Source organism: Heteronotia binoei, chromosome 2 (genome assembly GCF_032191835.1).
Source record: "Heteronotia binoei isolate CCM8104 ecotype False Entrance Well chromosome 2, APGP_CSIRO_Hbin_v1, whole genome shotgun sequence".
Classification (NCBI taxonomy): Eukaryota; Metazoa; Chordata; class Lepidosauria; order Squamata; family Gekkonidae; genus Heteronotia; species Heteronotia binoei.
In genome coordinates this window covers 170,607,446-170,751,624 of record NC_083224.1, presented here as the reverse complement: position 1 = coordinate 170,751,624, position 144,179 = coordinate 170,607,446, and the positions used below count along the sequence as shown (strand labels likewise).

At 45.2% G+C, this 144,179-nt stretch overlaps 1 protein-coding gene and 1 long non-coding RNA gene across 9 annotated transcripts; both read right to left on the bottom strand.

Moving 5' to 3' along the window:
* Nucleotides 1-41,973: 41,973 nt before the first annotated feature.
* On the bottom strand, nucleotides 41,974-43,653 carry LOC132567687 (uncharacterized). The gene is made up of 2 exons (XR_009555112.1): nucleotides 43,513-43,653; nucleotides 41,974-42,438 (listed from the first exon to the last, which is right to left on the bottom strand). It is a non-coding gene; the product is annotated as an uncharacterized LOC132567687 (long non-coding RNA).
* A 23,713-nt stretch (nucleotides 43,654-67,366) lies between these two features.
* RGS8 (regulator of G protein signaling 8) lies at nucleotides 67,367-133,064 on the bottom strand. 8 transcript variants are annotated; one of them, XM_060233357.1, is made up of 6 exons: nucleotides 132,852-133,064; nucleotides 112,669-112,727; nucleotides 92,659-92,760; nucleotides 90,513-90,574; nucleotides 70,243-70,409; nucleotides 67,367-67,885 (listed from the first exon to the last, which is right to left on the bottom strand). In XM_060233357.1, exons 1-6 carry the CDS (start codon nucleotides 133,020-133,022, stop codon nucleotides 67,703-67,705), a joined length of 744 nt encoding a protein of 247 aa, XP_060089340.1. In that variant the 5' UTR covers nucleotides 133,023-133,064; the 3' UTR covers nucleotides 67,367-67,702. The 8 variants fall into 8 exon arrangements, with proteins under 8 accessions (XP_060089340.1, XP_060089338.1, XP_060089342.1 ...); XM_060233355.1 differs by having other exon boundaries at nucleotides 90,513-90,577; nucleotides 92,659-92,788; nucleotides 132,852-133,014; XM_060233359.1 differs by lacking the exon at nucleotides 132,852-133,064 and adding an exon at nucleotides 113,503-113,620 and having other exon boundaries at nucleotides 92,659-92,788.
* Nucleotides 133,065-144,179: the final 11,115 nt, after the last annotated feature.

Here is a 144,179-nt window from a genome sequence, read left to right as displayed (position 1 = left end):
TGCCACCTGAGTACACTCCCCTGATAACCTCTCTGGAGACGGTGGACGTAGCGACCCTGACCATGGAATACGTCTGTGCCCACCTGCTTGACTTCCAAGAGAGAATTGCGGCCGTGAGCTGTCCGGGGGTGTCGGCCGGGCAGCGTGCTGTTATCGGTGTGTCCGGGAAGATAGCCAGGAATGAGCCAGCTTTTGCTGCTGGCAGGCGTCCGAAGGTGGAGGAAGTGGAGCCGACTGCGTTTGCAGTCCGTCGCTGCTATGGATGCGGGTCGTCGCAGCACCTGCTCCGAGCTTGCCCTGAGAGGGAGAAGAGGCGGGGGCGTGTGCGGCGAGAGCGGAGGACCGCCAGCCCGTGTGAGGAAGCAACCCGGCTGGTCACGTCTGCAGTAGAGAGCACAGGGTCTGCTTGGATTTTAGACTCCGGGGCAACGAGCCATCTCTGCTGCGAGAAGGAGTTGTTGAAAAACATTGACAGTCCTGAGCATAAGCATGTGAGATTGGCTGATGGGACCACTGCCAATTCTGTTTGCTCAGGCAATGTGGAATTTCCTGCACTGAAATGTATGTTGCAAAATGTGTTGTATGTACCCTCACTGCAGTCTAACCTGTTGAGTGTTAGCACACTGTTTGACCAGGGATACCAGGTGAGATTTGAGAAAACCTGCTGCAAAATCCTGGGAGGTGGGGGAAAGTTGCTTGTGACAGGAAAGAGGGAAGGTAAACTGTATGTGGTCCAGAGTGATTGTGCCCAGGTGGCTCAGGTGTCGAATGAGCCTGTGCACAATAATTGTATACATTTGCTCCATAGGAGACTTGGGCACTGCGGATTTAGGGCGTTAAAGAAAACCCTGGAGCTTGTGCCTAGTTTGAAAGTAAATCCTTGCAAATGTTACTTGGATTGCCAGGTCTGCAAGAAGACCAAAAGCAAGGCGTGTGCTGTTGCTAAAGAAAGCTCAAGGGAAAGCACACGAGCCCTGGAACTAGTCCATTTAGACGTTATTGGCCCATTGCCAAAGAGTCTGTCGGGGAGGAGATACTGCTTGGTGGCCACCGACGACCACACGAGGTACGCGTGGGTTTTCACCATGGTGCATAAGTCTGAGGTGTATAAGACATTCACCAAGTGGGTCAAAGCAGTGGAGAGACAATTAGGGGCTAATCTCCTGGCTGTACAAACCGACAGAGGGGGGGAATTCTTATCTAACCAGATGAAACGTTGGCTGGAGAACAAGGGCATCGCCCACCGTCTGACGAACCCGGCAACGCCCCGAGAAAATGGGCATGGGGCTGTATTGCAGAATGTGATGTATTGCATGTTAGAGGATGCACAACTGCCAATGACCTATTGGGCAGAAACCATACATGCAGCTGTTTTTTTGCAAAATAGGGTTTGGTGTAATACTGTGAAAAATGTGCCTTACAGGTTACTGTTGAACAAGACCCCAGATTTGAGTTCTTTAAAAGTCTTTGGGTCACGGGCTCGGGTTGGCATCCACTCCACGAGTAGCGGGGAGGGGGATGTCCGGGCAGAGAGCCTAATTTTTCTGGGCTACAAGCCAAGGGCCAGGTGTTATCGTTTCTGCAATAGCAAAAGCAAGATAACACTTAGTAAGAGTGCCCAGTTCAATGAAGAAAGCAGCTGGCCAAGGTTGCACTCCTTGCAGAAACAATTTGTCCTGCTGCCAAGTAGCGATAACGATGTTGGAGCGCAGCCCAGAACTCCAGCCCAGGAGGTGGCACCCAGTGGGGCTGGAGAAGGTGAGCCGAATGCTGGCACAGAGCCTGACGAGCAGAGTCAGGAGGCAGAGCCTCAAATGCAGGAACTGGAGGTAAAGTGTAAGAGTCAGGAGGTTCAACACCCAATTACAGGGGCAGAGCAACCAGCCCAGGAGGTGGGAACAGAGCAACCCGAAGAAGACAAAGCTGGTCCAAACACAGGGCCACGGGTGTCTGCCAGGTCCACCAAAGGCCAACGTCCCGCTAGGTACAAGTGTCCCTATGTCACTCTGACTGTCAATCCAGACCCACCCGGATTTGAGGAAATGTTAAAAGAAAAGGCTAAGAAATGGAAAGCCTGGGTGGCAGAGTGCGAGGCAAGGGAGAAGGAGGCTGAAGCCAAGCGTCTGAAAGAGCTGGCTGAACAGGAACACGATGATGTGTTTTACAATCATGATGAGTTCCTGCACGAATTCCGGAAAGGGTTCCGAGCTACGTAAATATGAACTGTAATGTTGCTGGTGGACATGTATGTAAACTGTGTAAAGTGTTTTGGTGCACTGGGTTTAAATAGATTAGGAGGTGTGTTGGAGCAAGAATCTACATAAACCCAGTCTGACAGCTACAGTATGACAGCTGGTGATCTAGCTGCCAGGCTAGGTCACAGTGACCTGATCAGCAGACCGGCTTGAGCCGGCAGAAGCCAAGTGATGCAATCTGCTGAGTCAGCACGGCCAGGATTGGCTGCTTGGACTATATATGATCTGTGTGTGCATCACACAGGTCTCTCCCTGTGAGATGGTGGTTAGGCGAAGCACTTTGTCCGTGGAGGTGATATTGTATAGACTGCACAAGAGAGCACTTGTTATGTATATATGTTAATACACCTTTTGGCACTAGTTGCACGTGTCTGCCTGATTTTCTTTCCTGAAGCCCTGTGTCGGGCAAGTCATCTCCCTCACTCTGCTACTCCCGCTCCGACAACGCCAGAGTCAGAAACAACTGATGCTTGCACAGGGCTACCTTTACTTTTTAAAAATGGTGTTGTAATTATTGTTTATGTAAAATTTTATTTTTATGTAAAATATTTTTATGATTGGAAAAGAATATGTTTACTGCTTAATGAAAAAATTGAAATAATTTTTTCAAGTGTTTAGTGGCGGCATGAATCCAGCAATGCACTTTCAGTGACTTAACAGCACTTTTCGGAAGAGAGTGCCACAATGTCCACTGTGCACTCTTCCCACTGCAGGCTCCGTTTTACTGCTGATGCTGTTCCTGAAGGCCTGTTGACCTCTAACCATAAATTTTCAGTGGCTTGATGGAGTGCAGTTGAAATAGAAAACAGGAAATTCCCACTTTGCAAAACTCACAGATGGTTGGATTTTTGTTGTTGTTCAGTCACACAGTCAAGTCCGACTCTTTGCGACCCCATGGACCAAGTCACACCAGGCCCTCCTATCTTCCACCATCCTCTGAAGTCTGTTCAAATTCGTGTTAGTTACAACAGTAATGCTGTCCAGCTATCTCATCTTTTGCCTTCCCCTTCTTCTTTTGCCTTCTGTCTTTCCCAGCATCAGGGTCTTCTCCAGTGAGTGCTCCCGTCTCCTTTGGTGGCCAGAGTATTTGAGCTTCAGCTTCAGCATCTGACCTTCCAGGGAACAGTCAAGATTGGACTGACTGATTTGATCTTCTTGCAGTCCAAGGGACTCTCAAGATTCATCTTCCTTTTTTAATGCATATTTTGATTCCAGCTGATGAAAAGCAGTTACTCAAAATGCATTGGGGGCTTTTTGAATAAACTCCATCCATTGTTGTTGTCATTCTACTTTCTTCCCCCCCCCCCCCTTAATACTGTTCCTCTATCTGGATACTTCATGTACCTGTTTCTTTGTAATAATTGTATCTAGCACATTCTCGGGGATGCCAGCGTAGGAAGTAACTGAATTGTCAGTTCCTACTGCATGAGCTCATGGTTTCAACTATTACCAGAGGCCTCGTTCTCACAAATAACAGATGAGGTGGTAAACCTGCTGTGCCTGAACTCTGTCACTTCAGACTGCAGTGGTAGTGCACACTTACACAGAATACCCCTTCATGTAGAAAATTAGCATGTCAAGGAAAAATATTTAAATATAGCACTGTCATCATAGTTTTCTGCTTACAGGAATATATTGGTGGTGGAAAGTGCCGTCAAGTCACAACTAGCTTATGGAGACCCCATGGGGGTTTTCAGGGCAAGAGATGTTCAGAGGTGGTTTGCTGTTGCCTGCCTCTGCATCACAACCCCGGTATTCCTTAGTGAAAGATGGAAATTAGTTTGGTGGGCTGCACCACAATTGCATTCGGGTCCTGTTATTTTGCCCCATTTAAACACCGTCTGCACAACTGCCAAGGCCTGTTCGTATTAGCCATCTTCCATACTTTATGTTGGCAAGTCAAATCCTGCAGGCCTGTCATTGGTGTTATGGATATTGGGTGGAACTGACTGCACCTATGCTTACACAACCATTCATTCCCTAGAAAGAAATTTTGTGATTGCAGGATTTGGACAGATCTTATTGGTGGGTATCTGGATAGGCCCACGTCAGCCATGTCTTTGTGGATGGGCAACTCTCTGTTTTCAGTGATCTTTCTGTATTCACGAAGAAGAGCATCTTGTCTTAGGAGATGCAGGGAATAGATGTGGTACGATGTGGTAACCAATAGTTTAGAGTGATGTATTGAAGGTGCTTCTGTTTTTAGTGTCAAAAATGAGACATGAGCCATGTTCTTTAGTCCAGTCAACAAGTGCCTTGCTATTCTTACCATGAATTGTGTATTTCCAGTTTCCATGGTGGCTGTTAAAATCACTGGCATATACAGAAGGATGAAGGTAGCTTGATAGGACATGTGCTGGCCATGAAATTGCAGGAGGTTTCTAAACACTGACAACATGTACTTCCCCAACTTTACTATGATTCTGTGGATGTCATTGTGGACATTGGATACCAGCTTCACAAATTCAATGTTGCTTCAGGCATAAGTCACTATGCCATAGGTATGATCATATGTGACGCCAATAGCATATCTCATAAATTTTGCTCTGCAGTGGGCTTGTTTTTCATTGTCAAGATGAGTTTCTTGAACAAGAGCTAAATCCATTTTATTGACCAGTAAGATTTGTGACAAGTATTGGTATTTAGACTTGCTTATACCCTCAATATTCATATGGCAGATTCGGATTCAGTCTCTTATTCCCCCATCAAGTAATCCTGAGAAGGACTGTTTGTTTAATTGTTTACATGTGTGTAGCATAGCCAGGAGATCCTACGATTGTCTGGCAGCCAGAGGTTCTAGCTGTTTCACATTATCCAGATTACTCCACAAGGCAGCTAGCTAGAATTGCACCCCTAAATGGAGGTGGGATACAAATGTATCAAATAAATAAATACCTTTATCTGAAACTCTGGAGAGCTGCTGCCAGTCAAAGTAGACAATACTGATCTTAATAGACCAATGTTCTGACTCATTTTAAGGCAAGATCATATGTCCCTTCTAGGGTTGCCAGTTCTGTGTTAGGAAATACCTGGAGATTTTGGGGGTGGAACCTGTGGAAGGTGGAGTCTGAGAGGGGAGGGGAGGTTATTATACCACAGAGTCCACCATCTAAAGCAGCCATTTTGTCCAAGGAATTTATCTCTGTAGTCTGGAAATCACACCCTGGCTCTGTGAGATAGTACAGGGTTTTGTTTTTTTTGTCCACTGAGTGCTTTATACAGGGAGACAAATTCATCACTATCAGAACAGTACAGCTCTGTCCGTGTGAAGACATCACAAGCTTACCAAGATGCCTGGGTGGGTGATAATAAATGGTCTCTCAAGCAGTCAAAAGAACTTGGAATGTGCTGGTGATGCTGCTGTTAGACACCTTTGCACGGTTGACTGAGCGAAACTACATTTTAAACTGACACGATCCTTCAGCTTTCAGTCTGTATCATGGTGTGTAGCTTTTAAAAAAAAAAAAGCAGGATAGTCTCCTAGGAACATGTTATCTGTGTTCCAGCCATGCTTGATGGGTAAAGAAAACTGAAAAATGCAGGATAGCAGAAGCCAATGTCACGGCAGTGATAGGGGCAGTATAAATACTTGAGTAGACTGGGCCCAAAGCAAGGAAGGGATAAAGCAACCAGGGAAACAGGAGAAAAACAGAAACAGAATACAACCATCAAGGTGGGAGGAAGATGGCTGACACGGTTGCACTCAGCTGCGAAGCAGCCGCCTGTGAAGGGTCTGTGAAGGGAGTAGGGCTGAGAGATAAAGAACACAACATGAAAAGTCATTGCCTTCTTCCGCAGGGTCATCCTTGGTGGTCTCCCATCCAACTATGGACTCTGCTTAGCTTCTGAGATCTGATGATATCATACATATTGCCTTCCCTCCTACATATAGCAGAAAAGTGGTGTAATTCCAGTTTGGTGGAATGGAACATTCCAGGTGGGGGATGTAATTTTGAATGAGGAGAATACATCAAGGAGAAAGGTTCGGTGGAGACCAGCCAGCTCCTCACTCTGCTAATTTTCATCTTGTGGGGATGTTTGTTTGTTTGTTAATGTCGGGAGCATTTTTAAAAATGAGAGTCCCCAACCTGCAGTGGTAAAGCTCATTCCACCATTTTAGGATTCTGTCGCCTCATTCTCCTGCCATGTGTAGACTAGGCTTACACAGTACACAATTCCTGACCTCAGGTGTGTGATAACATGGCTTGAATTTAGGGTTGCCAATCCCCAGGTGGGGGCAGGGGATCCCCCGGTTTGGAGACCCTCCCCCCCGCTTCAGGGTCGTCAGAAAGCAGGGGCGGGGGAGGGGAGGGAAATGTCTGCTGGGAACTCTGTTATTCCCTATGGAGATTTATTCCCATAGAAAATAATGGAGAATTGATCTGGGGCTCTGGGGGGGCTGTTTTTTGATGTAGAGGCACCAAATTTTCAGTACAGTATCTAGTGCCTCTCCCCAAAATATCCCCCAAGTTTCAAAATGATTGGACCAGGGGGTCCAATTCTATGAGCCCCAAAAGAAGGTGCCGCTATCCTTCATTATTTCCTATGGAAGGAAAGCATTGAAAAGGTGTGCTGTCCCTTTAAATGTGATGGCCAGAACTCCCTTTGGAGTTCAATTATGCTTGTCACAGCCTTGATCTTGACTCCACCCCAATGTCTCCTGGCTCCACCCCCAAAGTCTTCTGGCTCCACCCCCAAAGTCCCCAGATATTTCTTAAATTGGACTTGGCAACTCAACTTGAATTTATATCCCTAGTAGGGTTGTTATGAGAAATTAGCTTAATTCCTTTTTACCCAATTTCTCCCTGAAAGCCCACAGTCTGTTTCTTTCCCTCTTTTTAAAAATTTGGAGTCAGTTTTTAATCAATTCCATTCTGATCAAAGAAACATTCGAAGACAGGAGGGCAGAGATGATCTGCAAAATTTCACTCTGGCAACTCAGAGGTGGGCAATGTCTTCCCAAACTTTCCAATACTGGGCCCAAACGTTCAATTGTGGTTGCTCACGGAAGCTCACACCTTGAATTAAACTTTGTTGTTCTTAAAGGTGCCACTGGATTCTAACTTTATTCTCTTCCGATGCTCCTATTAGAACATCACCGTGTGGCATGTAACATAACCCCGCCCCCTGCAAAGGCTGAACTTACACAAGTATGCATCTTCAAAGAGAAATCCCTTTAAAAAAAAAGTCAATAAGATTATCTTTAAAAGTTAATTTTGGAAAAAACACCTTCACCCCTTGTAACAATACTAATTCCTAGTAAGTAGAATAGTGTGTTCTCTTTAACAATATGATGCACAGAAGCGAGTTGAAAAAGGGGAAATGTTCTGTTCCTCCCACTGCAATCATTGAGGATTATGATAAACTTCCACCTTAATCACCTTGCCTCAGAGTTCTGCCGGAAGCCACACAGAAATTAGCACATGCCTACCAAAGATGCTTCTGACACAGACGTGCCTCAGAAGCAGCAAAAACCCTGCTCCATGTGGCCCCATGTGGCATATTAGGGGGCCTCTGAGCGGGAGGAAGGGAGAGAGACAAAGGGAAGCAGGAAGCAGCTGCAGGGAAAGGTGTCACATGAACATGATGAGCAGAGACAGGCAGGAGGAGAAATGACTGTGTCAGACAGGGAGAGAAATGTGCACAGTGCTTTGGGGCTGATCTGGACTGCGCTTCAAGAGCAGGCTACAATTCCTGGACTTTGGATGGCTGCCTTGAAGGGCCTGGCCTAAATTCCACACCTGCCACTATTGTTATTTAGACCAAACATGAGGTATCGTGGTGTAACAAGAGGGGGTGATGGGAGAATGGCTCTAACCCAGCTCCCTTAAGAACATAACCTAAGAAGAATCCTGCTGGATCAGACCAGTGGTCCATCTAGTTCAGCACCTGCCTCACACAGTGGCAACCAGTTCCTCTGGAGGGCCAGCAACAGAGCATAGAGGCTGACACTTTCACCTGATGTTGCCTCTTGGCTCTGGGATTCAGAGGTTTAGTGCCTCTGAACGTGGAGGTTTCCTTCAGTCACCATGGCTAGGAGCCAGTGACAGACCTCTCCTCCATGAATCTATCTTATCCCCTTTTAACACTGTTTATTCCAGTGGCCATGACTACATTCTCTGGCAGCAAATTCCACATTTTAATTCCCCTTCCAGGCAATCCAAGCATCAGAAACAGCCACCAACCCCCCCCCCCTAAATATTTTTGGTTGCCCCCACCACTCTGTCAACTTGGGTACCCAAAGAGAGAGACACCTCTCTGGTTCTAAGTGAGAATGCTACACTGTCCAAAGATATAAAACAAACAGAAGACTATCTAAAACATTTTCCCAAGCATTTTTAAAAATCCAGGCTTGTTGGCAACTTTATATCTTGGTGAGGTCATGAATGTTAATCAACTGATTTCCACAGCTAGATTTTGCTGTGAACTTAGAAAACCATTCTGAACCTCACCTCTGGATAAAAATAAAGAGCAACTGAATGCACTGAAAATGCTTCCAGGTCCACCCAGTTGCTCCACAAATGGTTTGTTTTGCGTAGACACAACTGACCTGGGTTGTAATACCCATACAATCAATATGCCTACTTCTCAACATGGCCAGATCTGTGGAGCCATGAACAGACAAGACAAATGTTTCTACAAATCTGAGAAAAGCTCCAAGTTTGCAAAAAAAAAAAAATCTAAAAGAAAAAAAAGACATGGGGGAGCTAAAATTCTTCAAATGATAGAAGAGTCTGTACCTTTAAGAAATGAATGGCCTGTCAGTGGGTGTTGTGCAGGTTGCTAGGAAACAACAGCAGTATTGCCAGCTCTGTTTTCTGTCACCAAAAGGCAGGGGAGTGGCAGGGCACTTTCCAGTGTTATTTAATACTACACAACTTTCATGATTCAGTCAGTAGCTACTCCACAAAAAGCCGTTTGGGGTAAATGTTAGAGTTTTAGACTAGAATTTGGGATACTCAGGTTCAAATTTCTGCTCTGGTGTGGAGGCTCATTTGGCCAGTCACATGTTCTCATTCTGACCTACCTCACAGGGTTGTAGTGAGAATAATATAGAGGAAAGTAGAATGGTGTGAGTTGCTTTTGGTCAACATTGTGAAGAATGGTGAGGTATAAATGAAATATATACTATAACTGAAGATGAGGGACAGATAAAAGGTAGGTTGGTGGGTGGATGAGAAGGAGACAAGGAAGCAGGGCAACGTAAGGATATGGGGGCTGCCAGGAAAAGGGAAAGAGGAAATAGTGTGGGGAGGGGGATACAGGGAAAAATTAGACCCCCCCCCCCACTCTCAAGTCCTTACTCCATGCATCTTGGTCCAGTTCAGCCTCCAGCAGTACACAACTGTGCCAAAGTCTTCCTAGGGAGAAGCTGCCAGGGGTAGGAAAGTAAGGAAAGGTGAAAACAGGGGCTGATAAAGATAGGTGGGTGGGTGGGAAGGACATGAGCGAGCAGGAAAATAGAAGAAGCTATTGGAGCTTCAGATAAGAGAAAGAGGGAATAGTGGGAGGGGGGGGAAACAAGACCCCCCTGCAAATTCTTGTGGGTCTCCCACTTGTATGAATTAATTCTTAAGAGCTTTGGGAACAAAGAATCTGGCCTTAACAAATGGGGAAGGGAAATAACAATAGTTGAAATTTCATCGCACAAATGATTTCATAGCTAAAAGAAACATGTATATAAAACACTTTTCATACTGATAATATTATATTAAGTTCCAGCAGTTCCTATAGGGAGGCTGCCAATGGGAGGTACAGAACTCTGTACAGAAGAGGCAGTGTTTGAGAGAGATACCACCTTGTTTCTTTATATCACTTTACTGCTTGATCCAGAATGATGTCCTGGTTGCTTATATAATGTACTAACATGCAATTAAATTTTTCAAAACCATCAAGACCATCCACTATACAAGAAAAATATCTGGCAACCATATCAGCAATTATGCTGCCCCTTCTAAAGTTTTGCTTAATAAAACAGTCTTTGTCAACTTTTTTTAAAGCCCAGAGAAAAGAAGCAGAATGTAGAGTTCCAAGGGGAACAGGTAGCCATTAAAGTGGCCCTTCCTTTTCATTGGGGAGGTCAATTCCAGGAGCCACTAGGCATTAAACTATGCTTACCCTGCTGCTTCAGCTCATTCCTGCTTGCTGTTTGCATGCAAGGAGCTATCATTTGGCAAGTTGTTCGGATGCTTTCAAACAAATGTGGAAGTGTCTATTTGCAACGTTATTCAGCTGTCACACACCATTATGTAGCTCCCACACGCACACATCCACACTCTTTGGCCACCAATTTTGAAAGGCACACAGAAAAAGAGAAAAAAAAGAGAGCTTTGAACTCTGATGTCTTACAGTACCATCCTAAACTAAGTTAAATCCTTGCAAATCCACTGAAATCATTTGGCTTGGAATCCTTACTTTGAATATGACTTTGGAGTTTGCCCAGATAATCATATAATCAGTGCTTCTGATCTCAGATAGCTAGCTGGCCACTGACTACACAAGAGCCCAGTGCAAGCAATAGAATATATCCAATTGCACAGGCATGAAGAAGAGGCCAACTCCAAGTAATTCCATGCTTCATGCAAGTTCATCAATGAACAAGCATGCTATTGGGGGGGTTCTGCATCTTGTCCAGTAAATGAGATGACTGACAGTAGAATCTGAAGCAGAGTTGCACCTTTCTAAGGCATCATTTCCAGGCTTGCCTGGATGTGCAGTCAGCAGGCTAGCACAATGCCAGGGGGGTCCCCAATCCCCCCTCCCATTTCCATTTCAGGTGCCAGTGGGCAAAGTGCGTTTTTGCTTAGGAGTGTCCGGCTATAGTGAGATACCTGGCAAGCCTACACATGTAATCGAGGGAACTCAAAGTCAGCATGTATGTTTGGGGATGAGCATATTTGCCTATAGTTCTTAGCACACCTATCAAGAATGTGTAAGCATTGCTGTGAAGATCAGGGTAAACCAGGAGCTTTTGAGTGTGTAGCTTTGAAATGATCTGTCCTGCATGTGGACATGACACTTGGGAAAGTGGGATGCAAACAAAGTTGATGTTCCTTGGCTTGAACCTGGTAAAGCAGAGATGGATGGGGAGATTGAGGAAGGAAATAATGTGGGCAGAATCCGCTATTACATTTATTTCAGCTTGTGTCTGAGATGTTCTTTATCCTCCTTCCTTTCCCTCAGGCATACTGCATTCTGATTGAATCAAAAATAAAGGGGAAACTTGAAAACAGTCCAGCCGACCTCAGGTTGTAATGTTTGTTCACAGTGATCTGCATGTTCTTCTCCTTTTCCCTCTGTGTTCTATCCCCTGTAGCCATAACTAGAACTGGAACACCTGTTCCAGGAGTCACTGCGGGTGTTAACACAGGATGTTGCTTACAGATAGGAGAAGGGGTATGTGGAGAAGAAAGAAGCCCTAATACTGTGGTCACACGTATGTGGCTATATGGTATTTCAAAAGAAACACCTGGATAGGTCTGTTATCACCAGAGTGGCTGAATGTGCTAATAATTACTTTGCCAAGAAGAGTCTCATGTGTGAATGTATGTGTACAAGAGTGTGGGAGAGCTTGTAGATGCTTGTGTGATAGATAACTCCCATGAGACTATATTGGAGAACCTTTTTCGACTGGGTTGAATCCAGCTGTAGATATCTAATACTGGGTGCGTGTGATTTGTATTAACTCTCCATTCCACTGCAGATCTCTGATGTACCCCTCATGCAGTTCCTGGGGGTACCCTGTACCCCAAGAACAGCATTTCAGGAAGCATTGGGGGCTGCAGCAGGATTTGGGAAGCAAGAAAGTCCTTTTCCACTGGCGGAAATCCCTTCCATTGATAGACATTATCAGTAGATGATATGAAAGACTTCTGTCCCAAGACCCTGTCCCAAGACTTTGGTGTTGTAGTTAACAGCAAAGGACTCTAATCTGGAAAACTGGGTTTGATTCCCCACTCCTTCACATGCAGCTGCTTGGGTGACTTTGGGTCAGCCACAAGTTCTCAGCAGAGCTATTCTCTCAAGAGCAGTTCCCTCTGAGCTCTCTCAGCCTCACCTACTTCACAGGGTGTCTGTTGTGGGGAGAAGTAGGGAAGAAATTGTAAATTGCTCTGAGCCTCCGAGAGAAGGGTGGGGTAGAAATCCAATCTCTTCTTTCTCCTTCTCTTCTAAGTAAATACTGACTTCGTTGGACCAAGAGTCTGATTCACTATAAGGCAGTTTTATGTGTGTTCATGTGTGTTCACTGGACCCAGCCCTATATTTCTTCATGAGAATTCTTACCTGAATGGCCTACTGAAGTCTGGATTGGAGAGTCAGCAGTCAGATTTCTTTGCCAGGAGTGGTATGCTGCCTCATGAAATTAGCAGCAGTCACTAACGAGTAATGACAATATTCAGTGCCATTTTTTAAAAAGCGGTTTGGCCATTTAATTGTGGAGGTTTGCTCATGATCTCTAGTCTTTGTTTTGACCCCTGAATACTTACTGCTTGGAGTTAAAACAAACAAAAGTTCTAGTGGCACATTATAAACTAAGCAAATTTTATTCTAACGTAGACTACAGCCCACTTCTTTGGGCAAATTTTATTTTTTTTCCTTCCTTTATACCTTGCCTTTCTCTCCAGAGGAGACCCAAAGCAGCTTGCATAGTTCTCCTCTCCTCTCTTTTATCCCCACAACAACTCTATCAGGCAGGTTAGGTTGAGAGGAAGTGACCGGCCCAAGGTCACCCAGTGAGCTTCCATGGCAGAGTGGGGATTCAGACTTGGGTCTTCCAGATCCTATTTCAGCACTCTAACCGCTACGCCCCACTGGCTGTTATGCAGGATGAATTCTGCTGGTCGTTGACCATAATCAATCAATCAATCAATCAATCAAATGTAGGATAAAAAACAATCAACAGGGTCAAAGGAACATGAAATCCAGGAAGTACAGGGTGAAATGTAACCATGTTAAATTCAAATCTTGATTGAGAAAGGTAATTCACTAGTTTTGCTAAGCTAGTTAATACAGCGGGTAAAAAAATTCCAAGTCCTTGTTAAACCCTAGAGAGCAGCTGGTGTCAAACCTCTTACAGAATTCTAATTCAGCTTGGAGTAGTAGCACCAAAGGAAATGGCTGGGAACGGTTTTAGCACATTTTAATCTCTCTACCAGAATACAGTTCTAGGACTGACCGTATGTGAATATAGTTCTCTAGTCCTGGTCCTCACGTAGGAGAAATGCTAACAAGTATAGTGGGACATTAGTCTCAGCTACCTTTTCTCAAGCAGGAGTAGTTTACTCCAGCAATTTCTTACATAAACATGTGCATTAAAGTATTTCATCTTTACCATCTGCACAGTCATTTCCATGGTGGTGGGGATAAATTACTGCTCCAGTCTCCACGGCTTCCTCCCATGCTTGAGAAGTAATGGCATCCTCATAGTCCTCTGCAGGAAGTGAGGGAAACATGTTTTTCTGTTTTTCCAAACAGCACTCAACCCAGGTATTTCGAACCAGAAGGAGAGGGCTAATTACAGCAAGGCTTTCCAAAATCCTAATTGAAAGCACATTTCAATCTTACACGCCCAAAGGTGGAATGCTGGAATGCTAAAAAAGTAAGAATGATTCACCTTTGGGAGAGCCCCTCTGTTCATTGTGAGAGTCTTGATTGGAATGGTAGCAAGCCCAGAGCACTGACTCCTGCAGAGAAGCAGCAGGCAACCTCAACCATAGGTAGATACTTCTGCTGTGTTTGTGCTTCAGGAATGAATCATCTAGCTCTTAAAATGCAAAGGCACAGCAGAATTACTTGCCCCACAGCAGAGGCAAGGTCAGAGCAGTAAATCATGCAGAGATGCAGCAGGTAACCCCTCCTCCGATAGATGGTACTTTGGAGCCACAAAAACTATTTAACGTATTCCATGTGTCATTCTAGAATGGACCAGCAGCACACACTTTGGAAACTACTGTGTTATCTCTATAAAGCATCTCAAGGGCACAGCTGTAAATTGAGACCCCACTAAGTTAATATGTGGGCACAGATTAGGCACCAGTGACATCCAGGGACCAACTTGATGGCCTATTTCCTTGTGCAGGGATATTTATTTGTAGCCACTGTACCTCCCCAAAGGAACAGCAAACCAAAAGAACTCTGCAACCAGTGCAGATGCAGACCTGCTTAGCAGCCATTTTTAGAGGGCTCCTGTTTTCATCTCATGTTCACAGCAATTCGGTGGAGGAACAGTAGTCAGAGTGGAGGCGGCAGAAGGATCTTGAGGACAAGGGAGAGAAGTCAGTGAAACCACAGCCCTTTTCAGTGGTTATGATCTGGGGATTTTATTTTATTTTTTTAGCTGCTGGGGAATCCAGACACAGAATTCCAAGCACACACCTGGCAGTAGCATAAGGAGAGAGGTAAAAAATCCCAAAAAGACTGCTAGCATGTGGCTGAGGACAGGTATGAAGGGCTTCCCTTTAGGACCATCTGTTCAAAGGTAGACTGAGGTAAAAGTAGTAGGTATCTTGCTTCTTTTTAATTGTTTAATATGGATCTTGTAAGTTGCCTCAGAAGCAGAAGAGGCAGGCCCAAAGTTTAACTTTTTTTTTAAGCTAAGGTGGTGTACAGGGTTCCCTCTCCTTTCCATTTTAACTTCACAACAACTCTGGGAGGCAGGTTAGGCTGGGGAAAGGTGCCTGGACCAAGGTCGTCCAGCAAGGTTCCATGAGAGAAGCAGGAATTTGAACCTAGCTCTCCTAGTACACCACTATAACCACACTATTATAGTAATAATGTAGATCAAATAGTGAGACTCCTACTGCGGTAGCTGCGCAACCGAGAATGAATTGCCAGGGCGGAACTCTTTGAAGTTGCAGAGCCATCTGCTTATTACTATAGATGTCCTTTGACAGGCTGCAATGCTCAGGATTCTTGCAGCTGGTTCATATTATAATCGTTCAGCGTTCTTCATTCAAGTAGGAAGTGGCTTCTGACATTTCTTTTACAGAACCCAGATTCCTATACTTCTGATAACTCCAGGAACACATCTGGAATTCAGCTGGAAGGTAGGAGGAATATAAAAAGGACCAGAAGATGATCTTTCATAGGGAACAGCTCTTCCTCCTCATCCTCCTAGGCCAAAGCGTCAAGAAGGTTATATAAGTCCTACTGAGTACATGAGATTCCAAATATTAATGGGAACAAATTTCTTCAGGTTTTGGCTTTCTATGGCAACTGCAGTGACAGGTATGTGGCTATACTAGCCCTCAGGGTACCTTCAAACCAAATCTCAGCTGTACTATTTCTCTTAGGTCCACGAATATGAACATGATCAGTGGTTGGATACAGAGGCAATAGCATCTTTTCTACAAAACAAGCAATGGGACCTTCAGCTCTCCGTGATCACAAATGGTACCTCATCCATGAGATTTTTCCCATTTGGTTTTCACAGTGTGAAGTGTAGCACAATCTGTCTTGAACAAGGACCCTCATGGCACTGGTTTCTATTCCCTGCACCACTGCCAACCTCCTAGTGGGGCCTGGAGATCACCTGGAATTACAACCAACACTAGACTACAGAAATCAGTTCCCCTGGAGAAAACAGCTGCCACGGAGGGTGGACTTTATGGCATTATACCCTGCTGAGGTCCTTCCTTTTCCCAAACCCCACTCTCCCCAGTTTCCAACATCCAATCTCCACGTATTTCAGACATGGCAACCCTGCCTTTGCAGCTGCTTGTCAGAGGCCAGAACCAGAGACAATGTGAGTTTCTGACATTCACACCATAGCCCCAGAATTCTTCTGATGCTGGGAACTGGGTGATCCTATACAGCTAAACTCACAGCACGTCCTGCTATAAGGCTTCCAGATCTTCTGCACTCCCTCAGCCCAGGCAATCAATCTTTATGGGATCCCACCAGATTATCCCTTTGCACGAATACCTTTTTATTTCAGCTGCCACCTGACGCATGGTTGTAGCAACTATGAATGAGAACCTTTTGTGCCCTTATCCATGTAAACCAGTAATCTCTAGTAAGAATTTTTCAGCAGCCGCACAGGATTTTAATGCCCAGGAGTCTTTGGGGAAGAGATTTAGCTTGAATTTTGTTCTTCAGCCAATTTAATAGTTACGGCTCCTTGGGCTGCCAGCTCCCAGTCGGGAATTACATGGAGATTTTGGGGGTGGAGCTTTAGGAGGGCAAGTTTTGGGAAGAGGAGGGACTTGAATGGTGTGTAATGCCATAGAGTCCACCTTCCAAAGCAGTCATTTTCTCCAGGTGAACTGATCTTTGCCACCTGGAGATCAATTGTAATAGCAGGAAATCTCCAGCCACCACCTGGAAGTTAAAATACAAAGAATGCAGTGAAAAATAACTAAAGGCATTCACTATTCAATAAATCCAATTTCCATGCAATGCAATAACAACACTACATACATGTAACAGCCTATTACAAAAATACATTCAGTCCATATAAATAAGCTGGGAACTCTGTTATTCCCTATGGAAATTTATTCCCATAGAAAATCATGGAGAATTGATCCGTGGGTATCTGGGGGGAGGGCTGTTTTTGGGGTAGAGGCACCAAGTTTTCAGTATAGCATCTAGTGTCTCTCCCCAAAGTACCCCCCAAGTTTCAAAAAGATTGGACCAGGGGGTCCAATTCTATGATCCCCAAAAGAAGGTGCCCCTATCCTTCATTATTTCCTGTGGAAGGAAGGAATTGAAAAGGTGTGCCGTCCCTTTAAATGTGATGGCCAGAACTCCCTTTGGAGTTCAATTATGCTTGTCACAGCCTTGATCTTGGCTCCACCCCCAAAGTCTCCTGGCTCCACCCCCAAAGTCCCCAGATATTTCTTGAATTGGACTTGGCAACCCTAGTGCAGCTGCATAATAATCCCTGGATTAGGAGAGCGGGCAGCCAGCCAGCCACCAGGGGCTTTGCCACGCCCCCAGTAGCCCACATTAACCCCTGGAGAAGCCCGCTCCACCCTTTCTTCACTTCTTATATGATTTTGGGTGGCTTGCTGGCCTTTTGACTGAGGAGACGGGTACCGCAGGCGAGCGAGGCCTCCTTGGGCTGACTGGATCTCCTTTCTTGCATCTGGTTGCTTTTGGCAGGGGGGGCAGTATATGCCAATGAATTATGCTAATGAGTTCCACCACCTATTTTTCTACAAAATGACCTCTGATTATGCCTCTTTGAGAAAGATGGAGTTGGAAACGGTGGTTTGGTCAGCAATACCATAAGGGGCAATTTATTATATTCCATGTTTAAAAATGACTGTTCCATCTGTTCACTTTCACATTGAAGATTTTCTGGGGGATTTTCCCCAATTTTTTTGTCCATGTGCTGAAGCACTGCAGCATTTCAGCAACCTCAAGGGGGCTGCACAATGCCCATTAAAATACATTCCCCACCCATCACACACCATCACACTTCCAGGAGGAGCCTGCCCAGGAACTCAGGGGCAGGGCGTGATCCCCTTACATAAGAGTAGCCCAACTGGCTTCAGTACGCCTACCATGGTATAAAGCAAGAGGTGGGGATGGGATATAGGGCATTCAAGGAAGCCAGAATATTGCTCACTCCTCCCCCCTCCCTTCACGCTCTGAGGCTTATGATTAATAGGTTTATCTACAGGGCATGTAAGGCAAGAAATATTCCAGCAGGCTTTTGGTTGAGGCCAGCGACTATTCTCCACATCTGGCTGGCACCTTCCCCCCTCCCCTCATGACTGAATTCTAGCAATCCTAGTACTGCCATCTTCTTTTTTAAATGTTTTTTTTAATGTTGTGTTTTTATGGTTTTAAACTTGTTCTATAATGTACTGAGCCAAACTGCTGTAAACTGCCTTGAGACCCACACAAACAAGGAAAAGCAGTTTTTTAAAAAATAAAATACATCAATAAAATCTTTTTCAGTCGCTCTCTGCATTGTTCTGGTAAGCATCTCAAAAGCCAGTTTTAAGGAACTGGAGTTGCAGAATTCTCCCCCTCCCTGATTGCCTTGAATTCTGTCTGGGAGTCAACTTCTGGTATAACCAGACCTGCAAACCTTGGTATTGGGCCTCCTAATGGGGACTGACTGTTTCAGTGCAAGCACCCTCCATTAGCATGCAAATATATTTTTATAAAAGTTTGCCATCCAAACCTCCCCTTTTGGGTGGGTTTTAGGTGGCAGACCACAAGACAGGAAAAAAAGTTCAAATTCTGAGCAAGAGGCTATCTTGCAAATTCATTCCGCAATGGAAAAAAGAAGGCACAGGAAAAAGAGGAAAAACCAGAACTTCATGGGGATGCTAGCAACATTGTCTGGACACAAGAAAAAAACACCTGATAATATTGTGGAATGAAAATGGAACATTAAGGCAATCTGGAAAATGCCAGGGAGAGAGAACTGATTGGACCAATTCCGATTCGTTTCTTTTTATAATTTCTCTTTTGTGGAAGAATCCATGTGAAAATAAAACAGAATACAGAGAATGCTGGGATGTGATTTTCAGATCATAAAAGAAATAGTGTTCATCGGTCTTGGGCAGAATCCAGCAAGCATTATAGCTGTGAATTTTCTGTTTGTTTTAATGGGATTTATATAACTCTTTGTCTCTTCTATTCTCCCCACCCACCTCCAATGTCCTTAGTTTATCTTTGCCTTCACTGAACATTTATTACCTTTCAGAAGAAAGAAAAACATTTCCAAAATTGCTGTGCTATTGAGGACAGACCACCTTCTCTGTAGCTTTCTTAAGAGGGGGTATAGGGTGCAAAGAAACTGGGGAAAGGCAATGATCACAGTCAACTAAAACACACAGAAATTTCCTAACCAGTTTTGGATTTCAGAGCTTTTCTCTGACTCGCTTGCATTTCCTGCATATCTTAATTTAATAAATATCCTTTTGCACTTGAATGACATAAAATATAGATTGTGAGAGCCTAACTGTACAATACACTGTTCATAGGTCCTCCCTATTCCTGACCCAGGTTCTAGCAAGCAGATACGCTATGGGGCTTCCCAGGTGAAACTGTATTTGGATTACCAAGTGTGTTGGCTCCAATTCAAAACAGAATTCCAAGGAAATAGTCCTGGGGAGCCATTACTTGCCCATTGGCTCACTGATAAAATCTACCGTAAGTCTCAGGGATGAAGCAGCAATGTTGAAGTTTCACTTCAGGACCCAAGTGAGGAAGTCAATACTTCAAACAGACAGACAGCAACTTGGTGGGGTTGGGCAGTTGCATGCAACCTTTCCTGCACTGACCCATGAAGGTGTCTACAAACCATTAGCCAGTGTAACTGTTTTGGTTCTCAAAGTGAGGAGTTTAACCAGATTGGAAATGGCCTGTATTGTCCATGTCAAGTTGTGTGCAAAGAAAAAAAATGCTACCCAGATGTCCTATGCTGGAACAAGTAACTCTCAGTTGTTCCCTTCGTTTATTTCTCCTTCACTGGCCTCGCTTTTGCACCATATTCTGTTATGGGGCCCTACTGGGCCAAGAGGCCCAAGGATCCCTGAAAGGTTGCATGCATGATGGATCTAGAGGAGACCATGAGTGGAGAATAAGAGAACTAAGCAGAGGAACAAAGGCAGCCTGGCTGAGTAAAGCTTTGATTGACACAGAGCAGGAGATGTTCATGATTCCTGGCTAAGCAAGAAGCAAGAAGCAAGCCTGGGGGGGAAAACCACATAGTCAGTTGACTTAGAATAGTAGAGGTGTAATGGACCTCCAGGATCATCCAGTCCAACCCCCTGCGCAATGCAGGAAATTCACAAATACCTCCCCCCACACACACCCTCAGTGACCCTTGTTCCATGGCCAGAAGATGGCAAGCCCCCCGCCCCAAACCCTCCAAGATCCCTGGCCAAACTGGCCTGGGGAACTGGCATGCTTGACTCCAAAGTGGTGAACAGCATTCCCTGGGAATGTAAGAAAGGACTATGAGAACTAAGCACTTATGCAACCCATCTTGCCCTTCTCATGATCTGTTTAAGTTCACAGAAACTGACCATCACAACATAATAATACTGTAATATTCTATGATATATGGATACATCCTAAGTGGCAAAAAGGCTTCAAATATGCACGCCCTGAAAATGGCCCATTGGCAAGACCTTTTGCCAACAATGTATCTCATTTTGTGCCTCTCTCTCTCTCTTGCCTCTAGTTGGCAAGTACTAGGTGAGGTTATTCTAAGGTTCCCAGCTCTAGGTTGGGAAATACCCAGAGATTTTAGGGTTGGAGACTGAGGAGGATGGGGTTTAAGGTGGGGAGGGACTTCAGTGAGGTATATTGCCATAGAATCCACCTTCCAAAGCAGCCATTTTCCCAGGTGGACTGATCTCTGTCACCTGAAGACCAGCTGTAACCCCAGGAGATTTCTGGTCACCACCTAGAGCAGAGGTGTCAAACATGTGGCCCGGGGGCCAGATCAGGCCCCCAGAGGCTCCTATCAGGCCCTTGAGCAACTGGCTATCATCTGCTTCCTTCTCTCTTTCTCCTGCATAAGAGCTTGCTGAATCACATAGGTGCTACAGAGCAAAGTCTCTATTTTCTCCATTGGCTGAGGCTCCACCCTTGAAAAGGGAGGGGGAGGCAGAGCTTGCTTTGCCAGGTTCTCTCAATTGCACAGCAGAGTTACTGAGCCAAGTCTGTTGGATGAGGCTCCTCCCCCTCCTGGCCCCTTGGGGAAGGACAGAAAGGGCCAGAGTGTCATGAGTGCTGGGGACCCTGCAGAAGAAGCTGAGCCTGCAGAAGAAACTGTGCCCCTGCCACCGGCACCAGTGCCCCTGCCTCCTACTGGAGAAGATCCAAGCCCCCCTGCCTCGCCCTCTCGGGTGGCTCATGTGCATGACTGCCTTCGTCGGGACCTCAGGGATCGGAGGAGGGTGGCATGCTCACGAGCAAGACGCTCCCTGAGCCCTGAGTTCTAAAAGGATCCTGGCCCCTCTAGGAGTGAGGATGCTTGAGTCTCAGCAGGATCCTGGCCGCCCTCTGAGTCAGCAATTAGTCCAAATGGGCAACAGACAGCAGAGGGCTATATAGCTGTGGGCTTTGGGAGAAGGTTTTGTGGAAGCAACTAGTCACTTACCTGATGTTCTAGCATTCACTTTGGCTTCTGGACCCCTTGACTTTGGCTTCTGAACCTCTGACCTGCGATACCTGGACTGTGATTTGGTTTGGGCGCTTTGAACCTTCTTTGCTCACCAGCTACAGACCTTGGACTGCCCCTGGACTTCGTCTGGCCTGGCCCCAGCTCCTGACACAGAGTTCCCTGGATCTCATGGGAGAGATCAGAAGAAAGCACCTTTAAGACCAATGAGTGCTAATGTCTTAAGCACATTTTAAGGTTTTAAAAAAAAATTAATTGTTTTTGTCTGTGCCCTTTATAAAGTTTATATCTCTGCTACCTAATCTTAAATAGGTACACACACGGCCCAGTCTGATATGGCCCGACCCAACAAGATCTCATTTATGTCAGATCTGGCCCTCATAACAAATGAGTTCAACACCCCTGACCTAGAGGATTCCAGAATCGATTAAGAGATCAAGGGGTATGGAATACAATAAATAACAAGAAAACCACTATGTAAAATTAAACAATATTTTCTCTTTTTTCACATGCCAGTAATATATACACTCATACACAATTCTCATAATCATGTATAATCTTCACACTTCGTCAGTTACTATTTCCAACTTTCAAAATTCTTGCAATTCTCAAGGTTTAAGGTTCATACAAATAGCCTTTCAAGGGTGCTGTTCTGCCCCCACAGGACAGGACCATTTCCTAATTCATATGCTATTTATCTGCTCTGCGAGGGCAGAACAGACATACCTCTCCATTTAAATAATATGTCAACTGTTCACTCCCACACAGTGAGAGACCACTTTAAATGTCCTTTTTCAGCATCACTGACTGGTAAGCATCACCCCAATGCGCCAGACACCTAAGCACCCTCTGGATTCAAAGCTCATTTTCGCTGTCTTCTTCAAAAGTCACTCTGTTTCTTCTGAGCTCCCTGTTCACGACCTGAGTTCAATCCCAGCGGAAACCGGGTTCAGGTAGCCGGCTCCAGGTTGACTCAGCCTTCCATCCTTCTGAGGTCGGTAAAATGAGTACCCAGCTTGCTGGGGGGGCGGGGAAGTGTAGATGATTGGGGAAGGAAATGGCAAACCACCCTGTAAAAAAGTCTGCCGTGAAAACGTTGTGAAAGCAACATCACCCTAGAGTTGGAAACGATTGGTGCTTGCACAGTCCTTGCAGACCTCAATGCTGTAAAACATTTCAAATTGCCTACTTGCCTTTACCTTTTTTTATTACATCTGGGACCACTGCTTTCATTGTTTTTCCTTGCAGACCTCAGTGCTGTAAAACTTCTCACATGTGTGTAAATCATGTCATTTTCCAATCAGCTTGGTTCTCCTGGAGGATGGCAACCCTAGGATGTTCCCTGTGGTGGCCTGAACTTGGCCAAGGACTTCCTGTTGCTGACCCCCAGGGCTTTTTTTTTGTAGCAGGAACTCCTTTGCATATTAGGCCACACACCACTGATGTAGCCAGTCCTCCTACAGGGCTCTTTGTATAGGGCCTACTGTAAGTTCCAGGAGAACTGGCTACATCAGAGCTGTATAGCCTAATATGCAAAGGAGTTCCTGCTACAAAAAAAGTCCTGCTGACACTTATCCATAGACCTTCCCAAACAGTTTACAACTCAACAAAGGTCACTTTCTCTGATACCCAGGCAAGTTGGTGCCATTCATTCTCCCTGACACACACATCTCAAATTGCCAGTACTAGGCCAAAGTTTTGCAGATTTCATCTGCTATCTGCTTGTTACCTGTGTCTGCTTGTTACCTGTGTCCTCATTGATGTCAACCACTGTCAGCTTCATTGAGGATTTACCGCTCTTAGAATTCTTACAACGACCTTGCCTAGTGCAGAGCTCATGCTTTACTGGAAGCCCAGCTTCCTAAGCGGAGCGACACGGGTGTGTGGGCTGTGCTTACTCATTGATGAGAGAACTTCAATTGGCAGGCAAGCAGCTCTTCATTTTCAAATGTTCATTTGCTAATGGAAGAACTGGGAACTGGATGTTAAACAAAATACTTTTGGAATGTAAGTGAGTCAAGGCTGGGAAGTTCTGAACCAGTACTAAGAATGCCTCTGGTCATGTGTAAAGTGCTTTCCCCAGCTTGCTGGCCAAATGCAGCAGTAATACAAACCTGAAGATGTATGTCCAGATGAGTCCTGTGCTTGCTTCCCGCAAGCACAGGACTCAGGGCAGGTATCCCTGTTATCTGTTGACTAAGATTGCCCTGTGTATGCTGGCTCTTTCTTACAAGCAGGTTATGTATGCATTCACTATTACACGAGAACAGAGCTAATGTCTTGTAGGAGCAAGAAAAATGAGCAGCAAATAATGCTGATCCAGAAAATAGTTTCTGATGGGCTTTTTCTACAACCCCTTCCTGCTATTATCTATAACAACAGTAGGGGCACGTTCATTGATTATGAAAATCTAAGCAGGGCTTTTTTAAAATAGAAAAGGCCCAGCAGGAACTCATTTGCATATTAGGCCACACACCCCTGATTTCAAGCCACCTGGAACTGCGTTCCTGTGCATTCTTGCTCCCAAAAGGCCCTGAAACAAGTTATTGCTTTGAAGCACTACTGGAGCTTGAAGGTACAGGCAGAGTTCACCAGAACTAGGGCTTTGCTTCTAACTCCATTCACAACAGTCCAGGCTGGGCGGGGGGCACTGTGGTTCAGCAGCAGAGCAGTTGCTTTGCGTGCAGAAGTTCCCAGATTCAGTCTCTGCCTTCTCCGGTATAAAAGGGTCAAGTAGGAAGTGATGAGAAACACCATTCTGTGCCCGAGACCCTGGAGAGGAATGTCAAGAGACTGGCTTGCATACTAGCCTCTTTGTCTTTCAGAAATATTGATTCACGCTTGAGGCATGCACAAAAATCATGCAAGCTTCTCTTTTCCTGAGAACTCAAGGTCATGTTGACTGCAGTTTCAGAGAATAAGACAAGGATGGAAGGGAGGTGCCAGCCTCCAGGTGGGACATGGGGATCCCCTGGAATTATAGCTCATTTAGAGATAAGTTCCCTTGGAGAAAATGGATGCTTTGGGGATTGGACTCTTTGGTACTGTGCCCCACTGAAGTCCCTGTCCTCTCCAGGCTCCATCTCCAAATCTCCAGGTGCTTCCCAAGTGGATCTGGCAACTCTATCTCCCCATCCCTTGCCAGTGGACAGCGGTCTAGAGCTGACCCAGGCGCCTTGCGGTTTCAAGGCCAAAGCATCCAGGAAGGGAGTTTTGCCTACATATTCCATCTTGTTAGTACAAGGACCCAAGGGTGGGAAGAAGGTGCTTGCTTAATTAGGCCCTGTACAGTTGCAGAGTACATGGTCTCATGGTGGCAATGCAACCAATTGGAGCAACATACCTGTGTGGTCAGGTTATATCATTCACTATACATTTGATTGCTTATCTAGAATCAGGCCAACATGGGTCATTTATTATAAAAGGAAGATCTTTCATTCTAGTCTTTGCCCCTTTATCTGGATTACCTCTGCAAGCATCCTGCCTCACAGGGCTGACTTCTTGATCTTAGACTGAGAGGGCTAGAATGCATTCATATTGCACTAAATAATGCATTTTGCAACTGGATTTTTACTGTGTAAGAACAGCAAAAGTCCACTTGTAAAACACATTATTTAGTATAGTGTGAACACACACCTAGAGACTTAGTCCCTTGGTCTCTAGATGTAGTTCCTTGGCCTCTACCTGGTGGGTTAGTTAGGGGACTGGTGATAACACGTTACCTCATGGGCAGTGTTCCCTCTAAGCTGAGTTAGCTCACAGATTTTTAGCCTCCAGCTCACACCATTTTGTCTTAGATCAGGAAAAATGGCCCCAGAGCACAGTAATTTATGCAGTAGCTTACAACTTTAATGCCAGTAGCTCACAAAGTAGAATTCTTGCTCACAAGACTTGGCAACTTATAGGGAACATTGTTCCTGGGGTTGTGAGGATTCACACTCCAGCACTTTGTGTGCTGTGCTTGATTGGCTTGTCACCCTTTAAGGAACTTGTTAAGGAACCCCTTAAGGAACTTGTTAACAAGGGGCAGCTAGTCTATATAGACAATTCTGGTCTACAATGGTAGCAAAAGGAACAACATCTGCAACTATAACACTTAACCTTATAATAAATTATTTCTCTCAAACAACAGTATGATTATTATCTATATTAAATTAGAGAAATATACAAAAATATCAATCAGAATAAACACCTTTCAAGGCATTAGACACATAAGACTACAGGTAGTGTATGCAATGTCCAAGTAGTTGTGCCAAAATCTTCACAAAGTATGGGCGGAAACTATACACTCTGTATTCAAGGTCTTCAAGCATTCCTCAACTGTAAACTCAGAATGGGAGCATGCCCAATCTTCACTAACAATGCCATTAGTCTTATCATCATTCCACCACTCCCAGATGCTGTTCCTAGGTAGACAACATTTTGTTTACATAATACTTCTTCAGATGATGCTATTACTCAAAGACAATTCCTTTTCATAAATGAGGTTCCACACCATTAATTTTTGCTGGCAAGAAAAAGCAAAACAAATATACTATTTGAAAGACCTCTCCTGACCTCATGCCTCTAAAACATGAATTCACAATAAAGAAAATTAGCACATGCTCAGAAAAAAGCAATGGTCTGTTTCCTCTGCTGAGAAACCACACAGGTCAATCTTCATAGAAGAACAAGGATATTGTTCCTACAATACATAAGTAACATGAGGAATTTGCTGCTGAAAGATGTGCTGATAGTCATGTTTTGAGAACTTTACAAGGGGGGTTAGATAAAGTCATGGAAGATGTGGGAGCCTAACAAGAAGGAAAGTCTGTTGCACTGATGCCTTGCTTATGTGCTTCCTAAGAAAATCTGTTTGCAGTGATGGTTTAACATATTTTTCTGGTGCCTCTTACTGTCTCACCTTACTTCACATACTCCACCCTGCCAATTCTTTGGGAGTCAAAGGAAACAGTGCTCCTCATCTCCCAAGCCTCCTTAAGAACAGCATGATAAACAACATATGGCCCTTAGGATGTCCCAATCTCTCACAAAATTATTTCTTTACAGAAGAGTTCAGCCACAATTTGGGTCGTCATGGTACTGGGAAAAAATAGCGGCTAACTCTGGTGAAGAAAAGGTATCTCATGAGAATTTGGGAACTGGCATGCACATCTTGCCATGCCATTTTTAAAGAGGCTTAGGGAATGAGGAGGTAAAACAGGTTATAATTCTCAAGTAGGGTTGCCAATTCTGCGTTGAGAAATACCTGGAGCTTTGGGGGTACAGCCTGGGGGGGCAGGGTTTAGGGAGGGTAGGAACCTCAGAGGGATATAATGCCATACAGCAGGGGTCCCCAACCTTTTTGAGCCTACAAGCATGTTTGGAATTCTGACAGACTGTGGTGTGAACAGCCACAAAATGGCTGCCACAGGAGGCAAAGCCAGCTACAAAATGTCTGCCATGACTTACCTCCAGTCACTCAGTGAAGCTCCTTTTGCTGTGGTGTGCTGCCGAAGTAATGCTTTTTAAAAAATCTGCACAGCCAATCAGAAGCTTTGCTGGGCAAAAGTATCACCTGGCCCCACCCACTTTCTAACAGCAATTGTCCAAGAGAGGTTTCTATGGGCACCATGACATCCATGGAGAGCACACTGGGGACCTCTGTCATACCTGCCAAAGGAGTGCTTTTCTCTAGAGGAACAGATTGTGTGATGTGAAGATCAACTGTAATTCTGGGAGATCTCCAGACTCTACCTAGAAATTAGAAACTCAAGGACTCTGGCTCATGGATTGAGGCAGCAGAGGAGTAGAGGGCTGGCAGTGGGGACAAGAGGCTGCCAATATGCATGCTGGGAAAGTTGCTGCCTCTCAGTTATCTACTGGTAGAAATAAAGGCCTAGGCTGTCGCAAACACAAATCACTAACACAAAATCATATGCCAAAATATACTTTTATCTACTACTACATATAATTTTTGTTGTTCAGTTGCACAGTCGAGTTCGACTGTTTGTGACCTCATGGACAAAGTCACACCACACCAGATGTCTCTACTTTTTTATTATTTAATTTCATGGCTACAGTCACCATCTGCAGTGATCTTGGATCCCAGAAATGTGAAGTCCATCACTATTTCCATGTCTTCCCCTTCTATTTGCCAAGGTGTGATGAGGCCGGATGCCATGATCTTAGTTTTTTTGATGTTGAGTTTCAAGCCTACTTTTGTGCTCTTCTCTTTCACCCTCAACAAGAGGTTCTTTAGGTCCTCCTCACTTTCTGTTACTAGAGTGGTGTCATCTGCATATCTGAGGTTGTTGATGTTTTCCCTGGCAATCTTAATTCCGGCTTGTGCTTCATCCAAGCCAGCATTCTGCATGATGTACTCTGCATATAAATTAAATAAGCAGGGTGACAAAATACATCCTTGTTGAACTCCTTTTCCTATTCGAAACCAATCTACATATAATCTATGTGTAAATTTTCAATTTCACAAAAATAAATTACCAAACTATATACTTCAAATCATGTCCATAAGTAAGTCCTTGAAGTTCATATTGTTGTTGTTCAGTTGCACAGTTGAGTCCAACTCTTTGCGACTCCATGGACAAAGTCACACCAAGCTCTCCTGTCTTCCACCATCCTCCAAAGTCTGCTTAAATTCGAGTTTGTTACATTAGTAACACTGCCCAGCCATCTCATCTTTTGCCGTCCCCTTCTTCTTTTGCCTTCTATCTTTCCCAGCATCAGGATCTTCTTCAGTGAGTGCTCCCTTCTCATTTGGTGGCCAAAGTATTTGACCTTCAGCTTCAGCATCTGACCTTCCAGGGAGCAGTCAGGGTTGATCTCCCTTAGGACTGACTGATTTGATCTTCTTGCAGTCCAAGGGACTCTCAAGATTCTTCTCCAGCACCACATCTCAAAAGCATTTTACTACAGTTCTCATTCCCCTCAGGCCATTCTGTCACATGAGGAGTGTTAAGATGGAAGTAACCTGAGAACACTGTAGTTTATTAACAGCCTTTATTATTATGAAAAATTAAGTTTTCTATACCATTCTCACACACATACAAAATTGAGCTCAGGCCTTGATTGGACGGCCAAGGCAAGCCCAACCAGTCAGATTGCAGAAGCAGAGCAGGGCCAACACTGGCAAGTACTTGTAAGGGAGACTTCCACAGTATACCAGTATTGGGAGACAGAGGCAGGCTTATATTAGGCCACTTCTCTGAATGTCCTCCATGCCCAGTAGGAGTCACCAGAGGTCTCCATGACTTCCAGGCATGGGCACATGCACACACAAATGAAGAAGAAGAAGAAGAAGAAGAAGAAGAAGAAGAAGAAGAAGAAGAAGAAGAAGAAGAAGAAGAAGAAGAAGAAGAAGAAGAGTGGTTTTGTATGAGAAAGTTCCACCACTACAAACATAAGCATGTAGAACAGACCATTGGTCAATGCAATCTAGAACACAGTGGACAACCAAAGTAGAGTCCTAAGCCTCCTCTTATTGATGGCCTCTAGTAGTGATGTTCAGAAAGTCTCTGAATATGGAGAATCTATCTAATAGCCAATGATAGACCTATCCTCAATGAATTGGTCCAATTCCTTGTAAAGCCCCCTAAGCTTATGGCCATCACTACATCTGGCAGTAATACATTCTACAGGTTTGATAATAAATTCTACAAGCTCTTCACCCTTTGAGTGAAGAAGTACTTTCTTCTTCCCACAACAGTTCAGCTGTGTTCATGGCCTTTTTTCCATTGGTCTTGGAGCAGGAAGATACTAATTCAAATTCCTGCTTAGCCATGAAGCTCACCCTTGCTTGGATAAGTCATTATCTTAAAGCCATAACTACTATATTTTTTTGCTGGGAGTCAAATGAGACATTCCTCACGTATGCTGCCTTTGCCTTCTTGCAGTAAGCATGGGATATGGGACTGCAATAAATAACTGTATCTAGAAAAAGACTTTTATTGTAGCAAATGGAGGGGGGACCCTGGGAATCAGCCTTTAATCTTTCAGTCTTTGCAAAATACAGTATAAATCAAAGCCCTGTGGAAGTCTGACGTACTGTTTTGCTTCCATTTTCCATGCTCCCTTCACTTAAACTCTACCAAATGCATATGTTCTATTTTTCATCTTTTCCACTCTTCCCACCATCTGTGCTCGCTTCCGTTTATCTGAAGCCCACAGCCTGCTGTGCCTTTATCTCTTCCCTTCGAGCAACTTTTAAAAGGGTTATAAATATACCATAGCTACTTTCTGCCAAAAGAACCCAAGTTCTGTACCAAAGGAAGCCGAATTATGAAACTCGAATAAGAATATTTTTATATCCATTTTCTTTAAGAATCTGGAAATATTTTATATCTAGGTATGGATCTGTTTCCTGGATATCTGTAGGCAGGTAAGGCTCACAAATTGGTATTAATAAGAAAGATTAATTAAGGACATTGAAATAATCTATGTATAACTGCCCATATAGTAAGCTTACTTAATAATGCTTTTCCCCTTTTCCCTATTTTTCTTTTTTTCTGTATTCCCAGAATTTTAATTTTAATTAAAAAAAAAACTAAAAAGAAAAAAAAAAGAAATACTCTGTGAGATGAGTGATAGCATGATCTAACGAAGAGAGCTGTGGGTTTTTTTTGAAAGCTTATGCTACAATAAAATTTGTAAGTCTTAAAGGTGCTACTGGGCTCTTAACTATATCTTCCAGGTGGTAGCTGGAGATTTCCTGGGATTACTACTTATCTCCAGGCAATCAAGATCAATTCACCTGGAGGAAACAGCTACTTTGGAAGGTAGACTCTATGGCATTATACCCTGCTGAGTTCCCTCCTCAAGTCCTGCCCTCTCCTGGATCCACCTCTATAATCTCCTATAATTTCCAGGTATTTCCCAACCCATGTGAAACTAACAAAATACAGCAAAGTCTCCAGGGTAATGGGAAACCTTCCAGGAGTGTCAAACTCATTTGTTATGAGGGACAGATCTGACATAAGTGTGACCTTTTTGGGCCGGGCCAAGTCATGCTGGGCCAGGCCACGTGTGTACCTATTTAAGATTAGGTAGCAGTGATATAAATTTTATAAAGAACATTTTTTTAAAGTTAAAACATGCTTAAAACGTTAGCACTCATTGGTCTTAAAGATGATTTCTTTGTATTTCTTCCATGGGATCCAGGGAACTGGGCAAAGGAAGCTGTGGCTGTTTCCTTCCTTCCCCAGGGGACTGGGGGGCAGCCTCAGCCGACAGAAGGAAGAGAGGTTTGACTCAGTAGCTCCGCTGTGCGATTGAGAGAGCCTGGCAAAGCAAGCTCTCCCACCCCCATTCTACCCAAGGGAGGAGCCTCAGCCAATGGAGAAAATAGAGGTTTTGCTCTGTAGCTCCTGTGCAATTGAGCAAGCCTTGAAAAGCAAGCTGTTATGCAGAGGGAAGCAAGATATAGGGAGAAGGAAGCAGATGACAGCCAGTTGCTCGGAGGTCTGATAGGAGCCCTCTGGGGGTCTAATTTGGCCTCCGAACTGCGTGTTTGACACCCCTGCTATAGAATGCTGTACTGGATGCTTTGAGAGAACTGTTGATGGGATAAGGGTGCTTGAGAGCAATATTTCCAGTCCTTCTACTGACAGAAAAACTTTTAAAAGTGAATGTGGGGTTTTTGAAGCCCCAGAGTTTTTTTAGTTCCAAATGAACTGCATTGCTCCAAACATACATTTCTACCTTCTTCCACTGTATTCTTACAACAACCAAGTGAGGCACTTTAGGCTGCAAGAGAATGACTGGCCCAAAGTCACTGGATGATCTTCATGGCAGAGCAGAGATTTGAACCTGGGTCTCCCCAGCAAACCCCAAACATAGTTTTTGTGAACCCTATTGAAGCTTATAAAATGGCACTACTTTCCCATTCCTATCTATTTTTGCTTATGGTCTCATAAATCATGGAAAAAACAGCCCTGCTATTTCGTTTCTGAATTGACCTACAGCTCAAAAACCGCAGGTCCCCTAAGTGAGTCCATTTACCTCCCTCCCACTTAGGCTTTTCCCCAGCCCAAAAATTTAATAATCACATTTCATTGGCTGTTTGCATCACCCTCTGATCGCCACATGTCCTTGGGATGTACCCCCCCCCTTGCACTGTGACTGCATCCTTCAAACATCACCAGAGCAGAGGTATGATCTGGCCAATGGCAAGTGGCAATCCTTTTGCTTTGGGAACAAATGAATCACATCTGACTGTAAGCTACTCAGAGATGGTTCAGGCGTATGGCCTGGTGCCCACTCTATACACCAGAGGGGTTTTGCTGAAGAGCACTGAGTTAGGCTACCAACTCAAAGCAGCTAAGGATCTGGTCTACTTCCTGACCCTGTATCTGATTTATACAAGCAGTTCCAAACCTGAGTGCACATAATCTGACTGTTCATGAAATGCAGGTTCACAATCGGTTTCCCAGTACCTTATGTTCCTGTTAGTCAAGAAAATAATCTGAGTCCTCCATTGCCAGCCACTTAGAAAATAGGACAATTATGAAGAGGGGGAAAAAACACCCAGTGTTTTAGCATTTAAGAACCCTCTCTGGGCTATTCAGTTCATAAAAATCTTGCATTGCCTAAAAATAAAAGAGGCTTTTTTACCCAAGTGTTTTCAACCCAGAGTATAAAAGATAGGAAAGCAACGGGGGGGGGGGGGGGATAAAATCACAAATGTGAAAACAACTTCTATATTCCAAACCTGCTATCAATGATACAGCTACTAAGTGGGTGTGCGGTTTGCCCACCGGCAAAACTGTGCAGTAAAGAGGAGAAAGGAAGGAAGGAAGGAAGGAAGGAAGGAAGGAAGGAAGGAAGGAAGGAAGGAAGGAAGGAAGGAAGGAAGGAAGGTAGGTAGGTTCAGGGTGGCATTAAAAACTACAGTGCACAGAAAGGCAGGCTGGTTTTGACACAGATTTAAAGAGAGATTTACCATTTGTCACAGAGGAAAGTTCCATCAAATGTAGGTCACATTGCCTAAAACTGCATGAATGTTTTTTTCAGAATTCTATATCTGCTGAATGTCAGACAGCACAATTAAAGCTGCTCTTGGAAAACTACCTCTGGGTCAGAATGCACCTACCAGCTGTCATGCAGTGCAAAATATTGCTTCAATTTAGAACTCAGAACTAAGTCTTTAAAAAAAAACCCCACAGGGTTAAGGTTACACTTAGGGATAGATTTTAGGGTTAGAATTACAGTTAGGGAAAGGGTTGGGTTAGGGCGAGTTAGGGTTGGGGTTAGGTTAGGGTTAGGGTAGGGTTTGGGGTTAGGGTTGAGGTTAGAATTTGGATTCGGATTAGATAGGGATTAAGGATAGGGTTAGGTTAGGGATGGGTTAGGGATATGGTTGGGGTGAGGGTTAGGTTAGAGTTTTGGTTAGGGTTAGGGTTTAGGTTACTGTTAGGGTTAGGTTAGGGTTTCTGGTGTTAGAGGTTGGGGTAAGGTTAGAGTTACGTAAGGTTAGCATTAGGGTTAGGGCTAGGGTTTAGGGTTAAGGTAAAGCAAAGTGTTATGGTTAGGATTGTAAATACAGCTCTGTGAATACTTTATTTATACTGTTCTTCCAGTCAAAGTGATAACCCAGGGCAGGGGGGAAGCAGAAAGGAGGAAAATACAGTCCAAGTTGTGACATCATAGATCAAGTGACTCAAATTCTGGTAATTTCTTTTCGAATAAAAACTGTGGTAGCTCATAATAAGGAGACAGGTTGAACATGAGTCACTGGCATATAAGTTGTGTGAGGAAGGACTTGAATGAGAATGTCATCAGACAGAAAAGAGAGACATGCTCTGTTCTAGACATTAGAGAAATCATGAGAGAAAATACATGAAAGATAGTGGAAGAATAAACTCAAATGCTAGGCTCATTACAATATCTGCCTGTCCTGGGTTTGCTTGAACCTGCAGCCTCCCCTCCCTTTCTTCATCTTCTTCCAGAATGCAGGTTGCCTTTCAACAGTAGCCTATTCAAAGATATTTCTACAATTCACCCTCCTCCCTTTTATGTTTGTTGAGTACACATTCAGTTGTCAAGGATAGTACTTAATCGGCATGACCTGGTTGGGCACATCAAGGATATTGTTGCTATGACAGAGTACAGATTTTGAAAACCAGGGATTTCCCCTCCCCCCTTCCTTCACCATGAGCAGACATTTCTTTTCATTGCTCAAAATGAAATCCTGGTTGTCATTTTAAACAGTTTTATTAATAGCATCTGGTAACAATATCCATTTATATCATCTCTACCCCTAACCCATTTGATATTTTCTAATCCCCCCTCCCTCCGTTTCTAGACTCCCGCCGAAGTTATATACTTCAAGTTCACTTATAAAGGTACCTTTAACTATAACAATCTAAATTCCTATTCTACCTTTTTCTAATACTCATTATTAAAAAATTGTCCAATGTCTTTTTACGTTCCATTCTTTCTCTACATAACCTCTAAATTTCTTCCAATCCCTTTTAAACACTTCTAAATCATAGTATCTTAGAATTCTTGTTAGTTTATCCATCTCACTCCACAATAAAACTTTCACAATCCAATCCCATTTCTCTGGTATTTTTTCTTGCTTCCACAACTGTGCATACATTGTCCTAGCAGCTGAGAGCAAGTGCCAAATTAAAGTTCTATCTTCTTTTGGAAATTTTTCCATTTGTAATCCCAACAGAAAAGTCTCTGCTACTTTCTTGAAGTCACATATCCCAGAATCTTAGATATTTCTTGTATCATCTGCCAGAACTTTTTCGTTCTTTCACATGTCCACCACATATGATAAAAAGAACCTTCATGTTTCTTACATTTCCAACATCTATTACTCATCTTTGCCAATTTTTTAGGAGTCATATACCACCTATATAGGGGTCCCAATCCTCCCGCTCTAGCGGGGGACCCCAGGTTTCCGAGCCTCTTCCCCCGCCCCCCCAAAAAACGGAAGCGGGGGGAGAAGCGTCGTCCTCCTGCTGCTGCTGGCGGCGTCGGGGGCTGCCGGGGAGGCTCGCCGCTCAGTTCAGGTCCCCGGGCATTAGGACTGATGCCAGGCTCCTCCTTCCCCGACGGCTTCTCTTCCCCCTGGGCCCGGGCTGGAGAGGCAGCAGCAGCAGCAGGAGGCGCTCTTGCTCCGAAGCCTCTGCCCTTCTGGAAGAGGGAAAACAGCGGCGGGGGGCTGAGACTCTTGACCGGCTCATCCTCTCGGTTGCTGCCCTCCGGGGACGCGGAAAGGCGCATTTTCTTCTTGCAGGGCTACTGCAGGCCCGTCGGACAGCCGCTGTTTCCCCCACTTCTCTCGCCGCCCCCTTTCCCCTGCAAACATCTGTCCAGATGCAAGTTAATGCTCGGGGCCGGGAGCTCGCAGGAACAAACGGGGCAACTCATGAGGGGATCTTTGCAAGCTGCCGCCCCTTCCATTTCCCGGCCCAAAAGAGAAATCCCACTTGCATTCACACCGGGAGGCAGCCGTTCCTTCCCTCCTTTGGGAAAGGCTTTCCAGCAAGAGATCGCCCGCTAAGTGAAAGAAACTCCAAAGTTCCAACCAGGGCGCGAACTAGCAAAAAGAGATTTGCCCGGGCAGGAAGCGCAGGGAAGGAACACCTACTTTTTCCTATGGGCGCTTTCGACGTGCGGGCTGTTGGGAGTTGTAGTTCTTCGGGGCTGGAGGAAAAGTGAAAGTGGGCTTTGGGGCGGGTTTTTGAAGCTGCAGCGCTGCTTTAGGGGAAAAGGGCTTGCTGAAAGTTGCCTCGGATCCCACGGGCGTTGAGAACTGGTAACGTAAAAGGTTAATACGCAAATTAAGGGCCGTTTCCCCCCCTCCCCCCTAGCTCCACCCCAGTGTCTCCTGGCTCCACCCCCAAAGTCTCCTGGCTCCACCCCCAAAGTCCCCAGATATTTCTGGGGTTGGACTTGGGAACCCTACACCTATACATCATCTTAAAACAATTCTCTTTAATACTCTGACATGTTGATATTCTCATAGAGTTTTTCCAAAGATACTCCCATGTATCCATCTGTATTTCCTTGTTTGCATTAATTGCCCATTTAATCATTTGAGATTTTATTTATTTATTTATTTATTTATTTAATTTATCTGAGATTTATATCCCGCCCTTCCCACTAGGTTGCTCAGGGCGGCTTACAACATGTAAAACTAACATAAAATATAAAATTAAGCATTAAAATTAACATTTCATAATTTATAGTTAAAAATCTAAACAATTATTATATACACAAACATTTTACTACTTCTTCTTCTGTAGACCATTTCAACAATAACATATATTTTTGATACTAATTTTTCATTATCTCCAAGTAGAACTTTTCCCATTTCTGTTTGTTCGCGTATAATTCCTTCAGATTTAACATCATTTTCCATCAAACTTTTTATTTGTTGCATTTGAAACCAGTCATACTCATTGTTCAGCTCTTCAGCAGATTTTAATTCAACTTTATCACCTTGGATCTTTAGTAATGAAATCCTGGTTGAACTGCTAAGGAGACCTAAGTACATGTTCAGACCACAAGACCTACATGTGCTGATTTAACATTCTGGGCTTGCCCCACTCCCCATTCAGAAAATATAAAAAACCATCCTAAGCAATGAGGAACTAGAGTTAGTATGATGATGACAAACTGAGGGAGGATCTACAGGCACTTTTCCATACCATATGCCTCAGCCAAGTTGCTCAGAGCCTAGCAAGATACACACATTTCCATAACTTTCAGTGTTTTTCAAAATTAATTAGCAGCTACTCAGAGGCCCAAGGGAGGGATGGTATGTGCGGGCACAAAACACATCAGTGGGATGCACAGAAACCATGAAGAAGTAACATATATATCCTGCTGAGGTAAATGTATGTTTCCTCAGCAGGTCAAATAGCAGCCCCCAGGAGCCAGAAAAAAGCATAGTACTGTCATTGTCCTGTTTCAAACTGAGCTCCCACACACCTGATGTTTGGAAAACACCGGGAGTTGCAGAAATACATCTGGGTAGCCCCTCAGTCTTTCACTGATCATGTGTTCACCTGGCCATAAGTGTTGGGGTGCTCTGCACACTTTGGGGTACTTAACGATGAGAGATGGGTGACATATGAGACTCACATTCTGAACTCTCTCCATGGAACTCTCTCCTTGGAAGTTGCAGCACCATGATCAAGGCTGCTGGTTGGTGTTTGTAATATCCGGAAGGGACCTGAGAACATAATGGTTATCCATCTGGATTACCTTATTTTTTGTTCTCCTTGGCTGTTGGTCTGTGCAAAATGTTCTCTTCGTGCTGAGCATGCCTGTGATGAATGTGGCTTATATCAGCCCCGACTGCCAAGACTAGCGTATTACCGACTTACATTTTAAAAGGGCAAAACTCCATTTTGGGAGCCAGCAAACCTAGTGTCTCTTATTTGGCCATGAATCTTCTTTGTTACCAAGGCCTAACCTTTCCCCTATTCCCTTCTGCCTAGTAAATAGCTGCCCATTTACCTTTTAAAAAAAATGTAGGGCTGAGGGGTTCTCTCTTTGGCAATGAAATATATGTCACTCCTGCCCAGGTTACAATGCAAAGCAATGCCAGCAGTCTCCTTTCTAGGGCCAAATTCACCACAGTTGGAAAGTGTGGCATCACTGCAAGCCACAGGTGCACCTGCAGCCCCATTGAGGGCAGCAGTATACCGGAGAGGCATAGGGCTGCTAATTTGCAGTTGGAGGCAGGGGGTCCCCTGGTTTGGAGGCCCTCCCTCCACTTCAGGGTTCTCAGAAAGTGGCAGGGGGGTTGAATGTCCGCTGGGCACTCCGTTTTATTTTATTCACAAGTTTTAATTGTTATTCATATTGTTTTTATTATGTTGTTATCCACCCTAAGCCCTCCTTGGGATAGGGTGGACTATCAATGACCTAAAAAATATAAAAAAATTGTCCCCATAGGGTATAATGAATAATCGATCTGTGGGTATCTCGGGCTCAGGGGGGTATTTTTTGAGGTAGACATCAAATTTTCAGCATAACATCTGGTGCCTCTTCCCAAAAACACCCCCAAGTTTCAAAATGTTTCAAAATGTTTGGACCAGAGGGTCCAACTCTATGAGCCCCAAGAGAAGGCTCCATTATTTCTAGTGAAGGGATTTAAATGGAGTGCATTCCCTTTAAATGTGATGGCCATTACTCACTTCAGGGTTCAGTTGTGCTTGTCACAACTTTGTTCCTGGCTCCACCATCAAAATCCCCATATATTTCCTGAATTGGACTTGGTAACCATAGGGATGCATCTTCCCTGCAGTGTATCTGTGTGGGGAAAGCAGGTTCACCACAGTGTGTGTGTGACAAAGTCATTTGCATAGGATGCCAAAAATCCATGGACAAGAGCCATCTCCTCTGAAATGTGACAGGGGTAAGTGGGGTCCATTAAGCAAACTAGTCATGAAGAAACTACACATTATTTGGTGGCCATGTGCCATAGAGTGATTGGGAAGGGATCCCATTTAAATTGGGGGGAGCTCAACTCTTCCGCCCCTCACTGCCCCCCCCCCCCGTCCAAACTTCTTCCCTGCTAGGGCTTGGGCACAGGTTTGTAAGAAGAAGAATAAAACAGTCCCTCATAAATAGGGAATGTGTTAATGAGCTAGTTAACCCCTCTGGAAAAATGTTAATGGCTTGCTAACAGCTGACCAAAGGGACACGTCCTATCTGCATCCAGTATCAAAGCTTCGCTTTTTGAAAAATGCGGATCGCTATACGCATTTTTTGTTGTGTGTGACTTAATCATAGAGTTGGACCTGAAATTTAAAATGGCCCCAGGGCAAGCCAAGCTGAGAGGTCCCTGCATTGGGGCAAGTCAACAAGGCAGAAGGGCCATTCAGCTTAAACCTGTCCAGCTGAGCATTGCATCTTCTCACAGCACCACCACCAACTAGGGTTGCCAGGTCTGTGTTGGAAAATACCTGGAGACTTTGGGTGTGAATCCAGGAGAGGCTGGAGCTTGAGGAGGGGAGGGGCCTCAGCCTGGTGCAATGCCATAGAGCCCACCTTTCAAAGCAGTCATTTTCTCCAGGGGAGCTGATCTCTGCCAGCTGGAGATCAGTTGTAGAAGCAGGAGATCTCCAGACCCCACCTGGAGGCTGGCAACCCTACTACCAACTAACAATAGCAAAAGATGCAGCAGCTAGCAAGGTGACACTGATAATCAATATCTGAAGGGTAGGGTTGCCAAGTTCAATTCAAGAAATATCTGGGGACTTTGGGGGTGGAGCCAGGAGACTTTGGGGGTGGAGCCAGGAGCAAGGTTGTGACAAGCATAATAGAACTCCAAAGGGAGTTCCGGCCATCACATTTAAAGGGATCACACACCTTTTAAATACCTTCCCTCTGTTGGCAATAATGAAGAATAGGAGCACTTTCTTTGGGGGCTCATAGAACTAGACCCCTGGTCCAATCATTTTGAAACCTGGAGGGTATTTTGAGGAGAGGCATTGCATACTATGCCTCTACCTCAAAAACCAGCCCCCCCAGAGGCCCAGATAACTGCGGACCAATTCTCCATTATATCCTATGGGAATCGATCTCCATAGGGATATTTCCCATAGTACATTTCCCTCCCCCCCCCCCCGCTTTCTGATGACCCTGAAGCGGGGGGAGGGCCTCCAAACCAGGGGATCCCCTGCCCCCACCTGGGGATTAGACAAACCAGAAACCAGTGTACAGATTAGTGAAAACTGAAATAAACACTGTGTAACTGTATGTTGCAAATAATTGCTAAACAAATTGTTTTCATGCAAAACCTCATATATTATTTACTTGAATTCCAGAAACCAAAATTCTTTCTTATGTCCATGAATGAAGCACAGTTCAAAGTAGAGATCCAACTCTGGATACTATACAGAAGGTACCAAAATCTACTGTCTTAGTGCTCCTCTTGTTGATAGACGCAGACAGTACCAATAAATATTCTACTTCTTCCTTGGGTATCAGTCCTCAATCCAACAGGTGCAGCTACACGAGTCCTAGATTCAATCCATGTTTCATTTGCCACTTCCACTGGCCACGTTTCTTATATTCTGGAACCTGTGGTAAGGCAATAACTCACATAACACATTATGTCTCATTAGTTTGCATGAACAGCTATTTGCAACATACAGTTACACAGTATTTCAGTTTTCACCCACCTGGGGATTGGCAACCCTACTGAACGGGCCAAGTAATCATCTACCACACTAAAAGAGCTGCCAGGCCTTGGCCCTTCTTGCTCCCAGCCTCCAACAGCCCTCTGTGATGCCCATCAGGAACTTTCCCAGTAAATGAAATGTCCTGTTAAACATAAGAACATAACAGAAGCCATGTTGGATCAGGCCAAAGGCCTATCCAGTCCAACACTCTGTGTCACACAGTGGCCAAAAAAACCCAGGCACCATCAGGAGGTCCATCAGTGGGGCCAGGACACTAGAAGTCCTCCCACTGTGCCCCCCCAGCACCAAGAATACAGAGCATCACTGCCCCAGACAGCAAGTTCCAATAATATGCTGTGGCTAATAGCCACTGATAAACCTCTGCTCCATATGTTTATCCAATCCCCTCTTGAAGCTGTCTATGCGTGTTCCTTTTCCTTGTCAATTTGGGTGGGTCTTCCTGGAACAGAGGTTGGATTGCATAGGCAATTCTTTTCTGAGGCTTGGAGGAAGATTGTTCCCACCTTGCCCTTCTAGAACATTCTACTGCTCTTCTTTGCCCGATAGGCCATTGATCTTTGCAAAGTAGAAGCCTGTAGCTGAGCCCACCTTGTGAAACTATTACTCAGGAGCAGAACTGCTGGCGATCAGGATCCTTCCTCACTCAGATCTTGCAGCAAGCTAATCAGCTAAAACCCTGCCTGCCTGCAGATCTACTCATGAACAAGCAACCTGTGCCATAGATCTGCCAGCCGGGAGTCTTACCAGCCTGCAAACCAGACGTGTATGCAGACATTGCACAGATCATGTCAGAAAAGCCAGCCTCTGTTTGATGAGAAAATTTTCACTCTTCTAGGACAAATACCTAAAAGTGGGACATAAACGGTGACTCTGCCTGGGATTCAGTCCAATGAGCACCAGCTTTTTCTCCAAGGAACATAGGAAACACAACAATCATGCCAATGTTTCAGACAGAAAGCTGTCATTCCCAAGGGACTAGACTCTGCTACTAGCAATGTGTGTGCTGTTTTTGTTTATGAGATAGCAGCAGAGCGACCATTCACTTTCAGACTGTGTTACGGTCCATTTGACTGACTGAAAACAAAAGACCACGCTGCAGCCTCCTGTCTCCGAAAAAGAGGGGCCTCTTCTGGTCTAGGAGTTTGCTGCAGGGCACAGGAGAACATGGTTGAAATAAAAATTAAAATAACAAATTAGGCTTTTAAAGGGCCATATCAGGGTTTTCACCTCCATGCTACTTCATACAGTTTTAATTCCTGGGTATTTGTAAAAGAGTAAAATACTCGGCTCAAGCCCTAGTAACCTTTGCTGCAGCAGAATAGGCCCACTCTGGCCTGCAGGCTGTATTCTGCCCTGCCCTCCTAGTTTTTCCTAGGGGGGAGGTTTTGGCCTCTCTGCTAGCTCTCTAGGGCAGGGGTGTCAAACATGCAGTTCGGGGGTCAAATCAGGCCCCAGGAGGGCTCAAGTCAGGCCCCCAAGCAATTGGCTGTCATCTGCTTCCTTCTCCCCATATCTTGCTTCCTTCTGCATAACAGCTTGCTTTGCAAGGCTTGTTCAATTGCACAGGTGCTACAGAGTAAAACCACCATTTTCTCCATTCACTGAGGCTCCTCCCTTGGGGAGGAAGGGGGGAGGAATAGCTTGCTTTGCCAGGCTCTCTCAAGTGCACAGCAGAGCTACTGAGTCAAGCCTCTCTTCCTTCTATTGGCTGAGGCTCCCCCCCCCAGTCCTCTGGGGAAGGAAGGAAAGAGCCACAGCTTCCTTTGCCAAGTTCCCTGGATCTCATGTGAGAAATACAAAGAAAGCATCTTTAAAACCAATGAGTGCTAACCTTTTAAGTTTTAAAAAATATATATTTGGGTTTGTCTGTGTTCTTTATAAAATTTATATCTCTGCTACCTAATCTTAAATAGGTACACATGTGTCCTGGCCCGGCATGGCCCGACCCAACCCAACAAGGTCTCATTTATGTCAGATCTGTCCCTCATAACAAATGAGCTTGACACCCTTGCTCTAGGGTAAACCTAGATGGATCTCTGGCCCGAAAAGGCACATCTTTTCATCCCCAAAGTTCTGGATCTTTCTGTCTAATTTGAGTGCACAGCCCTTCTCAAGAATGCACACAATCAAATGATCAAAGATTGCTTTTTCATAAAATGTAGGTATCAATTAGATGCTAAAAGATGGAGAAGATGAAGTAGGTAGAAATAACATAGAAACGTGGCAAAATGCAGGATTTCTTTTCCAGAGACCTTTCTTCACTGCATAGCTAAAGAGGGATGATCAAGCAGGGCACACCTGCAGATTTCTAGAATATCATTTGTTTGGGGGCATTTTGCCAACTTCAAGAGGGTACTGGTCACCCTGACATGAATAAGCTATCTGGTTTTACTACAGAGACATGGAAAGCAAGGGCAGGCAATGAAGACCTGTGTTTTTAAAAGAAAGAAGAAAAAAAAGCCCAAAGTCCTGTATTTATAACAATACCACACCTCGATGTTTCTGCACCAATCAGAGCCGGGTAAGCCAGGAATAACATCATCCACCAAGGCTGGATATTTCTGCTTAGTAACAGATTCATTAGCATTTAAATAGAGAACAATATAAGGACAGGCAAGTGGACCAGGAGAGTCTCTACAAATGGGCTCCCAATGGTTGTTAGGATTCAAAGACCAGGAAATTAAGCAGATGTGCATCACATCAGCACAATCAGGAGTCGCTGTTTTGGCGAGCTGTTTTGCTTTCTTCACATAGCGTTTGAATTCTCTAAAATTACAGTCAGTATGTCCAGTAAAGTCAGGATCACCCTCTGGGCAGCTGTGTGCTTTTCTTCCCGTTCTGTCTGGGTCCATATAACAGATACAGCTCCATCTGTAAAACGGAAGAGATGAGTGTTTGGGGGCGTCATGTGCAGTGGGGACTGTGGCAAAAAATTAAAATGGCAAGACAGCAGAAGGTTAAGAGGAGAGGTTTCTGCACAGCTGGAAGGGTCTATCCTGCAAGTGGGGGGGGGGATAAAGACACAGGAGATGAACTTGCAGGTGAGTACTGAGACAGGGCATTGGGGAGGAAATGAATGGGAGCTGCAAGACTGACAGGCCGGTTCTGGTTTGCTGATTTCAGTCCAGAGGAAAACAGGAAAGAAGCTGCGTGAGCTGAATACCAAACAATGCAGCAGCTGTCTCCTCTGAAGAAAGCAAAAGACTTTGCATGCAGAAGGCATAGAAGGGAAGAAGGTCAGAAAACACTCTATACATCCAGAAGGAGGGTGGGATGTGCATTCACATACATCAATACTTAACAGAGTCTGGTCAGCTACAGAGGGCAGAACAAAACAAGCAACTTGCCAGGGCTTTTTTTTTTTAACACAGTTCCAGCTGGCTTGGTGTCAGGGGTGTGGCCTAATATGCAAATGAATTCCTGCTAGGGTTTTCTTCAAAAAAAGCCCTGAACCTGCCCCTGACGATAAAGCAGGACTGGTTAGAATTGAGCCAGCCTGAACAGAATCCATTCCCGGACCTCAGAAACAAAGGTGACCATACAAAGGTACAAGGGTGGGGCTCCTCTGCCTTTAACAGAGTGTTTCTGATAACCCTGAAGCAGGAGGAAGGTCTCCAAACCAGGGGATCCCAGCTGGGGATTGGCAATCCTATAAGGAACAAGCGTGGGGGGTCCTGCAAGGACTCATGGAAGGATGTCATTTCCCCCTAAATCCCCTCCCCAGAGGTGGTCCTTGTCCTCCCCAGGCTCCATCTCCAAATCTCCAGGAGTTTCCCAACCTGGAGCTGGCAACTTTACCCACCCCCTATCCCCTGCTGGTGGCTTGGGGGAACCTGGCAGGGCCGTTAGGAGGTGGGGGGCATAGGGGTGCCACCCCCTTCAAAATCTGTCAGGTAACCCTCTCCCAGTCCCCTGATCCCTCCTATTGTTTATACTTCAGTAATTAAATTAGCATCCTCCAGCACCCCCTCCAGGAAAAAAAAACCCTACATACGGGCCTGGGACTTGGCAACTTTAAGTGTTCTTGTTCTTCTGCTCCTGTCAGTCAATTATGTGGAATAGTTTTGGGTTAGGGTTGCCAATAGGGTTGTCAGGTCTGACTCAAGAAATATTTGGTGATGGAGCCAGGAGACATTGGGGTGGAGCCAGGAGCAAGGGTGTTACAAGCATAATTGAACTCCAAAAGGAGCTCTGGCCATCACATTTAAAGGGACCTCACACCTTTTAAATGCCTTTCCTCCACTTGGAAACAATGGAGAATAGGGGCACCTTCTTTTGGAGCTCACAGAATTGGACCTCCTGGTTCATTCTTTTTGAAACTTGGGGGAGGGTGTTTTGGGGAGAAGGTCCGGATGCTATGCTGAAAATTTGGCGCCTCTACCTAAAAAAACTCAGCTCCAGAGCCCCAAATACCCACAGATGGATTCTCCATTATACCCTATGGGAATTTGTCTCCATAGGGAATAATGGAGTGCTCAGCAGACATTTCCCCACCACCACTTTCTGAGAAACTTGAGCCGGGAGGAGGGCAAACAGGGGGATCCCCTGCCCCTAACTGGGGATTGGCAACCCTAGTTGCCAGTCTCCAGGCAAGGCCTCAAGTATTCTCAGAATTACAACTGATCTCCAGGCCACCAGAATTATTTCCACTGGAGGAAATGACAGCGTCTGAGGGCAGATCTCATGGTATCACACCCCCAACGAGCCCCCTGCCCTTCCCAGGCATCACCTCCAAATCTCCAGGGATTTCTAAAACTCTAATCTGGAGAAACACACAACACTTGTGATGTTATAAGGTAAGCTGTTTTCAGGTTATGGATGCAGAGGAGGAGTTCTGTGTCCTGGTTGTTAACCTTTTAGGATACATTGGTTGACCACTGTGGATGCTAGACAAACAGACCTCTGTTCTGATTCATCAAGGCACCTTCTGAACACATGAAGTTGCCTTATACTAAACCAGATGGCTGCTCTTATTTATTATTATTATTTTCAATTTCTAACCCGTCCTCTCCGCAAGCGGACTCAGGGCAGCTAACAATCAATTCAATCCAGACAGTTATAATTACAATTTAAAATCAATAAAAAACATTCTATGGTGCTGTAGAATGTTTGGTGCTATAGAATAGTGACCTCTATCAAGGTCACTATTGCCTACTCTGATTGGCAGCTGCTCTCCAAGGGTTCAAGAGGAAGTCTTTCACATCATCTTGTGCAGGGGTGGCCAAACTGCAGCTCGGGAGCCACATGTGGCTCTTTCACATGTATTGTGTGGCTCTTGAAGCCCCTAGTAGCCCATTGGCCGGCTTGGAGAAGGCATTTTTCTTTTTAAATTATTTCTCCAAGCCAAGCCAGCAGGCAGCTTGGAGAATGCATTTAAAGCTAAAGTTGCTTTCTTTCCACCTCTCCCTCCCTCCTGCCTCTTCCCATCTCTTTGCTTTCCTTCCTTCCTGCTTTCCTCCCTTCTTGTCTTGTGGCTCTATAACATCTGACCTTCATGTCTTGTGGCTCTCAAACATCTAATGTTTATTCTATATGGCTCTTACATTAAGAAAGTTTGGCCATCCCTGATCTAGTGCCTGATCCCTTTAAGTGGACTTGCTAGGGATTGAACCTTGACCTTCTGCATGCAAAGATGATGATTTACCTACCATTCCGCCATGCCTCTCCCCTCTTCCTTGCCCAACACAGGGCTACTGTTTTTTAAAGAAAGCTCCCTGCATTATTCATAATTATTGATCCACCTGCCTACTTTTCTCTTACGGTTGCCGGCCTCCAGATACCTGGAGAGCTCCCACTATTACAACTGATCTCCAGGCAACAGAAATCAGTTCACCTGGAGAAAATAGCCATTTTGGAGGTGGACTCTATGGCATTATACTCCATTGAAGTAACCTCTCCTCTACAACCTCCTGCCCTCCTCAGGCTGCACCCCAAAAATCTCCAGGAATTTCCCAACCTAGAGCTGGCAACCCTGTTTTCTCCCCATATAGTTCCTGAGCAACTTAACTAATGCATGCTGTATGTATTATCATAATGCCCTGGGCTTTGTCAAGAGAAGAGTTTACTAGTCAGGTGGTAGGAAAGCCTCTGTCTGAAGCCCCAGCTGCTAATCATGATTGACAGTCAATGCCCAGAGAGATTACAGCTGTGATTTTGCAGCAAAGCAGTTTCCTTCGTTCTCATGAAGCAGAAAGCTGAGCCTTGCATTGGTCACCCCCCCCAACCATGAAATAACAACTTTCTGCAGTGCCCCATAGTGCAAACTATTGTGGATCTGAAATTTGAATCCCATCTGCTTTCACTTGCAGCAGCCCCAAATAAGGTGAAATCAGTTAGCCAGACTATTATTTTGCCTGACAGAAACAATTCAGAATGGGAAAGTGCTGCCTGCAATACTTCAAAAGAAACAATTTGGAAGTGTAAAGGGAAAGCACAGTGCTTTGTCAAGTATAGTCAGTCGCAAAAGGAAATGCAAAGCTGTTTCATTAAGCCAGTACCAATAACAGCTCCTTCAAATTGTCTGAAATCTACAAGGGAGATTGTGGCCTGAATGAAAGTCTTTTCCTTTTGAACTTGAGCAGGCATCCTCAGCCTTTTTGAGACCTTGGGCCCTTTTAGAATTTTGACACGGCGTGGGGGGTACAACCACAAAATGGCTGCTACAGAATGGCTACCAAAGGGGGTGGAGCCAGCCATAAAATGGGTGCTGCTGCTTCCTTCAGCCACACAGTGAAGATTCTTGTGCTGTGGCAGCTAGTCTCATCTAGTTTGGTCTCTGGTATGTGCAGGAGCTCCAGGATCATGTGGATCTAAAAACCTACAGGCAGCCAGGAGCCTTACTGGACAAAAGCCCCATTTTGTCCCACCCACTTTCTGAAAACACTTAGTGGACACCAAGTAATGAGTTGGTGACTCCTGAATTTGAGCATGAACTCACTGCATGTAGGGCTTATGAGAACTGCTGGGGCAAGCAGAACAGTGTCTCAGGCTGGAACTTGGACATGTCTCATGTCCAAATCTCTGTTCTGTCCCAAACTTGCTGGGTTATCTTGGGCCTAACCGACCTTACCAGGTTGCTGTGAGAGCAATCTCCTTTGGAGCTAATGGTGGAGAAAAGTGTAACAAACACACACTTCTTACATTATGTATTTCATGCTCTGTTAGGCTTCTCTGCACTTTTACACTCTGCGGAAGTCTCTAAAGCAGGCAAGTAGAGAGATGATCAGTGATCACGTGAAACTCTGGTGGCTCGGCTGTGCCGCAGTGGCTTCATCCAATGCTCGACTGAACTGGTTGGGCCGGTGAAGATGGATTGCTCTCTGAACACCTCATTTGCTTCTCTGATTATTCTGTTTAGAACAGCCGCTCGTCCTTTTGTACAATGCATCCCAGGGTAGCACTTCAGGAAAACAAGAAGCTTTTCTACTTGTCAGAGTGGATGGAAATCCTGCAGCAGCTCAGGCTGCCATTATATGATTTATCTACAGTTAGGCAAACAGGGAGCCAGCTGTTACCCTCTCTGGATCCTAGAAGAGTTCAGTGCATGGCTGAGAACAGAGGCATTGCATTGATTTACACATAACTGGGGGGCTTTCTCTTATAGTCCCATGCTGCTACCCCGCTGTTATGCGAATTGGATCTGGCTTTCTTTAAAGGCAGGAGTGAGGATAGGATCTATCATTCCATTCCATGGTAGCAGTTTTCAGGATTTCTACCTTGGGAGCAACACTCCCTCTAAGCTGTGGGGTCTTGTTAGCAAAAATTCTACTTTGTGAGCTACCGGCATTAAAGTTGTGAGTTAATGCATAAATTAGATGGTCTGGGGCCATTTTTCCTGAGCTGAGGCAAAAAATGTATGAGTGGGAGGCTAAAAAACTGTGAGCTAGCTTACACTAGCCTTAGAGGAGTACTTTCTATGTTGTGGGTGAAGACAGTTGTCACATTTAAAGGACAAGTCACAGCGGGTTCTTCACTGATAACATGAACGTGGCATTGCAGTTGCAAACCTGGTATAGCAGAAGCAGGGATGCCAAATTTGAGTCCTGCTTCACTTTTCACCAGCCCATCATGGGATGAGGCTGTACCTCATCGGAAGAGTCTCTGCTTTGCATGCGCATTCAATTCTCCCATATTTCCAGTTGAGAGGATCAGGCAGTGGGTGATGTGAAAGACCTCTGCCTGGAACTCAGGAAAGCTGCTGCCCATGTGTGTAGACAGATGGACTGATGGTCTGGCTCAGTATAAGGGCAGATTCATGTGTGCTCATGTGAGACAGGTGGACTATGGCCAGGGTCAGAGCTCAGAGTTGCATTTATATCTGACATAGCCATGGATGCCTGTTGGATTTAAAGTGCATGTTCAGACAGCAACAGCTGGGAATGGTCTGTAAGTCACATGCAACCTGTCCTGCCCCGACTCAGTTCCGGACTCATTTGATAGCACATAAAGTCTGGTCCTAAATGCTTGATGATGGGCCATGAATGGATTTTCCCTGTCTGATCGCTGCAGCGTCATCAAGCCATTGCAACTCGCATCCCCATCAATCCTGGTTTAATGCCATTTTGTTTTTGATCTTAGCAATACATGCATAACCGCATAATTGACGAGAGGCGCCATGGGCCTGTGGGTGCCTGAAGCGCCACAAGAGATTCTTTCTGAGCAACTGCAAATGCTTTTTGCAAGTTTACTTTTTTTAGGTTGAGATTTGTGAGTACCGCAATAATTGTTTAGTCCTTGCTTCTAGAAGTGTATGTGCACAAACCAACATTGTTTATATGCATGTACCAAGGCCTTTAAAAGAGAGAGAGAGTGTCTCCCCAAACCTTCCCCTTCCCCAGCTCCACTCCCATATCTCCAGGAAATTCCCAACCCAAAGTTGGTAACCCTAGGGGCAGCAGTCTGAGTTGGGGGGACACACTGCCCTTTTCACCTTAATGGTTCAGCTTAACATGCAGCTTGGGCGTGTTTAGCTGTAGATGCCTCCAAAAGATGGCATCTCTATGAGGGCTTGTGAGGCAGCAGGGGTTGTCCTGCAGCCCACCTGGTGGTAGGGAGCAATGAGCTGAGGTCAGCTACACAACCTCTTGAAAACTTATGCCGCAATAAAACCCCTTTATGCTTTTACTGCCATGTACTAACACAGATATTCCCCCCTCCTGGATATTGTTTTAAATCTGCATTTCTGGTTGGCATCATGTGCTGATATCAGTCCAGGCTGATAACTTTGTTTTTCAAGAACAGGGCCGGATAAACAATTAGGCCAAGTAGGCACTTGCCTAAGGGCCCCCATGCCTTTAGAGGCCCCAGGCTGGCTTCCCCCCACCCCGATTTCCCCTCTGCTTGCAGCCCTCCCAGCCTGCATGTGCAACCAGCAACTGAGCAGCTCTGCCCGACTTGCTTGCTGCAGCTGTTGCCAAGTTCACCTCTCTCTGCCATTCCCCCACTGCTTTGTCAAAGGGGCTTTTGAGAAGGTGCCTGCAGGCTGCAGCTGGGGCTGTGAGTGGCGGGGCAGGCGCTCCGACAGATAATTTGCAAGGGCCCCCCTGAGATTTTGACTGCCTAGGGGCCTCCACAGGTTTTAATCTGACACTGTTCAAGAACTGTTGGTTTGTTACTAGTTGTTTCTTTTCTCGAAAGGAGGAATTCCTGCCTTCAACCTTCACCCCCATAAAAGGTGCATCAGAGAATCCCAGGGGGGGGGGCAGGCTTCCACCCACATTACAACACAACAAAAAAGGGTTTCCGTCCGTGTTTGTTACATGTTCACATAGTAAAGATCAAGTGACAGCACTCCACTTTAAACCGTAGTAAAACAGTTCTGTCAAAGGCATCATCAGCCATACAATGTATACAGTGAGTAAGTTCCTACAGATTTGTTTGGCTTTTAGTGACTCACTAAACAAGAACACCAGCAAGTATGGAGTGAGTGGCTGGAGCTCTACTGCCACCCCCATCTTTTAAATTACAGCAGCATCTTAACTAGCATGCGGTGAATCAGATGATGGTTCTTGTCTACACATGGCAATGACAGAGTTGACCTTGGTAAACTGATCTCCAAAGTGATGCTCACGGATGTGTGCCCACTTCCTTCTTCTACAGTGTGTCTCTTTCTCATAGCAGAGGGCAAAGTCTGGCTCCTCCACTTAATTGCAGCAGGAGGTGCTAGCCAGCCAGTAGAAAGAGCTCATCAGGAATCATTTGTATATTAGGCCACACACCCCAACACCAAGCCAGCTGGAACTGTGTTCCTTTGCGCTCCTGCACAAAAAAAGCCCTGCAGGTTACTGACCAGAACATCATGGTCAGCTCATTTTGCTCTAATTCTGTGGCAGTTGAATTGGCTACCAGTTAGTCTCTGCATCCAATTCAAGGTGTTGGTGTTAATCTTCAAAGCCCTCAAGTGGTCTGGGACCTTCATATCTACAGGACTGCCTCTCCCATTACACGCACACCCCCGGTTTTCCCTTGGGTCATTGTCTAGGGGTCTCTTACCAGTGCCTGGCCCCAGGATGGGTCAGTTAGCTGTCACCAGGGGGAACAGCCTTCTCAGTTGTGGCCCCACCCCATGAAATGCACTCTTGGATGACACCTATGCCCTGCTGGGCTTGTTTAGTTTCTGCAGGGCATGCAAAGGTGAATTATTTAAGTTGGCCTTTGGAGGGTAACTACGTGTTTTGGCTGTTTAAATAGTGGTATGATGATAGTCACGTATTTTAATATTTTAATGTTAATATTTTATATTTGTTGTTTGTTTTTGTTTTTACCTCCTTGGTTTTAATGTTGTAAAAGTCACCATGAGACCCTTTGGGAAAGTGGCAACTTAAAAAAAAATCTAATAAATAAATTTGTAAGACCCCAGGAAACATTACCTTTGGGTCTGTGGTAGACATGCCAGATTGCCCAATTTGGCAAGCGGACTCCCATCCCCATTGCTTGAGCCCCCATGCTTGCTCAATAGAGTGGTAGGAGCAGAATTCCCCTAATCTCTATGGTTTTTACTTATTCAGAAGAGGCTGGCTGTGCCTCCCGCAGCAGCCATTCTGTTGTTGCATAAGAATTTCAACTGTGTCCACAGGCTTAGAAAGGTTGGAGACCCCTGTATTAGTCCCTAACTTTCTTTTTTTTTTTAAAGTAGTTTGTTATCCCTTTTAGTTGCAGAGTAAGAAGAAAAACATGGAGTCAGCACCTTTCCCCTTCTAACTCTGCAGCGAAAAAGACTGAAACAGACCAGCATCAAATGTCATTTCAGCCTCGACACTGTTTTTTCTCCCATAGGGTTTGCATGTTTTTTCTTTTACTTACATACTGGCAACTCAAGTGCTGCTCCAGTGTTCTCCCCATGCTTTTGTTTGGCTATCTGCTTTTTAATTTATTGAAATGCCATTGTTGTTTTTTTTAAATAAAATGTCATCGTTAATATTCAGTTAAGCATAGGGGCAGACTGGGAATTTAAAACAACTCAGGAGCAAGCCAGGGTCAGCAACACCTGCAGCAGTATAAGTTGGCACCTCAGGAGCCACTCAGCTCAGAGCTAGCTAACAGCAGCAACAATGTATGTCAGCTAGGGTTGCCAGGCTGTTTCTGGCAAACAGCAGCAGTTCACAGGGGAGGTGACAGAGACATGGGCACTGTCAGCAACAGTGTCATTTCACTTCCAGGAAACACCCAGAAGTGATGTCACACATCTCCAGGAAATCACTGAAAGCTCTATGATAAAACCAAGAGTATTTGGTGACTCCTAGAGAGAACTGATGTCACTTCTGGGTTTTCCCTGGAAGTGACATCACACCATCGGCCTGACAGCCGTTAAAAAAAAATCTCCTACCATCAAAAGGCAGGGCAGGGGATACCCAGACCCCAATGTAACGCATATCTTAAGATTGGCATCTGTAACGCATATCTTAAGATGGGCATCTATCAAATTTCACATGTAAAGCAGCTGATTGGGCTACAATGACCACAGTGAGACATTGGAATGACCAAGCTGTCCAGTAAAATCTCACTCTGGCAGGTAACCAGAGTTTGGTTTCCAAAGCCAGTTCGCATCAGAAGCAGCCTGACAAGTACTTCTTTGGCATTGGTCCCTGCATGCTTCTAGGATCCAAATTCTTTGTCTGTAGTGCCAACTACATTTTATGTACATTTAAAATTATTAAATAAGAATACCCTTGGGTCTCCAGGCTCTACTCACAAGGGCCTATTTTCTTTTTAGAGTCAGACATTTTATATCCTAGTTCTGCCCATTAGAAAGATGTCATTTTGAAAGAAAACAACTCCACCAAGCAAGCAAATGTTATTATCATGACCACCTTCTTATTCAGCTTTTTTCCGTTTTGAATTCAGTCAGTCAGAAGTCCATAAAACAGTCTTAAAATAGAGTCGCCTATAAGTGTGGGGGGATTAAGGAGTCACCATAAAAGGGATCATGCCCCTATTTGATGGCAGCACATATTGACAGTCCCTTCTGTTAGTGTGGCATTTACATTGTCACCATGACGTTTATTGGTCTCATGAAGGATGCTGGTATAAAGAAGGTGGTTGGCTGGCCTGGGGTGGGCTGGGCTCGGGTTGTCAACTCTGGGTTGTGAAATTCCTGGAGATTTGGGGGTGAAACCTAGAGAGTACTGGTTTTGCCGAGAAGAGGGACCTCACTGGGATCTAATGCCCTAGAGACCCTCCTCCAAAACAGTCATTTGCTTCAGGGGAACTGATCTCCATAGTCTGGCGATCAGGGCTTTTTTTGTAGCAGGAACTCCATTGCATATTAGGCCACACACCCCTGATGTAGCCAATCCTCCAAGAGCTTACAGAGCTCTTAGTACAGGGCCTACTGTAAGCTCCAAGAGGATTGGCTACATTGGGGTGTGTGGCCTAATATGCAAAGGAGCTCCTGCTAAAAAAAAAAGCCCTGCTGGTGATCATTATGATTCCTAGAGGACCAACGTGGCAATTGGCATTTGGAAACCCTATGGTAGGAGTTGGGATGAAATCTTAGTTCAGTCATCAGAGCTATGAGTGGCCTCTATTTCAAGCCCATGGTCAGTTTATCTTGGAGAGGCAATAGCTTAACGTTGCTTGGGGTGGGGGAACCAGTAAGGCACCTGGTACGTCCCAAATACTCCTGAAAGATACTTGATTAGAAACAGCCAAGACTCTGAGCTACTGGTCCTCAAGTTGAGCATCGCTTCTGCCATAAACTCGCTAAGAAGGTCTGGCAAGCTGCTATCTTTCAGCTCAGCCCCCATCTGCAATATATGATCATAACAGTGACTCATCTTGCTGGGAGAATTACAAGAAAATCTATGCGAAAGGCTCTGAATGCTTGCAAGTGCTCTTTGCAAATGCTAAACATTAATAATAAACCAGGAAGGGCAGATGCCTGGGCCAGATTCATCATTCTTATTTAGAGGGATATAAATGTATGTAAAGCACCATAAATGGAAATTAAACTGGGATTTGGGAACTATCCTCTGTCAGCATAAACTGGCCAGCCTAAGGGAGCTTCAACTTGCATATAACTATGTGAGTTTCCATGTTCAGGGGCAACACACCTTTGAGAACCAGGTGTTACAAGCAGACTATGGGGGAGGACAGTCATGCCTTGCTTATGGGCTTCTTGAAAATGTGCAGTTTCCCGCAAGTGGAATAGGGTTGCCAGCCTCCAGGTGGGGCCTGGAGATCTCCCACTTTTACAACTGATCTCCAGCTGGTAGAGATAATCTCCCCTGGAGAAAATGGCTGCTTTGAAGGGGGGACTGTATGGCATTGAACCATGCTGAGGCCCCTCCCCTCCCCAAACCCTGCTCTCTCCCAGATCTACCCCCAAAGTCTCCAAGTATTTTCCAACACAGACCTGGCAACCCTATGGAAACAGGATGCTGGTCTAGGTTACTTCTACATGATGGCCAATCCCTTTTTTTTTTTTTTGGGGGGGGGGGAGGGAGACTTTCCTATTCTCTTCTTATGTTTCCATAAGAATAACTGATGGTCCTTTATGACTTTGATTTCATTGTAGATTTGCTTTTTTCAGGCTGAGCTGTGATCAAGACAAGAGACTGACAAATGAACACAGTTGATTTGCTGACCTCACAGAACAAGATATACTCAGGCAGGATACTGGTTGCTGATTTATTTTCAGAGGGCAGCTTTGTTGTAGAACAGCTAGATTTAAATTCAGAAGCAACTAGAGTATGATTGCCAAACTCCATGTGGCAGGGAGATGCCATAGAGCGATCCCGTAAAGGATGAGCAACCAATGACCTGAACAGGCTATTGTGATCAAAGATTACTAAGTGCCATTAACAAACAATAGAAGAAATTTAATCTAACAGGTGTGTCTATAAATCAATATACATAATATAAAAAGCTTCATATACAACTTCACAGTAGAAAATCATCTTCAAATCCCAGAAAAAAGGTTGACAGGTTTGTTAAATTCAACTTCCTGTTTCATACAAAGATCATATGAAGCCCAACCAAGCTTTTGTGCTGGGTTGAAAGAAGTTCTGGAGATCTATGGGTCCTTTTGTAAAGGAGAATGAGATCATGTCTTGACTGACTTGGTAATATTTTGATAAATCCCAAGCCTGAAGAAATCTTTATATGAAACAGGAAGTTGAATTTAACAAAACTGTCACAACTTTTTTCTGGGATTTGAAGATAATTTTCTACTGTGAAGTTGTATATGAAGCTTTTTATATTATGTATATTGATTTACAGACACACCTGTTAGATTAAATTTCTTCTGTTGTTTGTTAATGGCACTTAGTAATCTTTGATCACAGTGGTTTGTTCAGGTCATTGGTTGCTCAATCTACTGGGATTTCAACTGATCTCCAGGCAACAGAGATCTGTTCCCCTGGAGAAAATGGCTGCCTTGGAAGGTGGGCTCTATGGTATTATACCTGCTAAAGTCCTTCCCCAAACCATGCCCTCCCTGGACTCCTGCCCCCAAATATCCAGGAATTTCCCAATGCACAGCTGCCCACCTTATCTTAGGGACCAACAAGATTTGGGCAGAGTTCATAAGCTTTCAAGAGTCAAGCTCCCTTCATCAGATATGTGGCTGGTTTAGTTCCATTTGACATAGCAACATTTGACCTTTCAAATGACAGAGAATGCCTTTCTTCATGGATTCTGCCTGACTAATATTTGTTAATTCCATAACTTGCATGGCCTTGTGCCAATAAAAGTGGTCCCTATAGAAGATGGTGCTTTTCTGGTTAGGCTATTAAACTCTTCATAGTACTATTTTCCCTTGTTCTCCCTGCCCTCCATTCTTGGGGTGGAGGAAGAATATGGGCTTGGGTTCTGATTACTGTGGATCAGTTTATCATATACAACATAGGGAATGGTAATGTGTCTTTGACAATTGTAGGTAAAAAATTGACAAATGAATAGATATTATGAATATACCCTTTAAATGCTTTCACTTCCAAAGGGAATCACCAACCTAGGTAAGTGCTACCCTTGGAGTCCATGTAACATTTACACCCTCCTAAGTCTGCTTCCATCCTTCCGAGTTTGGTAAAATGAGTACCCAGCTTTCTGGGGGGAAAGTGTAGATGACTGGGGAAGTCAATGGCAAACCACCCCGTAAAAAGTCTGCTGTGAAAACGTTGTGAAAGCAAGGTCATCCCAGAGTCGGAAATGACTGGTGCTTGCACAGGGGACCTTTCCTTTGAAGAGCCCCGTGGTGCAGAGTGTTGTAAAAGCTGCAGTACTGCAGTCCTAAACTCTGCTCACGACCTGGGTTCGATCCCCAGTGGAAGCTGGGTTTTCAAGTAGCCGGCTCGAGGTTGACTCAGCCTTCCATCCTTCCGAGGTCGGTACCCAGCTTGCTGGGGGGAAAGTGTAGATGACTGGGGAAGGCAATGGCAAACCACCCCGTAAAAAGTCTGCCATGAAAATGTTGTGAAAGCAACTTCACCCCAGAGTCGGAAACAACTGGTGCTTGCACAGGGAACCTTTCCTTTTCCAAGTCTGCTGAAATTAATGGAATTAAGAGAGTGTTAACTCTGCTTAGGATGACACTGTTAGATACAGTGGCAGGGGCTCAAGTCTGTTGCATGCATGAACAATACACATGGAATAAACAATGCATTTTCTGCAGAAGTCTTCCTTTACAATTACAGTACATGACACTACCAGCACTTGTTTGCAAACAGGGCTGGATCAAGGGGAGGTGGGCGGAGAGGGGTGCTTGTCTCGGGCGCTGACACGGGGGGGTGGGTGGGCGGGGCACCAAATTGGGTATAGAGTCCATTGTATTCTATGGGCCCATAAGATAGAATGGGCCCATAAGGGGGCATCATTTTTAATTTTGCCCCCCCTCAAAAAACATGTAGATCCAGTCCTGTGTGCAAATGTACTTTGGCATATTGCTGTTCTTTACTTATGTAGATTTGTGATGCCAAGAACAGTCTGCATGGATCATATAGCATACCATCAAGTAATAATGTGAATAATGAGAGTTGGGCATGTGATGGTTGGAAAGTTAAGACCAATCTACACATACAGAGAAATCACTTGACTCAGGTTTCCTAGGGCTGTGTTGCTTCAGATTGCAAGTGTAGAATTCCATGTCTGAATGCTTTCCCCATATGCAAAATTAACTGCAAACAGAAAATAGGGATGCCATCCTCCAGGTGGGACCAGGGGATCCCCTGGAATTACTGTTCATCTCCAGACTACAGAGATAATTTCCCTTGGAAAAAATGGATGCTTTGGAGGGTTGACCCTATAGCATTATACCCCATTGAGGTCCCTTGTCCTCCCCAGATTCCATTCCCAAATCTCTGTGAATTTCTCAACCTGGATCAGGCAACCCTATCCTCCCATCCCCTGAGAGTGGCCAGAGGGGACTATGTTGGAAAATACCTGGAGATTTTGGGGGTAGATCCAGGAGAGGGCAGGGTTTGGGGAAGGGAGGGGCCTCAGCATGGTACAGTGCCATAGAGTCCACCTTTCAAAGCAGCCATTTTCTCCAGGGGAGTTGATCTCTGCCAGCTGAGTTCAGTTGTAAAAGCTGGAGATCTCCAGACCCCACCTTGAGGCTGGCAACCCTAAACCCTAGACACTTAATATATCTGAGGCAAGGATTCAAGCTAGCCTTCATCTTGCCCTTGCATTTTTCTACATGCAAGATGTTCTTTAAAAAGGGATGTGTTCAATCATGACCCTCCAGCTATGAATTGGTACAAAGCTATATCATAAAAATTCCCTACATATCAGTTCAGTGATTAAGGGATACTGAAGGCTTTTTCCATGCCCCATCTTAAACCGCCTTCGGCTAAAATCAATCCAGAGATCTGATGTTGTTGCAATAACTCACAGTGCCTGCACGGATTTTTTTTAAAAAATATTTCTGGTACTTCTGCAATTGTTTCCCTGGGACCAATATCTTGGCTTCAGTTCATAGCAGTAGTCTTAAATTAGCCCAGAAAACCCAACATTGACACAGGCTGTTGAGTCAACAGACTATTTCAGAAGTTTAAGCTGCTTTGTATGACCTTCTGGGTTGACTCCATTTTGTGATGCTATGTGAGTCAACTAAAACCTCCAAGCAATTGAAGGAATGATTCTTATACTCTATAGGTTAATGAGTAAATGATTCTCAAATCCAAATGCACACCAAGCTGCTTTATACTGAGTCAGATGGTTGGGTTTCCAATCCTAGGAATCTTTCTTTGGATCTTCCATAACCCATAGTTCAATGTCTTCTCTGGCAGGATTTGACTGTCATTATAGGTTCTTTGTGTATGTTGAAGAAGAGTTTTTTGGTCTGTTCAAGTAAACTTGTATATGCTAGTGGTGGCACATTAATCTGTGCCCAAATTGCTATGTCTCCCCATTGATTGGTGTCAATGGTTAGCACTCTGAAGATTAAAAAAAAAAAACCCTTTTGTGTTTCAGTTGGACTTGTAAAGTGCTCTAGTCTATACTTTGCATTGTGAACAGATACCAGCCTCACCATGAGAAGCAGCATCAGCTCGGCATTTGCATTATATATGCCCTCCATCTCCAAACATCCCAAGTCCTGGCTCTCCATTGGTGGTCAGGAGGAAGCAAGAGTCATGAGCAGGCCTCGGATTCAGCGGGAGCTCACAGGAGCACAGCTCCACCTCCTCCTTCCCACCTTGTCCATTGAATTGTAGGTGCAGCTGCATAACAATCCCTGGAGGAGCTCCACCACCTATTTTTCTACAAAACGACCCCTGGTCATGGGTAAGTTGGAGAAGGGGGAAAAGAGGAGGAAATCTTTTTGGCTTGGATGCCCCATCTAAACCTGAGATGAGTTTTGCAGGCTGGTACACTCACCTTGCATTGTAGGTGGTCATCACAAGGTGCTCTACTGCAGGCTCAGGAGTGCACATTCCAGTGGTCTCGCGACTGTGTGCTGATTCTGATAACCTCACCCCACCCCAGACCTATGAAAGTGAGTGGTACTCAGGCCAAACATCTGGTGTGAGGACATCTCCAGAAGGTTGCATAGAACAGAACAGGAATACAAGAATAGGGTTGCAATTTGTATGCAGAGGTTGGCATACCATAGGGGAGTGTATGTGTGAGAACAGGACTGAGCTTGAAGAAAGGTATGAGAAAAAGACATAAGCAATTCTTGGAGGTGATGGAGTGGAAGAGGTGCCCTGTGCTGGATGGGCTAGGTTAGCCTGATCTCATCAGATCTCAGAAGCTAAGAAGGGTCAGCCCTGGCTAGTAATTGGGTGGGAGACCACCAAGGAATGCCAGGGTGGCTGTGCAGAGGAAGGCAATGGCAAATCAGCTCTGAATGTCTCTCACCTTGAAAACCCCTGGGGGTCATCACAGGTCGGCTGTGACTTGATGGGAGTCTGTCTGTCTTTCTATCTATCTATCTACACACTGGGCAAGAGACGCTGCTCAGTCATCCTCATTATCCTTATAATGCTTTCTATCTGATCTTCTGAGCAGGGAGAGAGATAGTGGGTAGGATTAGAAAGTGCATCAGGTTTGTGGCTTTACGTGGGGAATCTTTCGCAGCAATGCACACAACCCCACAATAGCTGGGCCGTTTTGCCAAGTGCAGCCACTGACCAGAACTGGGACAGTCGTATGAAAAATCCTGAGCTCTTTTTGCATAGGAACTGTGAAGCAGAATGCATTGTGTTGGGGTGGTGGGGAGAGGGGGGGGGGAAGGGAGTGACATGTGAGACTGTTGGATATCCAACCTCCAGGTGAGGCCTGGAGATATCCTGGAAACAAGTGATCTCCAGACTATAGAGGTCAGTTCCCTTGGAGAAAATGGCTGTTTGGAGGATGGACTCGATGGCATTCTACCCCAGTCAGGTTCCTCCCCTCCCAAAGTCCTGCCCTCTACACCCAAATCTCCAGGAATTCTTCAACCCAGAGTTGGCAACCCTGTGTGATGGGTTCTCAGGGACTGTCATGAAATATGTCCAGAGCTGGCTCCCTGAACATTTTTTTGTTAGTACAATTATATCAAGATATCTTCAATCCGGTTTGATTGACAAGCAGCTATGAGTAAGAGGATCTCTGAGTTTTACCACTTCCATTACAAACAGTGAAAACAAAATGCAAAGAAGCAGCCCGTTGGCGTATTTGTGTATTAATGGTGCATACATCCTAAGACACAGAAAATGCTCTCTAACAGATACAGTAGCATCATTTATAAATAAGCACACATTGAGTCAATCATGCACACCCTTGTCCAACTGCACCCTCGGTAACCAGAGTACGAACAGACAAACCCCCTTAAAATGTGCAGCCTTTCCATTGCATTTTTTTAAAAAGGTTTTACTTATTTTAAGATTGTTTTTCTTTGTGGGCTCAACTATCTTTACTTCAAGCATTATAGGAAAGAGATAGACTGCATATCACAGAACTGCACTCTATCAAGTCACAATGAAGTGCCCATCATGATGATGCGTGGGTGTGCGTGGGTATATTGCAGAGACGGAGGAGGTATAGTGAATCCCTTGGCACACTGCATAGAGATACAATGCACACAGGATACCTCTCTGTGAAAACCAGACTACCAAGAGTGGGGTAGATACCCCGCCCCCACCAAATTACTGTACCTCAGTGCAGAGGCTTATTTTCTTCCAACTGGATAAAATGGCAGCCATTCACATATGGGGGAAACAAAGGGTTTCATATGGCCGCAGCCTTCGATGCATTAGTACAGAATCCAGAATTAGTACAGGCTTAGCAGTGCCCTTCTACAGTGGGCATCAGCAATCCTGCCAACCCCAACAAGCACATTGCTTTGCTTTTTTCCTGCCTGCTGGGAGTTCCCAAAGCAAAATGGAAACCAAGGGTCATGAACTATATCCGGGGGTGAAATTCTAGCAGGAGCTCCTTTGAATATTAGGTCACACACCCCTGATGTAGCCAATTCTCCGGGAGCTTACAAAAAAGTGCCTTTTAAGCTCATGGAGGATTGGCTACATCAGGGGGTGTTGCCTGATATGCAAATGTGCTCCTGCTAGGATTCCACCCCTGGCTAGATCCTATTTCAATATCTATGCTCATTCCCAAACTCTGCATCCATGAACCTCAAAGCTATCTCTCATTGGTGGTTACAGTTGCCAACTCTGGGTTGGAAAATTCCTGAAGATTTGGGGATGGAGCCTCAGAAAGTTGGGGTTTGGAGAGGGGGGGATCTCAGCAGGGTATAATGCCATGGAGTTCACTTGACAAAGCAGCCATGTTCTCCACAGGAACGGATCTTTGTAGTCTGGAGATCAGTTATCAGCCCAGGAGATCTCCAAGCGGCATCTGGAGGTTGGCAACCCTAGCCAATCCTATAGGCATGGCTGCTAGCAACTCCCCCTTTGGAACTGCTCTATCCATGCTTGCTTTTGAGCCACAGTGTAGCAATTAAAACATTTTCTGAAGCATCAGCACCATAAGTAATCACCAAAAATAATAAAACAATTTTTCTGCCAAACCCTGATGCTTTCAGACTCTGGGTTGAGTGGCAGATTTTGTTCCTTCAAGTCTCCCCCCCCCCCCTGCAATGCAACCCTATTACTCATTTCCCTGGAACTCAGTAAGAGCCACTGAGGGAGTGATTCAGTTGTCTACTATCATAGCTCTATTGCCCCTCCCCAAGTTTCTAGTTATTAAGATTAATTGTATGAGATGAGGTATTTTTTTAAAGAGCACACACCCATTCAAGGTTCTGTGTGGTATGGTGTCTCAAAGGATTCTTTACCTATGTTTTCCATCGTGTATAGGGCTTTTTTTTGTAGCAGGAACTCCTTTGCATATTAGGCTACACCCCCCTGATGTAGCCAATCCTCCAAGAGCTTACAGTAGACCCTGTAAGAAGAGCCCTGTAAGCTCTTGAAGGATTGGCTACATCTGGGTGGGTGGAGCCTAATATGCAAAGGGATTCCTGCTACAAAAAATTGTGTACAAAGTTCACATGGCAGCCAACCATAACCCCAAAAGAACCCACTCCAACGTGTAGAAAAAGACCTTGCTCAGATTAAGATGTTTTTCACAGGCCTCCCACTGAAAGGATGCTTTTTACATGCCTTGTATCTCAACTAAATTGGGCTTCGGTCTGGCTAACATGTGATTAGTCTGGCACACACCCAGTGTCACATGCGTAATGCGGAAAATAATATCATTGTTTTCTCTCCATTCTTCTACATACAACTATCTTTGAACACAAACATTCTGCTTCGACTACCCGTAAAACCTGAATCAAATAACTACATTCATCTCTTACAACAATATAAAATATTCTAATGCTTGCAACGAATGGAGCATTTTCCATTTCCTTTGATTTATTAATACGGGAAGAACCAGTCACACACCTATTTAACTATACACCCACCATGACCAGCAGCCCTCACCCCCCCAAGTAAAATGTGAGTTCCAAATAGCTGTGCTATTTTCATTTGCAAGGTCTTCCTTACAGAAAAGGAGTTGCCAGAAAGCATGAAATATTTCCAGATGAGATGTTTCCTTTCATTATCATTTATAAATATTATTGAATACCCTTCCTGTATAAGGAACCATGGAATTACCTCTTTGGGACTGGGGAAAAAATAATAACTTGTACGGCCTGTGGCCGGAAAGGTCTGTTGAAGTTCTATAATCTCAACTGACAAAACTTACATTTACTGGCATAGCGCCGCTAAAGTGGTACCTGTCAGACTGCCTAAAGCAGTAGGCCAGAAGAGCAATAAGGAAGAAACATTATTGTGTTGAGAACGGCCTTGCAACTAAGCTCCCACACGTTACTGCTTGCCTATTACTTTTATGGGCCTGGCTCCCTACACATGCCTGGCTTTCTCATTCGCAGCACATTGGCCAGCCTGATGGCAAAAAAGAGAAGAAACTTTCCTGGTTTCATGGAAGTGAGTTTTAATAAGGGCGCTTTTTGTAGCAGGAACTCCTTTGCATATTAGGCCATACTGATGTAGGCAATCCTCCAAGAGCTTACAGGGCTCTTCTTTCGGGGCCTACTGTTAAGACCGGATCTACATGTTTCTTGAGGGGGGGGATTAAAAAATGGCGCCCCCTTACGGGCCCACAGAATAGAATGGACTCCATACCCAATTTGGTGCTCCTCCTTCGGTGGCATCCGGGGCAAGCACTCCCCTCTGTCCCCCCCTTAATCTGGCCCTGCCTATTGTAAGCTCCTGAAGGATTGGCTACATCAGAGCCAATATGCAAAGGAGTTCCTGTTACAAAAAAAGCCCTGGTTTTAATTCACCATAGGTGACCAGAGGTGAATATATTTACAAACTGTTTCAGAGTAAGAGTTAAGCCTTTTCCTAACTGTCCCATGTGGCTTGCTGGTGTCAGGAGGCATGTCAAATCATGCCCTCCCATGTCTACGAAACGCCTCCATCTGGAAGTGGCCTAACAAGAGGGGTAACCGATGCACTTTTGAATGCCCTGCCATCCATTGCACCTTTCCGTTCTACATCTCCACGACTGAGCCTGTTATTCTGTACAAGACTGACTATACTATTCAGAGTGCCAATGAGGGATCACATGCATGAATGCTTCCCTCCCCCCAAGACTGCTATCATAATAGTCTCATACATTCTGAATTCATATGGCAGCAGGGATGCCCCCCACCTTTGGCATGCTACTTTTCTGTGTGCTAGGAGACTCAAACATGCAACAACCACAGACACATTCGGCATTCTGATATGGTACAGTCCAGAGAAAGTCAAAGTCTTTTGGGACCGCTTGAGGAGAGGGCAGGAGAGAAATTTATAGTAATAATAAATAATAAAGTGTGCACAGAAGTAAGGGTCAGCTGTAATTTGGTAGAATTGAACAGAGGTTTGAAACTATCCCTCAGTAAATGAAGCTGCTCAGGAAATGTACTGGCATTGCCCGCTCTTCCGTTTCTTCTCAGAGGGCATCCGCACAGCAGTTTTGGAAGCAGCAGATGGGCTGGCTGTCCAAATGCATCTCCAATCCCCTGAGACTTACATTTAGAACGGGATTTTCAGGCCAATGCATTAAGACGTCTGGTCCACTGTGCCAGCGCGAAACTGAGCGCTTGGAGAGTGCGACTACATCCTCAGGATACCTTCTGGAAGAAGCAAGAGCGACGTGGGCATTTCAGTGGGTGATTTTTAATTGTAAAACTGAAAACATTCTGCAGTGTGATTCAGCTGGGCTCAGCTAGTGCAAGGGATAATTTTAATGTCTTTGTACAGATGCCACCAGGTGACTCTATGCAGACCTAGAGATGCCAGAAGCATACAGAATTGTTTTAAATCTAGAAACTCCATGGCAGAGTCCCATAGCTTCCCCTTCCCTTCTACCATCCCAAAGAAGAAGAAGATGATGATGATATTGGATTTATATCCCGCCCTCTACTCCGAAGAGTCTCAGAGCGGCTCACAATCTCCTTTACCTTCCTCCCCCACAACAGACACCCTGTGAGGTGGGTGGGGCTGGAGAGGGCTCTCACAGCAGCTGCCCTTTCAAGGACAACCGCTACCAGAGCTATGGCTGACCCAAGGCCATGCTAGCGGGTGTAAGTGGAGGAGTGGGGAATCAAACCCGGTTCTCCCAGATAAGAGTCCGCATACTTAACCACTACACCAGACTGTGACCTGCTATTTTCTGCGGTATGTAGCTGGGAGGACACTTCACCTTTTGATAGCAATGGACTTTTTTTTCTTACTGCCTTGCTGCCTTTCAGCTTTAGTACCTTGATTTTCGCTCTCCCTCCCTTCCTTTCATGTACAGATTTCTTCAAATCAGAAAGAACGCCCCCACCCCCCCCCCCCCGGTGCAAAGGCTGTTTTGAAGTATTAGCTCTCTGCAGAACCCAGTAGCATCATGACACAGTGAACGTCTACGCAAAGATCTATTTTAAGCAGCTCATCTGAGGGAATAAAATACAACATGTGGACATTATTATATATATCATTGTGCAAGCTGCCCGTATTCAGAGGAGACAGATGTGTGCTGCATAATACCGAATATCTATATATAGTATCTCTCTCTCAATCACACACATAAGTAGAATTTCAAAGCTCAGATTTGCCTCTAGGGTAACCATTCTCGCTCCTAAAGTGAGGGTCCATAATACGTCCTTGCATGTTTGCAGAGCACCAACGTCAGTCGGCAACTAATAAATAACAGTCAATGATGATGATACAGAGCGTGATGGACTTCAGTGCTGCTTTTTACCCACTGGTGCACAAAAAAGCAGGAGAACATTAGCATCTGGCAAGTTGCAGAGAGATGCTCTTTTGGGACTTGGGTGAGGCTGCTTTCCTTTACAAGCTTCACAGCATTCAATAGAAGCTGAGCAGGTTCCACACCGGTTCACCCAAATCGCAGCAGAAGGGGATTGGAAGGCATGGGGCTGGAAAGATGAAACTCTGCCGGGAAGCAACCCAGACCTGCCCTGCTTCCTCTTCAAGGAACAGAAATTCAGGCAGCAGTCATAAGGGGAGAGTGGCCACCAATAGAAGGACAGCCAGTGTAATGGTCAGAGCATCAGACTAGGATCCAGGACCAGGAGGGCCACGTTCAGTTCTCCAATCAGCTGTGATGCTCATTGAGTATCTTTGGGCCAGTCAATCTCTCTCAGCCTAGCCTCCCTCACAGGGCAGTTGTGAAAAGAAGACAGAGGAGGAGAGCATCAGTCTATGTTCTCCTGAGCTCCTTAAAGGAAAAGTAGGACAAAGATGCAAAGAAAATAATGTCTTGTTGTCAGTCCTAGGCTATGTCTACTCCAGTGTTCCCTCTAAGCTGAGTTAGTGTGAGCTAGCTCAGTTTTTTACCCTCCAGCTCACACATTTTTGTCTTAGCTCAGGAAAGACGGTCCCAGGGCAAACTAATTTATGCAGCAGCCAAATTGCTTGCTCACAACTTTAATGCCAGTAGCTCACAAAGGAGAATGTTTGCTAACAAAGACTCCACAGCTTAGAGGGAACATTGTTCTACTCTACTATTTTATGTGAGTTTCATAGCCGTTTAACTGTCATGGTTTTCCCTGGGCACTCCTAGAAATTGTAGTTTGACAAAGTTGCACAGCTGTTAAACCAGATGACATCTGTGCCATGGATACACCCTGAGAGTTGCCAAGTAGACCTGCAGTCACAATTCACTCACTTGAACACATAAAGCTGCTTTAGACTGAGCCAGAACAAGGTCAGCCTGGTCTACTCTGTCTGGCAGTGACTGTCCGGGGTGTGACTGTGTTGCAGGTGGAGGCCTTCCACCTCCGCTATGACCTGGTCCCCTTTAAACTGGAGATGCTGGGGATCGAACCCGGAACCTTTTGCGTGCAAAGCAGATACTCTGCCACTGAGCCATGGCCTCTTTCTCTTAAGAATCCCTGCAGCAACAGAGGATGCAGCTATGGCTGCCTGTCTCTGCACTCACCTTCCCTTCCTGTTTGCTGTGGCTCAGAATGAGAACCCAGCTGACTGTGGCTCAGAATGAGAACTCAGCAGGCTCAAGGGGGAGAGAGGAGGAGAGCGGAGAAGCAGGAGAGCCAGCACAGCTGCTGGATCTTCACCATTGTAGAGTTGTTCAAGAGACAGACACAGATCGCATCCAGCTTCCTAACCCCTCCCCCTGCCTCTGAAAGAATACAAAAATGTGCTCAGATAAAGAGTCTGTTCTCCATGTCACTCTTGTTGTCCTTCATTAATATAATGGATGTAACCTCAAGTTGGCAGGCAATTCTCAAAGGGGCCTATTAGCAGTTTAAGTTGCTAACCTGGACACCACTCTGTTTTTCTACCTCTCAAACTTTGGCATATATTGATATATATATATTGGCACAGCTATCCATCTTTTCAGAAGCTTAGGAGCTTGGACACATTCCAGTTATCCAGTTTTCCTGTTAACAGAGCTAACTGTACAAATCAAGAAAGGGGGTAGGAAGTCCAGCTTCTTTTTGAGGGAGCTTTGAGGCTGGCACTTCCAGTAGGAACACACTCCTCCGCACAGTGAAGATTTGAAGCCTTCCTGCAAACATATAGCTGGAGAAAAGCTTCAGACTTGGCTGAGTGGAGCAGCAGGATACTGGGTAGTGTATGCGCAGTCCCATTCCTGAAGTATGTGCAGTCCTAGCCTAACCATGAAACAAGACAAGGCCATTGTTTTAGGCATCAGATTCCAGGCCCAGTTTCATTCCTCCTACCTTCAGTTTTTGTTTATGTTTGTCTCTCTTTTTTAAAAAAAACTATACTTGGGTCAGACAGCAAGCAAAATTTTCAAAAGCTGGCCCTGATTTTAATGCAAGCCAATTTATACAGAGGGACCAGGGAGGACACTCTTCAGGGGCAAAGCTTGCTTTGGAATAATAAGCGACTCATCCATGGGAAGAGGGAGCCGGCTGTGTGGGTCTGTCCTTGCCTAGGATTGGATCTCGCTTCCAATCGACTGAATACCCCATCTCACTCTGTCACGTGTCCCAGCTTCAACGGGCTTTCTGGATGCTGTCTTAAGTTGCAGTCTTCTGAATCCTGCACCCTACGCCCATTTCACAGTGACCCTCCAGCTGTGCCAGGGAACCTCTTGATGGGATTGGTGTGTGCCTAAACCCAGCACTTTCTTCCCTCATAGTGAGCCATGCAAGGCAGTAGAACAAACACATGAAAATGGCTTATGCTAAATCAGACCCTTGGCCCATCAAGGATGGTACTGTGGCTTGCTGTGGCTCTTATCACGGTCTCAGGAACAATTATTTTCCCTCACCTACTAACTGATCCTTTAATCTGGAAATGCCAGGGATTGAATGTGAGACTTTCAGCATTCAAAGCAGATGCTCTACCATTGAGCCATGGCTCCTGACTGGATGGTCATATTGCCATATTGTCATCTACCAGCTCCTGCTTGGTTCCTGCTCTAACCTGGCAGGCCTGCAGATGTCCCCAGGTAAGGCTGGGATGGGCAACATGTAGTGTTTAGATTTGATCAGCATGCTATCTTCCTGAATTTTTGTAGGGCTGCCAACTCCAGGTTGGGAAATCCTGGGAGAACTGGGGGTGGCGCCTGGTGAGAGCATGGTTTGAGGAAGCACCTCAGCAGAATATAATGTCTTAAAATCTATGCTTCAAAACAGCTGTTTTCTCCAGGGGAACAGAGATCAGTTGTAATTCTGAGATATCACCAGTCCCCACCTGGAGGTTGCCAACTATATCACCTGCCACCTCCCTTCTTCATGCTTTCCTTTGGCTTTTTATTCTGAGGAGTTTAAGACTGTGTCCTGGCCTGCCCTTTCTGCCTGGTGCCTGAAACGTCTGGCCATTTTTCCTTGGGCTCACTGGCAACACAAGGAACTGATCCTGCAGCTACTCATTCAGGATCAGCTTTTAGAAGCTTGGTGCAGAAACACTTCAGGAAGCTCACCTTTTTGTGTTAAGTGAATTCAACATAAAACATAGACCAGACTTTATGCTCCTGAGGAAGCGCATCAACAACAATGGGTCTTATGTGTACAGGTATTTCTTAAATACACAGGTATGCTAACACACAACCTGGAATCCGAAAAGAGCTCCTGCTGTGATGTGTTTTCCACATATACCCTTCCCCTGCCTCTCCGTGCTTCTTCCTTTCCCTGTTTGAGTTCTTCTGCTGTGACAACACCAATGAAATTTCACAGATGGGAATGGATTTGGCTGGTGCAGGAAGCTCATGGTGTCTAAGGGGGGAACTCCCCCCTCCTCCCTGCCCTAGCTGAGCCTTCTCTGGGTTTGAGACAGCAGGTCTGTGTAAATTTTGGACCTCAGGAACCTGGGATAAGAGTCTTTTTCCATAAGGCTGTGGATTTTCCCCTGGGCCTGGTCAAAGCAGGATGTTGATGGCTCTTGGATGTTCCTTCTTGTCACTTCCCGTGTCTGGAAATCTATATTCACCTGTGAAAGAAACAGGACAGCGGTTTTAGGTGACGGTTGGTTTCATACAATGTTTTGGGTACATCGTCCAATTCAGAGGGGATTCACATTTGCAGGCCAGTAGCCCTGGGAGCAATGGTCTCCACCAGCTCTCCATGTCTCTCTGAAAGCACAGGATCGTGTGGGAAGAACCACATCAGCCACTAGGTCATAACTGTGACACAGATGTGGTTCTTTCCCTTGCACCTGCCCATCCCACATAGCTCCTACATTCCAACATTACTGCAACCCGTGTAACAGGGTTATCAGAGAGCTAAGTCAACTTCCATACTGCTGATTCCTGGTCCCCTGAGGCAACTTTCTGGGCCTAGTTAGCATACTACAAAGCAGCTCCTATGCTTGCGCGTGCTGTTTAAGCCTTCACTTTCCTGTATAAGCAAGAGCCCCTTGATAGTAGAAAGTGCTGTAAGTCAGCCAAATTATGGTGATCCTGAAGGGTCTTCAAGGCAAGAGATGTTCAGAGGTGGTTTGCCATTGCCTGCCTCTGCATAGCCATCCTGGACTTCCTTGGTGGTCTGCCAACCAACTGCTAACCACAGCCAACCCTGCTTAGCTTCTGAGATCTGACAAGATTAGGCTAGCCTGGGCCTTATTGGGCAATAAGGCCTATAGGGGCCTTATTGCCCCTATAAGTTTGGAATGTCTATGTATTCCGAGGAGGAGGCACTGGAATTCACAAATGGAAACCCACGTGCATGAGAATGCCGATTAAAGATTAACCCAGCAAAGTGTGATAGTTTGTACAGAACCATTCCTATACGATTCTTGTATCTTCAGATTATCATGAAACTTTGGCTACACACAAGCAGTGCAGGTACACAGGCCTTACCTGCAAAACATTTTGCTCTGCAGGAGGAAGGAAAACTGTCCATTATGAGACGCAGCTGTATTACTGCTGCATTCAATAAGGAACACTCTGTGCTATGACTATATGCTCCCCCCATCTTAAGAAATATAGTCAATGCACATAAATATATTCCATACATAAATATAGTCAGAGTTTGAATTAAAAGAGTGGGAGACCCATTTCTAGGGTTGCCAAGTCCAACTCAGGAAATATCTGGGGAATCTGGGGGTGGAGCTGGGAGATCTTCCCATTCCCTAAAAATAAATAAATATAAATGCAGCAGTGCAGGTCCCATGAATACAGGCTTCGTTTCTCCTCCTCTTTTTTGCATTCAAATGGTTCCACAGCAGCTGCACTTTCACTAAAATGAAAGTGAACTCACACACACATACTCACAAAGCAGCCAAAACAAACAGTTTGCCTGCCCACGTTATTGTGATCTCCTGGAGCAATGGTATAGATAGCTTTATTCACCAGAGTTGCTGAATGTAACAATCTGCTGTATTTCAACCAGTTTACAGAGAAAGAGGTCTAGGGGGTGGAGTTTTCCTCTATCCCCTACTCAGATTTAGTTAACTATTTACTATTTCTTCTACTACACAAACAACTTCTGAAAGGAATGCAAAATGAACAGAGGGACTGGGCTCTCTGGCTTCCTTTCTCACATACACATGTGGCTCTTCTTGCTTGCCCTCCCTCCCACAGCTTCAGTCTTGCTGAGATTTAAAGGTACACACACTCACCACATTGTGGCTGTTGGGACAGGGCTTCTCTCTGCCAGCCAGCTGGCTGGCAGGGGGAGGAGCCTGTAAAACTATGGGATCCCCCTGGGGACTGGCAAGCCTACATATCACAAAAATCAGAACAGCCTCCTCTTCCCAGCTTTTCTGGCAATTTTTCAAGGATCCCTGCCCTGGTTGGCAGGATAGCTCAAATGATCAGATGGGAAGCACTACCTCCTCTTCAAATGGCCCTCATTGCCCTAAGTAACATCAACAAATAGTCAAGTTGGTCTACACGGCATTGTGATATCATTGGGTCTCGGACTGGCTAGGCTCAGTTGAGCAGAAGTGAAAAAACTGTCAAAGGCCATCAAAACAAGGTTGTCAAAGCAAAATGGGGGAGACAGTGGCTGTGAACATCAGAAACAGCCATGGCAAATAGGTTGGATTAAGGTTTTTCTCAGGGCACTTGGTCTCTTAGAAATCTGTATTTTTGAGCTTAAAATAAACACGGAGAACACTCAGCTTAGCCAGGGCTAAATGAGGACAACTGAATGTCTGCTTCACGCGGAATGTTCACACATACGACAAAGAAGCAGTAATTTCTTTTCATTGGTAAAAACCTCATAAAACTAAGGGTCCAAGAGAGAACTGTGATGGCCTAAATGTTGTTGAGTTCCTAGTCCTTTTCCGCTTCCTCGTTCCTAAGGTTCATTCTGCCAAAATAAATGTGTTAAGCATCTTCTAACCTCTCGTGGTGCTTGCACATCAATGAATTCTTCAAAAATCCTCTGGGCCTTGGAAGCCAGTTTGGCAGTCGATCGAGTCTTTTTGAACTCCTCACAGGCCAGCCAGAATTCCAAGTTTTCCTCACTAAATTCTGTCTTCAGGAAGGCGCGAAATGCAGCCACTCCATCTGAAAAGAGAATACGGTTTATTTATTTATGACCTTTTTAGCCTGCCTTTCCATTTAACAGGAACTCAAGAAAAGTTACAACATTAATTAAAACAAAATAACCATTAGCTCACTATACAACAATACACTCAAACACTCCAGAATCCTAGCTCTAAAGCCAAATTGTCAAAGTTTTTATTAAAAAAGTATACCAAGAACAGTTCAGCTTTGCCTATTTTTTTTGGAGAAAAAGGTGAAATTGACAAGTGAGGGGGGGGGAGATGTTGGGTTATTTAAGGCAGCAGAGCAAAAGAAAAGCACAGACCTGTATTAGCTTTAAAAAGTAACATTTACTGATTACTTATGGGGAAAAGCAACTGGGAATTTAAAAACAAAACATCCTGTCTCGTATATGTAAACTACATCTTCTCTAAGTAACCGTCTGTTACCCCATGTCTGAGTCCCAGGCAGGCAAGAGAGAGTTAGAACAAAGGGAGGAAAAGTTTCCTAAGCTCCCACCTCTAGGACATCTTCAGATCTACGTGATCAGCCAATAGGCAATTCCAATACCAACTCATTATGCATATTATCACCTAGATTCTGGTGCGGGTGGAATATGTGTAGACTACTCTATTGGTCCTAAGCAAACTAACATCAACTGTTGTTCCCCCTTAATTAAATCCATACAGCTATTGACCCTATACACTTGTTATTCTTGTTTTGTCTCCAAATACCTTCATCATGTTATATGCTAATTTGCTGTTCAGCCCCCATCTGTAAATCTGAATGGTTTTCTTCCCTTTCATTGTATCTGAAGAAGTGTGCATACACACAAAAGCTCAGACCTTAAATAAAACTTTGTTGGTCTTAAAGGTGCCACTGGGCTCTAACTTTATTCTAACTAGGAAATCGGCATGCATACGTAAAACACATTTATTCTTTAATGACATTAGGAAAGGAACTTGCTCACATATCCCAACAGGGGGCCTTCTCGACAACTCAGTAAAACCATTCTGCAAAATGTGACTTCTAGTGAAAATGCTCTGCCCCCAGGAATAGTTGTCTCCAGCTGCCTACAAGAAGGCATTGCCCATGAGGCCTGATCCAGAGTGGAGCTGCCACAAAGGAGCATATCTGAAGAAGGGGAGGGATGATGGCTCAGTGGTAGAGCATCTGCTTGGTAAGCAGAAGGTCCCAGGTTCAATCCCCGGCATCTCCAACTAAAACGGGTCCAGGCAAGTAGGCGGGAAAAACCTCAGCTTGAGCCCCTGGAGAGCTGCTGCCGGTCTGAGTAGACAATACTGACTTTGATGGACCGAGGGTCTGATTTAGTATAAGGCAGCTTCATATGTTCATTCTGCAGGTATGTGTGTCCTGGGCAGGTAATAACTAGCACCTTGAATTAAACTTGGAAGTTGCCAGGCAGCCAGTCTTCTCATTTCTACTTCTGTTTCTTAAAGACTGCATGATCAGTCATATCCGAGGGTGCCAACTGATCTGACAGAAACAATAAAAAAACACATCCTTATCCATATATAAATCAAGATACCCATTGGACATAAGGATGCCAAGTCCAATTCAAGAAATATCTGGGGACTTTGGGGGTGGAGCTAGGAGACTTTGAGGGTGGAGCCAGGAGACATTGGGGGCGGGGCCAGGACCAAGGGTGTGACAAGCATAACTGAACCCCAAAGGGAGTTCTGGCCATCACATATTAAAGGGACTGCACACTTTTTAAATGCCTTCCTTCCACAGGAAATAATGAAGGATAGAGCCACCTTCTTTTGGGGCTCAAAGAATTGCACCCACTGGTCCAATCTTTTTGAAACTTGGGGGAGTATTTTAGGGAGAGGCACTGGATGATATACTGAAAATTGGTGCCTCTACTTCAAAAAACAGCCCCCACAGAGCCCCAGAAACTTGGCAGATCAATTCTCCAGTATTTCCTATGGGAATGTCTCCATAAGGAATAATAGAGTTTCCAGCAGACATTTTCCTCCCCCCCCCCACTGCTTTTTGATGACTCTGAAGCAGGAGGATCCCTGCCCCCACCTGGGGATTGGCAACCCTGGTTAGAAAAACAAAGCTGTCTCCCTCCCATAGCTAGGCCTGAAACTAAACTGGAAAGAATCAAGGGCAGCTGAGATCCAGAAAACCCTCGAGTTGCTCTGCTACCATTCCCTCAACCACCCTACCCCCCAAAAGATAAATTGCAGTCAGTTCTGCAGTCTGCTACTTATTCTTATCCAAGGAAGGTTTCTTTATCAGTCCATGCATAACTGCCTGCTAGAATATGTGAAGGGGGAAACCTTATGTCAGAGGGCTGTTAATGATGCACATCACTGGTTCTCCTAACTTCATCTGTCACAATTTTATCAGCTGGGTGGGCAAGGATCAAAGCCTTCACAGTCACTGGGATTCTGTCAGTGTTGCTCAGAGAAATCAGTCTGAAGCTATTCATAAAGGGACCAAATGGTACACCAAAAACCTCTACTATCTAGTCTCCACAACTGGAGTCCAAGTCCAGTTGAAGGCAGGAATCATCTTCTCTTTGGGCAATTCTCTCTCTACCCACTGCTATTAATCTGCCCTTTATATGTCAAATAGCTATTTTTTGCAAAAAGGGTAGACCTGGCTTCTGGAGACTGGAAGGCAGGCTCAACTCATAGTTTACAGTTACGATGTATTAGCAAACTGTGGTGGTTTGCCTGAATTGGGAAGCAAGTGACTGCTTGAGGGGAAGAGAGACAAGGGCACAAGACTCAGTCCCTGTGTTATCAGAAGATCAGAAACAGTACGTGTGAACCAACCCAGTGCTTCCAGATCAGCATAGCAGAGAGTAAGTTATACTCACACATTCATTAATTATATTGGCAAACTGAAGCTTTTGATTTATTAAGACAAGAAGGTAAAATGAGATGTGGACCTTGTTGCCATATCCCATTCAGTCCACAAAATGCAAAACATCTGGCTTGCACAGCTTCCATTTGCTTTGGGGCTGTGCATGGAAAGAAAAGGGGGTCTAACCCTTCAACCTCTGTCAAGTTTTGCAATTTGAAGCTGTTAGCATTTTAAAGGAGAAAGGCATGTCCTTTAAAGACATGCATTTCCCCTCTTTAAATGGGTTGAGCCTCCTCTCCCTTCTTAGCATGGTCTTGAGGCAAATTGAGGCTGCATACCCAGAACTTGCTTTTTTCCCCCTTATAGACTGAGAATGTGTGATTTTTGTGTTGTCTGTTGTCCAGGGCTTTTCTTGAGCAGGAAAGCACAGGAACGCAGTTCCAGCTGGCTTGGTGTCAGGGTGTGTGGCCTAATATGCACATGTAGAAAAGCCCTGTATGAAGCAATGGTGATGTCAGGGGTGTGTGTGGCCTAATATGCAAATGAGTTCCTGCTGGTCTTTTTCCTGCAAAAAAAGCCCTGCTTCTGTCACTCAGGGCCTTACATAATTACCGAAATTACAAGTTCTCCCATAAAAGATTAGGGGATCCAGAATCAAGAGTTCAAACCAGAACCCAGCAAAAGAAAACACTACCAGAGAACCAGCTACGTTCTCTGGTCTTTAACTGACCCCATAGATTATTATTGACTTCCCTCCTGGGAATTTTTGTTTCGGAATAATCGTAAACAGTTTTTCATCATGTGCCTGTTGATCATCCCATTCCATCTCCTTTGCAGCTTTCCAACATCCTTTCTACTTGTGCTGGGTTTTCCGAAAGCAGAAGGCTTGCCAGAAGACGTGAGGAGCTGAGCACGGAGTCTAGTGAAAAGAGGGCACTTTCTCATGATGGATACGCTGAGAAAGACCTCTGCTTCCCCTCTGCCCCAGGAAGCTGCCTGGAGGAGTCAGAAGGAAGGCTCAGCAGCTGAAAGCCCCAGATCTCACAGAGCCTCCTGATGCTCCTTATATTCCAGTGGGTGTATAAAAGAAATAGTGAATACAGGATTGTTGTGTGGAGCTACGACTTTCCTTCTTTTCTACTATGCTTCCCATTATTCCTTTTCTTTACCCCGCAAACCTTCTCCATCCCAAATTCTGAAGTGAGCTATGAAAGCTCCTGCCCTACTACAACTTTTTTTAGTCTTTAAGGTGCTACTGGGCTCTCACTCTTTTCTACTGCTACATGGCTACCCAATTTGATCTCCCTCCGTACATATTTGTAAAAGTTTCTCTTCAGAACATCAGATTTATTTATGTCAATTTATATTCCGCCCTTTCCCACCAGTGGGTTCAGGGTGGATAACAACAAAAGTTAAAACAATTAAAATCTACAAGCTAAACCCATAGGATATAATAAAACAAACAACATATATGTCAAAGGCGGCAGTTTCCAATTGGGCTTTAATAGAATTTCATCCTAGACTTCACTGTACTTGTTTCTTTAGGAAGGTAATAGACTTAGAATGGAACTACATGTTAATTCACCTGTAAGATGTTACCCAGGTAAACAAATCCTACATCATTTCTGGGTAAAAATAAAAGGAGTAAGAAATAACAGTGATATTATCAGGCCAATGGCCCATCCAGTCCAACACTCTGTCACACAGTAGCCAAAAAACCAGGTGCCATCAGGAGGTCCACCAGTGGGGCCAGTTTCTTCACATAAACTGAAGCAAGTCATTGTGGCAGACAAAACACATCTCTATGTCTTTCCTTCCATGTCTAGTAATACACAATAGATGACCTGAAGCTGGCCCACTATGAATTTCTCTTCCCTGCAAAGTAGGGTAGCCTACTTCCCTCCCTCAGGTTGTTTTCACAGTCTCAAATTGCCTGGTGGAGTCATTATTGACTCCATTTTGAAACTTAGATATAGCCATCTAAGTAACATGATTTTCTCAACAGAGCCAAGAGTGGCTCCACAGGACAGTTTGAGGACAAGAAGACAATGTGGTGCAAAGCTCAAACTGCCTCTCTTCACACACCACAGTCAAATAGAAAAAGGCCATGTACATCCTCTCAAAAAGTAGAAAAGGGCCAGGTACAAAACTCTTACCATAATGTTCGATATAGACAGGGCTTTTTTTGGAGAAAAAGCCCAGCAGGAACTAATTTGCTTATTAGGCTACACTCCGATGCCAAACCGGCTGGAACTGCATTCCTGTGTGTTCCTGCTAAAAAAAGCCCTGAATATACAGTCTTTGTGTTGTCCCCTAACACAGTGGCCCCCAACCTTTTTGGCAACAGGGACCGGTTTTGTGGAAGACAATTTTTCCACGGACCGGTGGAGGTGAGGCCGAGTGCTGGGGGTTTTGTGCCCCAGGCTGCCCCCACCACATCCCTGCCCTCCCATGGGGGTCTTTAAAAGAGGGGTAGGCGAAGGTCACTGCCACACTGCCCCTTCTGCTCACCTGGGACTTGGGTGACTGAAAGAGGTGGTGCTTCGGAGTGAGTCTGTGCTGCCTCTTCCATCCACCTGGGACCCAGACGGGCAAAAGGGGCAGTGGAGTGCCTTTGCCTCACTCCGCGGTCCGGTTGCTAACAGGCCACGGACTAGCATCGGTCCATAGACCAGGGGTTGGGGACCCCTACCCTAACACATTTAAGGACACAGTGATATGTAGATAGGCCTCAAAAATCTCAAGTTTCATCTGCATCACTTGAAGGAGCCAAAGCCTCCAAAATGCTCAGAAGGTATATTGAAGCTGGGCCAGCCATGGGGTGTGATGGCATCACAGATAACCTGCTTCAAAAGGCAGTCTTTTAACACTTGAGGCAGGTGGCAGTGTTTATGAGAGCAAGAAGTGGTTTGAGGGCAGTAATACCACCCATAAGGCACACACACATTTCCCTCATCCCACTATTGCCTCTGGTTGGCTTCACAGTCTTTTGAAAACACCCACATCCTACAAGATGTGTTCACTGAAAGTAAAAGTAGAATGCCTGCACACCACAAGCAGCAATCTCCTTGTCAAACCTCCTCTAGCAATCAGGGAGATGGGAAGAATCTTATTACTGTCAGGTCAGTATTGAAAATAAGCATTACAGAGATTCTGTAGCCGTCAACAGAAGCAAGAGCCTGCTGGAGGTGTTTAGTCACCCCAAGCAAGGTATACTCTTCCCCTCCTGGGACTCTAATGCTGCTGGCTGAGTCCCAATGTTGCCACAGAGGCTTGGTTTGGACCAGCCAACAGTGGAACAGGATGGGATGACAATCACCGTTCATGCCATTGATGTCTGGGAGAGAGCTAAGTCCCAAAGTTGCAACCCCAAGCTGTAGCTTGGCCAGAGAACTGGGCCCTCATCCTCACTTCTCCTAAAGGGCAGAAACCTAAAATGTATGGCAATGTGCCATCATCTTGCTTTCTTACCAGATGAGTGGAGGAAGGGCTGGGAAACTTGGAACGTGCTGCTCAGGGCCTTTTTTTTTTTTAGCAGGAACGCACAGGAAAGCAGTTCCAGCCGGCTTGAAGATGCCGGATGAAGATATTGGATTTATATCCCGCCCTCCACTCCATCTCAGAGTGGCTCACAATCTCCTTTATCTTCCTCCCCAACAACAGACACCCTGTGAGGTGGGTGGGGCTGAGAGGACTCTCACAGCAGCTGCCCTTTCAAGGTAGGGTTGCCAAGTCCAATTCAAGAAATATCTGGGGACTTTGGGGGTGGAGCCAGGAGACTTTGGGGGGTGCAGCCAGGAGACATTGGGGGCGGAACCAGGAACAAGGGTGTGACAAGCATAATTGAACTCCCTGGGAGTTCTGGCCATCACATTTAAAGGGACAACACACCTTTTTAAATGTCTTCCTTCCATAGGAAATAATGAAGGATAGGGGCACCTTCTTTTGGGGCTCATAGAATTGGACCTCCTGGTCCAATCATTTTGAAACTTGGGGGGTATTTTGGGGAGAGGCACTAGATACTATACTGAAAATTTGGTGCCTCTATCTCAAAAAACAGCTCCCCCAGAGCCCCTGAAACCTCCAGATCAATTCCCCATTATACCCTATGAGAATTGATCTCCACATAGGGAATAATAAAATGCTCAGCAGACGTTTCCCTCCCCCCCCACCCGTTTCTAGTGACTCTGAAGCAGGAGACTGGCCTCTCTACTCACGAGTTGCTGCCAGCTTCTTCACAGCAACACAGACACGCCATCCCAAGAGGAAGCCTTTCAACTGGAGACTGAAACCTCCAGAGGTGCAAAGGCACACGGTCCTTTGGGGGCGGGGCTTCCCCGCGCCGGCCAGCTTACTGGGGGTGGGAAGGAGTCTGGAAAAGCGGAAGAACCCCCACTGGGACTTGGGGATTGGCAAGCCTATTTCAAGGACAGCCTCTGCCAGAGCTGTGGCTGACCCAAGGCTATTCCAGCAGGTGCAAGTGGAGGAGTGGGGAATCAAACCCGGTTCTCCCAGATAAGAGTCTGCACACTTAACCACTACACCATACTGGCTCTTGGCCTCAGGGGTGTGGCCTAATATGCAATGAGTTCTGCTGGGCTTTTTCTACAAAAAAAAGCTCTGGTGCTGCTATCCCATTGGCAGTTTGGGCTACTAAATCTTAGCAGGGGGACTCAGCAAAGAAGAGCATGCTTTCAGTAATTGCCTCACAATCTCAGTAACAGATGTAATGGGTATGCGTGTGTATGTGTGAAGTGATGTCAAGTAGTTTCTGACATATGGTAACCCTATGAATCAGTGTCCTCCAAAAATGTCCTGTCATTCACAGCCTTGCTCAGGTCTTGCAAACCAAGGGCCGTGGCTTCCCTTATTGAGTTAATCCATCTGATGTTGGGTCTTCCTCTTTTCCTCCTGCCTTCAACTTTTCTTACTATCTTTGTCTTTTCCAATGACACTTACCTTCTCATAATGCGACCAAAGTACAATAGCCTCAGTTTAGTCATGGAATGGGATGGGATGGGAGTACACATCTTTATTATTCACATGCCTCCATTCCATTCAGCTATAATGCAAAGGGAGTATGCATGTGTCTCATTTTTGTATTAAAAACAGGGCTTTTTTTGTAGCAAGAACTCATGTGCATATTAGGCCACACACCCCTGATGTAGCCAATCCTACAAGAGCTAACAGGGCTCTTAGTACGGGGCCTTCTGTAAGCTCTAGGAGGACCGGCTACATCAGGGAGGCTTAATATGCAAAAGAGTTCCCGCTACAAAAAAAGCCCTGAAAGATATAGACATTAGAGTAGTTGAATTCTGCTGTTCTCTCACCACACTCACTGCTTCAGGCACCTTTTCTCCCAGCAGGGTTCAAATACTAGATGTGAGCCAAGCTGGGGAGAAAAGTACTTAAAAAGCTATTAAGTGCAGAAATGTTGACTTGGGAAAGAGGGGAAGGTTCAGCTCCTTTCAATGCATTCCCCTTTCAGTGCAAAAAGACAGACATCTCCCACCTCCCAGTCTCCTGTTCTATGTATGATCAAGACATTTCCAGGGCAATCCTATGTAGATAATTCCAGAAGGGTAGCTATGGTAGTCTGCAGTGCTGCAGCAAATGCAGCCCATTTCTTCAGAGGTAAAACTTGGTTAGTCTTTAAGACTCCCATTTATCCTTTTCAGAGTTGTTTCAGCCTAAGGATGCTAAGCAGGGTCAACCTTGGTTAGTACTTTGATGGATCCAAGGAAGACCAGGGTTGCTATGCAGAGGCAGGCAATGGCAAATCACCTTGAATGTTTCTTGCCTTGAAAACCCTGGAGGAGGAAAGGTTTTTATACCTCACTTTCCTCTATCCTAAAAAGTCTCAAAGCAGCTTACAATTACCTTTCTCTTCCTCTCCCCACAACAGGCACTTTGTGAGGTAAGTAGAGCTGGGAAAGTTCTGAGAGAACTGTGACTGGCCCAAGGTCACTCAGCAGGCTTCACGTGGAGGAGTGGGGATCAAATCTGGCTCTCCAGATTAGAGGCTGCCAATCTTAACCACTATGCCACTCTGGCCCTCTATGGGGACCTATGTAGTTGCCACAAACCAACCAACCAACCAACCATTTCTTAAAACTAGGACATGTGTTTGACATTTCAATAACACTGCCGCTGTTTAGATCACAAATTTTGGCAGCCACACAAAACTGATGCAATTCCAGCTTCACAAGGGTCAGGGAGGGAGAGATGGGAATATACAGCATTATCTTGTGGGAAGCTGCTCAGTTTTTACAGTGATGAATGAAGGGGACAGAAGAGGGAATTGCTAGAAGGGCATAAAGGTCACACACACAAGAATGGAAGCAGGAAGTTTGGAGGCAGCTGGAAAAGACCTTCCCAAAACTAGCACAAGCAAGCAGGTTCCCCCCGCCCCATGTCTGACCATGGCAAAGAACAAGCAGTCTTGACAGACATTGAACAATTGATGAGCCATATGCCCAACCCAGGAAGGGTTGCAGTTCAAGAGCTGCCAGTGCCTCATGTTTCTTCCAGCATCCTGTCAAGTAGAATCTTCATCTGTCTATTCCAGTCCATCTCTCCTGGGCATGAAATATGCAGGAAGAACAAGTCCTCACTGTCATCTCATAGTCACATCTGTGTGTGTGTCTCTCTCTCTCCCTCATTCCCCCCACCAACAAATGTACAGTGTAATGCTCTGCCTGTCTTCTCAATGTGAGTCCCACTATATTCAGTGAAAATTACTGCCATGTAAGAATGCACAGGATTGTGGCCTTTGTCCCCTAGACAAACCTGAATGAGGGCCAGGGCCGGAACGTGAGGTTCTGCCAACGCGCACCCCCAGAAGAAAAAGCGTGCACGGTGTGATGACATCACCCAGGGATTATGTCATCATGCCAGGCACTCAGTGCTTCCCCTCCCCAGAGCTCTCCAAGTTTGGAGGGTGCTGAGGATGGAAAGCACCATTCTTTCTGGGCCCTGAGGGGCCAGGAGAGTTCCTCTGACCCCTCAGCGCCCAGAAAGAACACACGGCACTTCCCCTCCCTGGCGGTCTCCAAGTTCGGGGGGGTGCCAAGGACGGGAAACACCGTACTTTCTGGGCACTGAGGGGCCGGGGGAGCTCCTCTGACCCCTCAGCACACAGAAAGAACACATGGCGCTTCCCCTCTCCAGCGCTCCCTGAGCTTTGAGGGTGCCGAGGATGGGAAGCGCCATTCTTTCTGGGCACTGAGGGGCTGGGGGAGCTCCTCCGACTCCTCAGAGCCCAGTGCGAGGCTCAGGGACAGTGCGAGCGGGGAGGGGGCACCCACCCCCCACCCTTGCTGGGAGCTGTTGCCCTAGGCAATTGCCTAGGTCACCAACTCCCACGGTCCGGCCCTGATGAGGGCAGGAAAGTTACCAAGCAACAGCAAGTATACACATAGATTTATCTCTTATTGGCTGTTTTTGAGAAGCAAAGCAATGACCCTTTTTCTAAGTTCTTGTATAGGTTCACAGGTCATCATAAGCCGCAGACTTTGTTTAACAGCTTATTAAGCTCTTCCAACTTCTATTGACTACACTCCTCTCTCTCACCCGACTGGCTGTTGCTAGCCAGCCATGCTGCTTCTGTCACTCAAAGGCAACCAACCTTGGTTCTGGCAGTTTCTGGCTCTTCCTACTCTCCCATTGACTAAGCCACCTGTCGCTATACTTTGCAGAGGACAGAAAGAAAGCCTTCCCTTGACTGGCTGAGGGAGGGAGGAAGAGGGAAGGCTTTCTCTCAATTGGCTGAGGACTCCCTCTATTGGCTGAGGACTCCTCTCTGTCCTCCTCTGAAAGGGAAACAGCCAGAGATAGGGGAACAAATGGTGTCCTGTACAAGCAGGCCACATACAGAGAGAGGGATAGGGAGGGAAAGCAAGAGACAGAGAGAGATTAAAGTTCTGTGCTTCACACCAACAACCTAATCAGAGAGCGAGTTTGTTCTGAAAGGTATCACTAAAGGCCTCTGAGGGAGAACTCATTGGGGCCAGTCCTGACTAGGCTGCGAGTTCCAAGTTGGTGGCGAATTTCTGGAGATCCTGTGGTGGAGTTTGAGGAGAGCGTAAGAGTAAAGGCTTCAGAGTGGGGTCTTCCAGACACATGTTCTTGCTGTGGAAGCTGACTGGGTGATTTTGGACCAGTCACAGACTTCCACCCTATCATGCTTCACAGTGCTGTGGTGAAGATCAAAGTGCAGAGAGGAGAATGATATAAGCTTCTTTGCCCCCCCCCCCCCATGCAGGGCTGGATTAACAATTAGGCCAAGTAGGCACTCACCTATGGGCCCCCACACCTTTTGGGGCCGCTGGCCGGCTCCCCCCCCCCCCCCCCCCCAGTTTTCCCTCTGCTTGCAGCCCTCCCAGCCTGCATGGACAGCCGGTAACTGAGCCACTCTTTGCCTGACTTGCCTGGTGTGGCTGATGCTGGTGTCATTGCCAAGTTTGCCTCTCTGCCTCTCCCCTGCAGCTTTGTCAAAGGGGCCTTTGAGAAGCTGTCTGCACACTGCAGCAAGGGCTGCAGGTGGCAGGGCACCCACTCCAACTCTGAGATAATTTGCAATGGGGCCCCCAAGATTTTGACTGCCTAGGGGCCTCCACAGGGTTTAATCTGGCCCTGCCCCTGTGAAGAAAGACTGTCCTTTTCCTATGTGGTGGCTGCAGGGAGGGGTGGCAATGGAAAGCTGAAATTAGAGGGGTAGAGAAAGGGAAGGAGATAGGGTTGCCAATTATAGGTTAGGAAATTACTGGAGATTTAAGGGGTGGAGGCTGGAAAGGGTGGGGTTTGAGAAGAGCTGGGACATCAGGCAGGTACAATGCCATACATGCCATCCTCCAAATCAGCCATTTTTTCTTGTGGAACCAGTTGCCAATCTGCGGGTGAGGGCTGGAGATCACTCAGAATTACAACTGCTCTCCACATGGCAGAGATCAGTTCCCCTTGAGGTGCAGGTGGAGTGAATGCCTTCACTTGAGTGGGTAGGAAGAAAGCAAGGGGAGGCAACTCTCCACAACAGGCCTTATTTCTAGTAAATAGCTAATTTTATAAAATCAGAAGATTTTTCACTTACGGTACTCTGACATGGTAATGTGGTGTTGGAGGAGAATTTTATGGATACTGGAACATAAAAAGGATAAACGTGGTTTATAGGTCAAATGAAGCATGAATTCTCCATAGAAGCTAAAATGACAAAACCGAGGCTATTGTACTTTGGTCACATTATGAGAAGACAAGAGTCACTGGAAAAAGACAATGATGCTAGGAAAAGTTGAAGGTGGCAGGAAATGGTGAAGACCCAATATGAGATGGATTGACTCCATCAAGGCAGCCACGATCCTCAGTTTGCAAGACCTGAGCAGGGCTGAGAACAATAGAGTGCTTTGGAGGTCATTAATTCATAGGTTGGACCATAAGTCAGAAGCAACTTGATGGCACTTCTCACACACACACACACAAACTGCCTGGCGCAAACCAATCTAGCAACCTTTGAGTGTGATTTTGTGTATAGATAGTTCTTGCCTTGTGAAGAATGTGAGGACCCCTGAGCTATTTTATCTTCATTCCTTGATGACAACAAGAAGCCTTTTTCTGTTTTGTGTTTTGTTGTTCTCGTGAATCCTCTGTTGAAAGTCAAATCTAGAAGTGTCTGGCTGTTAAGGGATGCTGAGATAAACTTTCTGAGCCAAGATTGTACAGATTATATGGAATCGGAGCAGCAAGGGGGGAGAAAGCTTGATGGGGAAATGGAGAAAGGAGTGGAGAAAGAATGTCTGATTGCTGCCTGTTTATTTTATTGTATACAAGTTTGCATTCCTGTAAATAAATATTTTAAACATGCCTCTTCAAATCCCATATTTTTAAAATGTCACAATACTTGTTCAGCTGGGAATGGTTTCCCTTTTGATAGCACGGTTTAAGCAAGTCAAGCCCCCTTCCCTTTAATGAGAGTTTTTAAGCCTTCGTGAAAAAGCTTTATGCAGCGATAGAAAGTGCAATTTGAATGACAGGCCCTACATACCAACTAATCACATGCTAGTTTACTTATCAATCATGCTCACTCCATGGGATCCTTCAGGGATGCCATCTCTTTTAAAAAAAAAAAAATGCTTATATTGTATTCATTTTCACCTTATTTTTTAAAAAATGACATTTGTAAAACAATTACAAAAGAGGCTTAATGATTGCAAGATGGGTTGCCAACCTCCTGGTGGAGTCTGGCGATCTGGAATTGCAACTGATCTTCAGATAAAAGAGATCAGTTTCCATGGAGAAAATGTCTGTTTGGAGGATGAACTCCAGGGCATTATATCTGCTAAGGCCCGCCCTTACAGCATAAAATCTCCAGGAATTTTCCAATCCAGAGTTGGCAGCCCTACCAATTCGGAGTTGGCAGCCCTAGCTATGAGAGAGGCATTTTGTCAAATCACAGACAAGGGGGCTCTCTAAGCACACCACAATCATCCCCCCCCCCCTTGTTGCTCTAATTAAATCTCTCTGCAGACTCACGGGGCCATTTTTACCTCAGGAGAGGTAAAAATGGATCTCTGAACTCAACACAGATCCAGCTTAGTCTCATTGCTTTGAAAGTGTTACATCTACTGACGCCACATCTTGTGGCATATTCCATAAGTTAATTATAAGAATATATGCCTGAGGAAACTGTTCCCAGTGGCATAGACTATTTAATTACTAGTGGTTTGTGGACAATGTATCATTTTTTCTCCCTAGGATCAGGAGATTGTACAAACAACCCGGTGACTGTACGAGCATGTGATAGTTTTTATAAAATACCAATTCTAGGGCAGCAAATAGATCATTGCAACGGCAGTGTTAGGTAAGGAAATATGAAACAGTGCTGCTGAATTCACTCCCCCTCCACCTCCAGTTATGACTAAAATAGGTTTTGCTTAAGCCTTAAAGGAAGGTGACTGTATGTAAAATCCCTTGTTTGTCTATGCCTATCTCATAGCTTCATGACTAGGGGAAAAAAGATTTTTAATTTCTTCTTTCTACAGGGTTTGTTTATCACTATAGATTGGGCAGCTTTTCTATGTAATACTTGAAACTGTGCTCCCTTTTCCAGGATAAGGCAACATTACAGTGGTCCTTTTCTACCACCATATAGCTGTATCCAAGCCTTTATTTGTAGAAAGAGAAGAAGAAGAAGAAGAAGAAGAAGAAGAAGAAGAAGAAGAAGAAGAAGAAGAAGAAGAAGAAGATGATGATGATATTGGATTTACATTCTGCCCTCCAGTCTAAGAGCAGCTCACAATTTCCTTTATCTTCCTCCACCACAACAGACACCCTGTGAGATGAGTGGGGCTGAGAGGACAGCCTCTGCCAGAGCTATGGCTGACCCAAGGCCATTCCAGCAGGTGCAAGTGGAGGAGTGGGGAATCAAACCCAGAAAAGCCCAGCAGGAACTCATTTGCATATTAGGCCACATCCCCTGACATCACCATTGTTTTACACAGGGTTTTTTTTGTAGAAAAAGGCCAGCAGGAACTCATTTGCATATTAGGCCACACTTCCTGACACCCAAACAGCTGGAACTGAGTTCCTGTGCATTCTTGCTCAAAAAAAAAAAAAGAAGCCCTGGCTGTATCACTGATTGTGTGGTGTCTCTTCAAAGGGATGTTTTCCTGGGGTTTGGATGCTGACCTGCCATGGTACTTCAAGATTCCTTACATCCTCATTTTCCATTTTTTTTGTCTTTCAGAGGTTTCCTTGTGTTTTCTCAAATCACCTTGAAAAGAATTTGAGAAAGCACAGAAAAAACAATGAAGAAAACTCATAAAGACATCAAATTTTGTAAAAATGAGGTCATGAGGCAGCCTGGAGAAAAACAGCTGCAATTCAGCAGCCAAACTATGGGAAAACCTCTGTGTAAAAAGACTCTCAGGGTCACATGCTCCTGTAGCAATAGGTATTACGTTTTTTCCTGCTGATTTTGCATGACAACTGAGAGTTCAAGCACTCTCTGTGAACTCCCGTCTGCTTAAAGTTACTTTGATGCCTGATTAAAGTTACTTTGATCTTTGACAGTTAATTGAAACAGTTACTGAAGAAGCTGCTTTTTAGTAGAGGTTAAGAGTTCAGGTTCGCCTTCTTAACTTACTATGGGTGTTTTTACACTGGCAGTTTGCAACTCTCTATCTCCGCATTGTAAACTCACTTTTTACATTACATAACGTTCCCATAACTGTTTCGCATGTTGCTTCCCGAGGCATTTACATTTGTTTCAGTGAGATGAGTTTTGACGACGCCACAAAAGCATTTTTTTTCGAGACTAGTTTTGGTCTGGTCTTTTCTCTACGGGCATTGCAAACTTGTATTGTAAAAGTTTTCCTGCATTTTAAAAAACTCCTCCAAAAGACACCACAAAGTGCAGTAATTTGCATGAGAACTGACAGCATTTGAAATTTTTACATATCATTGCTTGCCTCATCTAGTGATTTAAATTTGTATTGTTTTTGCAGTGTTGACACGATTTCCAAGCAATCGTATACATTTAACTAAGCATTGCTTCCGGCTGCCCTCTGATCAGAGACACCCCCCCCACCAAATTAAAACGCTTGAATGTAAAAGGAAAATAATTAGAGCGGAACAGTGGCAGGCGATTTGAAGACTCTAAAACTCTGGATCAAACTGAATGTAAAAACACCCTATATCAGCTGTAACCAGGGTTTTTTGTGAGCAGGAATGCAGTTCTGGGTGGCTTGGTGTAAGTGGGTGTAGCCTAACATGCAAATGAGTTCCTCATGGGCTTTCCCCACAAAAAGCTCTGTGAAGAACAATGGTGACTTCAGGGGGTGTGGTCTAATATGCAAATGAGTTCCAGCTGGCCCTTTTCTACAAAGAAATCCCAGTCTGTAACTCATATGTACTTCCTGATAGGTTTATTTGCACTTATGCTCTCATATCTCTCAGGCAAAAAAAAGGGTCCAGGCAAATAGGTGTGAAAAACCTCAGCTTGAGACCCTGGAGAGCCGCTGCCAGTCTGAGAAGACAATACTGACTTTGATGGACCAAGGGTCTGATTCAGTATAAGGCAGCTTCATATGTTCATATATTTAGCCAAGAACCAATAATTCATCTAGATAATAATCACATGACCATGCTAGAACAGATTTGGAAAAAAGGTTTTCATCTGATTTCCTGGTGGCAGTCTTCTTTTTGGTTAATGATAGTTAATGATGGAGCAAATGAATAGAAAAACTTGAACAATTTCCATTTCTTCGTCAATCTTAAAGTCGTGCAATTCCAAAGTAGTTATTACTTTTGTCTTCTTCATGTTCATGTGATCTTGCTTTGGCACTTTCTCATTTCACCTTCATCAGGAGTTGTTTCAAGTCTTCAGCATTTTCTGCCAGTAGTATGGTGTCATCTGCATATCTCTAACTGTTAATGTTCCTTCCACAAATTTTCACTCCACCTTCATTTAAAGCTAATTCAGTTTGCATAGTAGGTAAAGCCTTTTAAAGTTGTTTAGTCCAGATTCTCTAACTGGATGTGGGAGTGAATTTCTCATTATATTCCTATAATCTACACACATTTTATTATATTCAGAGATTGAGAGCTGCTCCCATTAAAAGGGTATATAAGTATTTCCACACTTGATTGATCTAAAAAAGCAGGGGTCCCTCAGCCTTTTTGAGCCTATGGTGACATTTGGAATTCTGACATAGGGTATTGGGCACAAAATGGCTGCCACAGGAGAGAGAGCCAACCACAAAATATCAGGGAGTGAGGTTATACATAACTCTAACATAAACTCTTCAATATTTCAGGCAGAAGCTCTCCTTAACAGAATTTTTCTAAAAATGAGGTCATGAGAAAGCCTGGGAAAAAACAGATTTTTAAATGAACATTTTTTTAAAAAAATTTCTTGCTCGTACACAACTTCAGTTGCTCAGTGAGCATATTTCTAAGTTGATTAACATCCATGCAAATAGCTTAATTTATCATCACATTTCAACCACCCTGAACTTTAGAATGGATTTGTTATTTCAGACATAGTATGAGATCATAGACTGGTCTTATCAATTCTGAGGGACAGTGGCACTGGAAATGTTAAAGACTAGCTCCTAAGGGCCAAACTAGTAGTGATGATGTCCTTGTGTTTACCATGTGGACACCACCACCATTTTCAAGTTATGAAAAATGTTGTGAGATACTGATTGTAATTAGGCTTGATGTGGTGCAGTGGACAGAGGAGCTCTTCTTCCCCCACATCGATGATTGTTCAAGTGCTGAAACTGTTAGGGAGTGGCAGCCATTTTAGCACTTGAAAAGTGCATGGCAAGGGGATGAAGTGATTTTAAAATCACTTCAAAATGGAGGCAGCATCCCCATGGCAGACATGAGGACACTGTCACTTCCAGTTTGGCCCCTGGGCTTTCTTGTTTATTTATGATTTGGATTTATGGATTGCCCAGTCCCTGAGTCACAGGGCTCTGGGCGATGAACAACAATAAAATAAAATACATCATAAACATTAATAAAAATACAATAAACAAATCATTACAGTCTTAAAAATGATCCCCAGATGGCATTAATAAATCGATCTTTAGCCAGTTTCAGACTGTGATGCTACCTCATAAGCACGATAAGGAGGCAGAAATAGAAAAGAGAGGCAAGAGGAGGGTGCCAGGCATAATATTACCCATCATTGTATTAAATTCTGCAGGGCGTGGACATTGTTTTACAGAGAGTTCCACCAGTTCGGAACCAGGGCTGAGAAAGCCCTGGCTCTGGTTAAGGACAGTCAGATGCCTTTAGGGCCAGGGATTACCAGCAGATTGTTCTCAGCAGAACGTAACTTGCTACTCCGTATCCTTTAAATCCTACAAGGTTACCTTGTACCTTGCAGCACTAACCCACTAATTAATCATCAATTTTCCTTTTTAAAATATACAAAATATAAAAGATGCATGCTCCAGGGCAGGAGAGGGAGTGCACGCAGCTGATAAAGTCATTTTTGCCTTTTAAAGAAAATGCACTGATTAAGTGGTAGGCTAGTGCTGCAATGCAGAAGAAAGCCCTGATGTACGTGGCACATGGTTATTTCTCCTACAGCAAGTCTCCACCCTGTCCTTTGTGTGGCTTTCTAGTAAAGGGTGTCATTAGCAAGACAATAGTTATTGCTAGCTAAAACATACTCTGACTTATGAAAAACTATAGCTACGAAGTATGTTAAGTAACAACAGAAATCTGAGTATCCCTAGTGTGGTGCATTAGTAGAACAGAACAATATTTGCCAGAACTGTGCTGGGATAATTGATTGGCTCTAAGTGGCAGAAAGAACGCTGATTATATGGTGTGGGAGATTTATATAAAAGTTCATAGGGAAATTATAGATTGTGGGTTTTCTTTCCTGCTATAAATTATATTGTTTGGCAACTGAGATAAGTGGCTTTTTCTTACAGAAGACTGCTGTGGGTGGAGATCTGCAGATCTAGAATTCCCAGTTTCCATTTATTTTAATTAACTTGTTAGTCAGCTTTAAAAATATCAAAGATGATCACTGAGTCTGGGATCTAAGGAGAATTAGAAATTGGGGGAATTGCAAACATGTTCAGCTCTCTATTTTTGCCAGATTTTTTCAGTGGTGTCATTGCCTTTGGAATGCCCTTCCCTTTGAGAAGGGTTGCCATCTGCCCATACCCAGCAGGCATTTGCCCGCTAACCACTTGCTTGCCTGCCCAAAAGTGATGTTTCTCTCACTGAGATAATAAGAAAGTCTGGCAACCTTTAAGGGTCACCAGATGTCTACCTGGCTTACTTTTTGGCACCGCATCAGAATATTTCTTGATACTCTGATGTTCAAATGGGAGGGTCCCATCTTTTTATGCTATTTTTATTATTTGCTTCTAGCTTAAGAAATGTCACGGCTGGGGGCGGGTCAGGCAAAGTCCAGGGGCAGTCTGAGGTCTGTAGCCAGTAAGCAGGAGGGTCCGAGGCACCAAATCCGAATCACTGTACTAGTATTGCAGGTCCGAGGTCCAGAAGCCGAGGTCAGGGAGTCCAGAAGTCACAAGCCAAAGTCAGGGAATCCAGAAACCAAAGTCAAGCCAGAGTGGATGCTAGAACATCAGGGAGATGACTAGTTGCTTCCACAAAGCCTCCTCCCAAAGCCTACAGCTATATAGCCCTCTGCTGGCTGTTGCCCATTTGGGCTAATTGCTGGCTCAGAGAGGCAGCCAGGATCCTGTTGCAACTCAAGCATCCTTGCTCTTAGAAGGGCCAGAATCCTCTCAAAACTCAGGGCTCAGGGAGCGTCTTGCTTGTGAGCGTGCCGCCCTCCTCCGATCCCTGAGGTCCTGACGGAGGCGGTCATGCACACGCGCCACCCGAGAGGGCGAGGCAGGGGGGCTGGGGTCTTCTCCAGCAGGAGGCAGGGGCATTGGTGCAGGTGGCAGGGGCACAGTTTCTTCTGCAGGCTCAACTTACTCTGCAGGGTCCCCAGCACCCATGACAAGAAACATTTTACTACTTTCCTTTTATGCTTCTGATGATTGTTGTTTTATGTTGCTTCTATGACTCTGGATTGTTTTTACCATTTGTTTTATTATTGATCATTCTTATCTTCTGGTTTATATGATTTTATTTTCTTATTTTTACCTTCTGAGTCATCTTTAGCAGCTCTCTGGAAAACTGGCATTTACATTTTCTAAATACACACATTTAAACATTGTTATACAGAAGAGAACATAACTTCTTTTGCATACAGGTTTTACAGTCACCCTGCACAGCTGATTTAAAGAAAAGCCCATCTGAGACTCACATGTCCAGATTTCCATAGCATAAAACCCAGTATACTGTATGAGAGTCAAACCCCACAGCTGCCTGAGACTTATACAAAACAGCCAACAGACAATGTCAGCCACTCAAATATTATGGAACCAACTTCCAGAGGAAATGCGGGCCCTGCGGGACCTTGAACAATTCCGCAGGGCCTGCAAGACTTTCCTCTACCGACTGGCTTTCGCTGACGAGGAAAGTAATTGCTAATGAGACCGCCATCATAATAAAGTACAAATAGCAATAGCATTAACACTTTTATTAAATTAATTATTTTTAAACCTATTAGAATTTTTAATGTTGAATGTAACTCTGTCTTTGTATAATGGAATGTTACTGTTAGCCGCCCTGAGCCTGCCCCGGCGGGGAGGGCGGGATATAAATAAAATTATCTAATCTAATCTAATCTATTTAGGAAAGAGGGCAAATAACATATTGTATGAGAAATAAGTCTCTACTCACATTTGTGGGACAGAAGAACATCAAAAGAATCTGCCCATCTTGTAGTTTCTTCCGTTGATAACCTTCTGGAAGAAATAAAATGGTAGTCAGGAGCAATTATGGGGAGAAGGGGAAAAGGGGGAATAGGGAATAATATTAGAATACCCAAAGGCCATTGTCAGAAGCCCAAATTCTGTGACTGTGCAAAATGAGAAGTGAATTCATGCTTCATTTAGCACCATCTTTTTTATGTACAATGTTGGAAGTCTGTGGTTTTTGTAAACTGTTGAATTGAAGAATAAGACTGCAGAAGCAAAATTGGTTTATGATGAGAAGCTTCCATCTACAGCTTTAGAGCCAAAAATGGCTCAGGATTCGGGCTGCCACCTCCAGGTGGGGCTTGGAGACCTCTTAGAATTGCAGCTTATCTCCAAACTACAGAGATCAGCTCCCTTCAGAAAATGGCTGCTTTGGAGGGTAGACTTATGGCATTGTACTGTGCTGAGGCCCTTCCATAAACCCCACTCTTTTTGGGCTCAAGCCCCAAATCTTGAGGGATTTCCCAACAAGGAGTTGGCAACCTACACAGGAAGAAACCAAATATGCTCTTTAAAAAGAAAAGATAATATTTCAATTAAATTATATTGGAGACATATGTTGGTTGCTAGAATAACCAGTATGTGAAAGGAATGGAAGGCAAAGATATTTTATGGGATTTATTAGAGGGTTTATTAGAGAAAGCAAAATTATAGTGAACAGCTGGCAGTAATCCAAATGCCAACTATGCACAGATTTATTATAGTTCACTAAAGCTAATAGACAGGGTGACTTATTTGTGATTTTATACTTAATGACTTAATGTGAGCTCTTGATTGTGCCGCATCCTAATAAAATGAAGGTTTTGAGTTGCTTCAGTTTTATGATTATTAACCAGCATGTATATTACTGGCAATGTTATAAGCTGTATATTTATAAAAGGCTGCTGACCCCTGGTTTATGTGACAGGACAAACAGGTATGTAAAAGTGGGGAAATGCTTTACCCTGGCCTGTCAGTGAACCAGTATTCTCACAGAAAAGGTTCTGTCATTGCAACAAGCTGAGTAGGTTTTTAAGCTTGCCCCAAGTTTATTAACTTTGGTTATTTTTAATTAATTCATAAAAATTAATATCCTGCCCTTCATCTTAAAAAACAAACAAAACGCCGGGCACTGCTTACAAAAGAATAAAATAATAACATCAAATAAATAAATATTTTAAAAATCAACACTTACACAACAATGGTAATTTTTTTAAAAAGTAAACACTAGTAATTAAACTTCCTCCTGTTCAAAGCCCATTCAAATAGCTTAAAACCCTTGAACTATTACAAAGAACCATAAAACAATAAATAAATAAATACCTAGGCAAAAGGAAATCTTCTGTCCTACAAACAATGGGTATTTTGATGTCTGGTTTATAAAATTGTTTTAGAATTGTTGTGAGCCACCTTGCATCCTGAGATGTCCAGGAGTGACTGGGGCTTATAAATATTTTAAATAAATAAAAGGACTGATAAAGATTTAAGAATGCAACTTTTCAAAAGGTGATTTAATAAACTATTTTCCCAGGAGTTCTAACCTACACTCAGGACTGATTCACTAGTTAAGCCTTCCAAATGACCATCAGGGACACCACAGTGCCAGTTTGGTGTAGTGGTTAAGTATGCAGACTCTCATCTGGGAGAACTGGGTTTGATTCCTCACTCCTCCACTTGCACTTGCTGGAATGGCCTTGGGTCAGCCGTAGCTCTGACAGAGGTTGTCCTTGAAAGGGCAGCTGCTGTGAGAATTCTCTCAGCCCCACCCACCTCACAGGATGTCTGTTGTGGGGGAGGAAGATAAAGGAGATTGTGAGCCGCTCTGAGACTCTGAGATTCGGAGTGGAGGGCGGGATATAAATCCAATATCATCATCATCATCACACTGAGGAGGGGGCTGATACATCACAGGGTGGGGGCTGATGCACTCCTCCACAGTGAGGGGGAGGCTGATGCATCACAGGGGCCTCGCCTGACTTTTGGCATCTGATAATCAGGGCCTGCAAGCCAGTACAGAGAATGTGAAAGTCACCAGGAAGGAAAAGAGAGGAACTCTGAAATGGAAGGAAGCAGGCTGTATCTCTACTTACTTCAAAGCCCGGTTGGGTTTGTCCAGGAGGATAGCTGTGAAGTCGCTGCATGAATCTGACTTGTGAGACAGGCAACCTAGGCGAGTCCTCATCCCTCTGTTTCTGCAGTCAGTCATGCAAGGTAGGGGAACAAATGGGAGAGAAGGAGAAGGGGTAACAAATTAACAGCATAGCATATAAACATTTATTTATTTAAACAACATCAGGGAAAGAACCGCCCTTTGTGGCACACCACACACATGGGTGCCATCAGGATAGCTCCTCCCCTATTGCTACCCTTTGTCCCTGACCCTGGAGAAAGCAGGAGAGCCACTTTAAGGCCAATCTATGTATCCCAGTTTCAGCGAGGCGGTGGGTCAGTAACTGATGGCCGACCATGTTGAGCACGGCTGACAGGTCTAAAAGCATCAATACCACTGAACCACCTCTATCCAGATGCCTCTGGAGGTCATCTGTGAGGGCGACCAGGACCGTCTCCATCCCATGGCCCAAATGAAAGCTGGATTGAAAAGGGTTAAGCACGGAAGCGTCATCCAGGAAGCTCTGTAACTGCACTGCTACAAAAGAAGGGCCCTGCTGGATCAGACCAAGAGTCCACCTAATCCGACTTTCTTTTACCAACCCTGGCCGGCAAAATGCTTGTGAGAACTCTGCAAGCAGGGCATGAAGGCAACTCTCCTCCCATTCATTGCCTCCAGCATCTAACATTCAGAGATGCGTCTGCAGATGGAGGTTCTATTGAGCTATCATGGCTACAGCCATTGATTTCCTCCATGATCCTTTCTTAAAAGCCAACTCTGCTATGGCCACCCCATCATTCTCCAGCTACGAATGCCATAAATTAATAATCTATCTACTATTCTTTCACCTTGCCCTTCCTCCAAGGAGCCCAGGGCAGTTCATGGTTCTTCCTTCCTCATTTTATTCTCACAGCAACCCTGTGATGCATGCTGGGGAGAGACAGGGATGCTTGAACCATCTCTGGTTCAGCTGGTTCAACTCACAATCAAGCAACCAATTTTTCGACAGACTGTTGTGGTTGTTCAGCAGGTTGCTTTAAGATATCCCCTCCTAAATATACAGAACAGTGCCACCAGTTTCGCATGTTTGTGCAATCTTATGCAGCCTGATGGAATCCTACTCCCCTCCCCTACCACAGCTGCATTGCAGCGTCACTTAGCAGACCATGTTTAAGTTAAATCAATCACAAACCAGTCATAAATAAATGCTGTTTTTTACAATCCTGTCATTCAGCACTCATCTAAATTATCCTTAGTGACATTAATGGTGTTTTCACATATAAGATGTTTTGCAAAAATCCGACACAGTTTCCCCCCCGCCCCCCCCCCCCCAGCAGAATCGGGTAAAAGAGCCAATTTGGCATAGTGGTTAAGTGCGAGGACTCTTATCTGGGAAAACTGGGTTTGATTCCCTGCAAGCAGGTCTCAGGGTGGCTTGCAACACAACAGATACGATAAATAATATAAAGCAACATCAACATTAAAATTCCAGTACCATCAACAATTAAAAACACTACATTTCCTGAGATGGCGGAATAAAATTTTAAATGTATAATGTGATTTCTATCCTGCCTCCCCCGGAAGCAATCTCAGGGTGGGTTACAACAGGCAGATAAATCAATTAAAAACCATTTCCACAATAATTACAATTTGAAAGCTTATAAAACCCAGGCTAACATTAATACATAATGGGAAATCAGTAATGCAACAAAGCTCCCAGATGTATGCTGCTTGTGCATCTAGAAGGCCAGTAAACTGGGTAAGTGGGTGAGAACATCCACTAATAGCACCAATGGCTGATCTTGTCAGATCTCAGATGCTAAGGAGGGTCAGCATTGGCTAGTATTTGGAGGGTGACCTCCAAGGAATACCAGGGGTGGGACACAGAGGCAGGCAATGGCAAACCACCTCTGAAATATCTCTTGACTTAAAAACAAGTCTAGCTCACCACCTAGTGGTGCATAACACTAAAACAGTGAAAATTCTGGCTGCCAAAAAATCTTAGGATCTCCAGGCTACACTACACACACGGTCATACAATAATTAATTTATTGTTTGTTGGATGAAGTATGTTTGACTACTGAACGTGTTAAATTTGCATCCTCTGTAGAAAAAGAATAACCTACTCTAACTCACACAAGAAGTTTAACTGCAGAATGAAGATGTGAACCTGGGTCTCCCAGATCTTAGCTTAACCACTGACCCCACACTGCATTATGTACTGTACCACACTACCAATTAGTTTCATAAGGGGAACCCAAATTTAATATTACAAAAGAATGTGAAAAGTATATCTTTAGCCACTCTCTTCATGTCAGTAATAATTTTATATACTTATTGAGATGTGGGAATCTTGCAAAATTTAGGAACCACAATTTTCTTCACAGACCCTGCTTAAATGGAAAGTGAGAAAGAGACATAAGTATACAACTCCTTACCTCTTATCTCCATTCCTCACTGGTGCCTCTATGTCAGCAGAAGAAAAGGGGGGGGGGGCAATTGAGAGGTGGGGTACATTTCACTTCCAGTGCAAATCAGAAGTGATGTTATTATGTCAGGGGTGATATTCTAGGAGTTGACTCTAGGTTTAATGTAATTACATCACTTCCAGATTTCACTGTGTGCTAGGGATGCCAGCCTCCAGGTGGGACCTGGGGATCCCCTAGAATTACAGCTCATCTCCAGGTTCCTGTCCTCCCCAGGCTCCATCCCCAAATTTCCAGGAATCTCCCAACCTAGATCTGGCAACCCTACCCCCATCCATTGCTGGTGGCCAGGGAGGACCTGGCCAACCTGCTGTGTACCTGTGCCCCTGTCTCCACCCAACTCCTCCTGGGCATTGCTGGCTGCAGTTTGCAAGCCTAATCATGACTTCTAAGCAGAGTCTTAAGAATGTCAGATTAAATTTGTGTTTCTCTGAAGCGACTGCAGAGGAAAGCTTGAAACTAGAAGCTAATTTAAATTTATTTTTATTGTATCAAAATTACTTAAACCAACCAAGTATATTTTAAAAGCTTAACATTAATTAAACCAATCAAGTGTCTTTTTTAAAAAGCTTCACAGTGTTTTAAAGGTGGCCTTGTGATTTATTTATTTTTTTACTCTGTGTGTGTGCATGCCTGCTTGGAAGTCATGGCTGATTTCTGGCAACTCTATACCCTCCTCAGCGAGGACCCAAAGTGACTTACAAAATCACTCTCCCCTTCTCCATTTTATCCTAACAACAGCCCTTTGAGGTAAGTTAGGCTGACAAAGAGCACAAAGCTCACCCAGTGAGCCTCCATATGGCCCAGTGGTGACCTGAGACTGGGTTCCCCAGCACCTAGCCTGACATTTTTAAAATCACTACTTTGTAACTTCTCTTTTTTGGGGCAGATGCAGCTGAAAAAGCCTGTGGGCCAAGATCAATTTCTCATTGGCTCAAGGTTAATCTATGAACACTGTGTCGTGTTTCTTGGAAAACATTTTCCAGTCACCCAAAGCTGTCCACATTAACTCGGTGATTTAAGCAATTGAAGGGATAGAGAACTTCATCTCTCTTATTGCATAAAGTGGTTACGGCATTACTATTACATAAATTATTGCATAAAGGTGGTTCAGAAAGCACACTTTCTAAAGGAAGGCAAATGAATCAACAAAAGTGTATTTTGAAGGGAATATATCTCCCCTTTGGAAAGAAAGAAAAACTAAACTCAGAATTAAAGACGTCTAGGCCCATTAAAAGCGTTTATTATGGTGATTAAGAGCTGATGTGATGTATGATCAATGACCCATTTCACACACTTTGCTGAGGTAAACCCAGGCTTCAAACGAAGTATACACTTAGCAGGCAGCTGCAACCATTACAGCTCCCTTAAGTGTGTACCTCTACGATAAATATACTTGCTACTTTCACTGTAGGGCTATGAATCATCAGCTTATTAGAGCTCAGTTCCATTTCCACTTCAGCCACAAGTAACACAAGCAAACAGGTTTGATAAAATCACTAAAACAAGTGACATACAGCCGCCACCCAGTGCAATCCTAAACACAGTTGTACCTTTGACTTCTGTGGACTTAGAAGAGGCAAACACGATTTAGGATTCTACAGTATAGTTTTCTACCTCCAAGAAAACTCAGCACCTTGCCCAGGGCTTTTTTTGTAGAAAAAGCCCCAGGAACTCATTTGCATATTGACCACACCCCCTGATGTCAAGCCAGCCGGAACTGCATTTCTGTGCATTCCTGCTCAAAAAAAGCCTTGACTTTGCCCATACAATAGTCATTATCTCTATTTTCAACCTAGCGACCGTTTTAAACGTTCCATGGGAGATTGGAGATTGACCATACGGTCAGAAGTAAATCTGGTTGCCCTTCAGTGGGACTTTCTCTCTAGTAGGTGTGCTTAAAACTGCAGTTAAAATCACAAAAGAATAAAAGTGTACAAAAAAAGAGAGAGCAGTTGCTAAAAAGTACCACTGCAAAAATATATCTAAACCATATGTTTACACTTTATAAGACTATAAAATGCAAGAATCTGGTAATCTTCCTGTTTCAAGGAGAACCATCTTTTTCAGCTGACTTTTGTGATGGTATCAAGAGAACTTTTAAACCTCTCTCTGCGTATGAATACTAAATGGACATGCTAAATATAATCTGATTTAGATTTTTTTCTGTAGCAGTACAATTCATCATCTGTGTATCTGCTTAGAACCTCAGCCTGAATCTCTCAGCTTTTCTTAAGTATTTAAAAGCCGCCAGAATGAGGGTTTGTTTTGATTGGGCTAGGAAGGGCTTAACCATTACCCTTCCCTCTGCACTATTTCCCAGATAGAAATCACACACACACACCCCGCCACTGTTATTAGCTCAGACACGGAGGGAAAAAACAGTCAAATAAAAGCACCTAGGTTGCAGTTCTTCTCCCCCTTCCCCTTCAAATCCCTGAAAAGCTCATACTGAAGCCTGTAGACCCCACACGAACAAAAGAGAAACCATCCCCTTCTCTGCCTCCAAAATTAGAGCTTCCAAATTAGGGTTGCCAATCCCCAGGGGCAGTTTAGAGGCCCTCCCCCTGCTTTAGAGTCATCAGGAAGCAGGGGGCGGTGTTTTCTTCTGGGACTCCATTATTCCCTATGGAGACCAATCTCCATACGGTATAATGGAGAATTGATCTGCAGTTATCTGATGCGGGGGAGGGGTTTTTTTTGAGGTAGAGGCACCAAATGTGCAGCATAGCATTCAGTGCCTCTCCTCAAAAGACCCTCCAAGTTTCAAAAAGATTGGACCAGGGGGTTCAATATATGAGCCCCAAAAGAAGGTGCTCCTATCCTTCATTATTTCCAATGGAGGGAAGGCACTTAAAAGATGTGCGGTCCCTTTAAATGTGATGACCATAACTCCCTTTGGAGTTCAATTATGATTGTCACAACCTTCCTTGTTCATGGCTCCATCCGCAATGTCTCCTGGTTCCACTCGCAAAATCTCCTGGCTCCACCCCCAAAGTCCCCAGATATTTCTTGAATTGGGCGTGGCAACCCTATTCCAAACTCTGCTGGCAGAAAAAGGAAGAAAAGTGCCAGATTACCAGATTCTTGCATTTTATAGTCTTATAAAGTGTAAACCCCATCCCACCTCCTCACTGCAGTCCCTGAATAATCATGGCTTTTTATCCATGCCGGTCCTAGAATCCCAAGAATCAGTTTTTCAGGTGTTAAAAAGGGGCTGATGGGAGAAGAGGGGGGGAGACATCTCCTACTGGTTGCTGCTGGTATACAACCCCCTGCCTTTTTCCTCTTATCAAGACAAGCAATCTACCTTATCTGGGCAGGCTGTTTACACTGAGAAATTGGTATGAAGGGAAAGGATTCTCCCCTCCCCCTCGCCCTAATTCAAGTCATCTCTCTTCTAAAGGCTGCTTTTTAATGTTGAAAAACACACCCAGAGATCTGTGATTTCCCCGATAATGAGCAGTTTGTCCCCTCGATAAAATGGCGCATGAAGATTTATGGAAGAAAGATCACAACGTGGAAACTGTCATAATGTTGTTTACGGTGTAGTCACATTTCAGATATCAAAATTGCCATGTCTGGAAATGGTGAAATGAAGCTCAGCAGGGGTAAGCCTAACTAGTTTATTTTCTGAGAACACAACTAACTACAAGAACAGGAAACTTGACCTATTTCAGTCACTCTCTAAAACTACAGACTGAAAAGGTCCAAGCAACCCCAACTTAGTGTGGTCAGACGAACTGTTTGATCTGATATTGCAGCTGTTACCCTGTGAATTTAAAAATCACATTCAGACAGCATTATCAGTATCAGATTCCCCAGTTGCTCCCTCCCAGTGTGCTCACCAGAAACAGCCATGTGGCACGTTCCTGCTCGCCCCCCCCCCGCAGCTTTCATCCTACTGAGATTTAAAGCCACGCCCACATTCCCAAACACAAACAGTTTGCAAGCTTCTTCTAAAATGTCCTGCTGAGATTTAAAAGGCACATCATGGCTTTTGGGGTGGGGACGAGCCTGCAAAATCAGGGAATCTCCCGCCGAGACCTGGATGCCGGCAAGCCTAAAAAACAAGCAACATTTATCAGGGCTTCTTTCGAGCAGGAATACACGGAATGCAGTTCCAGCTCGCTTGACATAAAGGGCTGTGGCCTAATATGCAAATGAGCTCCTGCTGGGCTTTTTCTACAAAAAAAGTTCTACTAAAGATGATGACTCCGTCATTTCCTCATGGGATAAGTTCCTCCAGATCCAAAGGTTTGGGGAGAAAGGAAATATTTGGATCCTCCCCCCCTCCTGTTTTCTTCTCAAGACTTTAAAAAAGTTTTTCCAAAAGGAAAAAAGGGGTTGCTTGGGCGCACTGGGGGGAAAAAATATATGAAATATTTTATTTCTTAGAATAAGTTAAATGCTTAAGACATGGTTTTTCATTTTTAAAATGTATAGCATGGAAAACTCTGAGGACTTTCAATTTTTCATACAGCCAATTGGGGGAATTTGGGGGGAACTGAAAAAAATACCCCTCTTGCACAATATTCTCATTTTTGCATTGAGAAAAACCTGGTGTTAAAAAAAATTCACTCATTCCAAATGCATAGCATGAGCCAATGAAATCTGAGGGAACAATGGAAAAAACCCAACTCTATGATTTTGTTCTCTTTGGCTTTTGAAATGAGTGAAATGAAAGACAAGCTTTTACCCAAAGTGTGTAGTCTGACAATTTGTATGCAGGACAGTCTAATGATAATTCCTATGTATACTGTAGGCATATACATTTTCAACAATACTTGTTTGGTTTAAATATAATTTGGACACAATTATTATGTTATAATGTGTTTAATGATAATACATTATTAAAAGGTTCTGTGTTATAAGTGTCAAATTTAACTGAATATCCAAACATGCTGATAGTTCTGTCTATAACTGTATGAATGTTTGTTCAAATAATACACTTCCATTTACTACACAATTAGTTTTATACCTCCACTCTTCCTCCACCTCCCAGATGGCAAAAATTAAGATCTACATGCTGTTGTAGCATAGGATGCAGCACTCTGCAATTCTTTCTCTAGTAATGAGTATGCTCACAAATTTTCATATTAAAAATGAAGACATTAATATTTTTAAATTCCACATAAAGGCCAAATAGTATAATTCTGTATGCTAACTGTGTTATAAATGATGAATTTCATATTGTTAAATCAGTAAGCTGCTTGGATTTAATAGGAAAGTAGTTACCGAATATGTTCCCACAGAGCTTTTTTGAAGAAAAAGCCCAGCAGGAACTCATTTGCATATTAGGTTGCACCCCTAATGCCTAGCCAGCCAGAACTGCATTCCTGCTCAAAAAAAGCCCTGTGTTTCCATTCTTCTTCTCCCAATTCTTTCTACTTAAAAAAAAAATCCTGCACACATTCCCTCTTCCCCAGTTTTTTCCCCTGTGGCTTCAAAATGTCCAGAAATGTTACATCTCTATAATCTGCTCCACAAACTGTGAGCTAATTCAGAGAAAAACAGGCCCTAGCAGACACCAAATGGGCCATAAGCAGAGTAAAAACTAGAAGGTGGCAACCAAAAGATCACAGGGATCCTCTTCAGCTGAAAAAACATTCCAGGCCACATCCTACAAAATCATGAGGGGACTTAGGGTTGCCAAGTCCCCTGCGGTCTCCAGTACCATAGAGTTTCCCTCTGAAATTGCTAGAGCATCCGGAAAAACCATAGAGTTTTCCCAGAAGCTCCTGGAGTGGCTGGTGCGTGACATCGCTGGCATGATGACGTCACTTGCGAGTGACATCATCACACTGGCAATGTTGGGATTTGGGCCGGTGGGTTGGGGATCTCCCAAGTGGGAGAACTCTCACCTGGCCCAGGAGCTTTGCAGCCCTAAGAGAACAGCAGAGGAATTGGAGGGTGGGGTGGAAATACATAGCTTTATTGAAATGTATTTCCCCGCCCCAGTCATTCTTTGTGAAACCTCAATACATTTCCAATACAGAATCCCCAATATTTCCTAGAACACACTATTAAAAACCTTTGTAACCATATTATACGGCTCCCTATGTCCAAAATCACAACATGCTCTCAATTCTCCTTTGAACCACATAAGACTTTCTTCTGTTAACTCTACCATAAAACAGCCGGCAAAAGCTTTTCATCGCTGCACAGTTAAATATAAAGTGACATTTCTCCGTGCCATATGGGAAGACGCTGCAGAAAGCTTTGGCACTGTCCCTGAGATAATTTGCACAATGCCCACTTCTCCCTTCTGTTATAATCATTCTTGAATGGCTTCTATTTATTGAACATTTTTAATGTAATTTTAGAGCAAATCTAAATGTTAGCTGAATAAGATGATTATCTCCCTGGAGCCGTGCATCCAGCCTGCCTCATAACATTTAGAACAAGAGAACCTCTAGTGTGCCCGCCAGCATTTCTTGGAGGAAAATAAGTACCTGGGTTGTCTAAGATGTGCACAACGAATTCTTAGAACAGGTAAGGAGCAGGAAAGTCAAATGAGTAAGCAGTACAGGCTGGTCTCCTTTCTTATCAAAGGATTTTTAAAAATGGCAACTGAATTCATTTTTCTACAAAGGCAGATTCTTCTGGGGGTGGGGACTGGGAGCTGTTAATCAATTAAAGAATTTTTGGGTAGACAAATCATCTGCCTTTTTAATCAATTAGATTTAAATAAATATGAATGTTAAAGGTAAAGGTACTTGTGCAAGTACCGGGTCGTTACCGATCCATGGGGTGACGGCACATCATGACATTTTCTTGGCAGACTTTTTATGAGGTGGTCTGCCATTGCCTTCCCCAATCATCTATACTTTACCCCCAGCAAGCTGGGTACTCATTTTATCTACCTCAGAAGGATGGAAGGCTGAGTCAACCTTGAGATGGCCACCTGAACCCAGCTTCCACCAGGATTGAACTCAGGTCGTGAGCAGAGCTTGCACTGCAGTACTGCAGCCTACCTCTCGGTGCCATGGGGCTCTCTAAATGAATGTTACCAGCACATTAACACAGTTGCCTTTTTAGAAAGATCCACTGTTACAGGGAAAGAACTGAATCAAATAGAAGGGTCAGGAGTAGTAGTAGTAGATTTAACTGAAAGGATGCTCATAAGTAACAGGGCCTGGATAGTAGAAACCCAAGGGTTCTTAAGGAATTCAAATAGGATATCTGCTAACAACAAATATGCAGGTTGTCTCTAAAAGTGATCTTCCTTCCAGGGGACTAGACAGTGGAAACTGTTCTGGGTGGAAACTATTATTGAAGACAGAATTATTAAGCTGCACAGAGGGAAAAAACCCTACCATGGAAGAATCAATATGGCTTCCATAAAGGGATCTCTTTGCCTCACCAACCTTTTAGAACTCTTTTGAGGATTAACAAACACATGGACAAAGCTGATCAGGTAATATAATAATTATATACTTCAACTTCCAAAAAAGCTTTTTGATAGTCTTTTACAAAAATTTCCCTAGTAGTCATAGGATAAGACTAGGAAAAATGACTGGAAATAGAGATTAAGAGCCTTGGACAATTCTCTCAGAGGAAGGACATAGGTAGTGGGGTTCCATGGCATAGCCACTAGTGTTAGAACCAGTGCTATTTAATGCATTCATAAATTTATTTATTCGATTTCTATCCCGCCCTCCCCGCCAAGCAGGTTCAGGGTGGTTTACAAATTCATAAAACATCACATAAAACCAGTTAAACCAATATACTGAGCAGAAAGGTTAAAACGGATAAAAGGAAGTACTTCTTCACCCAAAGGGTGATTAACATGTGGAATTCACTGCCACAGGAGGTGGTGGCAGCCACAAGTACAGCCACCTTCAAGAGGGGTTTAGATAAAAATATGGAGCACAGGTCCATTAGTGGCTATTAGCCACAGTGTATGTGTGTATATAAAATTTTTTGCCACTGTGTGACACAGAGTGTTGGACTTGATGGGCCGTTGGCCTGATCCAACATGGCTTCTCTTATGTTCTTACTCTTAATACATTAAAAACATAAAACAATTTCAGGTGCTATGACAGGATGTGAAACTGGGGCTGAACAGCAGCCAGGTTACTGGGGGAGACCTACTTATTCAGGCTGGTGAAAGCAGACTGTGAGGAATTCCAAAAGGAATTCTCCAAACTAGGGTTCCAATGTGACTATGTAAAAAGGTGTATGTACAAAACAATGCACATTGGGGTGAAAAATTCTAACTTACTGTACATGACTGGCATTTGAGCTAGTAGTAATTGATAAGGAAAGATATATTGGGGCCATGGTGGATAGTTTGATGGAGATGTCAACTTAACAGACACCCGCAGACATTACGCTGATATTCTGTTAATGCAATGGCCAGCAGCCATATGTTTGTGGGATGCAATACATGCAATCACTGTCTCAAGTTAAATGGGTAATGTGCTTGTGCTTATTGGGTTGATGGGGTTTCATTGTACTATAGCCATATTCCACCTCCTGGATTGTCTTGCCTACACAAAACAAACCAGTTGCGAATGACTGCTCTGGTGCATCACAACACAATATCCAACAAGGAGCAGCTGCAGCCCTGGTTGGCTTGGAAAGAGTACTAGACAAAATCATTGATTGCTGACTGACAATTTTTAGGCATAATGACAAAATGGAATCTCCACATTCAGCAGCACTGACTTAAAGAACACTAGTGCTGGGGTAACAACACAGGGAAGGCTTGGACCAGGGGTGTCAAATGTGCGGCCCAAGGGCCGGATCAGGCCCTCAGAGGGTTCCTATTAGGCCTGCAAGCAATTCACTGTCATCTGCTTTCTTCTTTCTCTCTTGCTTCCTTCTGCATCACAGCTTGTTTTGCCAGGCTTGCTCAATCACACAGGAGCTACAGAGAAAAGCCTGTTTTCTCCACTGGCTGACCAGCACAAGAAGCAACTTATGTACAAAAGCTCACAATGTCCAGCCATTTCATGTTTTCCCCTGGGTCTTAGGCTCAAAGCACTGACCATGCTTTGAGCATTCTGTAATGAATGTTAGTAAATCAAAAGTAGGTTTGCAAGTTACAGACACACACCTGAATAACACCTGAACAGCATACTCAAGATTGCTACAGCACAGACATTGTCTCCAGATTTTGATGGAATAATTCAAAGCTAGGGTTTCAGTTATTAGAAATTGTTAAATAAACAAAAGAGTGCAAGAGTGCTAATCTGTTAAGCATATTTTTAAAAGTTTTTAAATCTTTAATTGTCTTTGTATCCTTTATAAAGTATATATCTCCGCTACCTGGCATTACATTTTATGACACACATGGCCCGGCCCAACAAGGTCTCATTTATGTCAGATCTGGACATCATAACAAATGAATTTGACATCCTTGGGTTAGACCTCTGTGCTCTGTTTGTAGGCCTTCCAGGGGTATTTAAAAGTTGGCTACTATGTGAAACAGAATGCTGGACTAGACAGACTACCGGTTCTGAACTAGTGCAGGTGCTCTTACGTAAGCAAAGGGCATCATGTTTTCATTTTCAGTCCTTAATATTCTAGTACAGGGTTTCCCAAACTTTTCTTTCCCGTGGCCCGGTTATTTTTACACTTCTCATTCGTCACCCACTAAAATTCGGGGGTGGAGCCAGAAGACTTTGGGGGTAGAGCCAGGAGACAATTTCTGTGGTGTCACTTCCAGGTCAAGGGCCAAGTGATGTCACTTCCAGGGCACACTGAACCAAAACTCCACCTTTTCCTGTGATGTCACTTCCAGGGCACTCCCCCAAACCTGCCTCTTTTTCTGAAGTAACTTTGTTTTCAGAAAAATCTCTCTGAAACTCATGCTGAGCCAAAATGGGGGTGGAAAGTGGGTGGTCTGCAACTTTTTCATACATTCTTAGGGTCCTCTCTCTCCACTCCCACACCAGCATACACCTATCTGTTTGTATGTTCTTCTCCAGCTTGCAAGCATTGTTAATGCCCATGTTCAATTGCCGGCACCATCTACACACCCCTTCTTTAACAGCACTGGCCAGTGTATGTAATGCTGTATGTAGTATGGAGTGCTGTTGCCATTGCCATCAGGAATGCCACCACTGTTTACCACCCACACTGGGCCCTGGCAGCTGCTCTACCTCAAAATATGCTGACACATTTAGTAGGCCCTTCCTTCGGCTGCTGCTACTGGAACCCTGCCTCAAGCTACAACCAAGCTTGCTTGGTTTTAAGAAAATCTGTTGACAGCTATTTTTCATACTTTTATGTGGCTGAAACACTGGGAAATTGCTATGAAAGGCAGCAGAGAATTGTACTGCAATTAATGAATTAATTTCAAGTTATATGAAGTTCATACAAGCTTTCTGCAGTTATTAAAAAACGGATATTTATGGGGCTTGCAGCTTTTTACTGGCTGTTTCCCATGCCTTTAAAAGCAACCTGTTGTGATTATATTAGGCAGTGAACTTCTTTCATCCTTTTTAATATCTACAGAAGGAGTTTAATTTTGGTGTCAGAAAGCTGTTAAAAGCAGGACCAGTAAAATTGTGCCTGTTTCATAGTACCATCACTTCCAGTGCTGTTGAGATATACAGCAGAAATCTCCAATATTCTCTTTCTGCCCCACATCTCTCACTTCACTCACTCACACAGAAATGTCATAGAAAGGCCAGCTGGCTACATCTGGGGGTGCCAACCTTTCATTGGCAGAGCTCCTATGTCTGCAACAACAGTGTAAGAGAAGCCATGTTGGATCAGGTGAATGGACCATCCAGTCCAAAATTCTCGCACACAATGCCCCCAAAGCACCAGAATGCCCACCAGTGGGGCCAGGGCACTGAAGTCCTCCCACTGTTGCTTCCCCACCCCCAAGAACCAAGAAGAGCATAAAAAAGAAAGAAAGAAAGAAAGAAAGAAAGAAAGAAAGAAAGAAAGAAAGAAAGAAAGAAAGAAAGAAAGAAAGAAAGAAAGAAAGAAAGAAAGAAAGAGCCTTACCATCAGATTACCCCAGTCAGCAACAATTCTGCCCAGGGGTTGTTTGGTAAAAAAAATAGCTATTGGAATGCCGACTCCCTGTCCTTCCTGGCTGAAAAAAACCATCCCCCTTTTCTTTGCCGCCCAGGCCTACTGGTGAAATCTCCCGAAAAGAACATACTTCTAGGCACATGAAAGCTCATACCTTGAAGAACACTTCATGGATCTAAAGTGCCAGTGGACTCCACCTTTTCTTTCAAACACTGGGAGGGGTGAGAAGGAAGGAGAGGCAGCCCAGCTCCTCTCTGCACAACACAGAGACGGGGGAAGGAAGCAAGCCAAACGGAGCTCAGGCTTTGCAGCCTGTGTCAGTCTTCAAGGCTAGCTTTTCTCTGCACAACAGAGAGATGGGGGAAGGAAGGAAGAATATTGGCTTTTCTTGTGACCCAATATTGAGGCTTCCATGGCCCAGTACCAGGTCATGACCCTACAAATGGGAAACACCGTTCTAGTACACTATGACTAAAATAGCTTCAAATAAATAAACACATTTCTTTAACTTAACCGATGAAAAGCAGCTATCACCAGCTATCACCAGTTAAAAACTGGCTTCCCAAATGATAATCTTCCAAAGCTTCAATGGATTCATCTACCCATTAAACTGTTTGAAGGGCTTATAGCCTTTCTATTTTCCACATATAGACATCACAAGTTTTTCCCCCTTTTCTGACACTCAGCATCTTGCAAAGCTGCAAATGTCTGCAGGACTTCAAGGTTCACTAAGCAGCCACAGAGCCATGAAATCCAGTTCACAAACAGAGCAGATTATATTTGGCCACCCAGACAGGAGTGTCCCTACATGGCAAGTCAGCCATAGCATTGCACCACTTTGTTATGGGAATGAAGCAAGTACACTTAGCAGGAAAACAATGGCCACGTCTTTTAAATGGGCACATGGTGGGGTGCACCCTTTGTTGGCAATACCCACATATGGACAAGTTCCTTCAAGATTCTGCCAACTGGTGCACACAGATTAAATACAAAATCCTGTGCTCCTGCTAAAGAAAACTATTGAAGACACATTTGCTCAGAATCATAGACTGGATCCCAAGTGGTGATGTTTCTGCATTAGGTTGCCCCTACAGTTGCTAATGACTGGGGAAGGCAATGGCAAACCACCCCGTAAAAAGTCTGCCGTGACAACGCTGTGAAAGCAACGTCACCCCAGAGTTGTAAATGACTGGTGCTTGCACAGGGGACTACCTTTACCTTCTTTTTCTTACAGTTGCCAACTCCAGGTGGGGCCTTGAGAACCCCCACCCCACCCCCCAGAATTACAACTTATCTCTAGACTACAGAGATCAGTTCCCCTGGGGAAAAATGGATTCTTTGGAGGGTGGACTCTATGGCAGTATACCCCACTGAAGTCCCTCCCCTCCCCAAACCCTGATGCCAAGCTCCATCCCAAAATCTCCAGAAATTTCCAAAGCCAACCCCTAGGCACCTAATTGCCTTGCTTACAAGGTCTGCTCCAGCAAACAACAGTGAGCAACTCACAGGTCACTCAATTCAGGTATATGACATGCATCACCGCAATGCCGGCTAAGCTCCTGTAGAGTCTATCAAAGGACTGCGGGAGAAAATGGCAATACACATCAGGCAAGGAGACTGCAGCACAACAGAGCATGTGCTGGATTTCACTGTGGGAGGGAAGGAGCATCCCATCCAAAATGGGATGCAGTAGCCAATGATGTGAGAAATGGAAAGGTAAAGGAATGAGGTAGAATCATAGAATCACAGAGTTGGAAGGGATCTCCAGGGTCATCTAGTCCAGCCCCCTGTACAACGCAGGAACTTCACAAATACCTCCCCACCCACAACCCCAATGACCCCTGCTCCATGTCCAGAAGATGGCAAAAACCTCCAGGATCCCTTGCCAAACTGTCCTGGAAAAAAATTACTAACTGACCCCAAAGTGTCAATCAGCATTTCAAAGTGTCAGCTTTTCAGGCAAAGAACTGGAGTGATAAGGAGAGACAAACTCAAGGGATAGTTTAGTTTTAAACAGCTATCTCTGCAGCATCAGTAATGTTGCCAGGCAGGCATCCCAATTAGTTAATGCTTTCATGGATTGGCAAGTGAGACAGACCCATGTGGTTTCCAGGAGTCAAGACCCAAGGGAAGAAATAATAACAATGCTGTATGCTTTATAATTTAATCAATGAATCCTTTGCACAAGCTGGAAACCTGTGCTTGGCTGAGTGGCCTTCCTTGTTTCCTGGCAGCAACAGTTTTCCTGGAGTGGTCTATAAGAGAACACAAAAGAAGCCAGACCAATGGCCCATCTAGTCCAACACTCTGTCCAGAACAGAGGTTTGGTTCTAGGAGGAAATATAAGAGTTGCCCCTTCCCCCTGGCACTGAAGTCAAGATCCAACTTTCAGTTTGCCAGTGGAAAAGCAGCAGAGAGGTTGTGTCGCAGTGTTATTCAGCAAAATCTCAGCTGAGGGCTGAAAAAGCTTAAGGACAATCTACCCTGATGCCCCATGACATCCCTTCATGTCATGCTTGAGGCTGCTGGAAAGTCAGCTTAGGAAAGCAGGCATTGAAACTGGCCTGTAAATAAAACAACAGCATGATTTCACACAGTTGGCATTGCCAGTGCTTCTTACAGCATTCTCACAAGCAAGCAACAACAACAACAAAAAGCACCTGGTTTCTTGGGTTTGGGGTTTTGTCAGCAAGGGTGATCCACAGAGAGGGAAAAGAACAAAGGTCTGTGTGTGTGGGGTGGGGGGGTGGGGGAGAGATGGGACTTGGACCTGCTAGAGCCCTGGGCCATTTTGCTAAGAGAAACTGCAAGCAAAAATAAACAGCCAAGTAGGAAAGTGAGAGAACATCAGTGTGCATAGTGGTTAGGACTGAATGACAGATTTGCTCTGCAAAAGTGTATTCATAAGCATGTGTCTGGTGTGGAGTGGTCATCATGTGGGGCCAGAGAGAGATTAGGAGAAGCAGCAAGAGAGGGCTTAACTTTCCCCCAACACTGTCTTCCCTGCAAAGTCCCCGCCACCATTTTTATCATATCCCCTCCCCTCCCCCGCCAAAAACAAAAGGTTCTGAGATGAGAACAATCTTGCCTGCCCAAGGGGGAAAAACAGCTTTTGGGAAGGCATTTGCTGGTGGGAGGAGGAGGAGTTTTAGCCTTCTGGTGCCTCCAGCTCTTGGCTGCAAATGCCTCTCTGCTTTAACAAGGAATCTGCAAGCTCAGTAGGAGAAAACAATGGGGCCTAAAATGGCATTCTGTTCTCCCCTGCAGAAACCTTTCTCCCCAGTTTTTGCATTTCCGTTTTGAGACATTTACCTTGTGCCACTGGAACAAAGTCCCTGCCCCCCCCCATGCCTGTGGTGGCGCGTGCGAGTGCAGCGGCAGCAGGCAGTGTGGCACCAAGCACCTCTGAGCACACTTGCCGCCATGCTGCCCCAGGGTTGGCAGGATGGCACGTGCCTTGGAGCTGCTAGGAACCTGGCTCCGAGCGCACCCACCAACTTGGTTCACCACTACCTGGCCTACTGGGACATGCTGGTCCTGGAGATGGGAGCAGAGGATGGAGGAGGGAATTTCAGCACCCCCACCTTTTCTTCTCGTTGCACACCAAGTTGTTTCTGTCTGCTGCCTCCCCACTAAAGGGACTGTTCTTTATACTTGCATTCAGAGAAAGAGAGGCATGCATGAAAGCCAGGGTGGTGATGTGCTTAGACTATCAGACAAAGATCTGGGAGACCCCAATATGAATCTGCTCCGCCGTGGAGCTTGTTGGCTGATCTTGGGCTGTTAACACATTCTCAACCTATCCTACCTACAAGGTTACTGTGGGGCTAAAAGGGAGCGGCAGGAGAGAATGTATGCCGGCCTGAACACCTTGGAGGAAGGGTGGAATTAAAAAAGGTACTATGGAATGAATAAATTAAAAGCAGATCTAGGATCACCAGATCCCCTCTGGTCACCACTGGGGGATGGGGTGAAGAAGAAGAGTTAGTTCCACAGCCTGCCCTTCACTACCCAAAGGAGTCTCAGAGCAACTTACAATCGCCTTCCCTTCCTCACTCCATAACAGACACCCTTTGAGGTAGGTGGGGCTGAGAGAGCTCTCAGAGAGCTGTGACTGACCCAAAGTCACCCAGCTGGCTTCATGTGGAGGAGTGGGGAATCAAACCTGGTTCTCCAAATTAGAGTCTGCTGCTCTTAACCACTACACCAAAATGGCTCTCTAATCACTACACCAATCCGTATAAAGGTTGGGAAACTCCTGGAGATTGGGGATGGAGCCTGGGGAGGAGTGGGACCTCATGGGGGTACCATGCCATAGAGTCCACCCTCCAAAGCATCCATTTTCTCCAGGGGAGCTGATCTCTTTAATCTGAAGATGAGCTGCAATTGTGGGGGATCTCCAGGTCCCAACTGGACTGGAAGCTGACATCCCTAAGCCAATGAAAGATGCAACCTTGGCCTAAAACTGACTACATTTGTGTTCTGAAGACCCAGCTAGATGTGAATGGACATCTAAGGTGTAAAGCAAGGGTATGTTCCTAATTTTTTAAATAAACTGAAATACAAAGGTGAGGAAGCGCCAAGCCCTGCCCCTTTATCTTACTTCAGTTCTCTAATTCAATCACCAGGGCTTTTTTTGAGCAGGAACACACAGGAACAAGTTCCAGCTGGCTTGCATCAGGGGGTGTGACCTAATATGCAAATGAGTTCCTGCTGGGCTTTTCCTTCAAAAAAGCCCTGTGTGAAACAATGGTGACATCAGAGGGCGTGGTTTAATATGCAAATGAGTTCCTGCTGCCCTTTTTATTTTAAAAAAATCCCTGTCGATCACTTTTTTGGTCCCCAGGCCAGATCAGAAACCAGACATAAGTTGGGGAAGAAAAACACTTAAAGCTACACAGTGTGGGAATATCGGGGAGAAGGACTTCGTTCCCCTCATCGAGGTGCTCCTTTTTTGTGTGAAAAATAATCTGAACAAGGAACACATGAATCAAATATACATGGATTCCCTCGCCCCCACATCAAATTTAATTTGGCCTTTAGGTAAACCACATCACTCACACACACACACACACACACACCCTGGTAGCACAGGAACCAGTAAGAATGCAAACTGAAAATCCTCCAATTCAGATCTCATCTCTGCCATAAATTAGTCTATTTGAAGTTACCAATATGCTTATAGCCCTGAATGTAGTTATATATGCATCCTACAAAAGCCTTACACCAGTGGAATTTTCTGCAAACCTTCCTCTCCCCCCCCCCCATCCCAGGGGAGATTACTTCCACAGAAAGACAAAAGATGAAAGGAGATCGAAAAGACTGGCAGCGCAGGGGCTGGGAGATGGCTCTGTAGGCCTTCAGAATTCAGGACCAGTGGTTGATCTTGGCATCCATTTAAAAAAATCCGATTACATTAAAACACAGATGCACAAAGACCGGCAGAGAAAGAGAGGGGAGGGGAACCTTTCTCGTCTCACTAATGGACCAGGGATTGCATTGCATGCCAGCGAGTGCATTTCTTTTAATCCCTACCCCAACTGTCTGCCTCGTGCTGTATTTTAGCTGAAATCAATCCCTGCAGTTCTCTAAGTCCCTTTGAATTTCCTCATTAGCACAGTTGCACCCCCCATCTCCACCCTCCTGTGGGGCTGCAACACAGGATGTGGCCTCTCTGGATCCTGCAGATCAGAATTTTCTGAACATCAGGTTCATCTGGGCTCTCTGCTCCTGCCTCTGCACACAACTGCTTCATTGGCTGACCGAGAATCTGTTCTTTCCTGCGGTGCCAGTTGAAGGGGAAGGGTGCAAGAGGAATGCAAAGTAGGCCTGCGCTCTGCACCCCATATACCTGCAAACAAGTCAAAGTTTTCTCCCTGATGTCCCCTTTGCCTCATCCTTGGACTTCCAACCTACCACTACTCTGCCCTGTGCTGTCTCCACCCTCCTTTTTCCTCCAGTCACAGCGGTTCCTGTTGATCAAGGGACAGGTGAACGATTTCTAATCCCACATTCCAGAATGTCATCTGCAGTCATGAGTCCATAACTGCCCTGAGAATTCACCAAAGCACCGGAGAATTCCCACAGCAGGTACAGTCCAAAGCGAAACAGGTGCACCTGACTTTGTACAGCACTGTCTCACCTCCCTGACACTTTTCCCCATGCATAGAAAGTCTTTTGCAATATACAGAAGAGGTACAAGAGAGACTTTCTCAGCACGTTCAGGTAAAACCTTTGAAGCTCAGAGTTTGCATGCATATGGAAGCATTAAACCCAAATAAGATGTTGCTGTACATCTGGTATCACATCATCTGGTACGGTCGGAGGGTGCTATTCCTGTTGTGGGGAGGCAGGCATGAATCGAGGGATAAACCAGATGAACAGAAACAACCTTTTTTTGTTAAGGGCAAAACCATCACACCCAGAAAGAGCACAGACAAATTAAATATGGATCATGCATTTCCAATAGACAGACACACAGAGAGAGGCTAAGAAAAGATACTCACTGCCTTTGACCTGTCCTCGCGTTCTGGAGGTCTTTGCCAATTGTGTGGTCGGAGAGGCTCTATGGAGAGAAGAGAGTAACCTCTTAAGAGGGGGCAGAAGTCGCACACACAGACACACCTCCCTGTCTCTCTTCCCCCCTTCTCAATTTTTCCCCCCAAGCAACAGCTCAGCGGAAAGCTCTCATCCCCTCTGCATATCACATCCAGTAAACACGAAAGCAGGCTAGCTGAGCAGACTCGAAGCTTGGCTAGGCACTGCAGAGCCGGCTCATTGGTAGGATCTGTGAAGTGCCCACCTGATCAGAGCATTTGGGAGTATCCTCCTTCATCCTGTTCCTCCCGGTTAACCTGATGGCAAACCTCTTTCTCTTCTATTAAATTAAAGTAATAATCCACCGCCTCGGGGAATGCAGAAAATGCATGTAGAAAATGTTTGCAAGGAGGATATCACATAGGATTCCCTTGCCCTTGTAAATGTTCCTTGTGGGTTTTTGTCCCAGGGCTGTTAGAATGAAACACGAGTCTGCATTGTTTCAAAAGACACCTGGCCGAGTTCTTACATCCCCAAGGATATCTAGGCTAGGCAGGCAACCAGTGGAGTGAGGTGGGGCAGAATCCCATCGGGGAGCTTAATTAGAGAGCATCGATGCCAGCAAAGTCAAATTGCCTTGATTAAATGGCAAGGCGAGTTTCTTATTGGGTGCTACTGTCTGATAAATGCACAGCCCAAAAAAGCAACAAGAGTTAAACTAAAATAGAGAAGTGTGAATTGCTCTCCCACCTCGATTCATCTGGTCACGGTGCTATCTCACATCACCTCACACATCCTCTCACCTGGTTATCATCATCCATCCGCATCTCCTGCCATCCCAAGAACGCTTCCTTCTCACTTTCTTGTCTCCCTCCCCCTCATCCTCACCCAAGATTCAGGTAAATTCTACAGCGAGAACAAACTCCGAAAGCCACCCTTAAAATAACCACTCACTCTTCTTCCTTAAAATAGGCACCCAATCCTATTCCGTGTGGCAGTTCCGCTCTTCCCAGCAGGGACTATGGCTGTGCCTATCTAGGGCTCGTTTTGCTACAGTTTAGATTTGGACTTTTGCCAGTGAGTGCCCCTGTGAAAGTAGTCAGGGGTTTTAAAGAGAGCTTGTGAGGATGTGTTATTTCCAAGAGTTTTTCCCTAACATGACACCCAAGAGTCATTTGGCTACTTTGTTCTACTGATTTTATGTTATTCAGGATGGACAAAAGGAAATACTTTTCACACTGTTACCGATTCCTCACTAGCAGTCGTTCTGCCCCCCGGGCTTCTGCTTTCCTCATAGCAAGCAACCGATTCCCCGCTAGTCATTGCGTGGTCTTATTTTGACTTGTGGCTCCATCCAATTCCCCCCACGGTGACTTGGTCTTGTTTTTTGGAGATCCAGAAGCTGCAAGGGAAATTGGAGGGAGCTGTGAGTCAAAATGCAGCCACACAGCAGTTAGAGGGGGGTCAGTCACTTGCCCCAAGGAAAGCAGAAGCCTGGGGGTGGAGCGACTGCTAGTGAGGAATTGGTAAGAGAGTGAATAAAATGTGGAATTTGCTACCAGAGGATGTATTGACGGCCACAACAACAGACAGCTTCAAAAAGGGATTAGATAGATTCATGAGGGATAGGTCTATTAGTGGCTACTAGCCATGGTGACTGAGGGTAACCTCCACATTCAGAGGCACTAAACCTCTGAATTCCAGTGCCAGGAGGCAACATTAGCATAAGGCCTCAGCCTCTTGTGCCCTGTTGTTGGCCCTTCAGAGGAACTGGTTGGACACAGTTTGACACAGGATGCTGAATGAGATGGACCACTAGTCTGATCCAGTAGGATAGATTCAAGTCCAGGAGCACCTTAGAGGCCAACAAGAGTTTCAGGGTATAAGCTTTCAAGAAACAAATTTCTCTTTGTCAGACATGAGTAGGAATGGAGGTTTTACATTGTTGCTTAAATAGCATATCTGTGGTTTTTAAACTATATTGATAATTATCGGCTTCTTTTTAAAATTATTTGTGTCTTCCATGTATCATTTAACCACCATGAGTACCCAGTTGTATGGAAAAGTAGTCTAGAAGTATTATAAATGAATAAATTAAAGCCAAGAGAGTTGCAATGGCTGACGTCAAACTAGGATCTGGGAGGCCAAGTTCCAGTCCCCTACCGGACTCTGAAGCTTGCTTGGTGTCTTTGGCCTGGCAAGCTTCAGTGTAACCTACTTCACAAGGTTGTTGTGAGGAGAAAATGGAGGAAAGGAGAATGATTATATTACCCTGAGCTGTTGGAGGGAGGACAGACTTTTTAAAAAAATAAGATATACATAAAATGAACTTCTTTGTATCTGCTACCAGCCCACTTTATTTCCCTTCCAGGCCTCTGTTTTAGATCCATTTAGCTGGAAGATACATGAGACAGCCTCCTTGCTGATGCAAAGTAGGCCTGGGTTTATTCGGTGCTTACCTGGAAGATTTTCTGGAAACTCTTTTGAGATGGACTGAAAGTAGCTTGTGTGAGTGACAGTTGAGACACTCACTGTGATTGGCTAAACCGCATTGGTGACCAATGTAACAAGTTAAAGGAGGCAGGGAGGCAGTTCCTTTGCTCCAGTGGAGATCAGAATGAGATTGTCTGAATGAGACTGCAGACTGGGCAGTCTGAGACAGAGTTGGCATTTAGAGCTCTTGTCTGTGGAGAGTTTATTTGTTGGAAGGGGCTAACAGAGACTCTGGGGAAAACTCTCAAGGCTGTGGCACAGAGTGTCACAAGGCAGAGTGAGGTTAAAGAGTATCCTGAGAAGTTCTGTCAGAGCCAAAGGGCAGACTCCTAGTTCTAAAGGAGAACACAAACACACACACTGTGAGAGGGACAAAAGGCTCGTGTTGGTGTGAAAATCCCAGAAAACAGACAGAGATCCTAGCTGTGAAAGGGGACTTGGCACAAGTGTATGAAGTGTCAGTGTGAAGGGCCCTCAGAGTCCAGGGTATAGCTTTTCAGACACTAGGATACCTAGTGTGCTAGGGTAAAGGGTCTGTAGTGGGAAGTTCTTACATAAGTTCAGTCAGTCTTCTCTGAGGAAGAGATAGTGTGTGAAGATATTGAAGAACCAAATCCATCTCTCAAAGATATATTTATGAGTGTTATCCAGTTGAGGGAAACACTGAGTTTTATATTATTATACCAGCCTGCCAACATAAAGAGTGTTCTGGTGGGGTTTTAATCTGATTTTCTACCTGCCAACTGTTCTTAATATTAAAAACCTCTGATATTATTTCCTCTCTTCTCAGCGTTTCTGTACATAATAAAACTTATCATTTGTTTTGCTCTTAAAACGCTATCTGTGCCATCATTTATTTCTGAAAAGGCTAATTTTGGTTCTCCTGAGGTACTGGGTAAAGGTGTGACAGGATTCAAAATGGTCTCCTTTGCCCGCTGACCCTGGCTTTCTCACACCTTTCATATGCCATCTTGAATTCCATGAGAGGGAAAAGGCCAGCTGTATATGAAAATAAATAAATGAAGCTTTCTTTGTAAAGATTACTTGGCCAATGAACAATTCTTTTGCAGAATTCTTTTGTCTGCATCTTGCCTTGAAGCTTGGATCCAGTTCGCTCCCAGAGTTCTCTGCCATCACTCCCTCCTGAATAGGACTGCCAACCTCCAGGTTCTCTGCTATCACTCCCTCCTGAGTGGGGCTGCCAACTGTCTGTAGATCTCCTTTTATTACTACTGATCTCCAGGTGACAGAGATCATTTCACCTGGAGAAAATGGCTGCTCTGGAAGGCAGACTCTATAACATTATATCCTTTCCAAACCCTGCTCTCCTCAGGCTCCCTGCCAACAGTCTCCAAGTATTTCCCAACCCAGATCTGGCAACTGTACTCCAAAGCCTACAGGACAGGTAATGGACTTCTGCTTCTACAGCCCAATCCAGGAGTCTCATACTACTGCTAATCACAGGAGTCAAAGTCACCTATGGCCATTCCATTCTGATTCAGAAGAGAGCTCTAAGGCCTGAACAGCTACAGCCAGAACCCAAGATTAATTTATCTGGGTGATGTAAAATTGTAACATGGGTGGTGATGGGAGAAAGGGGAGGGACATAACTTCCTAGCAATACTGCAGACATCCCCCAAATCTCTGTCAGAAAGGCCAGAGCAGTTTGGAGGGATTCCTTGAAATCTTTGTCACATCCAGATTTGTATGCAAACCCCCTACCCTGCCACCTTTGGTTTCCCTGCAGTTTCCTTTCCTATACTATCTCTGCAGTGGCTGTCTCTCCTCCTCTAAGCCACTGGGCTTTCCCCCTCATTGACCTGGGTACTCCTTAAATTAGATCCCAAATCCTAAATTTGATGTTTCTTATCTCTTTAAATCTCTATATGCAGAAGGTGGTTTGGCTTCGGGTGTTGTCCTGGGTGAGGGGGAGATCTCCCTTCCCCAGCATCCTTTGCCTGATCTGATTCGACCCTCTAGAAGTACTGTTTGCTCCAGGAGGCCTATTCACAGTAGGGAAAGGGCAGGAGTGGCGCAGAGTGGTAAAGCTGTAGTACTGCAGTCTGAGCTCCCTGCTCACGACTTGAGTTCGAACCTGGTGGAAGCTGGGTTCAGGTATGCGGCTCCAGGTTGACTCAGCTTTCCATCCTTCCGAGGTCGGTAAAATGAGTACCCAGCTTGCTGGGGGGAAAGTGTAGATGACTGGGGAAGGCAATGGCAAACCACCCCGTAAAAAGTCTGCCATGAAAATGTTGTGAAAGCAACGTCACCCCAGAGTCGGAAACGACTGGTGCTTGCACAGGGGACTATCTTTACCTTTTTTAAAACACTCGAACACACCCTTGTATAGAATTACAGTCCTAATTCAAATCCCACCCCCCTCGGGGCTAGTATTTGTAGAAGTTTATTCTTCATTTTGTCATCTCAAGTCAGAGCTGACTTATGGTGACCCTGTGGGGTTTTCAAGGCAGGAGACATTAGAAGATGGTTTGCCATTGCCTGCCTCTCCATCATGACCCTGCGTCTCCTTGGTGGTCTCCCTTCCAAATACTGACCACCCTTCCAAGATCTGATGAGATCAGGCTACCCAGTGGACTAACCAGGTCAGGGCAGAAATTTAAATAGACAGGAGATAATCATTGACTTCTGATACCCAGTTTAGCCCCCTGATTCTCATCTTCTCTTGGGTTTCAACAGTATAAGCCTTGGAGTCCTTGACAACATGTTGCTGGGTACCTAGCAAGCTTTGAATCCAAGCTAAACTGGTTGTCTATTTGGTTTCCTATCCATTCACAAATTGTTAGTCAGTCTGCCCATGGTAACTGGTAGCTTGAGTGGATTGTCAAAACAATCTGATTCAGCCCAGATTTAAAGCTCAGGGCCAATCTGTAACATTTTGCATCCAAAGTTAACATTTGGGTACTGTTTTCTGTGGCTAAATACACATAAAAATATTTCTTATGAGTGGATAGAACATTCATTTTCTTTGCTTCTGTTCTGCTTTTGTTCCTAAAGGGACCCAAAGGAGATTACAAACTGAAATCAACCATCATAAGTATCAGAATAAAAGCAAATACACACCACTTTTAATTGCAGACCTTTACTACCTGGCTTCACTAATGCAGGTCCTGATGTTTGATTTAAATGCTTGTCTGAAGAACTCCGCTTTGCAAAGCCAATGAAAGGTTTATAGTAGTGGGGTAATAGATGCATTATAGTCCTGATAATAAGTGCACTGCTGCACTTTGATCTTAGTGAATTTTTTTTTTGGTACTTATATGTTCATATGTATGGGGGTGCGCATGTGTGAGTGGGTGTGCACCTGGAAGTCATGGCAACCTCTGGTGACTGACCCCTACTGGAAACCTGGAGGATATTCAGGGAGGTGGCTGAATAAAGCCTGTCCCTTCCTCCCAGCTCCTGGTATTCCAAGGAGGTCTTCCATCCAATTAATTGCCAGAGTCGACCCTGCTTAGCTTCCGAGATCTGACAAAATCTGGTTTGCCTGGGCTATCCAGGTCTACATGCAGGAGGCTGCTATGGTACAGTAGGAGTCAGCACTGTGAGATCTGTCTCATGGAGCACCATGGGGTTTAGTTTTGTCTCCTTTGTTGATGAATCGTTCTGTGAGGCCCTTGGGGGTTTAGTGTCCATAGTTTTGGGACTGAGGGTCATCAATATGCTGGTGACACCCAGGTCTCTGTTTCACTGTCTAAACTGCCAAACAGGGCAGTCTCCATTCTGAGTCTGTGCTTAGTGCCTATAATTACAACACCCAGAATTCTGTCAACATCCTCTGGCCTAATTAAAATGAATCGATCCAAAACTGAACCCGGCAGCACTCCAGACATCTGTGCTATTGGAGCCACTGAATAAAAGGCATCCGAGTTGAAGCAGATTTGAGAGATTTTATCAGACTCACATACACACACACAAAAAAACCTTTGCAAAAAATGTCACGGCTGATAGTCAGTCCTTTGATGACTCACTCTTTGAAATCAATAAGCACCCTTCCCCCCCCCCAAAAAAAAATCCTAAATGATTGTGTTGGATGCAAGCTAATAGATGCAGTGGTACCAAAGAAGTATGTGCTGCCATCACTGTCCTTCAAGTGGGCCCTCAGAATGTAGGGCTGCCTGGTCCTCTCTGGACAACAGCAGGGGATGGAGATAAGGTTGCCAGATTCAGGTTGGGAAACTGCTGGAGATTTGGGAATGGAGCCTGGGGAGGGGAGGGGCCACAGTGGAACAGAATGCCGCAGAGTCCACCCTCCAAAGCATCCATGTTCTCCACAGAAACTGGCTTCACCTCATAGGAGATGAGTTGTAATTCTATGGCATCCCCAGGTCCCACTTGGGGGCTGGTATCCCTACTTCTTGCCCTTCTGCTTGTGACACAGCCGTTTAAAGAGACACGCGTGTACTAATGGGAATGGAAAAACGTGTGTCGATCTCGTCGCATGCACTAGCCAACAGGCACCCACCACAGCTGTAACACAAACAGATTCAGAGGGAAAATCTGTTTTTTCCATGGAAGATGCTTAAAAACCACCGTTCTGGTTTATCAGTTTTGGCTGCTCTAAGGCTGGGGAAAGTTTTAAAGATACTGGAGGAGTCATCGAACAGCTTTTGCTAACCTAAAAAGCATCTGTCTTCCCTCCAAGTGAAATCTGTGTTTGCTGCTCCGTAAAAATGTTCCTTAAGCAGGCATCTATTTTCCCTCTGTCCTACTGAAATAAGACTCTCACTGACTTTGTTTCAAAAGGTCTTGAAACATTTTTGTGTAGCCTAAGTGCAAGAAAAGAGGATCATCACAACCAATTTTGTCTCTGCTAAAATATATATTGTTAGGTAGCTTTGGGAAGCAGCATGTCAACACTTTAAGCAGCTGTTTCTGCAGTAATTGAGCTTTATTGCAGAGAAAGGACTCAACATTTCCTGGCTCGGAACACAGTGCTCCTGGCCTTATGTACGCCAGGTGGTGACCCCTCTTTTATCTCAAAGCTCAGGACTGAAAAAGCATAATAGCTTTTGTACATTTCCTCTCTCAAAGCTGAGTAAGAAGGTTCAGTTCTGTCTCCTGCTGAACTCTTCTTGGATGAAGAGGAATAGGGTCAGTTCCCTTGGATTTCTACCTAATTTTCTGATTTCTGCCTAATTTATTGATGCAGAGAAATTAGGGACAGTCTTAAACATGTAGGAAATGTCCTTGTTCTAGGCCCACTCATTCTTTGTTTTCTATATTCTCAGTTGCTTTAACTTACAGATCTTTACCAGCCAGGGTAGCCTCGACCTGAATGACCCAGGCTAACCCAATCTCATCAGAACCTAGAAGCTAAGCACGGTCAGCCTTGGCTAGTGCTTAGTCAGGAGACCTCCAAGGAAGTCCAGGGTTGCTACACAGAGGCAGGCAATGGCAAGCCATCTCTGATCACTTCTTGCCTTGAAAATCCTACACGATTGCCCTAAGTAGGTAGGGCTGCCAAGCCCCTGGTCCGGGCGGCGGTTCCTCCACCCGGGAGGTTCCCAACCCACCGGCCCACATTGGCCCGGTGGGGGGAACCTCCCCTGATTTTGGTGGCACGATGACATCACCTGGAAGTGATGTCACTGCACCAGCTATGTGGCGCATTGGCCGCTCTAGACATTTCTGGGAAAACTCTATGGTTTTCCTGGGCGCTCTAGCCATTTGGGAGGGAAAACTCTATGGTACAATAGGTACCAGGGAAGGCTGGGGACTTGGCAACCCTATAAAGTGGGCGACAACTTGACAGCACTTTCCACTGCCATCAGCCAAGGAATTCTATCCTGTCAGATATACAGGTCTTTTTCCTCCTAGAGACAGCTTCTCTTTCATTTTATTCTCTGCACCAGTTCTTATTACTCCCCCCAACCCATTCTTAACTCCATTTTCTCTGTATCTTCACCAACTGCATCATCCTTCACCAGACTTTGGAAGATCCGAGCCCATAAACATTCTGTGCCACGCAAAACATTGTGCTGAAGCAATTCAAATGCTGTGCCAAAATAAATAAATAAATCTTGAAGCCTGATTGCTTTATACACATGAAGCAAATCTGAATAATTTATTTTGTTTTAGCTACTCATAAGGAGAGGCAAGCAACTGTACTTGTTCCTGAGCTGCTTAAGCTTCCCACCCCTGACATCTCTGCAACGAGTAGGAAGTCCCCCCAAGCCCTATGTATAATTCATCCTCATTATTTCAAGAGCAGAAACACATGCCAGGAAATTGGGCATCCATCCTGCAGTGATAGGGCTAAGGAGGTAACAAGGCTCAGAGATCCTGGAAGGAAGAGGGCTAGTATAGTCAGTACGCTGAGAAGACGCATGAATGGGGGGATGGGGGGCAAGAAGTGGCTGGACTCTAGTGAAGAGGAAGCAGAGGATTGGGAGAAATTTCTCATGTGGTTATGAGTAGGGTTTCAGGCTTCAGGTTGGGAAGTACCTGTAGATTTGTGTTGGGTCTGGTCTAGCAGTGCCGGATTAAATCCTGTGGAGGCCCCTAGACAGTTGAAATCTTGGAGGCCCCTTGCAAATTATCTCCTAGTATCTCCTGTAGGCACCTTCTCAAAAGCCCCTTTGACAAAGCTGCAGGGGAGAGGCAGAGAGAGGCAAACTGGCCCATAGGCTGGTGCCTACTAATCCTATTTGTTAATCCGTCCCTGTGGTTTAGGATGGCTGGACTGGTCAGGGAGGTGTCCTTACCTTCACTTAGCAGAATGCTCTTTTTGAGCTTCAGCACAGCAGCGTGGCCTAGTCTAACGGTCCTGGCCAAATTGCACAGAGAGCCTTTGCTTTAAGTTAAGAAACCAATACTGGTGGATTTATTTAAAGAAACATAACATATAAGTGCAGTGGAGAGAAAGTGACTATTCTAGCTAACTACGGATAGCTTTGGATTGATAGTAGGTCATCTACTTAGTTCAGATCAGGAAGAGAGACACCATACTGTTCCTCCTGATGCATGCAGGGAAGAAAAAGGAACAGGAGGAGAGCAAGAAAGGAAGTTCCCTGAGATTACATTCTATTGGTTAGAGAGGGTGAGTGAAAGCAGAGCAGACAGAGAGGGAACTGATATTGCCCTAGCTGTCTAGCTTGCTCTATGGTGTTTGTAACCTTGGAAGACTGAGCAAAAGACATCACCAGCCTGTTCTAGCAATTTGGAGTGTGAAACCTGATGAGGGTGGGGTTTGAGTAGGGACTTTAAGGGGGTATGATACTGTTATGTATTATAATCCATGTTTAGGGTTTGTAGAATCTTTCGGGATCAAGAGCCGTGTTCTACTGGAGAAAGTTTTCCTTCCAGACGTTTCGTTCTCAGCTGCGTTCGCAGCTGAGAACGAAACATCTGGAAGGAAAACTTTCTCCAGTAGAACACGGCACTTGATCCCGAAAGATTCTACAAACCCTAATGACGTTACCAGCCGTGAAAACCTGAAATCTTTGATAATCCATGTTGTTACCAAATGGTGTTCCTGCCTGGCTCATTGGAGCCTGAAGGACTGAGCTTGGGGATTTAGGAACAATGGGCAGGAGGATCCAAATCCAAACTGCCCTGCTCCAATCACAGGCCCCCTGCTGGTTTGAATGACCCAATAATGTGCTAGCGTGGGAACCCAGTGTTGTATATAGTTGGCCCAGCGGGCCCCGTTCCTCAGTCATGTTAGTGCAGCCATCCACCATGCTGTACTCAATAAAGAGCTTGTTATCACTACAACCTTGCCTCATCAATGCATTATAGATTATTATTATATTATAGATACAATAGAGCTCACTTTTCAAGGCAGCCATTTTCTCCAGGCGAACTAATCTCTGTCACCAGGAAAGCAGTTGTAATCCCAAGAGATATCTAGCCATCAGGAAGCTGGTAACTTTAGGTTATAAATGAAAGAGATAGGCTATAGGCCAAAGCCTACCTGAAGATTTCAACCCTCATCAGGGCTATACCATTTCCAATTGTAAGAGGAAGCTATCCTTCTGTCACGCTCTACGCTTGGGCTCCTCTATGCCACTTCACCTTCCTGCCGGACAGGCTGTTTGCTCACTCCATTAAGGCTCCAGCTGTGGAAAGGCAAGGGGGTTTGAGATTGACCCCATCCTCTCCCTCCCCCACTTGATCCTCTGCAGCCTGGAGCAAAGATGGGCATGTTCTCAGTGGCAGTTCTCTTGATTTTGAAGGCCAGCCTTTAGAGGGGGTGGATTTTTCAACAGCTACCTGATAGGATGGCCAAATCTAGGTTGGGGAATTCCTGGAGAGGGCAAGGTTTGCAGAAAGGCAGGGACCCCAGTAGAGAATAATACCACAGAGTCCACCGTCCAAAATAGCCATTTTCTCCAGCAGAACTGACCTCTGCAGTCTGGAGATCAGTTGTGTTCTGGGAGATCTCCAGGCTGCACCTGGAGGGTGGCAGACTGATTTCCTGAATCTCAAGGGAAGACAGGCCTTCCCCTTTCCCCCACAATCACACAGCTGATTGGCCAATTGACCCAGCTGACTTCTTCCCTGTTGTGACTACCCTCCCAATATAGTTTTATTCCTTCCAGACATCTGGGTGGCATCTGTGTTGATGCTGCCCGGCTGAATAGCAGGCAGGGTTCCTGTTAGAGTCAGATTATGCCTATCCAGCTGGATAGCCAGTCTGCCTCTCTGTGTAACTTTTTTCTATTGTCCGTATAATGTTGTATACGTGTGCCTAGGTTTGCCAACCCCCAAGTGGTTGCTTGTCTATCAAGGGAGGGGCTGTGGTTTAGTGGAAGAGTCTCTGCGTTGCATGCAGGAGGTCCCAGGTTCAATCCCCAGCATCTCCAGATGAAAGTACCAGTGATATGAAAGACCTCAACCTGAGACCCTGGAGAGCTGCTGCCAGCAGCAAACATCCTTACTCATTCACTACTGCTTGAAAACAATCCAATGGTTGTAAAACCTGAATCATAAAAACATTTGGATGTTTTAAAAGAAAATCCATAAATAAAATGCATACTGTCTCAGCTGTGCCAAGAAAGGATGTGAGATTTCCTTCCTTTGCAGTTTCCACAACAAAATTAGCCAGGCACCTGTGAGAAAGCATATACCTTGCTTCAGTACTTTGACAGACAGGAAATGATACATGAAACAAGTGCAGACTGGGGGTGCTTAATCCCAATTCTTCATGGTCAGATCCAAATCTGACCCTCACACAACTGACAATTGAGCTTTAAGAACTGCTGAGAGCTCCAAACATAGAATTCTCAGCAAACCTGGTTTGGTTCTTAAACATAGGTTTCCTTCTTCAGGCAGAACAAGAAGTCAAAAGGGAGATGGGACTGAACTAGAGGCAAGAATATCAGAAGTCCCATTTTATTCAATGGAGTTTAGTCCCAGGAAAGTCTCTCTCTCTCTAATTGTAGCTCAAGGATCTGAATCAGTATAAGGCAGCTTTGTTTGTTCAAATAAACTGTAGATCTGGAACAGAACAATACCTGCATCATTTCTAAGCTATTTTTATTGTAAAAGCTTTGATGGACCATTACCATACCCATTGTTGGATTCTTTTGATTCCTTGACTGCCAGCTGATAATGAGAAAGGTCATTCCTCACAAGGAGCCCCAGGATCTAATTTGGACCAATGTTTTCCTGGGTCAGGGATCACATTATGTCAGGAACAAAAATACCACTCATGTGGTATTATGTCAGGAACAAAAATACCACTCATGTATTCACACAACCGCACCAGCAAATGTAATTAAATGGATGATCAAGGGAATTATATTCCAAAAGGGCCAATATTTTAGAAAGCCTCTTTTGAGGCAGGAGATTTATGGAAAATTCCTTCTCCAAAAGCTCCCAATACTTTTCAATTTTGCCCCCCCCCCCACGCATATTTTGGGAGCTTGACTGCTATTTCATAGCTTTTAATAAAACGGTCATTTTGATATTAGACTTGAACGCCATCCAAAATTTTTTTAAATCTCTTTACATTTTCATTCTAAAGTAATTTCCTAGTGACCTGATAAACCACCAGAAGCATAAGTCATAAATATTCACAGCACTGGAATGAGGCTGAAAGTGAGTTTCAAATTACAGGGAAAACAAAGAACGTGTGGGGGATCACCAATTGGATTTCCTCTGAAGTTATTCAACCGTGGCTTCCCTGATATCCCTTTGTCTGTTCTCTGAATGCAAATAACAATTTCTATAGCTTCCCTCCTCTGATTTCTGCTCTCACTAGGGATGCCAATTTATAATATGAAATATATGAATGAATATTTATGATGATATGAAGTTTGTAAATTTTAAAATGTTGAGCGTTAAAATATATGAGAGTCTTTTTAATTGGTTATTATATTCTTTGTTTACCATCACAGCAGTTGTTTAACTTCTATTGCCTATCCCATTTACTGTGTTCTCCCTTTTCCTGTTACAATCCCCAGGTGGGGGCAGGGGATCCTCTGGCTTGGAGGTCCTCATCCCGCTTCAGAGTCATCAGAAAGTGGGGGGAGGGGAAGGAAATGTTTGCTGGGCACTCCATTATTCCCTATGGAGCCCAATTCCCATAGGGTATAATGGAGAATTGATCTGTATGTATCTGGGGCTCTGGGGAGCTGTTTTTTTGAGGTAGAGGCACCAAATTTTCAGCATAGCATCTGGTGCCTCTTCTCAAAATACCCTCCAGGTTTCAAAAAGATTGGACCAGAGGGCCCAATTCTATGAGCCCCAAAAGAAGGTGCCCCTATCCTTCATGATTTCCTATGGAAGGAAGGCATTTAAAAGGTGTGCGATCCCTTTAAATGTGATGGCCAGAACTCCCTTTGGAGTTAAGTGATGCTTGTCACAAGCTTGCTCTTGCCACCACCCCCCACCCCCGGCATGTCTTCTGGCTCCACCCCCAAAGTCCCCAGACATTTCTTGAATTGGACTTGGCAACCCTAGCTGTCACTCTGCATTCACAACCAATCTTTTCTCTGCCAGGCTTCTTCCCAAAGATGCACACAATGTAGGGATGTCAGCTTCCGAGCACATTTAAACCTACAAACAGGTCCTGAACTGTAGCCAGGTCAGGTAGGAATGTGATCTATGTGAAACCCTGGTCAAAGGAAGGAAATGCAGGAACAACAATTCCCTGCCAAATTAATTTTGATTGAGTGCTGATGATTAGGTCCAATACTGCAGACATCCTCTTCAAGGTGGTCCTCTAGGAAAATTAGCTGCTTGCCCCGAACATATGTATTCCATCTTAGCTAGGAGCCTGATGACGAGAGCAGAGGAGCAGACCCTACAGAGAAGGCAGGCCTGGTAATTAACCTAAGTAGGCTGGATGCTACTTGCAGGACACTAGATAGCTCTGCAGCTGACCACCTGTTTCAGCAAAGGACAGAGCCATACTGAGTTCTTATATAAATATATTATTATATAATATAAATATAAATTAAATTAAATATACTGGAGCAGAAGGATCCATCATAGCCCACCCTCTGAAGCTTTTAAGGGATCCATACTTGCACTCTGAGTCTTGCATTTTTGTAGTGCTCTGTAACTTCCTAGAGGTGATGTCTCTAAGTAGTAGAACTTGGTCACTGTGAATTTTGACAGCTTTGAGGACAGGCTGGCAGGGCTGTGTTCTACAGCTGAAGGTGGCTAAGTTGATAGCTCTTAAGTTTGGGTAGGGATGCCATTTTCCCCACACATAACACTCTCAGTAAAAGACCCTTCTTCCCTGAACAAAGCTTCTGGCTCAGCCAGGCCTCATAGATCCTCCACAGCTGTCTCATCTCCTGTTAGTGGCATGGAGCATGTAAGACTCTGGAGTGAGATGTCCCCCGTTTTCACCACTACCTCCTAATAGTCACCAGGAAGGACAGGCTTGCCTGTCCACCTCACGCTGTTAACTTGCCCCACATGGCCAGCAAGCAGTTCTTGTCAACAAACCATCTCTCTTGCTTGTGGTTAAGTGTGTGGACTCTTATCTGGGAGAACCAGGTTTGATTCCCCACTCCTCTACATGCACCTGCTGGTATGACCTTGGGTCAGTCACAGTTCTCTTGGAGATGTTCTCTCAGAGCTCTCTCAGTCCCACCTACCTCACAGGGTGTCTGCTGTGGGGAAAGGAAGGGAAAGGAGATTGTAAGCCACTCAGAAACTCTGAGTGAAGGGTGGGGTATATACTTCTTCTTCAACAGCCTCTTGTAGAGGTGAGCACATGAACACATGACACTGCTTTAAACTAAGTCTGCCCATTGCTCTATCAAGGTCAGTCTTGTCTACTCTGACTGGCAGGGCCTCTCTGGAGTTTCAAACAAAGTCTTTTTACATCCCATACTACCTGGAGACACCAGCTATGAACCTGGCACCTTCTGCATAGAAAACAGATGCTCTGCCACTGAGCCACAGCTCATCCCCTTTCCAAGGAAAAAGCAAAGGTCCCCTGTGCAAGCACCAGTCATTTCCGACTCTGGTGTGACGTTGCCTTCACAACGTTTTCATGGCAGACTTTTTATGGGGTGGTTTGCCGTTGCCTTCCCCAGTCATCTACACTTTCCCCCCAGCAAGCTGGGTACTCATTTAACCAACCTCGGAAGGATGGAAGGCTGAGTCAACCTCGAGCCAGCTACCTGAAAACCCAGCTACCACCAGGAATCAAACTCAGGTCGTGAGCAGAGCTTAGGACTGCAGTTCTGCAGCTTTAACACTCTGCACCATGGGGCTCGTTTTCCAAAGCAAAAGCACTGCAGCTAATTTCCTGTCAATGGCTAAACATGCCGGTTGGTGTTGCCACTGGAATCTGTTCTCCGAGTGCCACAGCAGTACAGATCACGTCCCCTCTGTGAGACATCCTGATGGACAAAACCTGGTCCTTCATCCCCCTGACTACCTTCCTCCCACCCTCACGCCAGGGAGTAGGAGCAATGGTGCAGACAAATGTCAAATTCAAATGCTAAAAATGGAGTCTTGTTTCCTTCATTATAGCGTATTTTTGTTTTGACAGTTGCTGTTCGGGGTGCCTCCCTCAAGGACGGCGACTAGACTTCACAGAGATAAATGAATTGATGTTCATGTCTGCCGACAATCCAGTGGGCAAAGCACAGAGACCATGTCGCGTAATGTAATGGTTGAGCCTGAAGTTCGAGCTATTCCGCTATTAGCTTCTCCCTGCAGCTTCCCGCCTCCTTGTTGTTGCGGCTGCTGTCAATACATCAGTGTCTTAAATGCAAACTCCTTAGGGGGAAAACAGGAGCTTGTTGTGAAACATCTGAAAGATCTTAAATTGGGGGTTGTGTGTCGCAGAAGAACTGAAGAGTCTTAAGGCTTGATTTTATTTGAAGTCAGCTGGCTACAAATCCTTTTCAGACTGAAAGAACCAGATTTTGGGGGGCAGTGGGGGGGGGAGGATAGTTATCATAGCTAGCATAGCCAAAAGTATAAGGGGCATGGCTGGTTTTTATCCTCTGGGCTATTTATTTTAGCTATTCCTTGGGCTTTTTTTGTAGCAGGAACTCTTTTGCATATTAGGCTGCACCCCCCTGATGTAGCCAATCCTCCAAGAGCTAACAGTAGGCTCTCTAAGAAGAGCCCCATAAGCTTTAGGAGGATTGCTACATCAGAGGTGTGTGGCTTAATATGCAAAGAAGTTCCTGCTACAAAAAAAAGCTCTCTTAAATAAATGCTACCTTTTGCATTGGTTTCTATGCTTAGAGTTGCCCCAACCACTGGGTTTTTCCCTCAAACCTGTAGGAGGTTGCCCACTGGCTCTAGCCCAAATTTATTCTAAGCTTTGCCTGATGATCCAGTGGGCACAGCTGCCAGGCCCTGTCCAGGTACCAGGCTGTTCTTATTGAAAAAAGTGACAATTTGAATAATCCGGTATTGTCCACCAAGCACTGACACCCCGCTGTTTTCCCCATTTATTTCACCAGGGATTATGTAGACACTGAGTTCAGGCTTGCAAATAGCCATTCAGTTATTCATCTGCACTGAGTAAAGATTGCCTCCAGCTAAGCAGGGAAGGAATTTATGATGATTTTTGCTCAAGCTGCTGATGTGTCATAAATGATTTATGCCAGGATGCATTGGCAGGAGAGCTAATAAACGGGTGGATGAGCTAGTAACTTTTCTGGATTTAATGTTCCCATAATTCACAATCATTTTTACACCCTTTAAGGCAGCCCATAATGTCTGCGCTAGAGAGCCGTGATGGAAAGTGCTGCTGAGTCACGGCTGACTTATGATGACCTTGCAAGGTTTTCATGGCAAGAGATGTTCAGAGGTGACTTGCCATCACCTGTCTCCATGTCATGCCCCTGGTATTCCTTGGAGGTCTCCCATCCAAATACGAGCCAGGGCCAACCCAGCTTAGCTTCGGAGATCTAATGAGATAGGGCTAGCCTGGGCTATCCAGGTCAAGTTGTGCTAGGGAGTATCCACCAGCATTTAGATGACAACAATACGTAGCATTTATATAAAGGTTTTTACATGAATTTCCCACCTCTGGCTTCCCCCCAAACCAGGTAGCCATAGAAGTTTGCAGCAAGGTCAAATTAAAATGTTAAAATCTGAGCCTTTTTCATTTGTTTTGGTGAGTTTCAGGGTTGTAGCCACGGGGTTTTTTTTAGCAAGGACACACAGGAATGCAGTTCCAGCTGGCTTGGCATCAGGGTGTGTGGCCCAACATGCAAATGAGTTCCTGCTGGACTTTTTCTGCAAAAAAGCCGTGTGAAACAATGGTGATGTCACAGGGTGTGGCCTAATATGCAAATTAATTCCTGTTGGGCCTTTTCTGCAACAAAAGCTCTGTTGTAGCAAAATCTTTTGTTTGTCTTTGGTTGTTAGTCTGTTGTTAAAAGGCAAAGGTAGTCCCCTGTGCAAGCATCAGTTGTTTCTGACTCTGGGGTGACGTCGCATCACAACGTTTTCACGGCAGACTTTTTTACGGGGTGGTTTGCCATTGCATTCCCCAGTCATCTACACTTTCCCCTCAGCAAGCTGGATACTCATTTTATCGATCTCGGAAGGATGGAAGGCTGAGTCAATCTTGAGTCGGCTACCTGAAACCACCTTCTGCCAGGATCGAACTCAAGTCATGAGCAGAGCTTGGACCGCAATACTGCAGCTTACTGCTCTGCACTACGGGGCTGTTAACGGGGTGTTAAAATGCTCTCTTGACACAGCAGCAGCAGTGTGGAGTGGGGTGTGTGTGGGGGATATCATGCCCACATCTTGTCCTTGTGTTGCTCACTGCTGCTTCCCCCGCTTCCCTTTTTGCTCTGTTGCATCTGCACAAAAGCAGAAGGCACAGTGGTGATCACCCCCTCCTCTCCTCTCTCTTTCACTCTTCCTGCTAAAGGGAGCTCTAGCTACACTGCAGCTTGACTGGGAAAGTGAAAAAAGGTCATTTGAGAATAAGAAGAGTTGTTTTTAATACACTGTTTTTCTCTATCTTAAGGAGTCTGATATAAAAATCAGAGAAGGGATTTTTTCCCCCCTGGGATTCTAGTTATAAAATCCATCTGAAATATTCATTCCACATGTTTCTGGAGAAACTAGGACTAACGAATGCAGATCAGGTGGGGACTGAGGATGAAAGCTGTTGCTTGAGACTGCTTGAATTCATGGCAGAAGTAAAAGTTAAACTTGGGACTTCCTCTCCCACAATTTATATGCCAGCCCTTGAACTCTATCTCCATCCATCTGGTCATAATTGTTTAATGGAATGCTATTTGTTGCTGACCTTTCCCTGGAATCTCTTCCTTCTGGCATCTGGAATTTTGGGTCCATTCTGATGACTGTTTGGGTGCTGAGGCTGAGGGAAATGGGGAAATGTTTAAAAGCCTGCAAATACCAGCTTCCAACTCATGATAAGCTAAAACTCTGTCCACCTGGAGGTTTTTCTCCACCTTGGCTTCCAAACTGCTTTTTTCCCCCTGAGCACCCAGCACTCACACAATGTCTTCCTCTAATTGTCCACATTTCAGGCTTTCCCCATCCTCAGAAGTTTTTTCTCAGACATAATCTGTTCCAATTATTCCAGAAAAAAAATGTCGTCCAAATGTATTACAAAGCCACCTGCATGGGAAGGATAACATATTCAAAGGTTTCACCCGTATTGATGCCATTTTCCTTCCATTAGGCCCGCATGTCTGCCATTTTGCTTGACACGACACAGGACGGCTTTAAAAACAAACCAGTAATCGCTGTTGTGCTATAGCACAACAATGTTGCTATAGCACAATGATGTTGCTACAATCTATTGCCATAGTCCATTTGTTCCTCTGAATTTTCAGCTCTCATTAAAAACCAAGAAAGTTTCTAGCCTTTTTGTCTGCAGAATTAATTTACTAACTCCCCTCCCCACCCCCAGCATGGTTCTTCTGGCAGCCAAGTTTCAAGCAGAAATTCAACAGATAAAGGTTTTTTCCAGGAATAGTGATGGGGAAGCTCTACCTATTGATTCTTGCACGCCTGTTAAAAGCACAGGAACAGTATGAGACAAATTAGTAGTCCTATGGTTGGCCCGATATGGCTAGTGCAGGCTAGCTTGATGTCATCAGCTCTTGGAAGCTAAGCAGGATTGGCCCTGGTCATTATGTAGATGGGAGATCACTAACAAAGTCCAGGGTCATTACATGGAGGCAGGCCATGCCAATTCGCCTCTGATCATCTCTTGCCTTGAAAGCCTCATGAGGTCACCTTAAGTTAGCTGTGATTTGACGGACACCCCCCCTCCTTTGTGTGAGGGTGGCATAGGATTCAGAAGCAGACAGTGGTCCCTTTGGGACACTCTCTGCCTCACTACTGACTCTGGAAAAGGAGCTTTCTTGCTTCTTGCACCCCTGTATGTATTTACTATATCCATCAGCTGCCTGACAACCAGCATGATAAAACCTCAGTCTGTTTGGCCAAGTCAAGCAGTTTCCATTGGTCTCATACCTTCTCTTTATTACCTGCAAGCTTCCATTCTTTGAAGCCTTTCCATTCTATTAAACACACACACACACAAGTTCACGATGGTGCTAATCCCTGCTATTTAGCACAACAGTATGGAACAGCCAGAATGCCAATGGGAAAAACAGACAGCAAATGACCTTCTTCCAACAGAAATCTGAAAGAAGCTGTTGTAAGTACAGGGAAGAGAAACTTGCGGAAGGCGACATCCTTGTTGTCACTGTTTCTCTTATTTTGTGGGAAAGCCTACAATTGATCTTGCAGCATCAAAAGGTGCTTTCACACGGCGACTGTTTGCAAGTGGGTTTGGCCATTCTTACCCAGCAAAAATCCAGCTGCAAAGCACGTTATTTAGTGTGTGTGAACGCACCCAAACACTTCCATGAGAAGCAGGGTGGTTGGGCCCTAAAGAAGAGGCATGATGGGTAGAAAGCGGAAAACTCCTTTCTCTCCCTACAGCTATACTGACCAATTAGCATGCAGAGAGTAAAGCACCCCAGTTGCGCTAACAGGGGCGACAGTTGCAGGAGGACAATGTACCCCCTTCCTGCCCACTCATGATGCTCCACTGTGCCTCACAGAACAGGAAGCCAGGCTAGAACCCCAAAGCCATTCCTGAGGAAATCTATATCTGCTCTGAGAATCGAGAGGCCTACAGCCCCATCACAAAGGCCCCACTGCTGAGCAGCATTCTTGCCATAGCCAAACACACCCCAACTCTTACCTGTCTCTTGGGTGTCCACACAGCAGCGGCTGCCTGGGCTGGGCAGGTGCTGGATGGGCACGGCCCCCCGAGGCCCTGGAGGATGGAGTCTTCAGCCTCCTGGTACATTGTAGAGCTTGAAAGGTCGCCAGCCTGACCACAGTGATCTGTCTGGAATAGGCTCGCTGACATGCTGCTCAGGCTGGCTTCTGAGCAGTGAGGTTCATGAAGAGCTGGTGGAAAGGGAGGGAGGGAGGAAGGGAGAGAGGGGGGAGAGAAAGGAAGAGAACGGGGAGAAGAAGAAAGAGTGAGGATGCTCCCTCAGATGTGTGCGTGGAGAATTGAAATGCACAGAAGCTGGGGCAGGATAGCAGAGGCTCGCTCAGCCTGTCTCGCTCTCATTATTCCAGTGTGCTCACATTATTCCAGCAGCCTGGCTTCTGCCTCAGGCGCTCCCTTTCAAATTCAGTTGTTTCGCGAGCAAGGAGGATAAGCAAAGGGAAGGGAGGTCGATCCCATAGGGAATCATTGGATTAAAAGAACGGGAGCAAGGTTAGGAGATCACCTTTCTGCTTGCTGGCTGGTGTGTGTGCGTGTCTGCTCTTGTTAACCTCCACCAGAAAAAGCAAAAGACATGTGAGCAAACAGAAGTGGTTTGATTCATCTGAATCGTCTTTGTTGAGGGTGTTGCGGCTGGATTATCTTTTAAGACTGCAGAGGGAGGGGTCTATTGTTGTCAGCTCCAGGTTGAGAATGTCTTAGATATTTGGGGGTAGAGGGAGGCTGGCAAGAGGACGGTGTGGGGGCAGTGTGGCGGCATGTGCACTTCCCTTCCCACTGCGCCAACTGAGGGTGGGGGCAACCTCAGCTTGGGCCTGTCGCCGCTGTGCTCGCCCTCACCACCTCCAGCTCAGACGCATGCTGGCGTAAGTAAGAAAGCCCTGTCTTTGCGTGGGCGGGGTGGGGGGAGGAAGGGCACAGGGGGCTTGCCTAGGGTGGCAGAAACCCTAGCACTGTCCTGGACAGCAGCAGCAGCATTGAGTATTTTATTAAAATGATGTTTCCCATAAATCTGTCTGGTACTTATGGGTTGGGAAATTCCTGGATATTTTTGGGGTGGAGCCTGAGGAGGGCAGAGTTTGGGTAGAGGAGGGACTTCAGCAGTGTATGAATGCCATGGAATCCACTATTTTTATTATTTATTTATTTAATTCGATTTATATCCCGCCCTACCCCACCGAGGCGGGCACTAGGCTTGCCAGCCTCCCACTTTTACAGCTGATCTTTAGCTGTCAGAGATCAGCTCCCCTGGAGAAAATGGCTGCTTTGAAGGGTGGACTCTATGGCAATGTACCATGCTGAGGCCCTTCCCTCCCCCAACCCTGCACTTTCCTAGATCAGCCCCCAAAGTCTCCAGGTATTTTTCCAGCACAGACCTGGCAACCCTAGAATCTACCCTTCAAAGCAGCCATTTTCTCCAAGAGAACTAATTTCTGCTGTCTGGAAAAAGGTAAAGGTAGTCCCCTGTGCAAGCACCAGTTGTTTCCGACTCTGGGGTGACGTCGCATCACGATGTTTTCACGGCAGACTTTTTACGGGGTGGTTTGCCATTGCCTTCCCCAATCATCTACACTTTCCCCCCAGCAAGCTGGGTACTCATTTTACTGACCTCGAAAGGATGGAAGGCTGAGTCAACCTGGAGCCGGCTACCGGAGATCTGAGGTAATTCTGGGAGATCTGCAGGCCACACCTGGGAGTCGACAACACTACACAGTATCCAAAGACTGTTTCATCTTGCCCTCTAGTTGGATTTGAGGGCAGTTCTCCAGGTTCTCAGTTGAGGGGTGGGGTTCTAATGTTATTTCATAATAAGTGCATTTTAACAAGAGATGGAAGCTTAAACCTGGGAATACTACTAAATTCTACTCCCTCCCTTAGTTCATCTTATCAGCCTGTATGGGAGTGCCACTGCAGTCACTGAAAATATGACAGTCTGACCACATTAGGCTGAATCATACATGCTGACATAGCTGGGGTAAGTGCGGACTGACTGAAAACCTTGGAAGCCACAGACGGAGATAGCTTGGCTAACAGGCCCTATTTCTTTATATTTATGTTATCTTTAAGCAAGGGTTTTTTTTCTAGAAAATGTCCAGCAGGAACTGATCTGCAAATTAGGCCACACCCCCTGACATCACCATTGTTTCACACAGGTTTTTTTAGAAGCCCAGTGGGAACTCATTTGTATATTAGGCCACACCCCCTGGTGCCAGGCCAGCCGGAACTGCGTTCCTGTGCATTCCTGCTCAAAAAAAGTCCTGTCTTTAAGCCTGTCCTTGCTAATTTCCCTTTTCCCTCCATTATCCCTTAACATGTAAACCTGTCACCTTCCCTCTCCATTTCAGCAGCATTTACATGGAGGCAGGGTGTTAAAATGCTCCCTTGGTACAGCAGCAGCTGTGGGAGTATGTGGGCAGCATGGCCACATCCTGTCCTTGCATAGCTCGCTGCTGCTTCTCTTCTCCCCCTTCCCCTTTTGCTCCTTCGCATCTCACAAAAGCAGAAGGCACAGTGGTGATCACCCTCTCCCCTCCTCTCCCTTTCACTCTTCCTGCTAAAGGGAGCTCTAGCTACACCACAGCTTGGCTGGGAAAGTGAAAAAAAAGTCCTTTAAGAAGAAGAACTGGTTTTTATACATCACTTTTCTCTACGTTAAGGAGTCTCAAAGCGGCTCACAATCTTCTTCCCTTCCTTGCCCCGCAACAGACACTTTGTGAGGCAGGTGGGGCTGGGAGAGTTCTAAGAGAGCCCAAGGTTACCCAGCACAGCTCGGCCCATCAGACTTAGGCTAATAAGCAGAGCCGGTGCTAGGCTTTCTGGCACCCTAGGAGAATCACCCAATAGCGCTCCCCCCCCCCAATTATTAAAAATATATAGGGAAAATGAAGAGTGCCAAACTTGAAACTTTTTACATTTTTAATTTACTGATTTTTAATTTTTCAAAAAAAATGTGATAAGTTATTTTAAAAAATGTGAGAATAAATGCTTGCCGGCCATGCCAGGAAGGAGGATGGCAGGATAGGATGAGGTGGGAGGTCAAGTCGCACATTGGAGAGAGGGGGGTGGCATGGCTTTGTTGAGGGCAGCTTGATGATGGGAGAGGACAAGGTGACAGTGGTCAGGAGCCAGAGTCATGTGTCGGAGAGGAGAGGAGAGGGGGCACCCAGTGGCGCCCCCTAGGCCAGGTGGTGCCCTAGGCAATTGCCTGCTTCACCTACTCCCATGCACTGGCCCTGCTAATAAGATTTCTTTATTATATGGAACTCCATCCTAGACAAAGACAGATGAGAGACAGAAATAGGATCTGTGCTAACTACTTAGGATGGGTATGGATGCAGGGAAGAGTGGTCCTGCCTCCACTGTTCGAAGATTAAGAGCAGCATGCTCCTTCTTTGTGTGAGTGGGAAGGAAGGAAGGAAGGAAGGAAGGAAGGAAGGAAGGAAGGAAGGAAGGAAGGAAGGAAGGAAGGAAGGAAGGAAGGAAGGAAGGAAGGAAGGAAATTTTCCTATAGTTATCAACCTACACATTAAAGCAATTAGAGGCAGAAGAGTAAACAGGAAGGAAGCCCCTCAGTTTTGATGGACAAATCAACCTGTTTGCACATTAAACTTGCACTAACATATCAGGGATTAATTAGAAGCTATGCCTTACACAGAAAATCATACCTGAATATGGGATATACTGATTAAGTCTAAAGCATTTTATACTAAAAGCCTTATTTTTCTAACAGAGAAAACTTTACACCAGAAAGTATTACCAAGAGAGGAGACTGTGGCCGTTTTCCCACTTAGCGTTTGCTCCCCTTATTCCCCGGCGCAATTATCTCCGGATCATTTTTCTCGTTTTCCCACTAGTGACTCTCTGCGGAGTCGCCTTCCCTGAAGCCCCGGCTCAAATCGTTTTCCCACTGGCATCGGCTTGAGTTCGATGCCCTGTCAATCATTTTTTTTTTAAGCGCAAGTCTGGTTGCGTAATGACGTACTAACGTACTAACGTACTAATGTAACATCGAGCTGTTCCCTCCCCTTCATTTCGTGGACAAACCGCATCACGTGTGCTGCTGCTGCTCATGGATTGGCTGCAGCTGTAGAGTCCTCCACAGTCCTTTATGTATTAACAGAAGCATTCCTAGCACTATATTCCCCCCCCAAATTCTGAATTTGCGAAATATCGCAATAACGAAGAGAGAGAAATCGAGGGGTTTGTGTGTGTGTGTGTGTGGCAGCTTCTTCCCTTCGCTCCCTCCCGGGTGGCGAAGCTGGGATTTCCTCCGCTCTCTTTCCCCTCTCCGGCTGGCGCTTGCAACGGGGGACCTGACTGATTCCTGCTGCCAGAGCTCCCCCCCCCGCCCCATTCTCTCCTTCCCCTTCTGTGGCGGGTGTGAAGAGCGAGCTCCGTCTATTTTCTAACCGTGCGGAATGTAGCCAGGGAGAAGAATGCAGGACTCCAACTTCCCATTTTATACATGGCGATTTTGTGCAGGTCCAGAAATCCTGGTGGCACAGCTGAGGGAGGCATTCCGTTTTTAACACACACACATGAACGCTTTGGCCCGCACCGGCACTAGATTCCCCCCCCCCAACAATGGAGAAGCGCCGCCGCCGCCAAATGTCTCTGGGCGGCTGGGCCCGCTTTGCCAAGGCGGCGGCGGCAGCGGGAAGCCGGCGGGGTCAAGCGGGGCGCAAATGGAAGTGAAGTGGGGGGGTTTGAGCTGGGGAGAGTTGAAGCTGCCGGGGCCCCTCCGCCGGCCCGCTGAAACCGCCTCCTTCCCGCTCGCCCTCCCCAAACTAGACCCGAAACGAACTGGCTGGAAAAGGCCTGCTGGGGGGGCTGCCGCGGTCCCCCCACCGGGGCCCCTAAAGGGAGAAGAGGCGGGGGATAACGCAACAGCGAAATAACGCAACTATTCCAGGAGGGGTTTTTTTTTTTTTTCCCTTTGTTAATTTCGAAATATCGCTATTACGCAAAACTGTGAAGTTTAAAAAAAAAAAAATGGCCGCGCCGGCACTTCGGGGAAGCGCCGCGAAAGGCTGATGATTGGCCAAGGGGGTGGATGGGGTGGGAGGACGGAAAGGGAGAGGGTGCCGCCCACAAAGCAGTCGATCCGGCGTGGATGGATTTCCCACAGCAAACTCCGCTGAGTGGATCCGGAGTGGATCCGGAGGTTTTCGGAAACTCCGGCAAAATGCTGAAAAACATACTCCGGCGTAAAATCCCTGTAGCGCCGGAGCAAACCGCAGCGCCGGAGCAAGATGTGCGAAATCCAAGAGAAGATCCGGAGGTAAATGGGGCGCTACGACGGAGCAAACGCTAGTGCGAAAACGGCCTGTGTTCCTAAAAAAAGGTCTTTATTTCAGGGAAAGTACTAAACAAAGGAAAACTTCTACATTCCATACAGCTGCAGGTGGGTCAAAACAATAGTAAGCTGACCTAGGCACTTCAGGAAGAGCCCAGGGCATCCCAGAATAATCCTGTGTTGCCCTGGTAATGGAACTTCCAGCAACCCACAACTGGCACTTAAAAAAAAAAAAAAAAGCTAAGGTATCCAGTTTTAGCACCAGCACCAGCTCAGCTTTTTGCTAGGGCTCAAGTAACCTGAGGGGAAACTGGCCAATGGGAACAGAGAAAAGCTACTGAGTCGTGTTTTGATAAACCAATTATAATTAATCTGTCCCACATTGGGTATGTTATCAAAATGTATACAAACTGTTGTAATGGACTTGATTCCTTGAGAAACACAGATTTTGTTATAGAGTGTGAAGTGTTTCCTCCAGGTCTGTCAATAAGCCTTATATAAGCGATTTCTCCTTCAACAGAACGCTGGTTGTGATTTCCTTGTTGATTGGGTGGGGGAGCACACTTGGTTCACAGTTTGTGTGCAACAGTTTGCCTATCTGTCTGAATCTCTTGTAATTCCCCTCCCCCCAGAGGCTGAGGCATAAAAACAGCACCAAGACCTTCTGGCCCAGTGTGTTGGCAACAGTGTGTGCGTTACAAAATTTTGGTTTCTTCTCATAAGTATTACTAGTGTTCTGTGTATTTTTTATGCGTCGGCGATATTAAGTACATCGTTTTCATTGTACAAGGGAGATATCTGGTGTTTTCTGGTTGTTTCTAAAGCGTGAACAATGGTCTGGCTCAGAGGTTAACAAAAGTTAACAAAACTTCTGAACTGGACAATAGTATGAAAGAGTCTCATGGGTGAAAACACATGTTTTTAGAGAGCCGTGTCTGGCAGCCGCGTCTCCAAGCCAGTACTCTGTCTCTACCAGTGTTCCCTCTAAGCTGAGTTAGGGTGAGCTAGCTCTCAGTTTTTTAGCCTCTGGCTCACACATTTTTGTCTTAGCTCAGGAAAGATGGCCCGGAGCAAACTAATTTATGTAGTAGCTCACAATTTTAATGCCAACAGCTCACGAAGAGAATTTTTGCTCACAAGAGTCACAAGAGCTTAGAGGGAGTATTGGTCTCTACTAGGGGTGTGCATTAGGTTCGGCCGAACCGAATAGACCGCCGAATATCCCCTGATTCAGCAGTATACGGCGTCGTATGTTTCCAAATCCAATGTGCAGGCATTATACGGGAGCCATATACGGCTCCCATATACTTCTGAATCAATATTCGGAAGTATTTGGAAGTCAATGGAAAAGGTGGGAAAGGAGCTTCTGCAGTCACAGAGAAGCTGCTTGCCTCCTTTCCCCACTTTGGAAGCCTTTTCCTGCCTCTCCCATAGCCTCCCTGGGATCAGGGAGGGATGGGGAGGGGAAGAGGAGCCCCAGCAGCCAATCCAAAGCATGCATTTGCAAAATGCATTGCAAATGCATGCTTTGCAGGGCTGTTGTGTAGCTGATGGTTGGGCTAATCCCCCAGCCATCAGCAACATGATTGTTCTTTTGTTTACTTGTTCTCTGGCCAATCACAGAGCAGTGGTATTTTTTGAAACTGCTCTATGTAGGGCCAGAGAACCTTTTTAAGGATTCTGCCTGGCTGAACTCCATTCCATTGCTGCTGTGTTGGTGTGAGAGTGAGATCATGCTGTGCTGGCCCCTGGCCTCAGTTGCTGCTGCTCTCTCTCAGCCTTGCCTGACCTGCCTGGAGAAGAAAAGACATCTAAGGTAAGACAGTCTTGGGGTTCTTGTTTTTATTTTAGTTAGGATAAAAGTAAAAGGACTTTTTAAGACTCAGAGTCCCTTTACTTATCCAGATTTGGGTGGGTGGGGGGTAGCTTATTTGGGGTTAGGGTTAGGGGTTTCTGCTGGAGGTGGGGGCCTGGGGTGGGGGGGGGTTGCCAATTTGCCTGTATCTTATTTTAGTGAGAGGACTTTTAAAAGTGCAGTGTCCTTTTACTTTTCCTGATTTGGGTGGCTTGGATTTCTTGGGGTTAGGGTGAAGGTTTTTTGGGGGGAAGGGGTTGGTAAAGTTCCTTTATTGTTAAAAGTCAAACTTTTTACTGTTTTAAAAGGATTCTGTTTGATTTGCTGCTGCTGTGTTGTGCTGTTGTTGTTCCTTTTCTCTTCTGGTTCTGGTTCTTGTGGGGGGGGGTGAGTTTGGCCTAATTTTTATTGTTAAAAAGATCAGTTTTTTAACAGTTGAGTTTGTTGGCCTTTTCTCAGTGATTTGTTTGGATCTGTTGTTGTTGGTTTTGCATCCTGTCCTGTTGTCCCTTTTCCTGGTTCTGGTTTTTTTTTGGGGGGGGAGGTGTTGACTGATTTGGCCTGAGGTTTTTTATTGTTAAAAGGTCAGTTTTTTAACAGATGAGCTTGTTGGCCTTTTCTCAGTTGGATTTGTTTGGATCTGTTGCTGTTGGTTTTGCATCTTTCCTGTCCTGTTGTCCCTTTTCTTGGTTCTGGTTTTGGGAGGGGGGGCGTTAAAAGTTAAGTTTCTTTCTGTCACGTTTTTTTTTTAATTACCCCTGGTTGGTGTGAGGGGGTTGGTGTGTGGGGTGGGTCACTTTCAGGTTTTTATAGAGCCATTTCTGGAGTCTGAGGGTGCTTTCGATTTGGCTAGGGCCACTAAATAGACTGCCTCACTAATAAGGGTGTTTTTAGGGATTGTGTTTTTTGAAATTTTAAAAAAAATTAATCCAGTTTAGGGCTTTATCTTCTTTCAAAATTCAGCTAGGCCAGATAGGGGCAATTTAAAAAGATTTTAGGTTTCTCATAAAAGGCAGCGTGACTACTAGGCCACACCAGGCTCCCTTTTAAAGAGACTAGAGTTGCAGTGCATCTTGCTTTCAGCCACTGAAAGCTGGTGCATCCTTAGATTTCCATAGGGTAAACCACAGCTTCTCTCTAGTTATAGGGGACACCTGATTTCTAGTCTGCAAGGAAATCCGGTTTGTCCCAGGATCTAGTTAGGAGAAGTTAAACTAGGAGGATATAACAAGGATTGCCTTCATCTCAAGGTAGCCTTTTAAAAACTGAAGCCAGGTAGAGGCAGGATCATCTAGTCTCCTAAACTTTACCAGACTACTACCCCAACCCAAAGAAGGACAGGTTAGGGACCAAAAAAACAAACAAACAAGTTTTGGTGGGAGGGTTTTTAAAAAGAAGTCAGGGCACCTGTGGGTTCAGGGTACAGTGTAGTGAGTTAGGTTTGTAAAAAACCTCACTCTCAGTTCAGGCTGTGTGAGACTGGCCAAGGGTGACAAGAAGAAGAAGAAGAAGAAGAAGAAGAAGAAGAAGAAGAAGAAGAAGAAGAAGAAGAAGAAGAAGAAGAAGATGATGATATTGGATTTATATCCCGCCCTCCACTCCGAAGAGTCTCAGAGCGGCTCACAATCTCCTTTACCTTCCTCCCCCACAACAAACACCCTGTGAGGTGGGTGGGGCTGGAGAGGGCTCTCACAGGAGCTGCCCTTTCAAGGATAAATTCTGCCAGAGCTATGGCTGACCCAAGGCCATTCCAGCAGGTGCAAGTGGAGGAGTGGGGAATCAAACCCGGTTCTCCCAGATAAGAGTCACACACTTAACCACACTTAACCACTACACCAAACTGGCTCTGAGTGACAGGCAGCAGAAGAGGGGCCCTGGGGGCAAGGCCAAGGAGAAGACTAGAGGGGTGGAGGGGAGGGAGAGGACCCAGGTTTCCCCCCCACCATCTGTGCATAGGGCCACTCCACAGCCGCCTTCTAGCACTCCGACCTCTGGCTGGGGTGTGATGAAGAAGGCCTGCCTTGGGCCCTTCATCGAGGCTGCTGCTGGAGTGCCCCCAGCAGAGGTGCCATTAGATGCTGGCACTGAGCAGGGGTCTGCTGCTCTGGCAGTCTCTCCTCCAGCTGATGTCGCTTGGCCTCAGCAGCCAGAGGAGGGGCAGCAAAAGCAGCCCTGGATGCCTTTGTCTCTGAGACGAGGGTCTTTCAGGATGAGAACTGTCTCACCCAAGAGGATTGGGTGGTCATTTCTCAGACTGTGGAGGTTCTTGGGCCCTTCAAGCCCACACAGAAATGCTCTCGTCTGATACGGCGAGCATCACACTGGTTGTCCCCTTGGTCCACATGGCCCCTGAGGACCAAGCCTCCTTTCTAGTGCCAGCTCAAGGCCGTGCAAACGTTCTTTCAGCGGTGCGCACCCTGGTTGTTAGGCTGCAGGAAGGGCTTGAGGCCCACTTTCAGATTTTCACCAAGGATAAGGTCTACATGATGGCGACCATGTTAGACCCACGCCTAAAGGGCACGATGGCTGAGCGGGCCAATGAGCTTGATCGCTGGTGAGACGAGTTCTCCCAGAAGGTCGAGCATTGCAGAGTCAGGGCGGGCCGAGTGCCGGTAGCTGAGAGGGGGTGGGGGGGTGGAAGCAGCTCATCTGCCACTTTCACTGCTGTTCATCCCCAACCTTCCTGGCTAGGTAGTGTTTCCCACCAGGCTCATGCAAGAAGAGTGCTGAGATGACACTCATTGGGTGGCTCATTGGCCCCTCTGGGAGCGGTAATCCTCTGAGAGTGGAGGCGGATGCTGCAATGGTGAGGGACTATCTTTCGGAGCCCAACAAGCCGCAGGAAACATCTTCTTTGGACTACTGGGTCACGAAGGAGGAGGTCTGGCTGGCCCTCTCCCCCGGGGCCAAGGCGTTCCTCTCATGTCCACCAACGAGTGTGCAGAGCGAGCGTGTCTTTTCGCATATTGGCAACATTGTCTGCCCACATCACAATCGCCTGCAACCCTGGACAGTTGAGCAGTTGGTCTTCCTGAAGGTCAACTTGCCTCTGTTCAGCTCCATTCACTTTGAGAGTAAATGAAATGAGCAGCTACTTGTGCCTGCATCCTCTCTTGATCCGCACTTGGAAGGTGATTGTAAAACGCTCTCCCACTAAACAGACTAGAGTCCAAAGACAGCCCAAAAACTCACTCATAAATTGATTGGCAGTGCACTCCCCCACCTCTCATCCATCCCCAAACCAAAAGTGAATGCTGATTTAAAATCTGCAAAGCAATCCAAATTTCTCCAGTCCCCATCCACACATGCCTAATAATACTGAAAGGGCCATTGCAGTCCCCAACTATAACCGACAGCACCCACAGGCCCAGCCAGCATAACCCAGTTTTTTTTTTCAGGGGCAGGAGGAAGAAAGAGGGAGGTGCCAGCAGCCATACCAATGCTGAGGTCCCTCTAATGGGGCAGTGATAGCTGGTGTGTTGCAGCTGAGCTGAGAGAAGGAATGGTTCCCTTCCTCTCACACAATCTGAGGCCCCCCAATGATCTTCCTCATTTGGGGTGCAACTCTGGCTTGCCTCCTTGTGGTGCACCCTGGGTAACGCAAAAGAGCTTGGACCAGCCAACCATCCATCACTCAAGGTAAGTCTAAATGCTTCTTGCTTTGTGTCAGATACAGAATGATGTGGAGCTAGGTGTGGTCCACCGCTTCTCTTGTTTGAGAGTTGTGTTGTTTGGGGCAGGGCTGGAGAGCTGGCATCTGTAGATTGCATGTTCTGTGGCAGGGAAGTTGGCATCTGGGTGAGAAACCCAGAACCAGCATGCTTGTTGTGCTTGGCCAGCTCTCCCCGCGTTGTTTGGGGCAGGGCTGGAGAGCAGGCATCTGGGTTTGCTGCAGCCAGGTCTGCTTGAGCAGATTGTGTTTTGTGTGGCAGTGACATTGGCAACTGGGTTTATATTGGTTCCAGGCCAGCAGGGTTCATAGAGTAGATAGATGGATGTAGTGCATTTGGGTCCTTTAGAGATTCTCTGGTGTGAAGTTAGGTTTGGCTTTGGGTGCCCCAGGAATTGGACCCCCTGGTCCAATTTTTTTTTGGCCTTGCGGGTTTTGTGTGAGACAGTGCCCTGAAACTGCACAGCA

Bases quoted from the DNA above. Each gene is read 5' to 3' on its own strand.
- RGS8 (XM_060233356.1), bottom strand. From the start codon at position 133,022: ATGTCAGCGAGCCTATTCCAGACAGATCACTGTGGTCAGGCTGGCGAC. The intron at 90,578-92,658 runs GTAAGTAGAGAT...TATTTCTTCCAG, and splicing joins AAACCCAACCGGGCTTTGAA to AAGGTTATCAACGGAAGAAA. The intron at 70,410-90,512 runs GTGAGTAGAGAC...TTCTCTTTTCAG, and splicing joins TGTTCTTCTGTCCCACAAAT to ATGGAGTGGCTGCATTTCGC.